Here is a 116,323-nt window from a genome sequence, read left to right as displayed (position 1 = left end):
AGCGTGTTGATCCACACAGGTGTGCACACGGGTGTTCACTGTTCGTGAGACATAAACTACACCTTTCTTAGCTGCTACTTCAAAGCACATTGTGCGCTGTCTGTCCCATGTGCTGCACAACAACTTTCAATATTTAGTATTTACTGCTGTTCACACTCAGCTAGATTAACGTGATGGTGTTGTGTTTAGTATGTTGCTTTGTTTTTGTTTGGTTTTTTTTGCTTGTCTTCTCTTCTTTTCTCTCAACAGGTGATCCAGGAGATTTTTTTTTTTTTTTTCTCTTTGTCTTTGTAAGTGCCCTTTCTCACTGTCCCTTTTCCTTCTGTTTTTCTTTTCCTTCCTCTCTTTCTTTCTCCTTTCCTATCCCCCAGTCATGTCTGTCCCATCTGTAACAACTGAAAATAAAATAAATAATAACAACAAAGTTTGATCAAATGGACCAATACGGCAATGCCATGATGATCCATTTGGCAAAATAAATCCATTTGGTATCCTTGTTGGTCTTCAGACAACAATTCTGACGGCTTAAGAACCAAATGGACAGACAAACAAAAAAAAAAAAAAAAAAAAAAAAGAATTTGATTACCACAGATTTGTTACAAAATGTGCACCACTGAGGGAGATTGACAACTAATCTTCTATCTTGTGCCCCTGTTTTGTTGATCTTAGAGTAAAATACTGCTTAATGTAGTTTACTTTAATTTCTATTCTTTTTCGGTAAGTTCACACAAAGGAACAATCCCATTACCGTTTCGTCAGACATTATAAAACATATATAACATCATAAAATCAATGTTACTGTTCCCTAAAACTCATATGAACCCCTTTAAATACTTTTATTGGACTTTCTGTGCGAGCGAGCTGGGCCTACAAATGACGGGATCGTTTTGGAATGAATGACCTCAAAATGGCCGCTGCCGTTTTTTTAATTCTAATTTGATCCGGTGCTCCAGATCAATCGGTGCTGGACTGACGGGTGAAACATGTGTCTTATATTAGCTGCTTTACAGACACCCCAGAAATAAATGTGATGAATATTTGAACAATTTCTGTTCTTGTTGTTTCACCTGCTTCAGGGTCTATTTACGGGGCATCGTCCTGAAGCGGGTTGTTTGCGACACAAAAACTTCCATTTCACACTGGGAGTTAATCTTTTATCATATCAATATAGCTTTTGACTCGAACTCGTATGTTAATCTTCCACCAATTAAAGTAGACCTCAGCTTAAACTATTAATAAACTACTAATAAAAAGTTCGTTTTTTTCCTGGTTCGTGTTTAATGGCTCCAGAATAGCGACATATCCGGTTCGCCATGAACACCCCCATCCCTGTACACTCCTTTACATTACTATTAACACGGTGGCGAAATGTAAACACTAAGAATAAAACACACACGGTTAGTATGAAGCTATGCGCCATTGTTCACGCCACTGAAAACTCCCATAGTGTCCATCTTACCTGAAAGGACCAACTCCACGCTTAAGAGAAGAATTCTTAACCCCACGGATCGTAACATCCTCTTAACCTCCTAAGACCCGAACTCTGTCATGGCATGCATTTTTAATTTCTCTTTGCTATTTGGGCTGATTGGGACCTAATGAATGTAAAAACAAAGAATTACCTGATTTTTGTGAGGACATCCGTTTTAAATTTCGATAGAACAGTGGCAGTATAATGTCCTGGCAAGTGGATATCAGGCCCTTGTAGAGCAAAATTTTGTATTTTGGTCTAGACAACCCAAAATGTGATGTCCACATGTGGACGCCAGGTCCTAGGAGGTTAAATCGTGGCATAAGGACACAAGGGAGAATTTGTATGAATTAGAAAACCTTAATGTAAAAGCAGCTCTTGTCCAAGTGTGGCAATGTGGTTTTTATGTCTTTTACTTTAATTGCTGAAAGTAAAATGGACTGTGTTGTGAAATCTGTTTATGTTGTCCTAGTAAGGCTACCATGGGGGCAGCCACTAGAGGTCACTAGAATACTGGTGTGTATATGTTTTCCTTCAGAAATTGATGTTGGCACGTACGCAGCGGCTACAATTCAATAAAAGTGGTTTGTGCCTGAGAACGCTGCGTCTTATTGCCTCCGATCATGACAGACTGCCTTCATGTGGTTAAGCGACTGAAAAAAAGGGGAAAAGAAACAACCTGTGTATGCTTCCCCTCTTATCTGCTGTACCAAAAACAGTTATTTAGCTTACTTACTTTTGAGCCTTTGCCTCAGGTTTGATAACTAAAGTGTTCATCCTAAAACTGGTATATTATACTGAAAATTGATTATTATTATTCACTCTGAATCATTCTTAGACACTACAAATGTCATCTAAATAACTGCGCTGCTTTCAAAGGTAACATTAAAATGTGAACCCTGTTGAACTGTGGCTTATAAAAGTGAAAAGGACTGAATATGTTTGCAAGCAGTTTGCAAGCACTTCACTATTCACACCTAACATACATTATTGGAGGGTGAATGAAAATTTGCAACGCTCTATTTTTTTCAGATTTTAGAGTGAAAATATACTTTTAGTTTGTTTGTATATATTTATATATATTTCACTTCTTGTTTTCAGTCATTTATGGGCCCAACCTAGGTTATATGAGGACAAGCTGATACCTTTTAAAATGCAAAGAATTAAAATTTTATGAATATTTAAAATAGCTGTAATCATATATCATACATACTTCGTTTAAACATCACTTTTAATTATGTGGAGGAAGTTCTTTAAACCTTGACATATAACACTGTAGGTTATATGTGTGCAAAATATACACCTTTATTGTCCTAGGTCAGTGAACTAGTGTTTTGTATCTGTTTAAGTTATATTCTCTGATTATGTATTATTATTATTTATCTTGTTCTCCATTCAGTCATGTCTCATGTCACTCCTGTCTCTGTGCTCCATGTTTTTGTTCAGTGTCAAGTCTGTGCCTGTCGTGTTTCCTGCTTAACTTTGAAAGTCCCTGTCTCGTGGTAGTGTTTCTAGTTTTGCTTCCCCTTGTTTCGTTAGGTCTAATTTCTCCCAGCTGTGTCTCCCTCCTGTCTCCCATTCCCTGATTACGCCAGTGTGTATTTAAGCCCTGTTTTTTTCCATGCTCTGTGTTACGCGTTACCCTCACTGTGCTGTTTTTCCTCTGTGTTTCTGGTACTGGGCTAGCTTGCTGGTTCACGGTTTTCTAGTTTAGTTCTCTGGTATTTCATGTTTGAGTATTCTCCAGCAATAAAGCTGCTGCCTTTAGTTAATCACTCAGTCTCCGAGTACTGTTTGGGTCCTACCTCCTGCCTGCTACACAGCGCAAAACATGACATTTAGTTTGAGACAGTATTTGTTAAGTGCCCATACAAAATTCCCCAACTCACCTGAGATGACTCCCATTGCGATGGTCAGCATCATCAGTCCCACAGACAGAAACATGCTGTCAAACGAGTCAAAAACAAGACTGAAAACAGCAAAGAATCAGCTGATAATATCAGTAACAACAGCAGGAAGCTACAAATAAACTGTGAATAAATAATTGCAAAAATACGGGAAAACAGAGAGAAAAGTGCAACAAGCAGAGACTGACAAACTGAAGACAAGAAGAGGAATTAAAAGGTGGCTCCTCTGCAGAGGGCGGCTCGATGACTCATCTACTGAAATACAGTTTGGTTGTACTTTTACATATTCAAGTGTTTATATGATGTGTGTAATTCCTTTACATTATCTTTGAATATATTTATATATCTCTCTCTCTCTCTCTACTATATATATATATATATATATATATATATATATATATATATATATATATATATATATATATGTATTTAAAATATAAGCCTAATGAATTATGCTGTATTATTATAAAATAACCAGAAGTTTAAGTTTAAGTAACAAATATAATCTGCACTGCAATATTAAAGTGATAGTTTACACATTAATAATCATTCATCGGTCACAATATTATTGATATGATTTGCACAGTGAGTCATTTTACATTAGATACTATAAATATATTTGATGCATACGCCATTGAGTTGTTAGAAATTTAAATTTAAAAATAAAACAGGAAGCTGAAAATAAAAAAAATAGCCCAGTTGCAGAGCAGCTGAACCCTGCATCAGACTAGTAAGCACAGATAGCAGCCACAGTGACGTCATCTACTAGTTTGTGAAACATTGAGGTTTTCCATACAGGTTGAGCAAACAAGAAAGCACAACTCAAACATGAAGAATAATCCTTTCAAATATACCATTTGCTCCTTTGTTACTGAGTCCTGATTGGGCCCCAGACTGGTTATCTGATGCAACACTGAGCTAGACTTAGCAATCTGTCCACTTTGTTGTAGTCAATTTATGGAAAAGGCACAAATCTTTGAGGGCAGGAGGTATTTTGTAATGTTCATGGGTCAGAGTAATTTTTTGTATTTTTGTTTTTGGGACGAAAGCCCACACATCACTAATCATTTAAAGAATAGACACTTAAAAATCTTTTGCTTAGATTTCAACCAGTTTTTCTTACTGGCAAGCTAAAGCTATGTCGTAGCCAGGTTAAAATGTTCACCAAGAGATCATTTGGGGTTGGTTGTCGCACATATTCACAGCCTGTGAGTGTGAGAAATATTTTTGTGGCCAGGAAAGTCTCTGTTGACAAAATAGTTTGTGGTGAGCCACAAGGAAGTACATCTTGAGTCTGGCCTCACAGGGTTGCTAGATCAAGACTAGCAAACGTGAAATGGAGAAATCAGAAAATTTTCTTACCTGGATCATTAAGCATGCATCAAGTTTTAAAATCTCCGTTTACCTGTTTTTCTTTTAAAAGACATCTACTCGTTTGCAAAACCTCGAGGCTTTTTATACAAGATGAGTGTTTACGTCAGTGTGTTGTTGGTGGTTGATTACTTTTTGTTACAATTAATTGCAAAAATGAAAAGTATACCAGGAAAAGGAGACAGCAAATCTTCAGCTTTGATGTTGATGGTTATCAAAAGATGCTTCATGGATCAGCAATTCATGTAAGAGTAAAAAGTGTGACTACCAATCTTTGATAACTACCCTATCAAAGTTATCACATGGAATATCTAGTGCAGCCTTTACCCGCCATTCTGTAATTGATAGAATGAAAATATTTATCAAAGGAAGAAGCATGACATGACTACACGAATAAATCTCAATAATTTTATTGTCTTTGTTTTCATGATTTTACAAATATGATGCTCGCTACCAGTAAAAATGCTAACAATTGACTTCTGATTGACAAATAATGGATTTCTGTACATTCACATCCTTAAATACATTAAACACAGGGTACAAAATGACAGTTTTCACCTACAGTGCAAAAAAGTGATACAAAAGTATCACTTTTTTTGCACTGTAGAATACATCACATGTGTCTGATCTTTGGCATTTTAGCATTTTCATCTATAAGTCTTTATATTATTTTCTTCTACAGTTAAAGTCTAAACATTGACACTGTTGCCATGTTGTTAGTGTAAAGTAAATAAATATCTGTAAAAAATACTCTTTAACACATTCCACTTCACCATCAGTGCACCACAGTGAGTCACCATATGTGTCCTGTGACCAGTGAAATTCAAGTTAATTGTGATAGCGCTACAAAATACCTCACTCAGGCTGGAAGAACTCAAAGTTCAAGAGCAAGCTGATGTCACACACACGGCACAAACGCCTCCCCTCTTCTTCTGTACCTCTGGAATATGTAATATGTGACTGAGCATGGAGACTGGTGAAGTGAAAAACCTATAAAAGTGATCTCAAATGCATTCCAGGTTCCCATGAGTGCATTTGTGATGAAGCACTAAGCACCACTAACAGTGACCTTCAATGTCGCACCAGGTGTTCAAACTTATTCCACCAGTTTAAAGAAAATACTTCAATCAGTGCTGCTTTTAGGTGACACTAAGGAGTGTTATAAAGGTTCAAGGTGGGATAACGTATTCAATTATAAACCTGATTTTTACACACATAAAGTCAGTCAGAGCAGCAGAATAAAAGGAACATCTTATTTTAAAATGAATGTCAGACTGAGTCTCTGACCTTATAAATATGTATATATACATATATATATGCATACATATATATATATATATATATATATATATATATATACACACACATATTATATATATATACATTCATATATATATATATATATATATATATATATATATATGAATGTATATATATATATATATATATATATATATATATATATATATACACACACACACATATATATATATATATATATATATATATGTATACTATATACTTATCATAGAAATGAAAGGACATTTCAAGCGCAAGGAGTGTCAAACATGCCACAACAGGCCTGAGAAGGAATCAGTTTACTGGAAGGCTTTGCACAGTCTCATTAATTCCTCCTGTTTTTCCCTAAATTAATGTTATTCCTGGTGTGGTCATGCCAGTATTGATCTAATGCACAAGAGAGGTGTCTGAAAAAAGTAAAGTATTTTACGTCTAAGACAGCTTTTTGAATCATAAGAGGTAAAATATTGTAGTTGTTTACTTACAAAAGCTCTACATGTGAAGGTGCTCTGTCTTTCGACTATAGAATAAAGTGCATTTAATGACAGTGCTCTCAATTCAAAGTGGAAAAAAAATGATATGTTGTTGAAATTGCACCTATTTTATCTTAAGATGTCTCAGGCAGCTTACTGTCTGTTTTTTTTTTTTTTTTTTTTTTTTGACAGAGCACTCATTAAATGACCTTAATAATTTAAAAGGAATTTTTAAAACTTCTCATCTGATGATCTCAGCACTGTCCCTGGTGAATCTTTGCACTTTCAGAGCCAAAATCATTATTATGCAATGCTTTTACTGGTCCAGCCTACCAGAGATCAGGTAGAGCTATATTTGACCTATGAGCTAACACAGCTTTGACACCCCTGCTCTGATTTCAAAACCCTTCATCTGTCACTCAGTAACACTGCTAGTCATCCCAGCTGCTCCTGTCAAAGTCACCTCACCTCACCCAGCTGGATCGCTAATGTTTTTTTTCTCCTGTCATTGTTTCACATCTCTAATACCCACATATATGGACATCTCCCTTTCAAGGTCCATAAATGAAGCCAATTAGAGACTTAACTAAGCTTGTTACGAGCTGCCATCATGGGTGGTAGTGAAGTGATTTTCACAGCAAATGAACAAGACCACGAATCTTACAGAAAAACATGTTCAGAAATGCACAGATGCTTTAAGCCCAGTTTGTTTTGTTAGCTGAACATCAGTGATGTTTGCTAAAGCTTAAATGCATAATTAAATGTGATGAAAGGGCAGGAAGAAAAAGCAATAATGATACTACAGCATTTCTGACACATACAGCATTAAATATCAAACATGTAACCTCTCCCTTCCTCCACCTTGTGCACTTATGTAATACAAACAGTCCTTAAGTGACTGAGGATAAAGATTTGGCTCTTTCTACACTCGGTGAAGAAGTCTCTGGTCCTATGTTGTCCTCTCTGGCCCCTGCTGTGGTTCCTGTAGATTGTCTGTTTAATATGGAAAAATCTTTCAGCACAATGGTTCATCTGACAGACACATTCACCCTTTTCTGCAAGGTGGGTGGTGAATTAGCTTAGATAAGTTGTTGTTTGTCTGTCATACACATTACAGGTCATCTACAGGTGAGTTATTGAGCACAAATTTGAGGTTTTAAAAATAAAACAGAAAGGTTAAGGAATACTGTTTTTTTCTTTGCTGTGATGACTTTTTTTCTCACCAGTTTCAGGTTTCGCCTCAGAATCTGACGTCTCATTACGCTTTGAGTCCAGCGCTGGCATGTCTGTCAAACCATCGCACATTTAAAGAATCAATGACAAACAAAACAAACAAAACAAAAACAACCAGATGTTAAGTTCAGAAAATATGCCTGCAGATCTTCATCTTAGACAATATTACATTCCTGGCTTGTTTCAGAGCAGCTTGCTGAGTCTCAGAAACTAATGTGATCTCAAACATCAGGATCTACGTTGGATTTGTCATTTAGAAATGATTAACTTCAACACTGGACAGAAAAGTGTCAGCTGATCTGTCAGTATTCCAGGCAGAGTTTTGAGTAAGTGTGTGTATGTCTGATTGTGCACATGTGTTTTAAACTCATATTGATCTCACTTTCAGTTTACTCACCAGGTTTACTGCTGGAATCTGTGGATGCTGCAGGTGTTTGGTCCTTACCAGATTCATCGTTGACCTCTGAGGTAGTTTTTGACGTCTCTGTGAAGTGATTAGAAAACAAAAAAGCATCAGAACAACAGCAGATCTGTCACAGAGTTCCAGTTTGAGTTTCACAAAACAGATTTTCAGCCTATTAAAGTGCATCTCATACTGTAGGTTTATCCCTCAGGATTAAATCACATTTACATAAACAGGCTGCCAGTTTGTCACACGGCTGACTCTTAAAATGATATTTTTAACTCTCGTTAAAATGATACAAATTCAAATTCATTGACAAATTTATTGGAAATGATCGTACATTTGGAACCTATGCATTAATAAAAACATGTCACTGAAACCCCTTCAGTTTACTTACAGTCAGATTGACCCAGAGCACTTTAAAGGTTGTATTAACTCAACGTTTTTTAAATAAAACAGAAACAAAAGGTTTAAGAATACTTTCATATTATTTGATTTTTTTGTCTTTTTGGTGCGACAGGTTTTTTGTAATGAACACATTTACATGTAAATACATATTAACCACTGAGCTTAATTTGTTTCCAGTGATTAATTAACCTGGAATATACTTCATACATTATTTGCTCAATGCTGACTTTGTGGTTTTAAATATATTTTCACCCTCAGCTAAAATACAACTGGCTAAATTCACATCTGGCAGAAATGATCCTTTGGCCCCAGGAAATGTCCCACATGGACAGTGTGCCACTCATCTCACTGGTCTTAACATGTTACTCATGTGACATGTTGAGAGCTCTCAGTAATTATAATTGTAAAAGTCAAATCTTTTTAAATGTGACCTAATCCTGTGGGATAAACCTACGGTATAAGATGCACTTTAATAGGCTGAAAATTAGTTTTGTGAAACACTCTCCTCACTTTAAAAGCTTTGACACGCCGAGTACGTTGCGACAAAATGAGCCCAAATTAAAATTTTTCGGGCCCGAACTTGTTGTGTAATATATATACACACTGAAAGTGTCGCGTCCCTTAGTCATAAGAGATGCCATGTGACCTTTCCTGACACGACCCTCAATGTGTCTCCTCCTGGGCTTGAACCAGAGATTTTTTACTTATTAGGTGAATGTGTAAACCCCACAGTACACTAAACACATGCTAGCATACAGAGGGACACATGCAACTAACAATTAGCCAGAGGGACTGTAAGTATGAAAACCTCTTACATTCACACGTTCACTGAAAAAGTCAAGTTCCCACAAACAGCACTCTTTGGAGACGCTGTGGTGAGTCTGAGAGGTGCTTCTGCTTGTTTCAGTTTTTAAATATTTCTGATCAAATTCACACCAGGACAAAAAACAAAGCCCTCATGTCAGTAGGAAATGCACCAAGTAGCCAATCCTCCATTGATCTCATTAGTTTGAACATTTTGCACCGTCACATCAAATCCATTTTGTATTTTATGAGTTGCTGTATGATGTTTCACCTGTTTCTTGACCTTTTTATTTGACCGTAAAATGTCAGAAGATTGTTTAAAATCCTGGTTATAATATCCAGTGGAGACAGAGTGCAATGTGCCCCATTTGAAAAACCACTGGAGGACAAAACATTCAGCTGAGAGCTTAAATGCTAACAAAATGCCTTTAGCTGGATAAAATGTTTCAGGTGCCTGTGTCAAAGGATTATTACGGACTCTATCTCTGGTTAGGTGCTACAAAGACCCATCCCACTTTAATGTAAGGATTCACTCTGTCAAGTTTTATTGATCAAACTCTTGCTTGTTAATTTGATGCTTGTTTCTGTCATAAGCACTAATATGCAGGTGCAGCTGGGTTGCAAAGTGGCTTGCAGAGTCTCAGAAAATAAAACGGGCTAAAACAGATCAAACAGCATTAGCCACATTTTTTTTTAACTCACACAAAAAAAGAACATGAAGTTGTCCTCATTGTGCACATGTGTTTTAAACTCATATTCATCTCACTTTCAGTTTACTCACCAGGTTTACTGCTGGAATCTGTGGATGCTGCAGGTGTTTGGTCCTGACTAGGTTCATCCTTGACCTCTGAGGTGGTTTTTGACGTCTCTGTGAAGTAATTAAATGATAAATAAAATATAACAACCATAACAGATTGATCCCTCAGGATTAAATCACATTTTAAAAAAATTTTCTCTGCTGTGACGACTTTTTTTCTCACCAGTTTCAGGTTTCGCCTCAGAATCTGACGTCTCATTACTCTTTGAGTCCAGCGCTGGCATGTCTGTCAAACCATCGCACATTTAAAGAATCAACGACAAACAAAACAAACAAAACAAAAACAACCAGATGTTAAGTTCAGAAAATATGCCTGCAGATCTTCATCTTAGACAATATTACATTCCTGGCTTGTTTCAGAGCAGCTTGCTGAGTCTCAGAAACTAATGTGATCTCAAACATCAGGATCTAAGTTAGATTTGTCATTTAGAAATGATTAACTTCAACACTGGACAGAAAAGTGTCAGCTGATCTGTCAGTATTCCAGGCAGAGTTTTGAGTAAGTGTGTGTATGTCTGATTGTGCACATGTGTTTTAAACTCATATTGATCTCACTTTCAGTTTACTCACCAGGTTTACTGCTGGAATCTGTGGATGCTGCAGGTGTTTGGTCCTTACCAGATTCAACCTTGACCTCTGAGGTAGTTGTAAACTTCTCTGTGAAATGATTAAAAAAAATAAATAAAATATCACAACCCTAACAGGTCGATACAGAAGTGTAGAGCTGCTGCCCAGGCAAATGAAAAATAGAGATATATCACATTATAAACGTGAAAAGTTTTTGTTCTAACAATATACTTTTCATGTTTGTACAATATGCATAATTATCACGTCATAACAAAAAACCTTTCACGTTCGTACAATATAAATATTATATTGTACGTAGAGCATGGCGATATGACCAAAAATATTTATCACGATATACATTTGAAAATTTGCGATAATGATATAACTGACAATATAATTGACACTAGACAATTATATCGTCTTTACAACTCCACAACTTTATTAGTGCAAAAAAAAAACCCCATCAATGTATTTTCACTTAAACAAGCAGCTGTTTTTTATGTGCATTAAAGTTATATAAAAATGTAACAGTGCAAATTCCTTGCTGAGTTTAACCAAAAGGCATTTCCAGTGGAAATTGGCCGACATATCCTCAGCATAACCATGTATAATATCCACAAAACTTAAAAAGAGGTTATACACACACAATACAGTAATATTATGTTGAAGCACAGTACGTATCACTCCGCGAGGCTCCCGCCTACGATAGCCGTAATGCTCCGACAATCCATCAAGTGGTGCGGGTTCGTAGGCAGGAGCCATGCGGAGTGATACGTATTGTGCTTCAACATAATACAGTGGAACCCCAACTTACGAATACCCCATTTAACGAAAAATTCAAGTTACAAAGGCACTTAACAGCAATATTTCTGCCCGTGTTACGGCAAAATGCCCGTGTAACGAAATCCCCTGGCTCTGATTGGCTGAGCCCAGAATGACCACAATGCCCACAATGCCTTCCGAATCATGTGACAACCCCCTTGGCTTTTGTACTTGCGCTTCGCTGTTCCACGTGAACGATGTATTGTTTTTGTAGTTAGCAATTAGCCTATAGCCTGTCGTTCACTCAGAAGGCGCGATGGATGCTTCGACTTACGAAAGACCCACGGGAACGAATTAATTTCGTAAGTCGGGGTTCCACTGTATTACCATATTGTGTGTGTATAACCTCTTTTAGAGTTTTACTAAAACATTTGACAGATTTTTCGAGCGCAGTGTACCACATAAAATCGTTTCGAAGTCAGTAAACACAACCAGAATTCATACATAAGGCACACGGGATTATAAGGGACACTGTCGATTTTCAGAAAAATCAAAGGATCGATTTTAAGTGTGCCGTATTTTCCAAAAAAACACGGTAATAACGACGGCCTGCTAGCATGCTCTACCAAAAATAGTGCTGTGTTGTGTATCTGACGGACAAAAGCTAAACCAGTTCCACACGACTGAAGTTGCAGCATTTTTACAAACCAATTCTGGTTCATCCGTTTCATTCAACGATCCACTTTCGCCCTTCTCATTCTCTGTCACCGCCATGTGCGTATGAAAACAAAGGCACTGCGCATGCACATTTTACCCATATTCTATAGCAACATTATACCAGTATTACCGTGAAAGTATGATATGGCCCAACCCTAATTGTACGAACATGATAATTATGTATATTGTAATAACGTTCGAACAATTATGTGTGTTTGATCACATAATTCGTTATTTTTTCCCCTGATTTTACCCACCTGCTTCATTTTCATAATCTGTGGACTCGTTTTCATTGTGTATCTCAGGAGCTGTCACTACTGAAAACAGAATCACAATACATATGAGAGACAGCAAACGTTCTGTTCACTTCTAATAAACACAGGAGGAATTTATGCTCGTCCTGCAGGTCACAGATCCGTCCAGCTAAACCTGCAAATTCTAAGGCTCATACAGGTCGATGCTACAGTCACAGCTTTGATGTTACTTTTAAAAAAACAACCAAGTTATACAAGATGACGTGATTACATGTTGCTAATTACAGTTCACGTGCTGTAAATTCCTGGGAAATTTCAAAGAGTTGGAACTTTTCGCTGTTACTGCTGTTATGAAAACATTTTGCTCTTCAGTGTTGGGTGAATTTAATGCTGGGACCGCAGAGGAAGATGATGTTCCTTGGACTGACAAATCTGGTGTTGGAAGAAATATCAGGACCTTAAGCATCCATCACCTGCTGTCACATTTACTTTATTATTGTTTTTACCCCCATTAAATAAGATTTTACTCACCTGCTCCATTGCACTTTATATCAACCAATGGTAGAGTCTCTGTCAGATAGTAAAAGAAATGTATGTCATGAACAGCACATTATCTGCAAACTGGTGTAAAGTCTACTATACTGCTGTTCCTGATGTTGTATTTTGTTTTAACTTCAGTGTCACTGTAGTTCTGTAAGGACACAGACGTAACACAACAGAAAAATGACCCTATAACAATGTTCAGCCCGAGACACTTTTACAGCTTTACTGTTAATTAATATACTGCCAGCTTATTCTATGAGAATATAGAATCATTTATTGATGAACAAACACTTAGTTTATCAGAAAAATAAGTAGTATCCAAAGCTTTAAAATAAACACAGTGGAGTAAATATGTACCTGAAATATGTCAGATTTAAATGTCTACAAGTTTATCTGCATAAAGGCAGCTTTGAGTTTAGTTTCTTCTGACATAATCTAAAACAGGCCAGTGGTGGAAGGAAGCAGCTAAAACAATGCTTTACTTATACATTTAAACTATGCACACATATGAAAGACATGCTGTCTGTAAGCGCAAACTAATCATTATTGAGGGTCTATTTCAGCAAATATGCTTTGCCTGTTTTGGGCTGCTGGGCCCAACATGTCAGCAGTTGGTCAATCAACTGATCTACCAAACTTCTTCTTTTACTGTTCCCAGACCAGTGGACTCTGTCCTATATGTCTTAATAAATCCCCATTTTAACACCATCACCTAATATAAGTTATAGAGAGGCTTTATACTGTATTATCTTACCTTCTTGTGTCTTTGCTTTGTCTTGTGTTTTGATTTCTGGGGAATTGAAGACAAAGACATTTATTGATTGACAGAAATATCAATCATTGCTTGTTTTCCGATTTTAGCTTATTTCTTTGGGGTTGTTGAGCTCAAACATATAATATGAGCAAAGGATGCTGTTACTGTTTTAATGTTCAGCTTTTCATCTACATGAAGTTAACAGGAAATTTCCCTGGTTTATTTTCATCCATCACTCACATCTTTTCAATTGGCTTTGAAATGTGTTTCTGATGAATACATAAAGACAAAGTCTAATAATTTGGAGGATTTTTGAGCCTGGGAATTTGTAGATGTTTGCAAAACTGATTTCCAGCCTATTAAAGTGCATCTCATACTGTAGGTTTATCCCTCAGGATTAAATCAATTTCAAATAAACAGGTTGCCAGTTTCTCACACGGCTGACTCTTAAAATGATATTTTTAATTCTCATGAAAATGAAAACAAATTTATTGTAGATGATCGTTCATTTGGAACATATGCTTTATTAAAAAAATGTCCCTGAAACTCCTTCAGTTTACTTACAGTTTCAAAATAGTTGTAGAAAATCTTTCAATGTTGTACAACAACTGACACTGTGTTCGTGGACACAGGAGACATCAGGAACTGGGCAAGGCAATTCTTGTTTGTCTCATGGTGCACAATCTTCCTCTTTTCTGGTACAGGTATTAATTTTATTTTATTTATTTAATTGCTTCACATTAAAACCAAATATCTCACTTGTTAATGTTATCACTATTTCAGTCATAAGCACTAATGTTGGGGTGAAGGTGAGTTGAGCTTGCAGAGCCTCAGAAACTAAAGTGGACTAAAACTGATTAGGGACAGAAGGGATCTGTGCTGCAGTGCAACTGTCTGATCTTTTGGTAGTGCAGGCTGAGCTTTTAGGATTAACCACGTTTGTTTTTACTTGCGGCCTCAAAATTTTAAGACAAAAACATGAAGCTCTCCTGGTTTTAGAGTTTTAAGATTTTGCTTGTCTCATTTTCAGTTTACCCAACAGGTCTACCTCTGGTAGCTGTGCACTGTTCAGTGCACACGTAAATGTGTTTATGTAAAAGAAGACATATTTAAAAACCCTGTCACAATCACTGAACATCTGACAAGTTTGAGTTTTGATTTGATGTATCTTTTGTTCAGCAAAAAGTTCTCAAATTACACAAGATAAACTGATCTTAACTTGTTAATTAAAGCCTACACAGAAGCTGCACTGTTGGTAAAACAGGCTGCAGAGTTTGATCACATAATTTGTTATTTTTTCCCCTGATTTTACCCACCTGCTTCATTTTCATAATCTGCGGACTCCAACTCGTTTTCATTGTGTATCTCAGGAGCTGTCACTACTGAAAACAGAATCACAATACATATGAGAGACAGCAAACGTTCTGTTCACTTCTAATAAACACAGGAGGAATTTATGCTCGTCCTGCAGGTCACAGATCCGTCCAGCTAAACCTGCAAATTCTAAGGCTCATACAGGTCGATGCTACAGTCACAGCTTTGATGTTACTTTTAAAAAAACAACCAAGTTATACAAGATGACGTGATTACATGTTGCTAATTACAGTTCACGTGCTGTAAATTCCTGGGAAATTTCAAAGAGTTGGAACTTTTTGCTGTTACTGCTGTGCTATATGTTATGAAAACATTTTGCTCTTCAGTGTTGGGTGAATTTAATGCTGAGACCACAGAGGAAGATGATGTTCCTTCAATCAATCATCAAATCAATCAATCAAAATGTATTTATGTAGCACATTTAAAAACAACAGTTTTTTATCAAAGTGCTTCACAAATTAGGAAATAAAAATAAGACAAATTTACCAAACAACGCAAGACGAGACAAACATAGAAACCAACCAAATGATAATCAAACTATCTTACATCAAAGCCAGAGTAAAAAGATGGGTCTTTAAATGAGATTTAAAAGACTGAACAGTCTCAGAAGAGCGAATGGTAATAGGGAGGTTGTTCCACAGTCTAGGGGCTGCAATAGCAAAGGCACGATCGCCTCTGGTTTTCAACCTAGACTTAGGTTCCATTAAGAGCATCTGGTTAGAAGATCTTAGTGCTTTTATAGGATTATATAAATGAAGAAGTTCTGTTAAATAACTAGGGGCAGTGTTATTTAAGATTTTATAAGTGAGTAAAAGAATTTTAAAATCAATGCGAAATTTCACAGGAAGCCAGTGTAAGTTAGCTAAAACTGGAGTCATATGATCATGCATTCTGGCGCCCGATAAAAGGTGTGCAGCAGCGTTCTGTACTAATTGCAACCGGTAAAGAGAGGAGTGAGGGAGTCCTAAATAGAGGGAGTTACAATAGTCCAGTCTAGAGGTAATGAATGCATTAATAAGCTTTTCAAGGTCCTTGGGGGAGAGGAAAGGCTTAGCTTTAGAAATCTGACGTAGCTGATAGAAGCTGGATTTAACCACAGTAGATACTTGTTTCTCTAATTTGAAGGAGCTATCCAGGAGTACCCCGAGGTCTCTTACAATGTGGGAGAGGTAGCTAGCAAGTGGGCCAAGGGTAACAATTAGTTGGTTCAATGGAATATGGCTGACAAAGACAATAACTTCAGTTTTACTATCATTCAAGGTTAGAGAGTTTTGAGATAGCCAGGTTCTCACATCATGAAGACAGTTAAACAATGTATGCAATGGATCTGTGACATTCAAACTGAAAGGGAAATAAATTTGAATGTCATCGGCATAACAATGGAAAGAAATATTATATCTTTGGAAAATAGATCCCAAGGGCAACATGTACAGAGAGAATAGCATAGGGCCCAAAACAGACCCCTGGGGCACACCACAGAGAAAAGGAGCAGAGGAGGAGGAGTATTGCCCCATAGTGATAGAGAATGACCTCTCTAAAAGATAAGATTTAAACCATGATAAGGCTGTGCTCTTAAGGCCAACTACTTGCTCTAACCTTGATAATAGAATGTTATGATCTACTGTGTCAAACGCAGAAGTCAGATCCAGTAAGACTAGAACCACAGAGCAACCCGAGTCAGTGGTTAAAAGGAGATCATTAAAAACTCTTAACAAAGCTGTCTCAGTACTATGTCGAGGCTTGAAGCCCGACTGGAATTTTTCAGTAATACCATTGGTATCTAAGAAGGTCTGAAGTTGTTTACAGACCACTTTTTCCAGGATCTTTGACATAAAGGGAAGCTTAGAAATCGGTCTATAATTTGAAAGAACACTAGGGTCAAGATTAGTCTTCTTAATAACGGGTTGAACAACAGCATGCTTGAAGGCAGACGGTACGCAGCCCGAAGACAATGATGCATTCAAAATTAATAAAATACAAGGCCCAATAGTATTCAACGCTTCCTTAAAAATACGGGCAGGAAGAATATCATGTGGGGAATTGGAGATTGTTAAGTGGTCAATTATTTCCTTTACATCAGAAAGAGACACAGGCTCAAACTGCTGAAAGACAGCAGAGCATTTAGAAACTGGAACTTGATGTGGAACTACTGATAAAAACTGGGCCCTTAAAGTAGTGATTTTTTCAATAAAATACCTTAAAAAAACTTTCACAAAGAGCCGGAGAAACCTCCTTGTGTGCGGTAGCACGAGGATTAATCACACAGTTCAAAATCTTAAAAAGAGCGTGGGGCTTGTGGCAATTAGTCAAAATAACACCTGATAGGTAGGCAGATTTAGCAGCTTTCACAGTCTTCTGATATTTTGACACACAATTATGGAGGATTTCCGCTGACACTTCAAGTTTATCCTTTTTCCACTTCCTCTCAGCACAACAGCATTCGCGCCTGAGAGCACGAGTAGTTTCATTCAGCCAGGGTTGGCATGACGACTTAGTACGCTTAGTCTTAGGTGGAGCCACAGTGTCCAGAATAGAGGAACATGTGGAATTAAAAAGGTTGGTAAACTCGTCAGCCGATAAATCCACAAGACAGAGGGAGTCAGGGAGCGCAGAGTTGGCGAAAAGAGTAGAGAAGTTAGTAATGGTTTCAGAATTAATCGAGTGCATCTGGCGCAAGGGACCCTCGCAGTTAAGCTCCATATGTCGTAGCATAACATTAAACATAACCACAGAATGATCAGAGATCCCAGAGTCCTTGATATACGTTATACGAATATCCAGACTGTAGGATAAAACTAGATCAAGCGAATGACCTGTTAAATGCGTTGGTTCACTTACCCATTGCGTAAGATTAAAAGTGTCAATAAGGGCAAGGAAATCCTTTGTTAGTGTGCTTGCCTCACAACAGACATGTATATTAAAATCACCAACAATTAAAACACGGTCGTAGCATAAAAACAGGCTCCCTAGTAGTTCAGCAAACTGAAAAATAAAATCCTTAACAGATTTTGGAGATCGATACAACACAGCACAAAGAATTGGGGGAGCACAGTTCAGTTCCAGTAGCTGCACCTCGAAGCTGGTGAAAGAGACGGGTGGTAGTTCCCGGCATCGAAATTTGTGTTTAAAAATCGAAGCCAATCCTCCACCTCTGCCAGAGATCCTAGGAGAGCTAGCAAAGGCACAATCTGGGGGAAGAAGTTCTGAAAAAGCAGAAGATCCCTCAGGACGAAGCCAGGTTTCCGTCAGATAAAGAAAATCCAGCCGAGATGAGAGGAAAAAGTTGTTTAAAATAAAAGTCTTGTTTGCCAGCAATCTAACATTTAGCAAAGCCATCCAAAGTATAATCGGGTTGTTGCTAGTTGGAACAGATCTCAGCAGGCGAAGATTGCTCTAGTTCACACCACCTCTGGAGAGCCGCACCCAGCTCCGAACAGGTGGGCACTCGGCCGGGGAGTCTAGGTGAGCATAGTGTCCAGCAGGACTTATCCAGTGATGGCAGGGCAATCTATAGCAGAAGCGGCCCCAGAGAGCATGAGAAGAAGATAGAGTATTTACAAATACGTGGTAGCTGGTCGCGTCAAGTGAGTTTAAGTAAGCCTTGAGGCGAACACGAATACCGCCCCGTTTACCGCGTCTCCTATGACGTTTCCTAGGTGGAAGGGTAGCTGGAAAGCGACGTAAATGATCAGAGATATCCGTCGGAGTTGAGAAAAAGTTCCCTGACTGCCACTTGAAACCAGACGTTTGATGAGTCAATGGCTGGAGATTCAAAAGAGTTTGACGATCATAGGTAAGAAGCGCAAAGACGTCATGATAACACAGAGAAGATAGGATAGCAGACAATAGACAAAGCTCGAGGAGACGGCTCGCCGAAAACACTGGCGCCATCTTGAGAATGGCGCCAGGTTTGGACTGACAAACCTGGTGTTGGAAGAAATATCAGGACCTTAAGCATCCATCACCTGCTGTCACATTTACTTTATTATTGTTTTTACCCCCATTAAATAAGATTTTACTCACCTGCTCCATTACTCTGTATCCCAACCAATTGTACCGTCTCTGTCAGATAGTAAAAGAAATGTATGTCATGAACAGCACATTATCTGTAAATTGGTGTAAAGTCTACTATACTGCTGCTGGTGATGTTGTATTTTGTTTTAACTTCAGTGTCACTGTAGTTCTAAGGACACAGACGTAATACAACAGACAAATGACCCTATAACAATGTTCAGCCCGAGACACTTTTACAGCTTTACTGTTAATTAATATACTGCCAGCTTAATCTATGAGAATATAGAATCATTTATTTATGAACAAACACTTAGTTTATCAGAAAAATAAGTAGTATCCAAAGCTTTAAAATAAACACAGTGGAGTAAATATGTACCTGAAATATGCCAGATTTAAATATCTATAAGTTTATCTGCATACAGGCAGCTTTGAGTTTAGTTTCTTCTGACATAATCTAAAACAGGGCAGTGGTGGAAGGAAGCAGCTAAAACAATGCTTTACTTATACATTTAAACTATGCACACATATGAAAGACATGATGTCTGTAAGTGCAAACTAATCATTATTGACGGTCTATTTCAGCAAATATGCTTTGCCTGTTTTGGGCTGCTGGGCCCAACATGTCAGCAGTTGGTCAATCAACTGATCTACCAAACTTCTTCTTTTACTGTTCCCAGACCAGTGGACTCTGTCCTATATGTCTTAATAAATCCCCATTTTAACACCATCAAATAATATAAGTTATAGAGAGGCTTTATACTGTATTATCTTACCTGCTGTATTTGCTACATTTTGTGGTGCGATTTCTGGGGAATTGAAGACAAAGACATTTATTGATTGACAGAAATATCAATCATTGCTTGTTTTGCAATTTGAGCTCAAACATATAATATGGGCAAAGGATGCTGTTACTGTTTTAATGTTCAGCTTTTCATCTCTATGAACTTTACAGGAAATTTACCCTGGTTTGTTTTCATCCATCAGTCACATCTTTTTTTATTGGCTTTGAAATGTGTGACTTTGTGTTTCTGAGATTGCTGTCAGCGTTAATCTCATTAAAATGACGCTAACACTATAGCCGCATTAACGTGGCAAATCTCCATTAGCGAGTTAACGCGGATTGCTGTGTAGCCCCACGCATGGGGCGATCCGCGTTAACTCGCTAATGGAGATTTGCCACGTTAATGCGGCTATAGTGTTAGCGTCATTTTAATGAGATTAACGCTGACAGCACTAGTTTCTGATGAATACATAAAGACAAAGTCTAATAATTTGGAGGCATTTTTGAGCCTGGATAGTTGTAGATAGAGACGTTTGCATTCAGCACTATTAAAATTAGCCTAGAAATTGTGTTTATAATGAACCTACATACAAGTGTGACTGGACGACTTAGATACAGAAGAAAACACACAAATGCGGCGATTTTCACCAATTCTGTTATACCCTGAGACTAAATCTGTAAGTAAAATACATGAGTCATAGGTTTATCACACTATCTGTACTACAGGCTTGTCTGGTTTGCTTCTTTAACATGTCGAGATATTTTATTAACACTTTCTAATATGGCCCTATAATTCCTCTGTAATTATTTGGAATTTCTATGCATTTTATTTTAAATAACAAATTAATTATTTTTTACCTAAACATACTTGAAAGTAGGCACACTTGAATAAGTAACAATTACAATAAACAAAGAAATAATTGGAAAATTTATTATACTGTTAGCATGGTGTGCAAGTAATTTCACAAAGTGCATGACTTCAGGTGTTTTATAGGAAGGAGACACATTGTTCTGTAAGTAATTTTAAGTACTGTGTAATTTCTTGGTTATTTTGTAGCAAAACAATATTTTCCTATCTTATTGTAAGTACGCTGTGCTTTTATAATTGAGTGGCTTAACCTCACCTAACATTCATCATGCACATTTGCATAATGATTATTAAATCAAGATGTTAAAGGGAGGTAAGGTTCACAAATATTTTATGGATTCTTACCTCGATGTCTGTATTTTTTCCAAAGAAAAAAGACAATTACACCCACTATCAACGCAAACAACGCAATCACTGTTACTATTACTGGTATGATCCAATGCAGTTGATCACCTACAAAAATAAAAGAACAAAGAATAAATTAATAAAACTGATTATCAAAACAATATATCCCAATCTTTAAATATCTGTAAAATCCATCTTTAATCAAAAGAAACACTTTCTGTCACTGATACGTATTGGTGTGATAACTCACCACTTGCAAATGAAATGATTATATTGTCACTCCTTTCACTGCTAACTGGGTTTTCCAGCTGACAACTGACTGAGTTTTCAAGAGATTCTGTATTGTTCTAGAAATAAAGACAAAAGAGAGAAGCACATAAACCAAAGACATTCATTAGATTTTAAACAGATTACAGGACACTTGTCTATGTGTGGACAATCAACAGATTAACATCAATAGCACAGGGACAGGCTCAAAGATGGCTGCATACACCCTGATAAACGTAACTATATTTCCAGAAAATACAAAATAAACATGTGCTAGACTAACCATTTCCATCCACTTTTATTTCACTTTGTTGTCAATATCAAAAAAGGAGAAATAAATCAATACATCTGTCAACAAATCACCCATGTCCAAATAAAGACATAATTTCTTTAGAAATATTTTTAATTTTACCCTGTTAATGATATCCTTAGAGTTACACACTGTCTATATTTTATAAGCATTTAGTCTCAACCTGAAACACAGACAGATATTTTTGTCTTAACTTAAAATGACTACATTCATGTCCATGTTACCCAAGCTCCGAAGTTCACATAAACGTTTAAAATATGCATAAAATCTGCATGTAGCTACTAGGATATCAAAAAATCCACATCTAAACCTTAACAAGTGGAATGATTTAAACTACACACATAATTTTGCAGTTGGAACTCTCGCTTAAATATTCTGCACTTTATAAAAAGATTAATATTAAGCATTTCATAATACCAGTTTTGCCTCAAGATATCAGATATCCTCGTCTCGATTGCTGCTTTTATATATCTGGTATTCACCACTCCTGTATGTTCCCATAAATCATCTCAAACTGGTTTCTTGAGCATAACAATGAGTTCACTGTACTCAAATGGCCTCCATAGTCAACAAATCTCAGTCCAATAGAGCACCTTTGTGGGGACAAATCATGTCAATATGGACTAAAATGTCTGAAGAACAATTCCAGCACCTTGTTGAAGCTATGCCAGGAAGGCTCTGAAGACAAAAAGGGGTCCAAAACAATATTGGCAAAGTGTACCCAATAAAGTGACCCTGACTTCATATGTTAGGTATGAACTGATTGTTTATTAAACTACATGCACTAAAAATGCCTGAGGGTCTGAACACATAATAAATAAAGATGTATATCTATAATCCAGGTAAACTATTCGAGTAGTATAAAACAGAGATTATGTTGTTCACTGTGTTTTAAAATATGTTGGTACATAGAAAACTGTAAATGTAATTATCGCTGTTTGTGTTGGCTTTGTTTTAATTTTTAATTTTTTTTATTTTTGGTTTTTAAGAGTGGCTGTTTCAGCTACTGTGTAAAAAGTAGAAAAAATGTGTTTTATTTACTTTTCTAGTGTTTTGTGTTTATTTTTGTGGTCATTTATTTACTTTCATTGGTTATGTTTTGTTTTTGCCATTTTCCTAAAACTTTAAATAATGATCAAAAATGTCAAAAATGTCAATTATCAAAAATGGGTGAAACAAAAAACAAACAAATAAATTCCCTTTTAATGCCTAAAATGACAAATGTACATAAACCTAAATTTTTTTTTAAAAATTGTTGAAAATATTTAGATTCATTTCTTTTTCTGATGTCTGAAGTTTTCTATATTTTTTAGGCACTGCTTTAATACTGTGGTTTATATGAGAAATTGTCTGGGAAAAAAATGAGCAGCTGACGTGTTATGTGAACAGTCAGATCCTGTTTGTACCTTTGCTATTCTGAGCTGATTGCTTGAAGACTGAGCTGTCTGCTTATCGCCTATCATCCAGGAATAGGTGACTGATTTGGTGTCATCTGTGATGCTGGCTTCACAGGTGAGAGTACAGATGGTCATCTCAGGGTTGCACGATTTGGAGACAGTGGGTTTGGGGACAGCAGCTGATAATTAAAGACAGCAAACAAACAAGCTTTTTATTTTAAATATGGTGAAAAAATGATTCAAAGCAAACTTCTGTCTGATTTCCTCCACTTACAGATGACAGTGATTTTAGTCGGACTCATGACTCTGTTGTTGATCTCTGCTGTGTACATGCCGCTGTCCTTTACAGTCACGTTTGAGATTGTCAGCGCTCCAGTGGAAGTACTCACCTCACACCGACCTAAAAACATCACAGTTACATAATTAACACATTAGATAATTATTTAAATTGACTTTTAGTAAATATATGTAATGAACCAAGGTAATTCAATTATCTGTGCAGCATAAATTTATAATTTTAAAATGCATCAAATCCATGAAAGAAGTTAATTCATTACAGCACAATGACAGAAAAAATATTTTAAAAGGGATTTTCAATTCTTTCAGATAAGTCCATTTAGCTATATTCAATCCCACTTCATTTGGGGATCAAGATTTTTTTTTAAAAACATATCTTCAAAATAAACCTTGGATGCACAAGCTTATTGATCCATATTCTTGATCTGGCACAGATTCCACACATGATGTCCTTCTGGACAGCCTTCCCATTTATCCAGGATCTTTCAAATCTAAAGCCACTATCTTGCATGCATTTGATGTTAAATCCTGAACATACGTACCTCTGAAGTCCCGGTACGGAACTATGTCACCTCCGTACCACTCCACAGCGATGTCCGGGCCGTGTTTCCACGTTATGCTGGTGATGCGATCAGACACGGAGCCTGGAGATAGGACTACTTTGTCTCCCACTTTCTTGAAAGTATCTTTGTCGATGGCAAAATAAAACCAAAATCAACATGATTTTTCATATTTAGTTCTGTAACTAAACATTTTGTTTACAAAACTAATTTGCAGAACTAAACAAACACAGTTTAGCTGTATGTGTGGCATCTGCAAAATGCTGTAAAAGATGTTAATGATGATCCCAGTTTATATGGGAGCACTGTAAGTAATTACATTTATCAGATTTGGTCTTTTTTGCTTGCTTTTAAGCATCATCAGCAAAACATACTTACATTTTATCACATTTAAATGAATTCAACTGATTTCAATATAACAGATATAAGGTACTTTTGAATATTATTGATGGTTTTCTGGTACTAGGAAATCCAGGGGATTGGGATTAATTGGCTGTAAAATCTAAACTTCCCCAAATATACACAAAAACAGCATTTTGATAACATCAAAACAATAACTGTAGCATAGCAGGGAATACTGGAGTACAGCATACAGAGTTGAATTACCACAGATTTGTTACAAAATGTGCACCACTGAAGGAGATTGACAACAAATCTTCTATCTTGTGCTCCTGTTTTGTTGATCTTAGAGTAAAATACTGCTTAATGTAGTTTACTATTGAGTTCTATTCTTTTTCAGGGGTGTACTGGTAAGTCCACACAAAGGAACAATCCCATTATCGGTTCGTCAGACATTATAAAACATATATAACATCATAAAATCAATGTTACTGTTCCCTAAAACTCTCATGAACACATTCAAATACTTGTATTGGACTTTCTGTGCGAGCGAGCGAGCTGGGCCTACAAATGATGGGATCGTTTTGAAATGAATGATCTCAAAATGACCGCTGCCGGTGTTCTTTGAACCCATCCTACCCCTTGTTTCTGCGCATACGCTATGCATGCGCACAACAGAAGCCCAAATTTACTTCATTTTTTTTTAACCCATTGTGAATATTTGTTATGATTAGGTGGTTAGGTTTAGTCAGAAGTCACCGTCAAATTATAATACGGGTAGGACGATTTACCAAAGTAGGACCGGTTTTATTCTAATTTCATCCGGTGCTGCAGATTAATCGGTGCTGGACTGACGGGTGAAACAGATGTGTCTTTTTAACTGCTTTACAGACACCCCAGAAATAAATATGAAGAATATTTCAACTATTTCTGTGCTTTTTTGTTTCACCAGCTATTTACTGGGCGTTGTCCCAAAGTGGGTTGCTTGCGTCATAACATTAAAAACTTCCATTTCACACTATTAGGTGTTAATCAGCACCTGGGAGTTCATCTTTATCATATCAATATATCTTTTGACTCGAACTCGTATGTTTATCTTCCACCAGTTAAAGTAGACCTCAGCTTACACTATTAATAAACTACTAATAAAAAGTTCGTTTATTTCCTGGTTCGTGTTTAATGGCTGAAGAATAGCGACACATCTGGTTCGCCATGAACACCCCCACCACTCCTTTATATTACTATTAACACGGTGGCGAAATGTAAATAACACTAAGAATAAAACATACACGGTTAGTATGAAGCTATGCGCCATTGTTCACGCCACTGAAAACTCACACAGTGTCCATCTTACCTGAAAGGACCAACTCCACGCTTAAGAGAAGAATTCCTAACCCCACGGATCGTAACATCCTCTTAAACCACGGCATAAACGAGACGAAGAACAAGAGGGAGTCGGCTAATAATATCAGAGACAACTAGAGAAAAATTAAACTTCGAAAATATCAGAGAAGCGGAAGAGTGGGAAGCTAAACTGCGACACTGACAAACCGAAAGTGAAACTTAAAAAACTTAACAAAAAAAAAAAAAAAAAAAAAAAACCTGAAGGGTGTGTCCAGAGGTGTCACCAGAATAAGTACAGGAAATCAAACTGCTACTGACCAAGGTCATTTTCTGAAGCACATTTTCAATAATGCTAATAGCCACATTTTATACAAGCTCTACTTTAATACATCAATGATATACCACATATTATATCGTATAGACTTAGAGGGCTACTTAAGATGATTATAAAGTTTATGAAGTATTTAAATGCTGTTTGTTTGTCTTCACACATGAAGAATAAACCTCTCACGTTTGGCATGGAGTTCTGACTGCACCCAGACTGATTAATAGCAACACAACATTAAAAAACAATAAGCAAGATGTTACTATGTTAACGAAGCTCAATAAATGTATAAAGTCATATTAATTATAATGAAAAGTTTTATTATATTTTTCTCCTGATTTTACAAACATGATACTTCTGGAACTTTATCTGTACGACAGAATCTGACTGATTTAAAAAAAACATGTAATATATAGTTATTATTTTTCCTTAATAAACTTTCCCAGTGTACAAATTTGTGACTTTAATCTGTAAATTTAAGGTTGTTGGTTTTTTGCCCATAGTGTTTTTCGTTTTTTTCCCTAATAGAAATACTTCTGACTATATATTGTTTTATTTATTACTACAATTTGTTACACATAATATATACATATATTTTTCTTTTCTTTTTCTCTTTTTTTTGGGGGTCCTCTGAAGCCTCCATATTATTGTCTTCCTGTGTTTCCAGGATCAGTTAAGGCAGACATTTGGCTGGTGGCTTATGCAACACCAACTCTTCTTCATCCTCATCGTCACAGTTTGATCCAGCACTGCTCTATCTCACAGTGTTGATGGTGGAGGAGCGATGTCTTCGGGTCCTGCGGGTACAACAACTTTTTACGTGGACAAGAAGAAAAAGACACCAGTTAGAGCAGGGGTACGTTACAGAGCAAAGCTGAATCACAAAGAACTAAAGTAAAATAAAATGAAGTCCATCTGATTATAGCTAAATAAAATTAATAAGTGAAAACAAATAAACAGTACAATAAAATAATGCTGATAAACTTGTACAGAGTAATCTTTTGTGGATTCTTACCAGCATTTGCAACAAATAAGGCCAAACAGGAACACCAGAATCCCTACAAATGGTAAGCTCAGTAAAGCCCGATTCCCTAAGAAAATATAAAAAGATTAAATTAAGTTTACACGAACAATCTGTTCCAGTCTTTACATGTGAAAATGTATCAGTAATTAATAGATACACTACCACAGTCTCTGTTGTTTTAGTAATATAAAATTTAATATTTTACTTATATATAATTTGTTGAGCTGATAACTCACTGATTAAGAGTGGATTCAGGATTTTTCACTGTATTCATGGCTGACTGGGTTTTCCAGCTGACAGCTTATCAAACGCTCTCTGTTTTCCTACAAATGATAAGAAAAAGGGCTAATGAACTCACACACACACACACACACACACACACACACACACACACACACACACACACACACACACACACAGCATTTTAAATAGATAACAGAGTTCCTTTTTATTGTTTAACTTTTTTAAGCACATATTGAATTTTACCATTTCCCAATGACTGAATTTTTGTTTTTTACAGTGGGGCTCAGGGTGCCAGAATACACTGAAGCGAGATCGATCAACTGGAGACCAGAAAAACAAACGACGGAGGCACCAGACAAGTGCAATCAAACGATGAGTTTATTAGCACAGGAGAGGAAACATCAGCATATGTCTTCCTCTGACAAAAATACAATGGATGCGGGTTTTATAGCATAGAAAATTAACGCCCACACATACACGTCAAATACAGGTCAAAAATACGTCGTTTACAGACAAGAGTACATCATGTACATCTTAATAACTATAAACAGACATATAACTTCTCTTTTCTATAACACCTGCCTTTTAAGGTAATAAACTTCAAGCTTCAGGGTCTCTAAGGGCTAATAATGGACCCTCGTCATCAATCACTAAGTAGACAGAATTGGCGCAGGTCTCAAAGAAAAGCAGAAGACACTTGGGCCTTCGCTCAGGCCTGTTGCTAGATTTATGTGTATTGTAAGCATGCATGCAATTAACCTGCTATGTTCTCATCTTCCCTCAACATGTATCACCTGGACACTCTCACCAGTGAAGCTTAAAACCCTCTTGGATGGAACATCAACTCTAAACAAGCACAGATATGCAATGTGTATAAAATGAACTAAACCTGTGAATAGAAAGGTCAATGTGATGACAAACATATTCAATATGAACCCTGTAAGAAATATTACTGATAAAATAATACTGTAAAACATGTTATTAATGCATTTATCATAAGGCAGATTATATGGCTATTTTTGGATGTGCCAACATCAGTGTAATCCTTGTGAATTTTCATTAGTGCTGTCATGAGAGTTGCAGAAAGAAGAGCCAAATACAGACTCCAAAAACAGGCAAGTGTAAAAGCCTGATCAGAGATAACAGGTTATCAAATTTCTCTTTTAAGCTCTTTCTGCTTCCAGCTATTTGTGCGCTCACAAAAAAGGGACATTTCACACATCAAGAGACACTTTTAGAGCACAAAGGGATCCCTATGAGAGATCACTATCAGATGATGATTATTTTTTTAATCGCTGCTGTTTGTTTCTCAAATGAAGGCTGCACACTGCACTCAAAAAAATGAATGAGGTGGATTGTTCAGTGTATATTAATTATTTATTTTCATTTTACTTAAAATATATGTTTTTGTTAAGTTAACATATGTTTTTCTAATCAAGTCTACGTAATTGTGTCTATTATTCACTGTACATAATACTAATGTGTTACTTGATGGTATAACATTTAAGTTAAGTCAATTAGGATCGATATACTTTGTATATCCACTAGGTGGCAGTAATGCAAAAACAGTTGTAATGAAACCGCGAAGAACAACAAGGTTTCACGGCTTGGGCCTGCTCATGCGCAAGACTTCAAATTTAACTTAAAAACGTTGTTTTGGCGCCAAACTGCTGTTTCTTTGAGAGGTAAGACCAGTTTTTTCTTTGACTATGTTGTGTAGTATCTACATGTCGAGCATGGTTATATTTTGCGTTTGTCTTATAAGACATGTTATATCGTTTGTGTGCGCTTGTTCTACATTAGTTTTACTGGGTCCTGGACATGCTTAACATGCTTATTTTGTGGACTGTGTAAGAAACATTTTTATTGTTTTTGGTTTTATTAAGGGATTAGCTACAGGGGTTCGTGGGGTTATTTTTTCATTTGCTTTCTTGGGATTCCTTTACTGTAATCCGAGAGTCATAAATATCGAATAGGATAGCAAGGATAGCATAAAGTGACGTTTAAAATCCAAAAGTCGAGGGCGTAAGCCACTGTGACACCATTGTTATGCTCTATCAGTAATCTGTATTATGTAAAACTGGTCTGTAAATACAGCATGTTTCCTAGCGGAGTTATACATATCAGCATAGTTATAAATTACAGTTTGTTAAATCACACACTTTTTTAAATAAAATTATTCACGACATATGAGTGGACAGACAATGGAGGTCGACAGACCTGGTGAGAATTGCTTCTATAGAAAGTTAGCACATGGCAGTGTCAATCTCTTGCTTTTCTTCTGAGTAGTATTTTATTTAGTTGTAATACAATCAATAATTTGCTTCTTGAAATTAAGTAATGAATTTCTTGTTTTACTGTATAAATTTCAGATCCTGCCTTTACCTGCTCCCTCCTATACTGATGTGGTGTATGTGGTACTGCTGAGCTTGTATGTGGTATGTGAACTGTTATACTTTTAAAAACAAAACTGTTTTATAAGTTAATTTTTCTTTAGTGACCCATTCAATGCCCCTGTTATTTCTTCTCCAGATCTGAACTATTGTAAAGGTTGCAGTTCAAGGGCCTGAGGTATGAAATTCTTTTCAGATCAGCTGTGATCAATATTTTTGGAACTTGATAAATAACAATAAAAGCTGTAATGGCTCCATTAGCATTTTGTGTAAATGTTTATGTTAAAATTATAGCTTTAATGAGGTCTTTCTACATTAGTTTCAGTTATAAAGTATGTATATGTGTACATATAGTATGTATATTTACAGTACAGTATGTTGTGTTTGTTGACATGTTTTCAGGTGGAAGCAGAATTTGTGAGGATTACTACTGCTCCACTTGTTCCAAGGCTTTTTGCACAACTTGACCAATACACCAATGACCAGCTCATAAAAGTCTTCAAGAAAAAGGAGGCGCTGCAGGGAAGAAAATTAGACAAACTTTGGCTCCAGCCACAAAGGTGCGTTATTCTGTTGGTAGCAAAATATTATGGCTAATAAGATCACTTTCAAATTTAAACAGCTAGTGTATGGTAGCTGCACAGTGTACTTACATTTATATTAAGCAAGACAAAGTTTGGTACTCAAAACTTTGGAAAATTAAAATTACCTAAACATAAGTAAAATCTGATCCCTCAATTTCAGGTTAAACCATAAGTGAATGTTTTATGTTAAAGATCAGTTTTTGAATGCAAAAAGATGATGTATTAGTTTGTCTATACCTCCATTATGGACATATATAATGTGGTGGAAACCCTGCCCAACAGGTTAACTATTCATGTCCATGTGATGATTAGTTGGTCTTGTGTATATGTCTATCTGTGCAGTGGATATGTCATTCATTTTGCATATAATGTGAGTTTGTGTCATCCTAAAGTATTTCTGTTTTCTCTTCCTGTATCTCTGCCACTCTCTACGGAAGGAAACTATTGAAAAGGGGAGGGAGTGTGTCCTCAGGGCACTACCTTTTTACCTGAATGAAGACCCAAGCATCCTCTTCAAAGAATAATTGGTTGGTAATTTTAGTCTAGTTTTTTATCTGTATTAAACCAAATTTTGAATAACTAATGTTGTTGCATGTTGTAGTGTTGTTGTTGTAATTTGCATGGAACCTGTTTTGGGGAATCTTCTTGTATACCCAAACTATTTATATTTATTGTTGAGTCTGTAGTCTAAAATAGTAGCGCACTGGGGTGCATGTTCCTAATATTGTGTTTACTTCATTAAAGGGTAGCTTTGGCTCTTTTTGTTTTTCTTTTCTTTTTTTTAAGTTAACTGGACGCCATTTTTCTTTGTTTTTGTGTCTAAGCTACAGCTACAGCTGTTCAGAGGGAGCTGGAACAAATTACCCTTGCTATCTTCACCATCGAAAAAGCTGATGTCAGCACTCCTCCAGCCGATGTGGGTACAACCATCTAGGGTGTTCTGCATGACCTGGAAAACATGGCCTCTGCATGTGCACTCTTAATGGGTGGGATATATGCACTGAATCGCAGTTAACCTCGAGACTGAAAGCTTTCTTTGAAGTACTTCAGAAGCTCTTCCTTCATCTGTATGTCAGCAGACTCTTGACCAAGGTACAGATACTCAAGAATAAACTGAATGAATAAGCCAATCCTTAATTTGGATGATGAATGTTCTGTCAGATGGACAGAAGTTTTTCAGAGGCTGAATGGGAATAAAATGGTAATTTGTTGAAAATGACAGATAAAGGAAAATTACATGTAAGAGAAATTTTGAAAATTTTGAAAAGTTTGTAAACTACTACAATTTGAGAGATTTTACTCTTGGGGGGCTAGTAAGAGACAATCAAAAGTATTGAGATTTAAAGGATTTAAGTGAGAGATGATACTGCACCAGAAATGTTGAAGGGTGGTGTGTATATTAGCGTTCAAGGTATATTGTTATGAGGTGGAAATATGTTCATATTCTGTTTGTGTTACATTGTGTGCATTGTAAAGGTAATTGCAATACATACTAAGAATAAGGGTAAGTTAGGAATGCAGGATGAATGTATATTTTGCAGACTTTTAAAGACGAACAATTGTTTCCATGTTAAAATGTTTACAACCCAAGTTTTTGGCCCAAACACTGGTAAAATAAACGTTGAGGGTGGCAAGTGTTAAATGGTTACTGTTGTGCTGTTGCAAAAAAAACTGAACGCTGAAAAGCTGTTTTATTGTTAGACCATAATGCTGGCATGTTTTATTAAAGTTTTATTTGGGATGGTGATATAATTTTCTTTGATTGCTAATATCAGTGGACTATTTATTATTATTATTATTATTATTATTATTACAACATTAATTTTTTTTAATTGTGGCTGTTGAGGTGGACACTTCACTTTGCATTGTTAAAGGAAAGCACTTCATTGGCGTTGTGTTACTGGACTGACCCTAAGCAATCATTGCAAATAGCAACTTTGCTATCCATTTTAGACACTAGAAGAAAAACACTCCACAGACCTTACTAGCATCACATGTGCATAACTCAAGTGTCATCTTATCAACATGTTATGTGGTCTTCAATGTTTTTTCTTCTATTTCTGGCAGATACAGACATTTAATTTAAAGTCCTGATGTTGCATCTGTCTACATACTGTTAGTTACTAACCCTAATGACCTGTTGTGTTTTATTTTGGACTGGGTTTACACAAATGTTCACTGAATGTGTTGGCAATAAACGAAATTTAAAAAAATAAGTTGGATGTACTTAATTCATTTGTGTGGAACCTGTTGACAAAATAGATTTATGTAAAACTAATTAGTAAAGCACAAGGTGGCTGAAAATATAATATTTGAATTAATCTAACTTAAATTTAACATTTTACAGCCACAAATAAGAAATGTGTTGAAGTAACTAATCTAAACTATCTAACCTGTAAATATATCATTTATGTTCATACAACATAATTTGATTTAGGTAGTCTTAAATATGTCTTGTTGATCTTAAGTAGTTTTTTTAAATTAGATGAAATAAAGATTTTTGCTTTAAACTAACACAATGCAATTTCGTGGAACCTGTTGACAAAATAATTTCAATTAAAGTCAACGTTTCATTTTTTTGAGTGTGGAGGTCTGAAAATCTGGATAACTCTTCTGAATACAGTGTACAAAATTCAGCATTTAAGCTGTTATCTTCTTTGGTCTATAAGTGTTGCCATGTACAACACAGTATATGTGTAATAAACTGAAGCTTTTACTTGACTTTTGGTCACTTTTGGTCTTTAAATAATGAAGAAAAAGCAAACAGGTTCTTTATATATTGTGTAAAGGCCAAATGCACATAAAGCTACGATAAAATGTCTTGAAAGTATTTAGATCAAAAAAAAGTTTTGGATTCATTAGGTTTGGATAAAATGATAAAAATAACCAACAGAGCTGTCGTGTGATTCAGTAATCAGATCCTGTTTATACCTGTGTGATGTTGAACTGATTGGTTGGAGACTGTTTCACCATATCACCAGTCACCCAGTAATAGGTGATCGGTTTGGCGTCGTCTGTGACGTTGGGTTCACAAGTGAGAATACAGTAGGTCATCTCAGGGTGGCACCATGTGGACACAGTGGGATTAGGGACAGTGGCTGGTAGAAAAGGGAGAAAACCAACAAAGATTTAACGTAAAATCAGGTGAACTAGTCCGTGCTAGCTAGAGTATGAATTCCTCCTCCCACTTACTGATAACAATGATTTCTGTTGTGCTCATGACTTCATCATTAATCTCCACCGTGTAGCTGCCGCTGTCGTTTAGAGCCAGGTTTGAGATCCTCAGGACCCCAGTGGAGGTATCCACCTCACAGCCATCTAAAAGTATGAAGCAAAGGTATCATCGTGGATCATTTCAATATGTTAGCACAGAAATTCCTTAAACTTAAACATCGTTTAAGGTGCTAACCAGTAGATGAAATTTACATCACTGGAATCCAAGAGTTATTTAAAGGTTAATACCTCATAACACTTTAAATATCCCCAAAAATCTACTTAGCTTGTTCATGAAGGCTTAAGTTACACAGTCCTTGCAACCTCTGGTTGCTATCGAAAAGATATTTATTCTCTGGCCAGTTGGTGAGTGTTTGCTGAAGGTCCCGGGATGTCCCGGGGTGAATACTCACAAAGAGGGTGCTTCACCACAAACCTCCTGGTGCCAGCAAATTAATTCTGTCCATCTGGGTGTAGCAAGTACAGCGGCTGAAACATTCACTCTCTCATCCAAGTGACTTCTTCAGGTCTTTTTCAGTGAAGTCACCGAAAAAGAGCGAAGAAGTCACTTGGATGAGAGACTTCTTTCGAAAAAACTTCCACTCACTGAATGTGTTATGTTCAGATGAACAGAATCAACTTGCTGGGATTTTCTTACCTGGATGATTAAGCAGGCATCAAGACTGCTTGTGATTGCACACATCACATTGACGTGGAAACCAGTAGTTTGCATAAAGGCGGTGAATTGTCTGTGTGACTTAAGATGTAACTAACTTGCCAACTAACCAGTGAGTGGAAGTCAAAGTTGAAAAAATGCAGATACTTTTCTGCCTTACCTGCGAAATCAGCATGTTTCAAAACCTGCAACTTTTACTTTGAAGGCAAACGAGCTCTGTTTCCAGTTTGTGTCACACTTTTGAGTTTTACATCTGCTTGGGAGCAGATGGCGCATGTCGGCAGACAAGTCTGCATCTTTGAAAGTAGAAATTAAAAATTCCAATTACAAACTACTGCTCATTACCAAACCAATTGCAAGCAGGTTTTCAGTGGAGCACCAAATACGTCTTTGCAACCAATTTCACCTTTCTACAGTCAGCAACTTCCCACAACTACTTGCCACCCAATCAGAAAGGGAAAACACATTTTTCCCTGGCAACCGATGGTTGTCAGGCAGTCATCAACTAGTCTCTAGGTCTGCGTAAATGTGTCCCTTAAAATATTATTTAAGCAAAGGTTTAAGTTTATTTAAAGGTCGTCAGTACCAAAACCTTCATGTTTGGTGTATTTTCAAGGGTTAAATTAAAGGGAAAATGTAAGGATACTTTTAGGCTTCATAGTTTTACAATGAGAGTCAAGACTTTTTTTCTAAATATGCTACATATAAACATTAAAAATGTGTAATCTGTGTATGTATATGGATTTAAATCTTGAGTGAATGTACCTCGGAAGTGCCAGGAAGTGTAAGGTTCTCGTCTGGACCACTCCAGAGCAATGTCCTGATCATGTGTCCACTTGATCCTGGTGATGGAAGCAGGCGCAGAGCCTGGTGTGAGGACGACTTTGTCACCCACTTTCTTGTAGACGCCTTCTTTCTCTGCAAAATCAACATGTTAAGAGTTTCACATTCAATTCTTTAAATGCACTATTGCTTTAATTTACAGTTTGGTCTTATGCAATGTAGACATCCAGGTTGTGGGGCAGCAGTATAAGTGTAGATGCTCAGACCTCCCTCTTCTCATCCACCTCCTCCAAGTCTTTTGAAAATACACCGAGGCATTTCCAAGCAAACTGAGAATTGTAACCTCTGCAGGATTTCTACTCTGAGATCTTCTCCGTTTGTATCTGTGGTTATATTCTTTTGGTCACTACCCACAGCTCATGGTCATAGGTGAAAGCATGGCTCGACCGGCCCTCAGCAACAAACCTTCATCGCAGTGTTAGCAGGAGATAATGCAGAGAATAGAATCACATCATCTGCAAACAGCAGAGATGAGATCCTGAGACCACCTAACATGATCTGCTCCATCCCTCGGCTGTGCCTAGAAATTACTTCCAGAATCAGTGACAAAGGGTAGCCTGGGTGGAGTCCAACACTTGTGAGCCAAGCTCTAACTGTTGATCAGGGACCAAAAAGCCCGTAACAAAAAGCCACTCCTGGAGCGTCCCCCACACAATACCCTGACAACTGTAGTAGAATGTTGAAGTGCACAAAACACATGTCAACCGGTTGATCAATTCCTCTTCAATCTGATTTGACTCTCATCTCCAGCACCCTGACATAAACCTTTCCAAGGAGAGGTTAAGAAGCACGATACTCCTGGAGTTGGAAGTCAGCACTGAGCAGCTTCCCCTACCCGAATCTTTGCTTCAACACCACCCTTAAGTCTGGTTCCATGGCCAAACTCAACTCCTACCAGGAGGCTGTCTGTCAGCCACCTCCAGAGTTTCATGGGCCAGAAAAGCTGGATAGGACTCCTTCTTCAGCTTGACAGAACTCTTTACTTCTCGTTTGGGGGTTTCTGCCATGGTAGACGCCGACCACTGCATGAACCATTCTGACTCAGTGTCCCCAGCTTCCCCCAGAACACTTTCAAAACTCTGACTGCTCTATTTTAATTTCCTTTTTTTATTTTTTAGCATTCCTATTACGTGTTCTTGACTCTAGTCAGCTGTGGGAGGAATTTCAGCAAATTTAATTTACTGTATAAGAAAAGGCAAATTTATACTACTTACAGTACTTATTGATCACACTAAATAGCTTAAGCAGCAGATCCACTGTAACTATTTATGACTTTATAGACATGAATTCCATGTGCAAAACAAAAATGTATAAACATTCATCTTGATGCTAAAAAAAATGATACATCAGCCTTTTACAACATTGTACTTTTATGTGATGAATCATTTATTACATCAGTAGTAAATGAAGTGAAATGTACAATACTTTGCACTGAAATCTAAGTGAACATGCTTGTGAAAAAGATCCTATTTTACAGCATAACACTGATTACCATCGAAGCACAACAAGGATTTCCTTAGTGAAGTGAACCATTCACCACAGTCACAGGTTTCTGTCTTTAACAGTCTCAGCGTTTTTTCTTTCCTTGTTTGTATACATGGATTTCTCCAAAACATGTGTCAGTCTTGATTACTGATAGATTGCTATACTGTAATATGGAGCCTTATTTACAGTTGTGCAGCACTGGTTTGTCTCGTTGTTTCACAGAATTATGTTACCAAGATGTGATGGTAGCAAAAGTGGCCATTAGGGGTCACTGTGGAGTTGGCTGTCGGACTGTTAGAAAACTTGTTAAGTTGCTTCAAACCTTTCAGTGTTTCACAATGTCATCACTAATTTTAAATATACTAATACAATTATAAGTGGTAGGTTACATCACAAATACTTTATGTTATTATTATTACTTTTGTTCAGGTTTGTAGCTTAACAGCACATTAAAATAATTAATTTTATTCATGAACACTTGTTTGTATGGCAGTGTTATTGTTATTGTGTATTCTTAAAACTTAATGCAGCACAGGCGAAGCCTCGGGCAACCGGGCAGACTCAAAACAAAGGTATGTACAGTACAGCTTACAGGACGTTAACATAGTATTCTGGATAGTAAACATATAATATGAGACTGATGACAAGAAGGAGAAAACACACTTATACACAAACACACCACACCAATAAAAAATGTTCTTTGGTTAAGTTAGGCACAAACTGTGTTGAACATGCAGTACTTTCTGGTTCTGGTTTATATTCAATAAATATGTGATTTGTCACTTCATTTGTTGTACCTGTAGCATTTTTTATATGTATGGCAGCCAATCCCGTGGTTGTGGTTGGTTGCCAAAAGTGCACAGTATGACTTTAATCATGAATACAAACATTATATAGAAACATTTTATATTTTTGTTTGCTTACCTGAAACTTTGAGTTTGTACCAGTGGGACTGTTTCACTTTAGAGTGAAAAGTACACCAACCCGTCCCAGTCCTGGTTTTTCTAATTATCTATCAAACTTCCACACAGAGTATCCAAAACTCACCTGAGTTACCACCCAGCGTCTTCAAAGCCACCACTGTACAATATAAAGCGCCTTGAGGCGACTTTTGTTGTGATTTGGCGCTATATAAATAAAATTGAATTGAATTGAACCACCAGAATCATAAAACCCATACTACAGTAGTCAGAGAAGAATTACATGTGATAAGTTGTGCAGCCCTTACCCTCAATCCTGTAACTGATAAAAGCATGAAATCAATTAAACAAGAAGCATGACATGACAGCTCCGATAAATCTCAATAATTTTATTGTCTTTGTTCTCATGATTTTACAAATATGATACTCGCCTCCAACAACAGTGCAGATAATCACAATTGAGCTCTTTTGGAAAAATAATGAAGTTATGCACATTCACATCTACAAATACATGAAAAAAGGGGTTAAAAATGACAGTTTTCTACCACAGACCAAATAAAGCCCTTTTTTCTACCTAAAGAATACATCACATGTGTCTGATCTTTGGCATGCTGGCATTAATCATCTGTAAGTCTTTATATTATTTTCTTCTACAGTTAAAGTCTGAACATTGAGCATGGAGACACTGCTGCCATGTTGTTAGTGTGTAAAGAAAATAAACATCTGTAAAAGTAGTCTTAATGTGTTCCAGTTCACCATCAGCTTCACAGAAGAGGACATTTCTGAAATATTCAAGGTATTCCAAGGGTTGGAAAAATCATTTGAATTATAAGAAATGTAAGGTATTAAAGTTGTTACTTACAAAAACTCTACATGTGAAGGTGTTCTGCCTTTTGGATGTAATGATCAACAATAGATCAGACAGCATTTTGTACCCTTAACATGATTAAACAGTCACCATATGTGTCCTAATTGTTATAATATTGCTTCAGGGAGCAGACATGACACCGTCTTAGTTTCTAGCCATCACTTTTTATTATATCCCCACACCACCCTCCGGTGGCTTCCACATGAACTGCACCTTAAACAACAACTGTTCACTCGTATCATGACATCCCCTTTTTTTTTTTTTTTTTTTTTTTTTAACAACAGGGGCAAACAACAAAGCAACTCACAACACGACTCTAGGCCCATGACCAGTAGAAAAAAGAAAGGGAGAAAAAAAAAAAATGCATCTTTGCATACTCACATTTCTCTTTAGTGAACATATTTGTTTTTCTTCCCATGTTTTTTTTTTTTTTTTTTTTTTTTTTGTCAAAGCATATACTCAAACCATAATGTTCATTTTATTCCTCAATAAGCCTTCTGGGCTTGGAAACAATACGTCCACTCGCTGTTTTGGGTGGGGAACTTGGAAACTCTGTGGGAGTGACATTTTTACTTTGCATGTCCATCTCGCTTTGTCCCTGTATTTTATCACACTCATTTTGCTGTGTCACGTTTTGATTGTCCCTTGACTGCCTTAGAAACTTTCTGTTCCTTCTATATGTCGGTCCATCAGGCATCTGAACGACATAAGATCTTGGATGTTCAGATAAACCTGTCACCTTGGCTGGATTCCATACACCCTGTTGCCACATTCTGACAGTGTCACCAACCTGCAGTTGCTGAAGTGCTTTGGTGCCTTGGTTAAAGTATTCTCTCTGTTTCTGTTGTCTTGTTTCTAACAACTGCTGCACCGTCTTAGTGACCATTTGGGGTTGCAATCTTCGTGATGTCGTTGGAAGTCTTGTCCTTATGCGCCGACCCATTAGCAGCTGGGCTGGTGACGCCCAATGTCCTCCAACGGTGTACTCCTCAGATTCATTAATGATCGATACGGGTCATTCCCCTCGGCTTTTGCCTTTTTTAACAAGAGTTTCACTGTTTGTACTCCTCTCTCTGCCATTCCGTTTGACTGTGCATGGTGGGGGCTCGTAGTGTTGTGACAAAACTCCCACTCTTTTGCAAAGTCTTGGAATTCATGGAGCTGAACTGTGGTCCGTTGTCTGAAATCACCGTTTCAGGAATTCCGTGTCTGGCAAATTGTGACTTAAGATGAGTGATAACTGTTGCACTTCTCGTGTCTGACTTCAGCCACTCAACCTCAATGAACTTGGAATAGTAATCCACTAAGAGGAGATATTCCTGCTGGTCAAAGGTAAATAGGTCCACACCTATCTTCTGCCAGGGTCTTTCTGGAACACTATGTGGATGTAGTGGCTCTTTGTTCTGTCGTTTCTGGTAAGTACTGCACACATCACAGCAGTTCACCATCTCTGTGATACTCTGTGACATTCCAGGCCAAAAGAGTACTTCTCTCGCTCTGCGTCTGCAGCTTTCAATACCCAAGTGACCCTCGTGAATGCGCTTTAGCATTTCTGCTCTCAGTGCTGCAGGAACGATAAGCTGCTCTCCTTTGAACAGAACTCCATCCACTACTGAAATTTGTTCCCTGTAATTCCAATACGCTTGGATTTCTGTTGCAGCCTGGTTTCTTGCTTCTGGCCATCCATCCAGAACTGTCTCTGTAAGTTTCATCAGTGTCACATCATTCCTTGTTTCCTTTCTGAATTCCTCTAGTTTTGCACTTGTCACAGGCAAGTTGGAAATTACCATGTGCACCTGGTCTTCTATGTCATTATCAGATGAGCTGGTCACTGGCAAATATGCTCTGGATAATGTGTCCGCGATGTACATTTCACTTCCTGGCTTGTACTGTACTTGTACCTGATATTTCTGCAGTCTCATTAGGAGTCTCTGTATTCTTGCTGGAGCACTGCTCAACGGCTTTTTCATTATCACTTCTAGTGGTTTGTGATCTGACTCCACGTTCACTTCTCTTCCATACACATACTGATGGAAACGCTCTGCACCAAACACAATCGCCAACATCTCCTTTTCTATTTGTGCATAACGCTGTTCAGTCTCTGTTAATGAGCGTGATGCATAAGCAACTGGCTTGCCCTCTTGCAGTAAGACAGCACCGAGTCCACTTTTCGAAGCATCGACAGATAGCGTGACTGGAAGCTGTACATCATAGTATCTGAGCACAGGAGCTTCAGTCAGAAATGTTTTCAATTTGTTGAACGCGTGCTGGTGCTCACCTTCCCACTGCCATGCAACATCATCTCTGGTAAGGCCACGTAATGGCTCTGTGTGTTGTGACATGTTTGGAATGAACTTTGCTAGGTATGTCACCATACCCAGAAATCGCTCCACATCTTTTTTGCACTCTGGTGTAGGCATTTTCTTTACTGCCTCTATCTTGCTCTGATCTGGTTTCAAACCATCTGCCGAGAAGATGTGGCCAAGGTATTTAATTTCCTCCAGGCCTACCTTGCATTTGTCCTTGTTCAGCTTGAAATTTTTTGCTCTTGCTCTCTCAAGCACTTGCCTCAGTCTGTCATCATGCTGTACTTTAGTCTCTCCCCAGATCAAAAGGTCGTCTATGTATGTCTCGACGCCATCAATCCCCTCAAACAGCTGCCTCACCGTCCTGTGGAATACTTCTGGAGCTGAATTAATTCCAAAAGGCAGGCGAAGGAATCTGTAACGACCAAAAGGTGTGTTGAATGTACAGAGACGAGAGCTGGCTTCATCCAATTTAAGTTGCCAAAATCCTGAGCTTGCGTCCAGCACAGTGAAGTATTTGGCCTTTGCCAGTCGGCTCGTTATCTCTTCAACTGTTGGCAACTGGTAGTGCTCTCTCATGACTGCTGTATTGAGATCACGTGGATCTAGGCAGACTCTCAGTCGTCCAGTAGCCTTTTTCCACAATGACGATTGGATTCACCCACTGGGTAGGCTCTTCAATTTTGTAATCACCTCCATTTTTCCATTCTGTCCAGTTCTACTTTGAGTTTTTCTCTCAAAGTGACAGGGATTTTTCTCGGTGGATGAACTTTTGGTGACACACTCTCATTAATTTGAATGGTGTGTTCTCCCTCAAGGCAACCTAGGCCCTCAAACACATCAGCAAATTCTTTGAAGATGTCCATTTCATCACTTTTATTCAGTGCCATCACTCTCTTGATGAGTCCCATTTCTTCACAAGTTTGAATTCCCAGAATTGGCTTGGTTTCTGATTTTACGACAATGAACTCCAAAACAAAACTTTTCTTTTTGTATTTCACTGCCCAAGTGCACTTTCCTTTAACTGCTATTTTGTCTCCGGTGTATGTTGACAACCTGACATTTGTGGGTCTAAGCATTTGCTTATTTCCTATTCTTCGTAGTAGACTGTAGGGAACCACATTAGCTTGTGCACCAGTATCAAGTTTGAATTTCACAGGTTTGTGGCCAACTTTTATTTCTACAGTCCATTCATCTGTTCGTGTCTGTGTTTTTGCATTTACAGCCCCAATGAACAGACTTGCCTGCTGATCCGTGGCTTCATCTGCGACAGTGTGCACTTTTCTCGATCTACACATTCTGGCAAAGTGATTCATTTTCCATGATTCTTGCACTGTTTGCCATAAGCAGGGCATTGACGTGATGCATGCTTAGTTCCACATCGTTTGCAATTAAATGTGCTTGCTTGGTCTTTGTCGTTCGGTTTCATCTTACTTTGTCTGTCTTTTTGCATGTCTGCTTATGTCTCACTGCATCTACGTCTTTACTTTCACGTGCAGAGACTTGAGCATTGTGATCCTCCTCATGCATTTGCTTGATTTGAGCTTTTTGTGGTCTCAGCTGCAATGCAAAGCTGAACTACTTTTTCGAGAGTAATGTCATCTTCTCTTAACAGCCTTTCTCTCATTGCATCTGATGTAATTCCACACACTACGCGATCTCTGATGAGGATTCTTGCAGTTGTCCAAATTCACATGACTTGGCCCTTAGCTTTAGCTCCGTGATGTACTGGCTAATTGGCATATCCCTTGCACACACGTGAAAAAAACTTGTACCTTTCATAGGTTATGTTCTTCTTTGGGTTACAGTATTCCTCAAATTTCTCCATTATTTTCGTCAGCTTATTCTCATCACCATTTTCCGCAAACGTGAAGGTATTGTACACTTCAACCGCCTCCTCTCCAGCAACGTGAAGAAATAGTGAAGACTGTACCTTGGGTGGCTTGCTAGCACCTCCTGTAGCCGCGAGATACAGCTCGAACCGTTGCCGAAACCGTCTCCAATTTTCCGAGAGGTTCCCTTGCAGCAAATCAAGTCCAACCGGTGGCTTAAGCCCTTCCATGTGTGCGACACTCTTGTTTAGCCTTAGCAGTTCACTTCTGACACCATGTTATAATATTGCTTCAGGGAGCAGACATGACACCGTCTTAGTTTCTAGCCATCACTTTTTATTATATCCCCACACCACCCTCCGGTGGCTTCCACATGAACTGCACCTTAAACAACAACTGTTCACTCGTATCATGACACTAATGACCAGTGAAATTCAAGTTAATTGCAATAGTGCTACAGAATAACCTGCTCAGGGTGGAAGAACTCAAAGTTTAGGAACCAGCTGATATCATACACATGGCAGAAACACCTCCCCTCTTGTTCTGTACCTCTGAAATATGAATATGTGGCTGAGCATGGAAACTGGAGAAGTCTTTATTCAGAATTATAATTTAAAATAAAAACTATAAAAGAGATCTTAAATGTGTTGCAGGTCCCCATTAGTGCATCGGTGTTTGGGCATTTAGCACCACTAACAGTATTTCTCACTGCAGCACCAGGTGCTGAAACTCACGTCACCATTTTTAAGAAAACACCTGCTTTTAGATGATCCTGAGAAGTGTTACAAAGCTTCAAAGTGAGTCCACTATCCTAGCCACTTGTGCCTCTCGGTGTACACACTCAAAGTTTGCGTCTTGCATCCTGCTACTATGTGTTGGATATTCTCCAGGTCACTTTTGCACAGTCTGTAGCTTGGGTCCTGTCTGCTGTGGTAGGCTCCTCCCTCTGTGGATCGGTTGCTTAGGGCCTGTTCTTGTTCTGCCATGATCAGAGTCTCTGCTTTCCTTTAAGTTGGCTTATCCAGCCACTGGTAGGATTTGTTGATATCAGCCTCTTCTTCTGTGTTCCTGGTACATCCCATGCAGGGGCTTGGTCGACCATGACGGTTCATCGTTTCTGGTGTGGCCATATCACTATCGTCCAACTTCACAGCAGAGGAAATGTGTGAAATAGTCAAAGTATTCCAAAGGTTAGAGAAATCATTTGAATTATAAAAATGTAGGCTATTAAAGTTGTTCATTACAAAACCTCTACATGTGAAGGTGTTCTACCTTTTGGGTGTAATAAAAAAAAAAATGTTTTCTTAGAGTTGGTATTTTCTGCTGCTGGATTTACAACGTCCGACTGAAATGCAAACATGTTTTTATGTGCTGTTAGCCCAACAAAAGCTCAACTGGAAAAACATGACTTGTGATGTTTATAGTGTTTATAAAGGTATAAAGTATTGAAATGCTGTTTTTTAATGGATTTTATGGTTTCTCCCTTTTTACACCTCCAAACACAGCTCACTCATGAAGAATAAACCTCTCAAGTTTGCATTCGCCCCTGTAAGCTGTTGAGTCCTGACTGCACCCAGACGGATTAATAGCAACACAACATTAGAAACCAAGAAGCAAGATGTTACTATGTTAACGAAGCTCAATAAATGTATAAAGTCATATTAATTATAACGAAAAGTTTTATTGTATTTTTATCATGATTTTACAAATATGATGCTTCTGCAATCCAAATTTAACTGTGTAACACATTATGGACATTTGTAAAAACAAAAAAAACAAATGTAATATCTATATATATATATATATATATATATATATATATATATATATATATATATATATATATATATATATATATATATATATATATATATATATATATATATATATATATATATATATATATATATATATATATATATATATATATATATATATATATATATATATATATATATATATATATATATATATATATATATATATATATATATATATATATATATATATATATTTCAGAAAAAACTGTGATTTTTCCCAATGTACAAATTTGTGACTTTAATCTGTACATATTTCTGACTATATATTCTTATATTTATTATTTATTACATATAAATTATATACATATATTTTGAGGGTGTTCTTGTTTTTGGTCGTCTGACCCCTCTGTGTTATTGTCTTCCTGTGTTTCCAGGTTTAGTTAAGGCTTTTCTCCGGTGGTTTATGTAACACCAACTCTTCTTCATCCTCATCGTCACAGTTTGATCCAGCACTGCTCTATCTCACAGTGTTGATGGTGGTGGAGCGGCGGTGTCTTCAGGTCCTGTGGGTACAACAACTTTTTACGTGGACAAGAAGAAAAAGACACCAGTTAGAGCAGGGGTACGTTACAGAGCAAAGCTGAATCACAAAGAACTAAAGTAAAATAAAATGAAGTCCATCTGATTATAGCTAAATAAAATTAATAAGTGAAAAACAAATAAACAGTACAATAAAATAATGCTGATAAACTTGTACAGAGTAATCTTTTGTGGATTCTTACCAGCATTTGCAACAAATAAGGCCAAACAGGAACACCAGAATCCCTACAAATGGTAAGCTCAGTAAAGCCCGATTCCCTAAGAAAATATAAAGATTAAATTAAGTTTACACGAACAATCTGTTCCAGTCTTTACATGTGAAAATGTATCAGTAATTAATAGATACACTACCACAGTCTCTGTTGTTTTAGTAATATAAAATTTAGTATTTTACTTATATATAATTTGTTGAGCTGATAACTCACTGATTAAGAGTGGATTCAGGATTTTTTCACTGTATTCATGGCTGACTGGGTTTTCCAGCTGACAGCTTATCAAATGCTCTCTGTTTGCCTACAAATGATAAGAAAAAAGGGGCTAATGAACACACACACACACACACACACACACACACACACACACACACACACACACACAGCATTTTAAATAGATAACAGAGTTCCTTTTTATTGTTTAACTTTTTAAGCACATATTGAATTTTACCATTTCCCAATGACTGAATTTTTGTTTTTTTTACAGTGGGGCTCAGGGTGCCAGAATACACCCAGATTTCCCTCCAACTCAGGGTGGGCAACTCCAGGCCCCGAGGGTCGGTGTCCTGCAGGTTTTAGATCTCACCTTGGGTCAACACACCTGAATCACATGATTAGTTCGTTACCAGGCCTCTGGAGAACTTCAGGACATGTTGAGGAGCTAATTTAGCCTTTTAAATCAGCTGTGTTGGTTCAAGGACACATCTAAAACCTGCAGGTACACCGGCCCTCGAGGCCTGGAGTTGCCTACCCCTGCTCCACCTTTTGAACTAATTGCCATGAAGCTAAAGATAATCATTGGACAGTCTGACTTCACTCTGTTTCTGATTCTGTTTTTGTAACATGTTGTTTTGTTTGTGTGTGGATTTGGATGTGCCAACATCAGTGTAATCCTTGTGAATTTTCATTAGTGCTGTCATGAGAGTTGCAGAAACAAGACTCCAGACTCCAAATTTCTCTTTTAAGCTGGACTTTCTGCTTCCAGCTATTTGTGCGCTCACAAAAAAGGGACATTTCACACATCAAGAGACACTTTTAGAGCACAAAGGGATCCCTATGAGAGATCACTATCAGATGATGATTATTTTTTTAATCGCTGCTGTTTGTTTCTCAAATGAAGGCTGCACACTGGAGGTCTGAAAATCTGGATAACTCTTCTGAATACAGTGTACAAAATTCAGCATTTAAGCTGTTATCTTCTTTGGTCTATAAGTGTTGCCATGTACAACACAGTATATATGTAATAAACTGAAGCTTTTACTTGACTTTTGGTCACTTTTGGTCTTTAAATAATGAAGGAAAAGCAAACAGGTGCTTTATACATTGTGTAAAGGCCAAATGCACGTAAAGCTACGATAAAATGTCTTGAAAGTATTTAGATCAAAAAAAAGTTTTGGATTCATTAGGTTTGGATAAAATGATAAAAATAACCAACAGAGCTGTCATGTGATTCAGTAATCAGATCCTGTTTATACCTGTGTGATGTTGAACTGATTGGTTGGAGACTGTTTCACCATATCACCAATCACCCAGTAATAGGTGATCGGTTTGGCGTCGTCTGTCACGTTGGGTTCACAAGTGAGAATACAGTAGGTCATCTCAGGGTGGCACCATGTGGACACAGTGGGATTAGGGACAGTGGCTGGTAGAAAAGGGAGAAAACCAACAAAGATTTAACGTAAAATCAGGTGAACTAGTCCGTGCTAGCTAGAGTATGAATTCCTCCTCCCACTTACTGATAACAATGATTTCTGTTGTGCTCATGACTTCATCATTAATCTCCGCCGTGTAGCTGCCGCTGTCGTTTAGAGCCAGGTTTGAGATCGTCAGGACCCCAGTGGAGGTATCCACCTCACAGCCATCTAAAAGTATGAAGCAAGGGTATCATCGTGGATCATTTCAATATATTAGCACAGAAATTCCCTTAAACTTAAACATAGTTTAAGGTGCTAACCGTTTGATGAAATTTACATCACTGGAATCCAAGAGTTATTTAAAGGTTAATACCTCATAACACTTTAAATAAATAATGTACCCCTAAAAATCTACTTAGCCTGTTAATGAAGGCTTAAGTTACACAGTCCTTGCAACCTCTGGTTGCTATCGAAAGATATTTATTCTCTGGCCAGTTGGTGAATGTTTGCTGAAGATCCCGGGATGTCCCTGGGTGAATACTCACAAAGAGGGTGCTTCACCACAAACCTCCTGGTGCCTGACAGCAAATTAATTCTGTCCATCTGGGTGTAGCAATTACAGTGGCTGAAACATTCACTCTCTCATCCAAGTGACTTCTTCAGGTCTTTTTCAGTGAAGTCACCGAAAAAGAGTGAAGAAGTCACTTGGATGAGAGACTTCTTTCGAAAAAACTTCCACTCACTGAATATATGTTATGTTCAGATGAACAGAATCAACTTGCTGGGATTTTCTTACCTGGATGATTAAGCAGGCATCAAGACTGCTTGTGATTGCACACATCACATTGACGTGGAAACCAGTAGTTTGCATAAAGTTGGTGAATTGTCTGTGTGACCTAAGACTTAACTAACTTGCCAACTAACCAGTGAGTGGAAGTCAAACCTGAAAAAAATGCAGATACTTTTCTGCCTTACCTGCGAAATCAGCATGTTTCAAAACCTGCAACTTTTACTTTGAAGGCAAACGAGCTCTGTTTCCAGTTTGTGTCACACTTTTGAGTTTAACATACACTTGGGGCTGCTAATGACCAAACAATTGCAAGCAGGTTTTCAGTGGAGCACCAAATACGTCTTTGCGACCAATTCCACCTTTCTACAGTCAGCAAATTCCCACAACTACTTGCCACCCAATCAGTCAGAGAAAACACATTTTTCCGTGGCAACCGATGGTTGTCAGGCAGTCACCAACTAGTCTCTTGGTCTGCGTAAATGTGTCCCTTAAAATATTATTTAAGTAAAGGTTTAAGTTTATTTAAAGATCGTCAGTACCAAAACCTTCATGTTTGGTGTATTTTCAAGGGTTAAATTAAAGGAAAAATGTAAGGATACTTTTAGGCTTCATAGTTTTACAATGAGAGTCAAGACTTTTTTTCTAAATATGCTACATATAAACATTAAAAATGTGTAATCTGTGTATGTATATGGATTTAAATCTTGAGTGAATGTACCTCGGAAGTGCCAGGAGGTGTAAGGTTCTCGTCTGGACCACTCCAGAGCAATGTCCTGATCATGTGTCCACTTGATCCTGGTGATGGAAGCAGGCGCAGAGCCTGGTGTGAGGACGACTTTGTCACCCACTTTCTTGTAGACGCCTTCTTTCTCTGCAAAATCAACATATTAAGAGTTTCACATTCAATTCTTTAAATGCACTATTGCTTTAATTTACAGTTTGGTCTTATGCAATGTAGACATCCAGGTTGTGGGGGCAGCAGTATAAGTGGAGATGCTCAGACCTCCCTCTTCTCATCCACCTCCTCCAAGTCTTTTGAAAATACACCGAGGCATTTCCAAGCAAACTGAGAATTGTAACCTCTGCAGGATTTCTACTCTGAGATCTTCTCCATTTGTATCTGTGGTTATATTCTTTTGGTCACTACCCACAGCTCATGGTCATAGGTGAAAGCATGGCTCGACCGGCCCTCAGCAACAAACCTTCGCCCCAGTGTAAGCAGGAGATAATGAAGAGAACAGAATCACATAATCTGCAAACAGCAGAGATGAGATCCTGAGATCACCAAACATGATCTGCTCCATCCCTCGGCTGTGCCTAGAAATTACTTCCAGAATCAATGACAAAGGGTAGCCTGGGTGGAGTCCAACACCCACCATTGTGAGCCAAGCTCTAACTGTTGATCAGGGACCAAAAGCCCGTAACAAAAGCCACTCCCGGGCGTCCCCACACAATACCCTGACAACTGTAGTAGAATGTTGAAGTGCACAAAACACATGTCAACCGGTTGATCAATTCCTCTTCAATCTGATTTGATTAATGGTCAGACTCTCATCTCCAGCACCCTGACATAAACCTTTCCAAGGAGAGGTTAAGAAGCACGATACTCCTGGAGTTGGAAGTCAGCACTGAGCAGCTTCCCCTACCCGAATCTTTGCTTCAACACCACCCTTAAGTCTGGTTCCATGGCCAAACTCACCTCCTACCAGGAGGCTGTCTGTCACCCACCTCCAGAGTTTCATGGGCCAGAAAAGCTGGATAGGACTCCTTCTTCAGCTTGACAGAACTCTTTACTTCTCGTTTGGGGGTTGCTGCCATGGTAGACACCGACCACTGCATGAACCATTCTGACTCAGTGTCCCCAGCTTCCCCCAGAACACTTTCAAAACTCTGACTGCTCTATTTTAATTTCCTTTTTTTTATTTTTTAGCATTTCTATTACGTGTTCTTGACTCTAGTCAGCTGTGGGAGGAATTTCAGCAAATTTAATTTACTGTATAAGAAAAGGCAAATTTATACTACTTACAGTACTTATTGATCACGCTAAATAGCTTAAGCAGCAGATCCACTGTAACTATTTATGACTTTATAGACATGAATTCCATGTGCAAAACAAAAATGTATAAACATTCATCTTGATGCTAAAAAAAAATGATACATCAGCCTTTTACAACATTGTACTTTTATGTGATGAATCATTTATTACATCAGTAGTAAATGAAGTGAAATGTACAATACTTTGCACTGAAATCTAAGTGAACATGCTTGTGAAAAAGATCCTATTTTACAGCATAACACTGATTACCATCGAAGCACAACAAGGATTTCCTTAGTGAAGTGAACCATTCACCACAGTCACAGGTTTCTGTCTTTAACAGTCTCAGAGTTTTTTCTTTCCTTGTTTGTATACATGGATTTCTCCAAAACATGTGTCAGTCTTGATTACTGATAGATTGCTATACTGTAATATGGAGCCTTATTTACAGTTGTGCAGCACTGGTTTGTCTCGTTGTTTCACAGAATTATGTTACCAAGATGTGATGGTAGCAAAAGTGGCCATTAGGGGTCACTGTGGAGTTGGCTGTCGGACTGTTAGAAAACTTGTTAAGTTGCTTCAAACCTTTCAGTGTTTCACAATGTTATCACTAATTTTAAATATACTAATACAATTATAAGTGGTAGGTTACATCACAAATACTTTATGTTATTATTATTACTTTTATTCAGGTTTGTAGCTTAACAGCACATTAAAATAATTAATTTTATTTATGAACACTTGTTTGTATGGCAGTGTTATTGTTATTGTGTATTTTTAAAACTTAATGCAGCACAGGCGAAGCCTCGGGCAACCGGGCAGACTCAAAACAAAGGTATGCACAGTACAGCTTACAGGACGTTAACATAGTATTCTGGATAGTAAACATATAATATGAGACTGATGACAAGAAGGAGAAAACACACTTATACATAAACACACCACACCAATAAAAAATGGTTCTTTGGTTAAGTTAGGCACAAACTGTGTTGAACATGCAGTACTTTCTGGTTCTGGTTTATATTCAATAAATATGTCATTTGTCACTTCATTTGTTGTACCTGTAGCATTTTTTATATGTATGGCAGCCAATCCCGTGGTTGTGGTTGGTTGCCAAAAGTGCACAGTATGACTTTAATCATGGATACAAACATTATATATAAACATTTTATATTTTTGTTTGCTTACCTGAAACTTTGAGTTTGTACCAGTGGGACTGTTTCACTTTAGAGTGAAAAGTACACCAACCCGTCCCAGTCCTGTTTTTTCTAATTATCTATCAAACTTCCACACAGAGTATCCAAAACTCACCTGAGTTACCACCCAGCGTCTTCAAAGCCACCACCAGAATCATAAAACCCATACTACAGTAGTCAGAGAAGAATTACATGTGATAAGTTGTGCAGCCCTTACCCTCAGTCCTGTAACTGATAAAAGCATGAAATCAATTAAACAAGAAGCATGACATGACAGCTCCGATAAATCTCAATAATTTTATCGTCTTTGTTCTCATGATTTTACAAATATCATACTTGCCTCCAACAACAGTGCAGATAATCACAATTGAGCTCTTTTGGAAAAAGAATGAAGTTATGCACATTCACATCTACAAATACATGAAAAAAGGGGTTAAAAATGTCTGTTTTCTCCCGTATGGAAAAGATATATATAAATCTTAGAAAGTTTGTATCTGTCTTGTGTTAAACTTGTATGAAAAGCATACAAGAGTGAAAACAGATATAAGATCCCTTGAAAAATTATATAAATGAAACTTGTATAGTTTGGATACTTACTAAAACAATATATGAAAGTAATGAGAAAGTGGCCCCTTTCATGAGTAAATCATGTAAGCCTTATATGATTCACTATATGAAGTAGGCCACATCTTATGCAAGTCTCTAATAAGTTTTTACTCTTTCTTTTCCATATGGGCTACCACAGACCAAATAAAGCCCTTTTTTTGAACCTAAAGAATACATCACACGTGTCTGATCTTTGGCATGCTAGCATCAATCATCTGTAAGTCTTTATATTATTTTCTTCTACAGTTAAAGTCTGAACATTGAGCATGGAGCCACTGCTGCCATGTTGTTAGTGTGTAAAGAAAATAAACATCTGTATACATCTTCTTTATACTTTATTATTCTAGTTGCTTCCGTACGTTTTTTGGCACTTAACTACTTCTACAATTTTCAGCCGATTTTCACCGTTCTAACCCTAACCGTTCACCCCCCTAACCCTAACCCTAACTCAGCAATCATATGACCACCTATGAGCAAGCACTTTGGCGACAGTGGGAAGGAAAAACTCCCTTTTAACAGGAAGAAACCTCCGGCAGAACCAGGCTCAGGGAGGGGCGGGGCCATCTGCTGCGACCGGTTGGGGTGAGAGAGGGAAAACAGGATAAAGACATGCTGTGGAAGAGAGACAGAGATTAATAACAGATATGATTCGATGCAGAGAGGTCTATTAACACATACTGAGTGAGAAAGGTGACTGGAAAGGAAAAACTCAGTGCATCATGGTAATCCCCGGCAGCCTACGTCTATTGCAGCATAACTAAGGGAGGATTCACAGTCACCGGGTCCAGCCCTAACTATATGCTTTAGCAAAAAGGAAAGTTTTAAGCTTAATCTTGAAAGTAGAGATAGTGTCTGTCTCCCGAATCCAAACTGGAAGCTGGTTCCACAGAAGAGGGGCCTGAAAACTGAAGGCTCTCCCTCCCATTCTACTTTTAAATACTCTAGGAACAGCAAGTAGGCCTGCAGAGCGAGAGCGAAGTGCTCTAATAGGGTGATATGGTACTACAAGGTCATTAAGATAAGATGGGGCCTGATTATTTAAGACCTTGTATGTGAGGAGCAGGATTTTGAATTCAATTCTGGATTTAACAGGAAGCCAATGAAGGGAAGCCAATACAGGAGAAATATGCTCTCTCTTTCTAGTCCCTGTCAGGACTCTTGCTGCAGCATTTTGGATTAGCTGAAGACTTTTCAGTGAGTTTTTAGGACATCCTGATAATAATGAATTACAGTAGTCCAGCCTGGAAGTAATAAATGCATGAACTAGTTTTTCAGCGTCACTCTGAGACAGGATATTTCTAACTTTAGAGATGTTGCGCAAATGGAAGAAATCAGTCTTACATATTTGTTTAATATGTGCATTGAAGGACATGTCCTGGTCAAAAATGACTCCAAGGTTCCTCACAGTATTACTGGAGGCCAAGGTAATGCCATCCACAGTAAGAATCTGGTTAGATACCATATTTCTAAGAATTTCAGGGTTGAGTACAATAACCTCAGTTTTATCTGAATTAAGAAGCAGAAAGTTAGCGGCCATCCAGGTCTTTATGTCTTTAAGACATTCCTGCAGTTTAACTAATTGGTGTGTGTTACCTGGCTTCATGGATAGATAGAGCTGCGTGTCATCTGCATAGCAGTGAAAACTTATGGTATGTCTTCTAATGATGTTGCCTAGGGGAAGCATATATAATGTAAACAGAATTGGTCCTAGCACTGAACCCTGTGGAACACCATAATTGACCTTAGTGTGTGAAGAGGACTCTCCATTTACATGTACAAATTGGAGTCTATTAGATAGATATGATACAAACCACTGCAGTACAGTACCTGTAATACCTACAGCATGTTCTAATCGCTCTAATAGGATATTATGGTCAACAGTATCGAATGCTGCACTAAGGTCTAGCAGGACAAGCACAGAGATGAGTCCACTGTCAGAGGCCATAAGAAGATCATTTGTAACCTTCACTAAAGCTGTTTCTGTGCTGTGATGAGCTCTGAAACCTGACTGAAACTCTTCAGATAAGCCATTCCTCTGCAGATGATCTGTTAGCTGTTTGACAACTACTCTTTCAAGGATTTTTGATATGAAAGGAAGGTTGGAGATTGGCCTATAATTAGCTAAGACAGCTGGGTCTAGAGATGGCTTTTTAAGTAAAGGTTTAACTACAGCCAGCTTGAAGGCCTGTGGTACATAGCCGATTATTAGAGATAGATTGATCATATTTAAGATCGAAGAATTAATTAATGGCAGGACTTCTTTGAGCAGTTTTATAGGAATGGGGTCTAAAAGACACGTTGATAGTTTGGAGGAAGTAATTATTGAAGTTAACTCAGAAAGATCAATTGGAGAAAAAGAGTCTAACTTAACATCAATGGTACTAAAAGTAGCTGTAGACGATATTACATCTGTGGGATGATTATTGGTAATTTTTTCTCTAATGATAAGAATTTTATTTGTGAAGAAGTTCATGAAGTCATTACTAGTTAGAGTTAAAGGGATTGTTGGCTCAGTAGAGCTCTGACTTTTTGTCAGCCTGGCTACAGTGCTGAAGAGAAACCTGGGGTTGTTCTTATTTTCTTCAATCAGTGACGAATAGTAAGATGTTCTGGCTTTGCGGAGGGCTTTCTTATAAATCAGCAAACTATTTCTCCAGGCTAAATGATGATCCTCTAAATTTGTGACACGCCATTTCCTCTCCAGCTTACGAGTCATCTGCTTTAGGCTACGTGTTTGAGAATTATACCACGGAGTCAGGGACTTCTGATTTTAGACCTTAGTTTTCACAGGAGCTACAGTATCCAGAGTCGTATGTAGTGAGGAGGTAAAATTATTAACAAGATAATCGACCTCTGTTGGGGTAGCGTTCAGATAGCTGCTCTGCTCTATGTTGGTACAGGGCATTGAAGATGATAACAGTGGGTGGATTATATTCTTAAACTTAGTTACAGCACTTTCAGAAAGACATCTACTTTGATAAAGTCTACTCCCCACTGCTGTGTAATCAATTATTGTAAATGTAAATGTTATCAGGAAATGATCAGACAGCAGAGGGTTTTCAGGAAACACTGTTAAATGTTCAGTTTCTATGCCATATGTTAAAACAAGATCTAGAGTGTGATTAAAGTGGTGGGTGGGTTCTTTTACATTTTGAGAGAAGCCAATTGAGTCTAATAACAGATTAAATGCCATGTTGAGGCTGTCATTTGTAGCATCTACATGGATGTTAAAATAACCGACAATAATTATTTTATCTGAGCTGAGCACTAAATCAGATAAAAAGTCTGAGAAATCAGAGAGAAACTCTGTGTAAGGCCCAGGTGGACGATAGATGATAACAAGTAAGACTGGTTTCTGAGTTTTACAGCTGGGGTGGACGAGGCTAAGCATCAGGCTTTCAAATGAATTAAAAGTCTGTCTTGGTTAATTAATAGGCTGGTGTGAAAAATTGCTGCCACACCGCCCCCTCGGCCTGTGCTTCGAGGTTTCTGGTAGTTAGAATGACTCGGGGGTGTTGATTCATTTAAACTAACATAGGCTACGTTCACACTGCAGGCGAAAGCGCATCAAATCCTATTTTTTTGACCCTATGCGACCCATATCCGATCATGGTATGACAGTGTGAACGGCACAAATCCGATATTTTCAAATCCGATCTGGGTCACTTTCGTATGTGGTACTGAATCCGATACATATTAGATCAGGGGTGCCCAATCCCAGTCCTCGAGAGCTACTGTCCTGCAGCTTTTAGATGCATCCCTACTCCAACACAGCTGAATCAAATAGTTGGATTACCAATTCGGCATGCCATCAAGTCTGGCAAAGGCCTGATAACGAGCCATTCATTTGATTCAGGTGTGCTGGAACAAGGACGCATCTAAAAGCTGCAGGGCAGTAGCTCTCGAGGACTGGGATTGGGCACCCCTGTATTAGATGCTTTAGAAGCGACTGCTGTCTGAATGGTCAGGTCGCATTAAATCCGTCTTTTACGTCACTGACACAAGACAGACGCCAATTATCAGCACCGGTGAAGCTCCCGAGAAGACATTGTGAACGCTTCCTGGCCATCCAGTGTACATGTTAGTGAAACTGACTGAATGTGTGTGAATGTTAGCTATGAAGCACTTAGAAAGATGTGCTTGTGTGAATGGGTGAATGCACAAGTTGTGTAAAGCGCTTTGAGTGCTCAGAAAGAGTAGAAAAACACTATATAAGAACCAGTCCAAATCTGCAACTATCCTTTGAAGCACCGCTCCTCTCTAAAACAGCAATAAGGATCATTATTAGGTTATTTACATTATTATGTAAAGAACTTTATAACTTATAGCAAAAATTGGGAAATGTAAAGTCCGAAGTCTTTATATTAAGGCCATCAGTCAAACAATATTGTTTGCTCTGGGTCTAAACAGAGCGCGTTGTGTGTGACGTCTTCTTTTGCGCATGCGGGCCGCTTTGAGGGTTCACACTAGAGCGCATTTGCTGTCGCATTTTATTTGTAGTGTGAACAAGCAGACAAAAAAAATCGGATTTGATCAAAAAAATCGGAATTGAGTATTAAGACCTGTAGTGTGAAGGTAGCCTTAATCACCTATCTGCAACCAGGTTTCTGTAAGGCAGAGTAAATCGATTTGTTGATCAATTATTAAGTCATGTACTAACAGAGACTTGGAGGAGAGAGACCTAATATTTAATAATCCACATTTCACTGTTTTACTCTTTGGTTCAGATGTGGATACTGTATTGTTCTTTCTTTGTGATTTTTTATGTTTAAGTTGTTTGTTGCTGGTTTTTAGTTTGTTTTTTGTCTGTTTGGGAGCTGACACAGTCTCTATGGAGATGGGTTTTTGGGGGGTAGCAGGAGGAGAGGAGCTGCAGAGAGGTGTGTAAGACTGCAACTCTGCTTCCTGGTCCCAACTCTGGATAGTCATATTTAATAAATTTGTCCATATTTCTAGAAATGAGAGCTGCTCCATCCAAAGTGGGATGGATGCCGTCTCTCCTAACAAGACCAGGTTCCCTCCAGAAGTTTTGCCAATTATCTATGAAGCCCACATCGTTTCTGGGACACCACTCAGACAGCCAGCAATTTAAGGAGAACGTGCGGCTAAACATGTCACTCCTGGTCTGATTGGGGAGGGGACCAGAGAAAACTACAGAGTCCAACATTGTTTTGGCAAAGTTACACACCGACTCAATATTGATTTTAGTGATCTCCAATTGGCGTAACCGAGTGTCATTACTGCCGACGTGAATTATGATTTTACTGAATTTACATTTACCCTTAGCCAGCAGTTTTAAATTTCCTTCAATGTCGCCTGCTCTGGCTCCTGGAAGACAATTGACTATGGTTGCCGGTGTCTCTAGCTTCACGTGTCTGAGAACAGAATCACCAATTACCAGAGTTTGACCCCCGGCGGGTGTGTCGCCGAGTGGGGAAAAACGGTTAGACACATGAGAAAAATGGTTAGACACATTTATGAATTTGAGGAGTGGACCCAAAATGCAGACACAAAGGAACGTGAAAGAAAATTTGAATATTAACAGAAAGCAAGCCATTTATTAAGGCTGGTAAAAGAGGCAGAACCAGCTTCCAGTTTGGATTCGGGAGACAGACACTATCTCTACTTTTAGGATTAGGCTTCAAAATTTCCTTTTTGCTAAAGCATATAGTTAGGGTTGGATCAGGTGACTCTGAATCCTCCCTTAGTTGTGCTGCAGTAGACGTAGGCTGCCAGGGATTCCCATGATGCACTGAGTTTTTCCTTTCCAGTCACCTTTCTCACTCACTATGTGTTAATAGACCTCTCTGCACTGAATCATACTTGTTATTAATCCACAGCATGTCTTTATCCTGTCTTCCTTCTCTCACCCCAACCGGTCGCAGCAGATGGCCGCCCCTCCCTGAGCCTGGTTCTGCCGGAGGTTTCTTCCTGTTAAAAGGGAGTTTTTCCTTCCCACTGTTGCCAAAGTGCTTGCTCATAGGGGGTCATATGATTGTTGGGTTTTTCTCTGTATCTATTATTGTACGATCTACTGTACAATATAAAGCGCCTTGAGGCGACTTCTGTTGTGATTTGGCGCTATATAAATAAAATTGAATTGAGTTAAATTAAAAGATTACAAAACAAAAGGCAGAGGTGAAGCTAAACAATAACCCAGTGGTTCCCAAACTTTTTTTGCTGGGCCCCCCTTGTTTAACAAGAAAAATGTTCGCGCCCCCCGACCCCCGCGCACACACGCACACATCCTTCAACCACACACACACCCATATTTTGCTCCATTGCGGTTTATTTCACACCTCAAACATTTATTAAACAATTAAGCAAATACAAATAATCTGCAATAAATTACAGGTAGTAAGAAAATAAAAAAACAACTCTTTTACGCTCCGTCCGCACCTACACGGGTATTTTTGAACGCGCAGCTGTTTCGGGCACATGTAAACGGCGTATCGAATCACCGAGAACGGAGATTTTTAAAACTCCTTTTTTGCGTTTACCTGTGGACAAGGAATACAGAGTTTGTCACGCAATGTCAAAGGTATGTGCCTTTTTCACGTCACACTGTGCGCCACGTTATTGTTTACATGAGATGAATTGCAGAATGGCAGATAGAGACAAAATACTGTTAATCTGACTCTGCAGGTTTTACACGCTTACATATACAGGCCATTACTGTCCCTGCATTTAGAAAGGCAGAGGCATCACGGTGTAATTATTTTACATGTAGTTGTTTTTTTTCTGTGTAATAATGTTCAACATTGCTATCAATACATTTTTCAAAAAACCCTCTACAAAATGGGTTCAAAACATAAACAACTGTGGGATACTGTTTGTCCGTGATTTGAACAGCCCAGCGCTGCTCCCGATGCAGGGAAAACTAATTCTGCAGGGAGACCTACCTCAGCACTTGTGCAGGTGAAACCAAAGGGAAGATATGCTTCACCATATTTTCTAGTCTTTGGCTTAGAATGAAGTTGGTTTGGAAACATATTCAGCAATGCTTCATCTCCTGCTTTATGCGTTTGTGTGGGCGCCCGTGCTAGCATTGTCCAAGCGTTGTTTTTGTTTTTGTTTTTTTTTCCCTTTTCATGCCGCGCCCCCCCTGCAATAGCTCTGCGCCCCCCCCTAGGGGGCGGGCCCCACACTTTGGGAACCACTGCAATAACCTAACCTGGGGAAAATAAGTTTTATTAAAAAACAAACAAACCATGAAACCTGACATAGATACAAAGATACCTGGAACATGGAAACGTGGCACCAAAGACAACAGATGACCTGACACTGAACAAAGGAGGACAGGACTTACAGTGGCTTGCAAAAGTATTCGCCCCCCTTGAACTTTTCCACATTTTGTCACATTACAGCCACAAACATGAATCAATTTTATTGTAATTCCACGTGAAAGACCAATACAAAGTGGTGTACACGTGAGAAGTGGAACGAAAATCATACATGATTCCAAACATTTTTTTACAAATAAATAACTGAAAAGTGGGGTGTGTGTAATTATTCAGCCCCCTGAGTCAATACTTTGTAGAACCACCTTTTGCTGCAATTGGATTCCATTGAAATTGATTCATGTTTGTTGCAGTAATGTGACAAAATGTGGAAAAGGGGGACGAATACTTTTCCAAGCCACTGTAAGTACACAGAGAGATAATGAGGGGATGAGGAACAGCTGGGACAAATCAGACCTAACAAGACAAGGGGAAACAAAACTAGACACACTGCATATAGGACAAGCACTTTCAGAATAAAACAGACATCACAAGGGTAATCTAATAAACAAATGAACTTAGCTAACCTAAAGAACTTAAAAATAAACATCGACATCCAAACAAACTGAAACTTAAAATGCTGGGTCAACAGACCCAGGAAAGTGACAGTAAAATCATTTATTATACACATTATACTTATTTTCTTAAATTGCTTATCTATTATCTGTATTTTCACCTGAGGGTCAAGGGTGCTGCTCTTCTTTTCATGACAAATTAGGACATGTTTATGATAACACACTGACAATATCAGGACAATTTTGGCATTACTCTATCAGTGAACAGCACGCCCATGCTAACTTAAACTAGACCAGCAAGCTAACCACATGTGTATTAAGTGTTACTTAAGAATAGGAACCAAACAAATTAACGGAATGAAATTAACTGTAACAGCAGTTTGCAAAACCTTGTGACAGTTCTCAAGTGTTCCTACCTCAAATACAGCGCGTGTCGCTGTGTTTTTGTTGTTAAATGGACGAGGAGAGCCCGTGGCTGACGAGGATGCAGCATAGTGATGCGCGAATCATGAACGAATCGTTCAATACTCGAGAATCACTTTACTGACTCATGAATCATGATTCACAAGCCCAACTGACTCACTGACTCATCCCTGTTGCTGTTAGCAGCAATATATCTAGCTTATAATTAAAATTGTGGAGAAAAACACAACATCCAGTATCTTAACAAAAACATTTCTGCTCTGAACTGGAAGAAAAAACCCTGAGTAGAAGCTCACATCAAGACAATAGCTCCTCGGTTCACAGTAGCATCGCTCTGCTAACATGCTAACAGCACATTTGAGCTACTCACCCCCTCCCTTCCTGTGCTGAACTGTAGGGTAAGCAAATCACTCATGACTCACTAACCCCCTCCCTCCTGTGCTGAATCGCAAGCTTAAGCAAATCACTCATGACTCACTAACCCCCTCCCTCCTGTGCTGAATCGCAAGCGTAAGCAAATCACTCATGACTCACTCACCCCCTCCCTCCTGGCTCACAGCTTCTTCTTCTTCTCGGTTGGCAACCAATGTTAAGGCGCATTACCGCCCCCTGGCTCACAGCTCAGTGGACATTTAGGCCGTTTATCAATGCCCAAGTACGCGAGTACGTACTCGCCGAGAACGCACGGGAGTACGTACCCGCCGAGAACGCGAGCACGGACTCGCGATATGTACAATTGGAACACCTGCGTGCGTGATGATGTCACAGGTCCGGAGTTTTACTGCCGTCCCCTCCTAATTTAACTGTGAGTAACATGTTATGAAGCTTAACTGTAATCACAGCCAAGCCGGTTTACTCAAACACTGAAATAAACCAAACATTAACATTTAGAAGTGATCTAAGTGACTTATATATCATTTTTAACCTCAGTAGTGAAACCTCTATTAATAAAAATAGTGTACATGTACATATACGTGTACATACCTTAATAAAAACAAGCAGGTGAGATGTTAGAACGCTTTTATTTCTATTCTAGTGGACACTCAATACTATAGACAGCTGCTTGAGTTTCTTTAACCTGAGTAGTGAGAAGTCCGCGAGCGGTGGGGGGGGGGTTGAAAACGATGTGCCGGGAGTCCGCTGTTGAGTTTTGGACGAAAGGCATTCTGGGATATATAGCTGTCCCAAGTCCACACCGATGCATGCTCGATAAAACGGGCGGATCGAGAACACATCCGGGACTTTTTCGCGTTCTCGGCTTGATGCGTGCCAATTGGAACAGTACTTGGTCTCCGACTGATGACGTATCACGAGTACACGAGAACGCAAGTACGCACAAGTACGCATATTGATAAACGCCCTTAGATGAGAAAATATATATTTGACACATTTAAGGAAAATACTAATAAAATAAAAATAAACAAAATAAATGTTCCCTTTAGAATTTTTTTTGCTCTATAAAATAGTTTTCTTTTAGAATCACTCATCTTAGCAGTAGGATTTACATGAAGAGAAACAAATTAAGTTTGAGTGAAAATGTAAATTTTTTGCACTCTCTGGTCAACTGACTCAGTGAATCAAATGTCTCAAAAAACCCGATTCACTTTGGTGAGTGACTCATTAAAACTCGATTCAGTAAAAAAGAATCAAATTTACCATCACTAATGCAGCATTTCGTCAGTGGAGCATAGAATGACGTCTGTGATTGGTCAACAAGTGAGTAAAGATGCATCTGATTGTTCGAAAGCCTCAATCAAAGAGCTGCTGGTCACGACAAGATACAAACTCGCCGGAGCTCTGAGTGAACGGCACATCCGGGACCTTCAGCACTCAGGAGGGATTTATCTTGACGTATGTATTTACCTTTGATATCCATGACTCGAGGCACATTTCGCAAGGTAAAGTTGTATGTTTAACAAGCTAATTAACGTTAGTTAAACGGAATTAAAACAATACACAATCGATTTGAACAAACTGAAAGTGGTGAATGATGATAAATGTTAAAAAATTACTTAAGATTTATCTTCAACAATAGATATTAGAAGTTAAATTTAACTGTTTTTAAATTCCCACCGGAGTTAAAGGGACCTGCGGCCTTGCATGTGCTCTGCATCGTCAACTGCAGAGACAGTCAGTCTAAGCTCTTTTTAAGTGTAGCTAACTGCAACACACATTTTTTTTCAACACAAGATATGTTTGGGGGGATTAAAATGATAATATTAATGTTTTCGTATTTATTTATTTATTTTTTTGTTATGTTTTTTTAACCTGTCCCGTTTGGTTCTTTTGCCATCAGAATTATTGTCTAAAGGCGAAGAAAGATGCCCAACGGATTTACTTTACCAAATGGACCATCCCAGCCTTGCCGTAATGGTCCATCTGATTCACCTTTTATTGTTTATTTTATTTTCACTTGCTGAATACGGGACAGACTTGACTGGTGGAAAGAAAGGGGGAGAAAGAAAGAGGAAAAGAAAAAAACCTGAGAAGAGGGACGGGGAAAAGGGCAAAAACAAAACCAACAGAATAAGCAGACAAAAAAATACATATCGATCACCTGGATCACCTGTTGAGAAAGAAAAAGAAAGCAAGCAGAAGAAGACGAGAGTAATAAACAAGATCACAATGATATATGGAATATGACAGTAAATACTAAATATTAAACATTATGGTGCAGCACGTGAGATCGACAGCGCACAGTGTGCTTTGAAGTAGGAGCCCAAAAGGGTGTAGTTTGTGTGTGTGATCACCCGTGTGTACACCTGTGAGCATGAACGCTTGTTTTTAAAAGGTTCCTTCATGTAATGATCTGCTAGAGGGTGTGGGGGGCCACAGCCCCGACCTCCAGGGCATGAAGCAGGTATGGAGGAGATCAAAACTCCAGACGTCCAGAGGCCCCCAGAACACAAGAGACCAAGGAAGACCAACAGAGGGCAGCTGCGCCACTATCCCAGAAAGAGCTGAGGAGAGTCCCAGATGAGGGGTCACTCAGCAGCCGCGAGCAGAAGCCAGGGGGTTGCAGTGACGTGCTCGTGAGCTCCGCCGGCAGCCAGCTGTGCCTGAGTGACCGAGCCCCAGGCCGAGGGCACCCCATCCCCGAAGTGGCCCGAGCGAGCCCCAGGCTCCGTGCCCCGATAAGCAGCCGCCAAGGAGTGAGCCGGTGGGTACCTGGGCGCCCACCCCCGGACACAAAGAACCACCAACGCACCAATGTCTGAGAGCGTCTGCCACCGGCAGGGGAAGTGGTGGGGGGAGATGGGCCTCCAAACCTTGGAGGGCCTGAGATGTCCCCAGAGAGGTGGGGTCTGATACCCAACCTGACATATAGACACAGACATACAGGCACACACAGATATGAACATCCATTCCCACCCTCATGCTCTCAACACTCACCCAACGTGGAGACAGACATAGAGACACTGTACACACAATCACACTCCCCAAAGCGTACTCTAGGCCCCGGGTCTAGGTACCCTTGCCCCTGGAGGGGAAACTGCGCCCAGACCCAGGTGGTGTTACCCTTTTCCCTGCGGTGGGAGAAGCAGACCGCCCGACTCCGCAGCAGCAGGGAGGCCCCACATTCCAGACCCCAGTCGGATGGCCAACTCCTCCTCCTAGCCCCCGCTCCAGCAGGTCAAGCAGAGAACGGGGGTGTAGGAAGACTCCAAACCTCCTCCACCCGCTCATATGTAGTGTTGATGTATGTGTGTTCTAAGGTGCATTTAAAACCCAGGAGGGCATGGAGCTACCTGCCAGAGCAGCAGGTAAGCGTATAGCCCCTCCTGCTAGCCCTCAATGTCTACATGTATTTAAAATTGAGAGGTGGGCAGCGACGCCAGGGGTGAGGTGTACACCCTGGTGGTGATTGGAATCCGTGTAGCGTGCCCACCCCAAGATCCTATATATATGTGTAATGAGAGTGTGAGTAATGTGAATGTCTAAGTTGTGGGATAAAATTGAGGCAGAGGCAGCCAGAAGGGGACAGAGGGGGATGTCTCCTCTGCACCCTGGTGACACACCCCTACCCCAAGGCCCTGCATTTGTGGGTGATTGTGGTGGAGCGGGAAGAGGGAGGCAGCTGGAGATGGGGAGGGAAGGAAGGAGGGGCAGTGACCCCTCCTGGGGTCAGCTCCCTGCTGACCCCAGTAGGCACCCCCATACTCTGCAACCCGCCAGGGAAAAGGGGGGCCCAGGCCCATCCAGACCGGGGCCCAGTGCAGCAGCGCCGCCTGGCCCCACAGAGCCCGGGACAGTCCACCTGACCCCACCACAGAGAAAACTGCACCCACCCCATCATCCACTCATCTTCCAGACTACACAAGACAATAGACGCCCAGGCTGAGATCTTCCTCCACCTCTCCTGTATCTCCCCTCCTGCAGAGAGAGTTCCTGAAGAGAGGAAGGCTCCTGCAGGATGTGACAACCTCCCCACCAGTCGAAGAGCCCCCAGGTGAGTACGATGCACAGGCGGCACCCTGCGCCAGGACTGGGCCCCCATACACCCACCCGCCCACAACCCCGGCAACACACCAACCAGGACCCAAGCCCCTGAGGCTTGGCCAGGGCCCCAGCCCAGAGACGGAGTTCCCCAGAACCTCACGCCCATCCCGGACCCACCCAGGGGCAGCCAGGCTACCAGGTCAGTAACCCACGTCCGTCAGCACAGACCCTCCCTAGCCCTGCTGCACGCAGCCACGAGGAAACCGTCACCTAAGAGCCAACAGAGCCCCTAATTGGCCATGACCGCTACCCCGGGTTGAGCCCCCAAGGAAGATGCTCCCGGGAACCCCCGATGCCCTAAGCCTGTCCCTACCCCACACCAATCACAACAGTGAAGGTGGGACCAAACTATGACCCCCACCCCACTAGGTGATGGAGCTGATCAAAGGAGCCCAGAGCAATTGATCTGATGTGGTGGCAGAGGCTGTATCAAGACTAATGTGATCTAATAGATAATTTCTATATTGGTTAGAATTAAGATTATTTTTATTTTTCCAGTTCATGAGGACTGTTTTCTTGGCTATGCATAGGGCAGTGAAAACCATATGGGCTATATTCTTTTCCGGAGTGACATTATCTAAGCTGCCCAACAAACATACTAAAGGGGAAGTTGGAATGTTACATTTCAGACACTTTGATAAGTCTTCACATATCTCGCGCCAAAACTTCTGAACTGGTGGACAGAACCAAAGTGCGTGGATATAATTGTCCGGTGAATTGGTTTGGCAGTGTGAGCAGTTGTTGGTAGACGTAAAGCCCATCTTGAACATCCGATGACCTGTATAGTGTACTCTATGTAGTATTTTGTATTGAATTAATTGAAGACTGGGATTTCTAATTAGATGAAAAGTTTTTAAGCAAATCTGAGACCAGAAGTTTTGGTCAAAGTTAACTGATAAATCCGCTTCCCATTTTGCAATAGGAAGTGATATTGATTCATCTGTTTTAGAAAGCATTCTGTATATTTTGGATAGTAATTTGGGGTTTTAAGAGTAAGAAATTGAACCACACTTGGTGGTGTTTGTAGTTCAACTTGACCCGTTTAAATCTCTATTTTACTATGGATTTAATTTGCTGATATTCTAAAAATCTTTTCTTGTTGATCCCATATTGTATAACTAGTCTGTCAAATGAAATAAATTCTGTTCCTTCTAGTATATGTTCTAAATATTTGATTCCTTTACTACTCCAATCTGAAAAGTTTATCATATTATTGTTTTGTAATATGTCAGGGTTGTTCCAGATAGGTGTACGCTTTGCATGGGATTAATGAAGACTCAGTCAGCTTCAGAAACTCCCACCATGCTGTCAGAGAGGAGCTGATGTTGATGCTTTTGAAGCATTCATGTCGTTGGATGTTTGAGCTGATAAATGGTAGATCTGAAATCTCTAGATTATTGCAAAGTGCTTGTTCTACATCTAGCCAAGGTTCATCTAAGAGGGTATGTTTTTGCCATCCTGAGATAAACTGAAGCCTGTTGGCTAAGAAGTAGTGCTGAAAGTTAGGTAGTTCTAATCCTCCTTTATCCTTGGTCTTTTGTAGTGTTTTTAAGCTTATACGTGGGGCTTATTTTTCCAAAGGAATTTGGACATATATGAATCTAGAGATCTGAACCAATCTTGCGGCGGTTTAGTTGGGATCATTGAGAATAAATAATTTATTTTTGGTAATACCATCATTTTATAGCGGCAACCCTTCCCATGAGTGATATGGGTAGACATTTCCACCTAGCCAGATCACCTTCTACTTTCTTTAAAAGTGAGATATGGTTTAATTTAGTTAGATCTGCAAGCTTGGGAGAAACATTAATACCTAAATATTTTATATTTCCGATTGCAGTGGAGTAGAAGAGGAATTATGGAAGGAGCAGTTAATCGGAAGGACTGTGGATTTTGACCAGTTAATTGAGTAATCTGATATTCTTGCAAGAGTTTATCAGTTCAATCACCCCAGAGATATTGGTTTGTGAATTTTGGAGAAAGAGTAACACATCATCCGCATAAAGGCTGATTTTATGTTCCACGTTCTTGCATTTTATGCCCTTAATTACTGAATTCTGTCTAATTGCTGCTGCTAGTGGTTCGATAAAAATTGCAAACAGTGAAGGGAGAGTGGGCATCCCTGCCTGGTGCCCCTCAGGAGACAGAAGCTGGAGGATGTCTGGTCATTTGTTCTGACACAAGCTGTTGGGGAATTATATAATATTTTTAACCAGTTGATGAAAGAAGATCCAAAACCAAATTTGTGTAAAGTTGCAAATAGAAATTTCCAGTTAACTCTGTCAAATGCTTTTTCTGCATCTAAAGATAATATTGTAGTTTCAAGGTTTTTACTGTATGAGTAGTCTATCAAATTAAGTAATCTACGTGTATTTGTTGATGAGTGCCTACCTTTTATGAATCCAGTTTGGTCAGGATGAATTAAGAGGGGGTTATTTTCTCTAGTCTCTTTGAGAGAGCTTTGCAGATTATTTTGAGGTCTACATTTATAAGGGATATTGGATGATAGCTTGAGGGATATACAGGGTCTTTGCCTGGTTTTAGCAGGAGATTTATGTTTGCAGAATTCATATTTGATGGAAGTCTGCCATTTTCTTTGATTTCCAACAACGTTCTGTAAAAACTGGTGTTAGAATCGTCCAGAATTCTTTGTAGAATTCTGCAGGAAAGCCATCTGGGCCTGGAGCCTTATTATTGGGCATACTTATCAGGGCTTCCTGGAGTTCACCTGGTGTCAGTGGCGAATCTAGTGCCATTGCTTGAGTGTCTAATAATTTTGGGAGAGTTATGTTGTCTAAAAACTGATCAATTTCCTTTTTAGATGGGTTTATTTGTTTTCGTATTTAGCACCAATCAATAATATTATAGTTATTCGCTCACGGTCTGGGTCTCTGGCCCAGCGTTTCTGACGTTATTCTAAGGTTTTTGAGTTTCTTATGTTTGGTGGTGGGTACGTTATTAACATCGTTTTAAGTTGTTTATGTTAGGGCTGTATATTACCACGTTTGTATTTTCATGCCATGTTTCCTGTTTTATTTTGAAAGAGTCTGTTGTGTTCAGTTCATTGATCTCACTTCCCTGTTGTGTCAATAGGGCTTTGGAGTTGACGTCACGCCGCAGTGCATTGTGGGATCGCGGCGCCATGTCAGTAGGCTAGAAAGCAAAACAAGCGCTGGATTGTTGGAATCGGGACTGCCAGAAACATGCTCAAAATCAGCGCAAAAGACAAAGGGCTGTATCGCGACCGATTGCGCCCAGACGCCAAGAGATGGTACTTTGAAAAAAATTGCGTGCATTGGTAATGTGGACCCGTATGAAATAAGGAAGCGGAGTGGAAACCCAGACGACCTACGCCTTTTTCCTATCCCGATCTTCGCATACCTTGTCTGTGGAGTCAGCGCATACACAGCAACCCAGTTTAAGAATTATAAATCCCTGGAGGCGCACATCCAATTCACGAACGGATGGGTGCAAGATTTGTCAGTCTTTAATCCTCCACGCTGCGAGTACGCTGTCGTTAAGACAAAGGTAAGTCAGTTTAAACTTGATAACTTTCTAAACAACTTCCTTGTTACAGTTTTTGATTTGCACGTACACCCAAACCATCTATATTAGCCTTGGTTCATTACAGACCTTTTATTAAAAGTGGTTTTTGTGTGTTTCAGGTACTGCACTCACAACGACTGAATGAAACTGCACTCCAACCACTGTGACCTCGTTGTGTGGACACAGAGAGACCTTGCTGTGATACGCATCTTCCCTGATGTGGATTTCTGGGAACCACGTTTAAAGCAAGAACAAGACTTCTTTCTTAAAGTGTGTCTTCCTGAACTTGTTGGGAAACACTTCTCCAAACAACGTGCTGCTCTAAATAGCCTGTAATGTTTCATTTTGTGGTTCAAGATTGATGCCAGCTGTGTGTTGCCATGTAAATAGTTTGCATTTCATTTTTATGTACTTGTGAACAGATCAAGAATAAAAAAACAAACAAAGATATTATTTTCTGCTTTATTGAAACTACTTCACACAAAGTACAATTATTTACAATGAACCACACATGCAACACAACAGCTTTATGAATACTCAACAAGAGCAAGTTTCATTTGGCGCTGGTTTGACAACCACACTGGGGCACATATTCACCAAAACACAGCAAACCTTAACAATCTTATCAAGCAGTGTTGTGTTTATTTCTGCTCTGCCCTGTTCATTGCACACACAATGCTTCGTCTGCCCTTTAGCTTCCGTGATGCTGTCCGATCGCCACTGTCCACATTTACAGCTGGTACCTCAACCTCCACTTGTCCAACACAACTGCTGTCCACTGCCTCCATGACATGGTGATTTTGTTGTTGTTCTTCTGTTTGATCTTCATCGATTACTTCTGCACGGGGCACACCTTCAGACTCTGCAGCTGCATAATAAAAGCCTGTAAGATCAAATTAGTGCACATGACAGGTGTGTGATTCATCTGGAAGTTATGTGCGGATTAGTGTACAATGAGAGCAATTTAGTATGTTTTTAGAGGCCCATGTGCAGTGTTGGTGCCCAGTCTGGATTTGTTACATTCATTTCATATGCTGGTTTGCCTGCAATAATGCTAAATCATAAGCTACTCAGTCGACATGATGACATGACGTGGTTCTGCAGCATCACACATTAGCATGTTTTATCTCATTATCTATGACCTCAGCACATTGAAAAAAAACACTTAAAGGCACTTAACACTTAAGAGTGATATGAATTAATTTAGAATTAATTTAGAACTCACCGAAAGAAAATGCGGAGAGCAAACCAACAAAAGCTGGGGATTGCACAGAACTCGATCCGCTCGTCTCACCGCTGCAATGCAAGCCTGACGTCTTTGTTTAGTAATATCGGATACATGGGGTCCCTCACGTTGCCTCCAGGATGGAAAACGATGAAAGGAGAGCCCATTATCCAGCTTCTTGCCTTCACGATCGTGTGATCTAACGTTGCAACTGACAACACATCACGTACGAGCCATAGCTGTAGCTGTATCCTGTGTCTAGCCTACTGTCATGGCGGAAGGGGGCGTGGCCCACCTCCCGTGACATCACGCTCCAAAGCCCTATAGAATTATTTGTGCCAGCTACTTCCCTGCTGTCCCTCCATCCTGTCTCAACCTCCAACTGGAAAGTAGAAGTCCTCATATGGTAGGACCAGTGATTGTAGTGTGTGTTACACTGTCCTCATATTGTTTTAAGCTGTGAAGGACATGAGTGTGTTTCAGTTAGGAGAAAGTAATTGTCTATACCATTTGTTAGTCCAAACTTTCCCTTAAAGCATTTGCTTGATCTTTATTGTGTGGATGCTTTAAGCATCCACACTATTGAGTTCCTGTTTCTTCTTCAAGTTGCTTCCGTACGTTTTTCGCCGTGGATCTACTTCCACAATTTTCAGCCGATTTTCACCATTCAAATTTTAAACTATTCTGCTATTTCTGCTAATGATGGCTATATCTTTTGGTATTTTATACTATTATACTTTTTAAAATATTACGTTTTTTTCCTTTAATTTGTCCCATTGAAATGAATGGGAAACTTCCGCAATTCTGGAGGAAAGCCTTTTTATGGGATGATCTCATTGTAAGATTCAAATTCAATATATTTAGACTGGTTGACTGAATTGGATCTTGTGTATGTGTGTGTGTGTGTGTGTGTGTTTGTGTGACAGAGAGAGAGAGAGAGAGAGAGAGAAAGCCTTTTTATGGGATGATCTCATTGTAAGATTCAAATTCAATATATTTAGACTGGTTGACTGAATTGGATCTTGTGTATGTGTGTGTGTGTGTGTGTGTGTGTGACAGAGAGAGAGAGAGAGAGAGAGAGAGAGAGAGACTTTTTATGGGATGATCTCATTGTAAGATTCAAATTCAATATATTTAGACTGGTTGACTGAATTGGATCTTGTGTGTGTCTCTCTCTGTGCATGTGTGTTTCCATATGTGTCCATATTTGTGATTGTGTGGCTGTTATATATTTTTTTGCCGATTTTTTTTCATTTAACAAGTATATTTGAAGGACCCTTAGCATGTTCAGCATTTTTTCAGCTGTCCATTTTGCTTTTCCAATTTTTCTGTTTAACTTATTACTATTGTGCTAAATCATAGCATTTCTGCTGTTTTATAATATTTGTGCTAAATATAGTATTTCTGCCCAATATAGTATTTCTGATTAATTATAGTTTTTCTACCAAATCATAGTACAGTATTTTTGCTTTTTATAGGATTTTTATAGGATATTTATATTGCTTAATATAGTATATCTGCTAAATGTAGTATTTATGCTTAATCATAGTATTTCTATATATTTCTGCCAGGTCCCCAGGCAGCCAATCCTCTGTGAGGACTTAGGCATTCAAATTTACATATCAGGGCCTGCACGGCTTCCCAGCCAGCCAATCATATATGTGGGCTGAGGCATTCAAATCCTCAACATGAGAAATAGACAGCAAAAAACGCTTTCTCTCTATGTTCCTCCATGTGTGCAAGGGTGCACCTGTTTTGGCGGGAAAAAGTACACAGCCTCTCTGATTGGTGGATTCAAATTGTGCAGCTCCAGACCTTTTGACCCACCTAGAAACATAAAGGAAACACTGTTTGTACAGCCCCTGCTGCTGCTGTTGGTGTGTGTGTTAGTGTGTTTAGTGAGAGAGAGAGAACCCAACCCTTTTTTGGCAGCAACTTATTGTAGGATTTAGCTTGAATTGACTATGTGCACGATAGCATATGCTAGTTCCGGTGCGGAAAATCCTGTGTGGAGCTTTGTTTCCGGTGTCCTATTCGCGCCCTGTTTAATGTCCAAAAGAAGTTAACCAAATGAATGAATTAAGCGTCGATTTACATTTCTATAGATGTCTTGGTCATTTACCCAATATATCTGTAAATGATGTTCACGGACTTGTCGATATTTTGCCCCCACGCCTCAGAGCAAAGGAGAAAAGGGATTCAAATGTTATATTTCTCAGCTGTCCCTCGTTTATTGCGGTGTTATGTTCTAAAAATAACCAGCGATGGGTGAAATCAAGTAGCCAATTTTATGTTTTTTGATGCGTGGACATCGTGGACATCCAGTACTGCACTTTTTAATTTAGAAGGTAAGTCACAACATACCCTTCATACATACTAATGTATAGAAACCCTCACCAGCAATCGTTCATTTTTTGTGTGGCTTTTTTCACGGTTTGTTAACATGCTGTGTAGGTGTGGACATAACGGGAAACATCTGTGACTGTTGTTCACCTGTAGTTTGAATGCTGAACATTTGCCTGTTTAAAGAATAAGACCAGTCACTATACAGAGATGTGCTTCTGAATGTGGACGATGTGTCTTATGCTGCAGTGATGCAGTTCTGCTTGTGTTGAGTGATGCAAACAACCAATCGATCTAAACTCGTTAAACGTCAATCACGTGGTTACCGGCTACCGGCGAAAATAATCGGTACGGTAAACCAATTTCTGTTTTAGCGCATTTGCGCCGCTGTGTGTTTTTGTGGTCTTCTTTTGCGGCTACTTTAGTGAATTTTGGTCTGATCGTGGTGAAACTTGGTGTGTGGAGTCAGTGATAGCTCTGGGAGCTAACCAGCCTATCTTTAACCGGTTACTTATATGAAGTCTGAATAATTTCTGGTTCGGTTTTGTTTGTTTAGCGGACTTCTGCGCATTTACGTAACTGCTCGTTTAATCGCGCTTATTTTCGTGTGTTTGGTGGTTGTAGAAATGGTTTATATGACATTTTAGCTGAGATTATGAGGTTTCTGTGGATACCACACATGTCTGGACTTATATTTCTCAACCCGCGTTATAACCGATTAAACGTGATCTCCTCCTTTTTGCCCCCGGTACCAGAGACGTGGGGCTTAAGTGGTTAAACGTCAAAATCTATCATTAGATTTTTTTTGTGACACAACAGTGGTGAGTGTTCCCACCTTCTGCTCTTTGGAACTTAACGCAATCTTTCCATTTTCAAGTTTTGGACATGATTTTGGAGTATATCTTCGCAGTAGCGATTTACGCAAAGTAAAGCTACCGGAAATGTGCAACCCCACATCCGGCCTCAAACCAGGAAGTTAGCATTTTCTCGTGCACATAGTCAATATAGTTAGACTGGTTGACTGGATTAGATCCTGTGTGTGGGTGCCCCTCTGTGCATTTGTGTTTCAATATGCATCCATATTTGTAATTGTGTAAGTTATTACTATTCTGCTAAATTATAGTTCTTCTGCTACTTTTCAGTATTTGTGCTAAATACAGTATTTGTGCTAAATCATACTATTTCTACTATTTTATAGAATTTGAGGTAAATATAATATTTCTGCATAATTATAGTATTTCTACCAAATCATAGTATTACTACTAAAGCATAGTATTTCTGCCAAATCTTGATAGTTCTGCTATGTTATTGTACTTGTAATTAATTATAGTATTTGTGCCAAAGCATAGTATTTCTGCCAAATCTTAGTATTATTGCTAAATCATAGTATTTGAGCAAAATCATAGTATTTGAGCAAATTCATTCTTTTTGTGCCATAGCATAGTATATTTGCTGAATCACAGCATTTCTGCTATGTTGTAGTATTTGTCCTAAATCACAGAATTTCTGCAATGTTTAGGTATTTTTGGTTAAATAAAGTATCTCTGTAATCTTGTACCATGTTTGCTAAATTCCTGTATTTCTGAGACGTTATCATGTTTCTGCTAAGTTACAATATTTCTGCTAAGTTCTGCTAGGTTATTTTATTTCTGTCAAGTATTATGTTTTCTTTACATTATTGTAGTTCTGCTAAGTATTTACATTTTTGCTAAGTTCTTATGCTTCTGCAAAGTTATTACAATTTTTTGCAACTTTTCAGCTTTTTCAGCTAATTTTAGCAGACAGCTTCAGCGTTACAGCATCCACACTGCATTTTCGCAGGAAATGCAAATTTTTCTAGTTCTGACTAAATTTGATATTTTTGTCCTTTTACACATGTTTTTGTCCATTTAACCTCCCGCTGATCAGTTTGCATGATTGGATTTCTGGGGAAATAGATGGCTTTACATCAGTGTTGGCTTTAGAGCTTTTATTGACAACAGTAGGACAAGTTAGAAGTCAGGAATATGGACTCTACATGTGTTCAGTCGTCATGTCCTCATATTGTTTTAAGCTGTGAAGGACATGAGTGTGTTTCAGTTGCCTTCCTCACGTGGTTGGATCAACAACTCTAGTGTGTGTTGCAGTGTCCTCATATTGTTGGGTAGCAGAGCTGTACAGTGTTAAGTTTCTATAGAATCTGGTATAAGGAAGTCAGATCCTTCTGTGAATAATGTTCACTGATACAAGTATGATCTGTAATTAATTATCTAGTCGGGATTTATACTAGAGAATGTTTCTGACGTTATATTGTTGTCTTTTGTTGCAGAGACCAAGTGCTGAGGTCCTGTCTCAACTTCCTTCAGACCAATTGGTGAGTGTCATACCCACTTCATTCTTCCAACAGGTTACACATCATTTTTTTGTATTTGGTATCAAGTATATGAGTCAGTTGGGCCTAGTGCATGAATGAAATGCACTTTGATTGTATTAAAACAATCAGTTTGAGTGAAAGGTTCCCCAAATCTACATTAGTATTAGGAGAAAGTAATTGTCTATACCATTTGTTAGTCCAAACTTTCCCTTAAAGCATCAGCTTGATCTTTATTCTGACTAAATTTGATATTTTTGTCCTTTTACACGTTTTTGTCCATTTAACCTCCCGCTGATCAGTTTGCATGATTGGATTTCTGGGGAAATAGATGGCTTTACATCAGTGTTGGCTTTAGAGCTTTTATTGACAACAGCAGGACAAGTTAGAAGTCAGGAATATGGACTCTACATGTGTTCAGTCGTCATGTCCTCATATTGTTTTAAGCTGTGAAGGACATGAGTGTGTTTAAGTAGAAGTCCTCATATGGTAGGACCAGTGATTGTAGTGTGTGTTACATTGTCCTCATATTGTTTTAAACTGTGAAGGACATGAGTGTGTTTTAGTAGACTTTCTCATGTGGTTGGACCAACAACTCTAGTGTGTGTTACATTGAAACTGAAGAGCAGGGATGGTTGGCATGATGACGATAATTCTCTCTCTGATTTTGAACAATTACACTGTGATGATTATCAGTAGATTATGTTCACATGTGAAATATACATATCAAATGTAGAATTAAACACTGCCCAACGCTGACTTTGCCTAGAATGCAAAGAAAAAAGGAAACAAACCTATTGTGTGCATTAATTCTCATATTTCACTGTAACTTTTGAAAGGTTTAAGGACCAAAAATTTTGGGGTCCCAAGCCACATGCTTTACTCAGCTGCCCTGGTCAACATGGAGGCCACTTCTGCATCAACCACCCTGGACAACAAAAACATTAGCAACACTTCACCAAGAAGGGTAAAGGCACCCAAATACAAAAAGTTTTAGGTCAATATTCTTGTGATCAAAGGACAAGTTTATTGTTTTCCGACATGACACTATTGAGAGTTTTTATCATAAATCATTTCATCTTATTTGATTCCCAGCAGAACACAGCACTTCAAATGGTTCATTCCAAGCATCCTTAAAGGAGCAATAAGCAATATCTTTTCACTGCTTGGTGTGCTGTTGTGCACTGCCTGTAAACCAAGCCAAAGTCTATGGCTGGAGATCAACACAGAGAGAGGGATTGTGACTTCATGCTGTACTTCAGATGTAATTACACCTCTAGTTCTTCACATAGCCATTTTTAATTCCTTCAACCTAAGTATGATGAATTGTGATTATTGCTCCTTTAAAGTGCTCCAAAAGAAAGCAAGGTTTAAGAACATTTTGCATTCACATTATAAACTAGAATATTTTCTATCTTTTCTTGCATTCACATTAAGATATTTTCTTTTGTTTCCATTTATGACAGCTGGGAAGGTGAGAAGCAAGTGGACAAGTGATGAAGTGAAGGTTGTTGAGCGGCACGTTTCATTTCATGACAAGCTGCAAAGTACCAGGTAAAAAGGAATGTGACTGCTGCTTCCAAGCAGAGCCGGCAGCTCAGAAAGGCAGAGACTGGGTTGCCATAAAGTACTACATCCACAACAGGATCATAGCATTAAAAGAAAGATGCAAGAAAGAAAGAAACAAGCAAGAGAGATACTTTGTTCCTTCCACAGTTATGTCAGTATTGCAGTTTTCTGCATTGCATTGTTGTTACTCATAAATTTGTGGTTTATGCTGGGTGCTTTTTGCAATTAAATAATAACAAATGCAGATGATGTTCTATGTTTTTAATCGCATGAACATTCACTACAAAATTAATTAATGCATTACAATATTAAGACTTAAAAAGTAGACTGACAACATTTGGCTTATGTCTTTTTTTAAAGTCTCTACCTAGCTTAGATTTACTGTTTTATTAACGCATAAATGTCTGATATTACTGTCAGAAGTTACCCTGGTGAGCATTACTATTGTGCATCCATGCCTATTATATTGTAATCTCAAAAGGAGATCTCAAAAACTAATGCAAATGTGTGTGTGAAATCTAGGAAGGAAAGTGGCGCAAATAAGTGTTTGTAAGATAATGATTACTCACCTTTCTTGCCTGTGTCCTCTTCAAGGTGTTTGGGCAAATGTTTCCCCGGGGGTCCAGACACCATTTAAAGGTTCCGGGAGAGACCATTGGTAAAGAGAGTGTGGTGAATCTTTTTGTGCTTGGGTTTCTGGGTTTTTATAATATTGGGTTTGGTGTAACATTAAAGTGTGAAATATTTATTAATATGAAAATGTGAAATGTATTTATTTATTCTAATTGATATATTGTATACTGTGGTGGAAGGTTGGGATTTAAGAATTTACCTAAGAGTGGAATAATGGTTTGGTCTGTGACAGCTGAACATATTTAAGGCTGCTGGTTGTCATTAGAGACGGATCATCGTGCCCTCCAGTGGTTGAACCGCATGAGGGATGCGAATGCCCGCATTGCAGGATGGTACCTGTCTCTGCAGCCTTATGACTTTACGGTCCAGTATAGGCCAGGGAAGTCAAATGTGGTTGCTGACTGTTTATCTAGGATGACAGAGGACTAAAGCACTTCAAGGCTTAGGAGAGGAGGAGGAAATGTAAGGAAGAGGACTCCCTTACTACATTTATTTGTATTATATTATCTGTATAGCACTTTAGAGCACACCTCTCACTTTATTAAAAGCACCTTATCAAGCACTTTATTTAGCATTGCACTTTAAGCATGGATTTGCACAGTAAAACATTTGCACACAAGAAGTTTAAATATTTATTGATTATTTATTGGGAATTTTAAAATCAGTTGGTAGCCTTGATTCAGATCCTGCACAGCTGCTCCTCATCAAGGAATGTGGTGGTTGTCTGTCAGGAGAGAAGAATGGTGATTGAGATTATGATTAAGGTTTACCAGTAAGGAAAACTAATGCAAATGTGTGTGTGAAATCTAGGAAGGAAAGTGGCGCAAATAAGTGTTTGTAAGATAATGATTACTCACCTTTCTTGCCTGTGTCCTCTTCAAGGTGTTTGGGCAAATGTTTCCCTGGGGTCCAGACACCATTTAAAGGTTCCGGGAGAGACCATTGGTAAAGAGAGTGTGGTGAATCTTTTGTGCTTGGGTTTCTGGGTTTTATAATATTGGGTTTGGTGTAACATTAAAGTGTGAAATATTTATTAATATGAAAATGTGAAATGTATTTATGTATTTATTTATTCTAATTGATATATTGTATACTGTGGTGGAAGGTTGGGATTTAAGAATTTACCTAAGAGTGGAATAATGGTTTGGTCTGTGACAGCTGAAGATATTTAAGGCTGCTGGTTGTCATTAGAGGAGGATATATTGTGCTGTGAAGAAGCTCAAGTGAATTGTTGTAAGGAGAGCTGTATGGCAAATAAATACTTTGTTCCACTGCACTTGCCTTAGTCCATCTCACTGTGTTTCCAGCCGCTAAGGGCTGCCCTGTTACACACCTACAAAAATAAAAGAACAAAGAATAAATTAATAAAACTGATTACCAAAACAATATATCCCAATCTTTAAATATCTGTAAAATCCATCTTTAATCAAAAGAAACACTTTCTGTCACTGATACGTATTGGTGTGATAACTCACCACTTGCAAATGAAATGATTATATTGTCACTCCTTTCACTGCTGACTGGGTTTTCCAGCTGACAGCTGATTGATTTTTCAACAGATCCTGTATCGTTCTAGAATTAAAGAGAAAAGAGAGAAGCACATAAACCAAACACATTCATTAGATTTTAAACAGATTACAGGACACTTGTCTATGTGTGAAAAACAGATTACATCAATAGCACAGGGACAGGCTGAAAGATGCCTGCATACACCCTGATAAATGTAACTATATTTTCAGAAAATGTAAAATAAAAGTGTGCAAGACCAGCCATTTCCATCCACTTTTATTTCACTTTATTGTCAGTATCAAAAAGGAGAAATAAATCAATACATCTGTCAACAAATCACCCATGTCCAAATAAAGACATAATTTCTTTAGAAATATTTTTAATTTTACCCTGTTAATGATATCCTTAGAGTTACACACTGTCTATATTTTATAAGCATTTAGTCTCAACCTGAAACACAGACAGATATTTTTGTCTTAACTTAAAATGACTACATTCATGTTGTAGAAATGTTTAGCTTATTTTAGAGTTTAGACATGTAGGAATGTTTAGTTTGCTTTAGAGTTTAGAAATGTGTTAAGATAGAATGTAGAATTATGGTAGAGACACTGACACTGCCCTGGATATAAATAAAGGCCTGACTGTGTCATGAACTTAGGAGTAGATCTTAGGAGACCCTCCCCAGTTGAACTGTGAAAGTAAGACAAAGAGGAGTTAATGCTGAGTGGAAATTCCCCAGAGGATACCTGTGTGGGGGTCTCAACATTTAACTTGATAACTGTGGTCTGGAGGGGAGATGGTATTTATGGCCCCTAGGAAGAGACACATACCCACAGTGTTTTAACTGATACACTCACACATCCACATGCACACTCACTCACGTGCACTCACACATACACGCAGGTACGCGCACACACAGGCACTCACGTGCTCGTGCATACACACAGAGACAGAGTTTCCAGCACACCATGGGGAATTTATGATGGGGTCGCCTCTATAAAGCTGCCTGGAACTAACAAAGGGGTGAAGATTGTTTCAGAGGGACACCGGCCTCGTCTTCCCTTCTAGAAGTGCATGCTTAAATGAAGATGAATAAAGATGAATAAAGGTTTTGTAAAAATGACTACTGGGTCCGGTGCCATCTCTGGGAGCCCGAGGAATAAAAAAGAACCGGGGTAAAACTGATTTCCCAACAATGTCCATGTTACCCAAGCTCCGAAGTTCACATAAACGTTTAAAATATGCATAAAATCTGCATGTAGCTACTAGGATATCAAAAACTCCACATCTAAACCTTAACAAGTGGAATGATTTAAACTACACACATAATTTTGCAGTTGGAACTCTCGCTTAAATATTCTGCACTTTATAAAAAGATTAATATTAAGCATTTCATAATACCAGTTTTGCCTCAAGATATCAGGTATCCTCGTCTCGATTGCTGCTTTTATATATCTGGTATTCACCACTCCTGTATGTTCCCATAAATCATCTCAAACTGGTTTCTTGAGCATGACAATGAGTTCACTGTACTCAAATGGTGTCCATAGTCAACAAATCTCAGTCCAACAGAGCACCTTTGTGGGGACAAATCATGTCAATATGGACTAAAATGTCTGAAGAACGATTCCAGCACCTTGTTGAAGCTATGCCAGGAAGGCTCTGAAGACAAAAAGGGGTCCAAAACAATATTGGCAAAGTGTACCCAATAAAGTGACCCTGACTTCATATGTTAGGTATGAACTGATTGTTTATTAAACTACATGCACTAAAAATGCCTGAGGGTCTGGACAAATATTTAAAAAGCATGTATATGTATAATCCAGGTAAACTATTCGAGTAGTATAAAACAGAGATTATGTTGTTCACTGTGTTTTAAAATATGTTGGTACATAGAAAACTGTAAATGTAATTATTGCTGTTTGTGTTGGCTTTGTTTTAATATTTTTTATTTTTGGTTTTTAAGAGTGGCTGTTTCAGCTACTGTGTAAAAAGTAGAAAAAACGTGTTTTATTTACTTTTCTAGTGTTTTGTGTTTATTTTTTGTGGTCATTTATTTACTTTTATTGGTTATGTTTTGTTATTGCCATTTTCCTAAAACTTTAAATAATGATAAAAAATGTCAAAGATGTCAATGATCAAAAATGGGTGAAACAAAAAACAAACAAATAAATTCCCTTATAATGCCTAAAATGACAAATGTACATAAACCTAAATTTTTTTTAAAAAATTGTTGAAAATATTTAGATTCATTTCTTTTTCTGATGTCTGAAGTTTTCTATATTTTTTAGGCACTGCTTTAATACTGTGGTTTATATGAGAAATTGTCTGGGAAAAAAATGAGCAGCTGACGTGTTATGTGAACAGTCAGATCCTGTTTTTACCTTTGCTATTCTGAGCTGATTGCTTGAAGACTGAGGTGTCTGCCCATCACCTATCATCCAGGAATAGGTGACTGGTTTGGTGTCATCTGTGATGCTGGCTTCACAGGTGAGAGTACAGATGGTCATCTCAGGGTTGCACAATTTGGAGACAGTGGGTTTGGGGACAGCAGCTGATAATTAAAGACAGCAAACAAACAAGCTTTTTATTTTAAATATGGTGAAAAAATGAGTCAAAGCAAACTTCTGTCTGATTTCCTCCACTTACAGATAACAGTGATTTTAGTCGGACTCATGACTCTGTTGTTGATCTCTGCTGTGTACATGCCGCTGTCCTTTACAGTCAGGTTTGAGATGGTCAGCGCTCCAGTGGAAGTACTCACCTCACACCGACCTAAAAACATCACAGTTACATAATTAACACATTAGATAATTATTTAAATTGACTTTTAGTAAATATATGTAATGAACCAAGGTAATTCAATTATCTGTGCAGCATAAATTTATAATTTTAAAATGCATCAAATCCATGAAAGAAGTTAATTCATTACAGCACAATGACAGAAAAAATGTTTTAAAAGGGATTTTCAATTCTTTCAGATAAGTCCATTTAGCTATATTTGATCCCACTTCATTTGGGGATCAAGATTTTTTTTTAAAAACATATCTTCAAAATAAACCTTGGATGCACAAGCTTATTGATCCATATTCTTGATCTGGCACAGATTCCACACATGATGTCCTTCTGGACAGCCTTCCCATTTATCCAGGATCTTTCAAATCTAAAGCCACTATCTTGCATGCATTTGATGTTAAATCCTGAACATACGTACCTCTGAAGTCCCAGTACGGAACTATGTCACCTCCGTACCACTCCACAGCGATGTCCGGGCCGTGTTTCCACGTTATGCTGGTGATGCGATCAGACACGGAGCCTGGAGATAGGACTACTTTGTCTCCCACTTTCTCGTAGGAATCTTTGTCGATGGAAAAATAAAACCAAAATCAACATGATTTTTCATATTTAGTTCTGTAACTAAACATTTTGTTTACAAAACTAATTTGCAGAACTAAACAAACACAGTTTAGCTGTATGTGTGGCATCTGCAAAATGCTGTAAAAGATGTTAATGATGATCCCAGTTTATATGGGAGCACTGTAAATAATTACATTTATCAGATTTTGTCTTTTTTGCTTGCTTTTAAGCATCATCAGCAAAACATACTTACATTTTAACACATTTAAACACATTTAAATGAATTCAACTGATTTCAATATAACAGATATAAGGTACTTTTGAATATTATTGATGGTTTTCTGGTACTAGGAAATCCAGGGGATTGGGATTAATTGGCTGTAAAATCTAAACTTCCCCAAATATACACAAAAACAGCATTTTGATAACATCAAAACAATAACTGTAGCATAGCAGGGAATACTGGAGTACAGCATACAGAGTTGAATTACCACAGATTTGTTACAAAATGTGCACCACTGAAGGAGATTGACAACAAATCTTCTATCTTGTGCTCCTGTTTTGTTGATCTTAGAGTAAAATACTGCTTAATGTAGTTTACTATTGAGTTCTATTCTTTTTCAGGGGTGTACTGGTAAGTCCACACAAAGGAACAATCCCATTATCGGTTCGTCAGACATTATAAAACATATATAACATCATAAAATCAATGTTACTGTTCCCTAAAACTCTCATGAACACATTCAAATACTTGTATTGGACTTTCTGTGCGAGCGAGCGAGCTGGGCCTACAAATGATGGGATCGTTTTGAAATGAATGACCTCAAAATGGCCGCTGCCGGTGTTCTTGGAACCCATCCTACCTCACAAACCGTCCTACCCCTTGTTTCTGCGCATACGCTATGCATGCGCACAACAGAAGCCCAAATTTACTTCATTTTTTTTTTAACCCATTGTGAATATTTGTTATGATTAGGTGGTTAGGTTTAGTCAGAAGTCACCGTCAAATTATAATACGGGCAGGACGATTTACCAAAGTAGGACCGGTTTTATTCTAATTTCATCCGGTGCTGCAGATTAATCGGTGCTGGACTGACGGGTGAAACAGATGTGTCTTTTTAGCTGCTTTACAGACACCCCAGAAATAAATATGAAGAATATTTCAACTATTTCTGTGCTTTTTTGTTTCACCAGCTATTTACTGGGCGTCGTCCCGAAGCGTGTTGCTTGCGTCATAACATTAAAAACTTCCATTTCACACTATTAGGTGTTAATCAGCACCTGGGAGTTCATCTTTATCATATCAATATATCTTTTGACTCGAACTCTTATGTTAATCTTCCACCAGTTAAAGTAGACCCCAGCTTACACTATTAATAAACTACTAATAAAAAGTTCTTTTATTTCCTGGTTCGTGTTTAATGGCTCAAGAATAGCGACACATCTGGTTCGCCATGAACACCCCCCACCACTCCTTTACATTACCATTAACACGGTGGCGAAATGTAAATAACACTAAGAATAAAACATACACGGTTAGTATGAAGCTTTGCGCCATTGTTCACGCCACAAACTCACACAGTGTCCATCTTACCTGAAAGGACCAACTCCACGCTTAAGAGAAGAATTCCTAACCCCACGGATCGTAACATCCTCTTAAACCACGGCATAAACGAGACGAAGAACAAGAGAGAGTCGGCTAATAATATCAGAGACAACTAGAGAGAAATTAAACTTCGAATATATCAGAGAAGCGGAAGAGTGGGAAGCTAAACTGCGACACTGACAAACCGAAAGTGAGACTTAAAAAACTTAACCAAAAAAAAAAAAAACCCTGAAGGGTGTGTCCAGAGGTGTCACCAGAATAAGTACAGGAAATCAAACTGTACTGACCAAGGTCATTTTCTGAAGCACATTTTCAATAATGCTAATAGCCACATTTTATACCAGCTCTACTTTAATACATCAATGATATACCACATATTATATCGTATAGACTTAGAGGGCTATTTAAGATGATTATAAAGTTTATGAAGTATTTAAATGCTGTTTGTTTGTCTTCACACATGAAGAATAAACCTCTCACGTTTGGCATGGAGTTCTGACTGCACCCAGACTGATTAATAGCAACACAACATTAAAAAACAATAAGTAAGATGTTACTATGTTAACGAAGCTCAATAAATGTATAAAGTCATATTAATTATAATGAAAAGTTTTATTATATTTTTCTCCTGATTTTACAAACATGATACTTCTGGAACTTTATCTGTACAACACATTCATAATCTGACTGATTTAAAAAAACAAACATGTAATATGTAATATATATATATATATATATATATATATATATATATATATATATATATATATATATATATATATATATATATATATATATATATATATATATATATATATATATATATTATTATTTTTCTTAATAAACTTTCCCAGTGTACAAATTTGTGACTTTAATCTGTAAATTTAAGGTTGTTGTTTTGTTTTGGTTTGGTTTTTTTGCCCATAGTGATTTTCGTTTTTTTCCCTAATAGAAATACTTCTGACTATATATTGTTTTATTTATTACTACAATTTGTTACACATAATATATACATATATTTTTCTTTTCTTTTTTTTTTTTTTTTTTGTCCTCTGAAGCCTCCATATTATTGTCTTCCTGTGTTTCCAGGATCAGTTAAGGCAGACATTTGGCTGGTGGCTTATGCAACACCAACTCTTCTTCATCCTCATCGTCACAGTTTGATCCAGCACTGCTCTATCTCACAGTGTTGGTGGTGGAGGAGCGATGTCTTCAGGTCCTGTGGGTACAACAACTTTTTACGTGGACAAGAAGAAAAAGACACCAGTTAGAGCAGGGGTACGTTACAGAGCAAAGCTGAATCACAAAGAACTAAAGTAAAATAAAATGAAGTCCATCTGATTATAGCTAAATAAAATTAATAAGTGAAAAACAAATAAACAGTACAATAAAATAATGCTGATAAACTTGTACAGAGTAATCTTTTGTGGATTCTTACCAGCATTTGCAACAATTAAGGCCAAACAGGAACACCACAATCCCTACAAATGGTAAGCTCAGTAAAGCCCGATTCCCTAAGAAAATATAAAAAGATTAAATTAAGTTTACACGAACAATCTGTTCCAGTCTTTACATGTGAAAATGTATCAGTAATTAATAGATACACTACCACAGTCTCTGTTGTTTTAGTAATATAAAATTTAATATTTTACTTATATATAATTTGTTGAGCTGATAACTCACTGATTAAGAGTGGATTCAGGATTTTTTCACTGTATTCATGGCTGACTGGGTTTTCCAGCTGACAGCTTATCAAACGCTCTCTGTTTTCCTACAAATGATAAGAAAAAAGGGGCTAATGAACTCACACACACACACACACACACACACACACACACACACACACACACACACACACACACACACACACAGCATTTTAAATAGATAACAGAGTTCCTTTTTATTGTTTAACTTTTTTTTAAGCACATATTGAATTTTACCATTTCCCAATGACTGAATTTTTGTTTTTTTACAGTGGGGCTCAGGGGTGCCAGAATACACTGAAGCGAGATCGATCAACTGGAGACCAGAAAAACAAACGACGGAGGCACCAGACAAGTGCAATCAAACGATGAGTTTATTAGCACAGGAGAGGAAACATCAGCATATGTCTTCCTCTGACAAAAATACAATGGATGCGGGTTTTATAGCATAGAAAATTAACGCCCACACATACACGTCAAATACAGGTCAAAAATACGTCGTTTACAGACAAGAGTACATCATGTACATCTTAATAACTATAAACAGACATATAACTTCTCTTTTCTATAACACCTGCCTTTTAAGGTAATAAACTTCAAGCTTCAGGGTCTCTAAGGGCTAATAATGGACCCTCGTCATCAATCACTAAGTAGACAAAATTGGCGCAGGTCTCAAAGAAAAGCAGAAGACACTTGGGCCTTCGCTCAGGCCTGTTGCTAGATTTATGTGTATTGTAAGCATGCATGCAATTAACCTGCTATGTTCTCATCTTCCCTCAACATGTATCACCTGGACACTCTCACCAGTGAAGCTTAAAACCCTCTTGGATGGAACATCAACTCTAAACAAGCACAGATATGCAATGTGTATAAAATGAACTAAACCTGTGAATAGAAAGGTCAATGTGATGACAAACATATTCAATATGAACCCTGTAAGAAATATTACTGATAAAATAATACTGTAAAACATGTTATTAATGCATTTATCATAAGGCAGATTATATGGCTATTTTTGGATGTGCCAACATCAGTGTAATCCTTGTGAATTTTCATTAGTGCTGTCATGAGAGTTGCAGAAAGAAGAGCCAAATACAGACTCCAAAAACAGGCAAGTGTAAAAGCCAAATTTATCAAATTTCTCTTTTAAGCTCTTTCTGCTTCCAGCTATTTGTGCGCTCACAAAAAAGGGACATTTCACACATCAAGAGACACTTTTAGAGCACAAAGGGATCCCTATGAGAGATCACTATCAGATGATGATTATTTTTTTAATCGCTGCTGTTTGTTTCTCAAATGAAGGCTGCACACTGGAGGTCTGAAAATCTGGATAACTCTTCTGAATACAGTGTACAAAATTCAGCATTTAAGCTGTTATCTTCTTTGGTCTATAAGTGTTGCCATGTACAACACAGTATATGTGTAATAAACTGAAGCTTTTACTTGACTTTTGGTCACTTTTGGTCTTTAAATAATGAAGAAAAAGCAAACAGGTTCTTTATATATTGTGTAAAGGCCAAATGCACATAAAGCTACGATAAAATGTCTTGAAAGTATTTAGATCAAAACAAAGTTTTGGATTCATTAGGTTTGGATAAAATGATAAAAATAACCAACAGAGCTGTCGTGTGATTCAGTAATCAGATCCTGTTTATACCTGTGTGATGTTGAACTGATTGGTTGGAGACTGTTTCACCATATCACCAGTCACCCAGTAATAGGTGATCGGTTTGGCGTCGTCTGTGACGTTGGGTTCACAAGTGAGAATACAGTAGGTCATCTCAGGGTTGCACCATGTGGACACAGTGGGATTAGGGACAGTGGCTGGTAGAAAAGGAGAAACCAACAAGGATTTAACGTAAAATCAGGTGAACTAGTCCGTGCTAGCTAGAGTATGAATTCCTCCTCCCACTTACTGATAACAATGATTTCTGTTGTGCTCATGACTTCATCATTAATCTCCACCGTGTAGCTGCCGCTGTCGTTTAGAGCCAGGTTTGAGATCGTCAGGACCCCAGTGGAGGTATCCACCTCACAGCCATCTAAAAGTATGAAGCAAAGGTATCATCGTGGATCATTTCAATATGTTAGCACAGAAATTCCCTTAAACTTAAACATCGTTTAAGGTGCTAACCAGTAGATGAAATTTACATCACTGGAATCCAAGAGTTATTTAAAGGTTAATACCTCATAACACTTTAAATATCCCCTAAAAATCTACTTAGCTTGTTCATGAAGGCTTAAGTTACACAGTCCTTGCAACCTCTGGTTGCTATCGAAAGATATTTATTCTCTGGCCAGTTGGTGAGTGTTTGCTGAAGGTCCCGGGATGTCCCGGGGTGAATACTCACAAAGAGGGTGCTTCACCACAAACCTCCTGGTGCCAGCAAATTAATTCTGTCCATCTGGGTGTAGCAATTACAGTGGCTGAAACATTCACTCTCTCATCCAAGTGACTTCTTCAGGTCTTTTTCAGTGAAGTCACCGAAAAAGAGCGAAGAAGTCACTTGGATGAGAGACTTCTTTCGAAAAAACTTCCACTCACTGAATATGTTATGTTCAGATGAACAGAATCAACTTGCTGGGATTTTCTTACCTGGATGATTAAGCAGGCATCAAGACTGCTTGTGATTGCACACATCACATTGACGTGGAAACCAGTAGTTTGCATAAAGGCGGTGAATTGTCTGTGTGACTTAAGATGTAACTAACTTGCCAACTAACCAGTGAGTGGAAGTCAAAGTTGAAAAAATGCAGATACTTTTCTGCCTTACCTGCGAAATCAGCATGTTTCAAAACCTGCAACTTTTACTTTGAAGGCAAACGAGCTCTGTTTCCAGTTTGTGTCACACTTTTGAGTTTTACATCTGTTTGAGAGCAGATGGCGCATGTCGGCAGACAAGTCTGCATCTTTGAAAGTAGAAATTAAAAATTCCAATTACAAACTACTGCTCATTACCAAACCAATTGCAAGGAGGTTTTCAGTGGAGCACCAAATACGTCTTTGCAACCAATTTCACCTTTCTACAGTCAGCAACTTCCCACAACTACTTGCCACCCAATCAGTCAGAGAAAACACATTTTTCCCTGGCAACCGATGGTTGTCAGGCAGTCATCAACTAGTCTCTAGGTCTGCGTAAATGTGTCCCTTAAAATATTATTTAAGCAAAGGTTTAAGTTTATTTAAAGGTCGTCAGTACCAAAACCTTCATGTTTGGTGTATTTTCAAGGGTTAAATTAAAGGGAAAATGTAAGGATACTTTTAGGCTTCATAGTTTTACAATGAGAGTCAAGACTTTTTTTCTAAATATGCTACATATAAACATTAAAAATGTGTAATCTGTGTATGTATATGGATTTAAATCTTGAGTGAATGTACCTCGGAAGTGCCAGGAAGTGTAAGGTTCTCGTCTGGACCACTCCAGAGCAATGTCCTGATCATGTGTCCACTTGATCCTGGTGATGGAAGCAGGCGCAGAGCCTGGTGTGAGGACGACTTTGTCACCCACTTTCTTGTAGACGCCTTCTTTCTCTGCAAAATCAACATGTTAAGAGTTTCACATTCAATTCTTTAAATGCACTATTGCTTTAATTTACAGTTTGGTCTTATGCAATGTAGACATCCAGGTTGTGGGGGCAGCAGTATAAGTGTAGATGCTCAGACCTCCCTCTTCTCATCCACCTCCTCCAAGTCTTTTGAAAATACACCGAGGCATTTCCAAGCAAACTGAGAATTGTAACCTCTGCAGGATGTCTACTCTGAGATCTTCTCCGTTTGTATCTGTGGTTATATTCTTTTGGTCACTACCCACAGCTCATGGTCATAGGTGAAAGCATGGCTCGACCGGCCCTCAGCAACAAACCTTCATCGCAGTGTTAGCAGGAGATAATGCAGAGAATAGAATCACATCATCTGCAAACAGCAGAGATGAGATCCTGAGACCACCTAACATGATCTGCTCCATCCCTCGGCTGTGCCTAGAAATTACTTCCAGAATCAGTGACAAAGGGTAGCCTGGGTGGAGTCCAACACTTGTGAGCCAAGCTCTAACTGTTGATCAGGGACCAAAAAGCCCGTAACAAAAAAAGCCACTCCTGGGCGTCCCCACACAATACCCTGACAACTGTAGTAGAATGTTGAAGTGCACAAAACACATGTCAACCGGTTGATCAATTCCTCTTCAATCTGATTTGACTCTCATCTCCAGCACCCTGACATAAACCTTTCCAAGGAGAGGTTAAGAAGCACGATACTCCTGGAGTTGGAAGTCAGCACTGAGCAGCTTCCCCTACCCGAATCTTTGCTTCAACACCACCCTTAAGTCTGGTTCCATGGCCAAACTCACCTCCTACCAGGAGGCTGTCTGTCAGCCACCTCCAGAGTTTCATGGGCCAGAAAAGCTGGATAGGACTCCTTCTTCAGCTTGACAGAACTCTTTACTTCTCGTTTGGGGTTTCTGCCATGGTAGACGCCGACCACTGCATGAACCATTCTGACTCAGTGTCCCCAGCTTCCCCAGAACACTTTCAAAACTCTGACTGCTCTATTTTAATTTCCTTTTTTATTTTTAGCATTCCTATTACGTGTTCTTGACTCTAGTCAGCTGTGGGAGGAATTTCAGCAAATTTAATTTACTGTATAAGAAAAGGCAAATTTATACTACTTACAGTACTTATTGATCACACTAAATAGCTTAAGCAGCAGATCCACTGTAACTATTTATAACTTTATAGACATGAATTCCATGTGCAAAACAAAATGTATAAACATTCATCTTGATGCTAAAAAAATGATACATCAGCCTTTTACAACATTGTACTTTTATGTGATGAATCATTTATTACATCAGTAGTAAATGAAGTGAAATGTACAATACTTTGCACTGAAATCTAAGTGAACATGCTTGTGAAAAAGATCCTATTTTACAGCATAACACTGATTACCATCGAAGCACAACAAGGATTTCCTTAGTGAAGTGAACCATTCACCACAGTCACAGGTTTCTGTCTTTAACAGTCTCAGCGTTTTTTCTTTCCTTGTTTGTATACATGGATTTCTCCAAAACATGTGTCAGTCTTGATTACTGATAGATTGTTATACTGTAGTATGGAGCCTTATTTACAGTTGTGCAGCACTGGTTTGTCTCGTTGTTTCACAGAATTATGTTACCAAGATGTGATGGTAGCAAAAGTGGCCATTAGGGGTCACTGTGGAGTTGGCTGTCGGACTGTTAGAAAACTTGTTAAGTTGCTTCAAACCTTTCAGTGTTTCACAATGTCATCACTAATTTTAAATATACTAATACAATTATAAGTGGTAGGTTACATCACAAATACTTTATGTTATTATTATTACTTTTATTCAGGTTTGTAGCTTAACAGCACATTAAAATAATTAATTTTATTCATGAACACTTGTTTGTATAGCAGTGTTATTGTTATTGTGTATTTTTAAAACTTAATGCAGCACAGGCGAAGCCTCGGGCAACCGGGCAGACTCAAAACAAAGGTATGCACAGTACAGCTTACAGGACGTTAACATAGTATTCTGGATAGTAAACATATAATATGAGACTGATGACAAGAAGGAGAAAACACACTTATACATAAACACATCACACCAATAAAAAATGGTTCTTTGGTTAAGTTAGGCACAAACTGTGTTGAACATGCAGTACTTTCTGGTTCTGGTTTATATTCAACCTCTCCGTGAATCGCTACCTTATCGTGGTGGAGGGGTTTGTGTGTCACAGGGATCCCAGGGGCTATGTTGTCTGGGGGCTTTTGCCCCCTGGTAGGGTCTCCCATGGCAAATTGGTCCTGGGTGAGGGACCAGACAAAGAGCGATTCAGAAGACCCGTATGAAAAGAACATCGAGGGAACAGTTTACCCTGCCCGGGATAGGGTTACCGGGGCCCCGCCCTGAGCCAGGCCCGGGAGGGTGCCCGAGGGCGGCGTCTGGTGGCGGGCCTTAGTCCATGGGGCCCGGCCGGGCACAGCCCGAAGAGGAGACATGGGCCCATCCTCCCGCAGGCCCACCACCCGCAGGGGAGGCGCCATAGGGGTCGGGTGCAATGTGTGTCGGGCGGCGGCCAGGAGCGGAGGCCCTGGCGGACCGATCCCGGCTGCCAAGACTGGCAATAGGGACATGGAATGTCACCTCTCTGGTGGGGAAGGAGCCTGAGTTAGTGCGTGAGGTTGAGAAGTACCGGCTAGATATAGTCGGGCTCACCTCACGCATGGCTTGGGCTCTGGAACTAGTCTCCTGGAGAGGGGCTGGACTCTGTCTCAGTCTGGAGTTGCCCCTGGTGAGAGGCGGCGGGCTGGGGTGGGTATTCTAATATCCCCCCGGCTTGCTGCCGGTACGTTGGGGTTTTTCCCGGTGGATGAGAGGGTTTGTTCCCTGCGCCTCAGGGTCAGGGAACGGGTCCTGACTGTCATCTGCGCTTATGCGCCCGAGTGGCAGTTCAGAGTACCCAGCCTTCTTAGAGTCCCTGGGGGTGCTGGAAGGTGCCCCACCTGGAGACTCTGTTGTCCTACTGGGAGACTTCAATGCTCACGTGGGTAACGACAGCGAGACCTGAGGCGTGATTGGGAGGAACGGCCTCCCTGATCTGAACCCGAGTGGTGTTTTGTTATTGGACTTCTGTGCAAATCACAGTTTGGCCATAACGAACACCTTGTTCAAACATAAGAGTGTCCATAAGTGCACGTGGCACCAGGATGCTCTAGGCCGCAGGTCGATGATCGATTTTGTAATCGTATCACCAGACCTGCGACCATATGTTCTGGACACTCGGGTAAAGAGAGGGGCTGAGCTGTCAACTGATCACCACCTGGTGGTGAGTTGGATCAGGTGGCGGGGAGGACGCTGGACAGACCCGGTGCACCTAAACGCGTGTAGTGAGGGTGTGCTGGGAACGTCTAGCAGAGGCCCCAGTCCGCGAGATCTTCAACGCACACCTCCGGCAGAGCTTCAACAACATTCCGAGGGAGACTGGGGACATTGAGTCCGAATGGACCATGTTCAGCGTCTCCATTGCCGGGTTGCTGCATTGAGCTGCGGCCGCAAGGTGGTTGGTGCCTGCCGTGGTGGTAATCCCCAACCAAATGGTGGACACCAGAGGTGAAGGGGCCACCAGGCTGAAGAAGGAGTCCTATCGGGCTTGGTTAGCCTGTGGGACTCCAGAGGCAGCTGACAGGTATCGACAGGCCAAGCGGAATGCGGCTCAGGCAGTGGCTGAAGCAAAAACTCGGGTGTGGGAGGAGTTCGGAGAGGCCATGGAAAAGACTTTCGGACTGCCTCGAAGAGATTCTGGCAAACCGTCAGGCGTCTCAGGAGGGAAAGCGGTGCTCTACCTGCACTGTGTATAGTGCTGGCGGTGCGCTGCTGACGCCGACTGAGAAAATTGTCAGACGGTGGAAGGAATACTGAGGACCTCCTTAATCCCACTGACACGCCTTCCGAGGAGGAAGCAGAGTCTGGGGATGAGGGAATGACCCGCCAATTTCTGGGGTCGAGGTCACTGAGGCAGTTAAACAACTCCTCGGTGGCAGAGCCCCTGGTGTTGATGAGGTCCGCCCGAGTTCCTGAAGGCTCTGGACGTTGTAGGGCTGTCCTGGTTGACACGCCTCTACAATGTTGCGTGGAGATCAGGGGCAGTACCCTGGACTGGCAGACCGGGGTGGTGGTCCCCATCTTTAAGAAGGGAGACCGGAGGTGTGTTCCAACTATAGGGGATCACACTCCTCAGCCTCCCCGGAAAAGTCTATGCCAGGGTGCTGGAAAGGAGAGTTCGTCCGTTAGTCGAACCTCGGATACAGGAGGAACAATGCGGTTTTCGTCCTGGTCGCGGAACACTGGACCAGCTCTTTATCCTCTCGAGGATACTTGAGGGTGCATGGGAGTTTGCCCAACCAGTCTACATGTGTTTTGTGGACTTGGAGAAGGCATTCGACCGTGTCCCTCGGGTGTCCTGTGGGAGGTGTTGCGGGAGTATGGGGTGTCTGGCCCACTGTTACGGGCCATTCGATCCCTATACAACCGTTGCAAGAGTTTGGTTCGCATTGCCGGCAATAAGTCGGACTTGTTTCCGGTGGGTGATGGGCTCCGCCAGGGCTGCCCTTTGTCACCGATTCTGTTCATAATTTTTATGGACAGGATTTCTAGGCGCAGCCAAGTGGCGGAGGGCTTTCACTTGGTGGCCTCAGAATCTCATCTCTGCTTTTTGCGGATGATGTGGTTCTGATGGCTTCATCGGTGGGGGCCTCCAGCTCGCACTGGAACGGTTCGCAGCCGAGTGTGAAGCAGCGGGAATGAGGATCAGCACCTCCAAATCTGAGGCCATGGTTCTCAGCCGGAAAAGGGTGGAGTGCCCACTCCGGGTCGGGGATGAGTTCCTGCCCCAAGTGGAGGAGTTCAAGTATCTCGGGGTCTTGTTCGCGAGTGATGGGAGAAGAGAGCCGGAGATCGACAGACGGATTGGTGCTGCGGCTGCAGTGATGCGGACGCTGCACCGGTCCGTCGTGGTGAAGAGGGAGCTGAGTGTAAAAGCGAAGCTCTCAATTTACCGGTCGATCTACGTCCCGACCCTCACCTATGGCCACGAGCTGTGGGTAGTGACCGAAAGAACGAGATCGCGGGTACAAGCGGCAGAAATGAGCTTCCTCCGAAGGGTGGCTGGCCTCCCTTAGAGATAGGGTGAGAGGTTCGGCCATCCGGGAGGGGCTCAGAGTAGAGCCGCTGCTCCTCCACATCGAAAGGAGCCAGTTGAGGTGGTTCGGGCATCTGACAAGGATGCCCCTGGGCGCCTCCTGGGTGAGGTGTTCGGGCATGTCCCACCGGGGGAGGCCCAGGGCAGACCCAGGACGCGCTGGAGAGATTATATCTCGGCTGGCCTGGGAACGCCTTGGTGTTCCCCCGGATGAGCTGGAGGAGGTGGCTGGGGAGAGGGAGGTCTGGGCTTCTCTGCTTAGGCTGCTGCCCCCGCGACCCGACTTCGGATAAAGCGGATGAGGATGGATGGATGGTTTATATTCAATAAATATGTCATTTGTCACTTCATTTGTTGTACCTGTAGCATTTTTTATATGTATGGCAGCCAATCCCGTGGTTGTGGTTGGTTGCCAAAAGTGCACAGTATGACTTTAATCATGAATACAAACATTATATATAAACATTTTATATTTTTGTTTGCTTACCTGAAACTTTCAGTTTGTACCAGTGGGACTGTTTCACTTTAGAGTGAAAAGTACACCAACCCGTCCCAGTCCTGTTTTTTCTAATTATCTATCAAACTTCCACACAGAGTATCCAAAACTCACCTGAGTTACCACCCAGCGTCTTCAAAGCCACCACCAGAATCATAAAACCCATACTACAGTAGTCAGAGAAGAATTACATGTGATAAGTTGTGCAGCCCTTACCCTCAGTCCTGTAACTGATAAAAGCATGAAATCAATTAAACAAGAAGCATGACATGACAGCTCCGATAAATCTCAATAATTTTATTGTCTTTGTTCTCATGATTTTACAAATATGATACTCGCCTCCAACAACAGTGCAGATAATCACAATTGAGCTCTTTTGGAAAAATAATGAAGTTATGCACATTCACATCTACAAATACATGAAAAAAGGGGTTAAAAATGTCTGTTTTCTCCCGTATGGAAAAGATATATATAAATCTTAGAAAGTTTGTATCTGTCTTGTGTTAAACTTGTATGAAAAGCATACAAGAGTGAAAACAGATATAAGATCCCTTGAAAAATTATATAAATGAAACTTGTATGTTTTGGATACTTACTAAAACAATATATGAAAGTAATGAGAAAGTGGCCCCTTTCATGAGTAAATCATGTAAGCCTTATATGATTCACTATATGAAGTAGGCCACATCTTATGCAACTCTCTTATAAGTTTTTACTATTTCTTTTCCATATGGGCTACCACAGACCAAATAAAGCCCTTTTCTTGTACCTAAAGAATACATCACACGTGTCTGATCTTTGGCATACTAGCATCAATCATCTGTAAGTCTTTATATTATTTTCTTCTACAGTTAAAGTCTGAACATTGAGCATGGAGCCACTGCTGCCATGTTGTTAGTGTGTAAAGAAAATAAACATCTGTAAAAGTAGTCTTAATGTGTTCCAGTTCACCATCAGCTTCACAGAAGAGGAAATTTCTGAAATATTCAAGGTATTCCAAGGGTTGGAAAAATCATTTGAATTATAAGAAATGTAAGGTATTAAAGTTGTTACTTACAAAAACTCTACATGTGAAGGTGTTCTGCCTTTTGGATGTAATGATCAACAATAGATCAGACAGCATTTTGTACCCTTAACATGATTAAAACTCAGCACGGGATCAAATATTTCTTTCCCACACTAACACAACATGTGTGATATCAGTCTGCCCTGATTCACAATAATATACATGGCACATAATAACTTTTTTGTGTGTGTTTGCACAATAGGATCCTTTATTTTTATAACCAACCTACCATTAGAACTAGTAACAACAACAGAGAATGCTGTCACGGTTGACATGATTTAATCATGACATAGGTTACACATTCCACCTACCAGTGAATTTTTAGGACACACCTATTTTTGAACTGTGCCTGCGTTTTGCTCCCAGCTACATACCTGTAAAGTTAATCTTAACTGCATCCTGTTTTTATTTGTATTATTATGTTTATAAATTCTTTCCATATCTACAGGGAGTGCAGAATTATTAGGCAAGTTGTATTTTTGAGGAATAATTTTATTATTGAACAACAACCATGTTCTCAATGAACCCAAAAACTCATTAATATCAAAGCTGAATGTTTTTGGAAGTAGTTTTAGTTTGTTTTTAGTTTTAGCTATTTTAGGGGATATCTGTGTGTGCAGGTGACTATTACTGTGCATAATTATTAGGCAACTTAACAAAAACAAATATATACCCATTTCAATTATTTATTTTTACCAGTGAAACCAATATAACATCTCCACATTCACAAATATACATTTCTGACATTCAAAAACAAAACAAAAACAAATCAGCGACCAATATAGCCACCTTTCTTTGCAAGGGCACTCAAAAGCCTGCCATCCATGGATTCTGTCAGTGTTTTGATCTGTTCACCATCAACATTGCGTGCAGCAACAACCACAGCCTCCCAGACACTGTTCAGAGAGGTGTACTGTTTTCCCTCCTTGTAAATCTCACATTTGATGATGGACCACAGGTTCTCAATGGGGTTCAGATCAGGTGAACAAGGAGGCCATGTCATTAGTTTTTCTTCTTTTATACCCTTTCTTGCCAGCCACGCTGTGGAGTACTTGGACGCATGTGATGGAGCATTGTCCTGCATGAAAATCATGTTTTTCTTGAAGGATGCAGACTTCTTCCTGTACCACTGCTTGAAGAAGGTGTCTTCCAGAAACTGGCAGTAGGACTGGGAGTTGAGCTTGACTCCATCCTCAACCCGAAAAGGCCCCACAAGCTCATCTTTGATGATACCAGCCCAAACCAGTACTCCACCTCCACCTTGCTGGCGCCTGAGTCGGACTGGAGCTCTCTGCCCTTTACCAATCCAGCCACGGGCCCATCCATCTGGCCCATCAAGACTCACTCTCATTTCATCAGTCCATAAAACCTTAGAAAAATCAGTCTTGAGATATTTCTTGGCCCAGTCTTGACGTTTCAGCTTGTGTGTCTTGTTCAGTGGTGGTCGCCTCTTTCAGCCTTTCTTACCTTGGCCATGTCTCTGAGTATTGCACACCTTGTGCTTTTGGGCACTCCAGTGATGTTGCAGCTCTGAAATATGGCCAAACTGGTGGCAAGTGGCATCTTGGCAGCTGCACGCTTGACTTTTCTCAGTTCATGGGCAGTTATTTTGCGCCTTGGTTTTTCCACACGCTTCTTGCGACCCTGTTGACTATTTTGAATGAAACGCTTGATTGTTCAAAGATCACGCTTCAGAAGCTTTGCAATTTTAAGACTGCTGCATCCCTCTGCAAGATATCTCACTATTTTTGACTTTTCTGAGCCTGTCAAGTCCTTCTTTTGACCCATTTTGCCAAAGGAAAGGAAGTTGCCTAATAATTATGCACACCTGATATAGGGTGTTGATGTCATTAGACCACACCCCTTCTCATTACAGAGATGCACATCACCTAATATGGTTAATTGGTAGTAGGCTTTCGAGCCTATACAGCTTGGAGTAAGACAACATGCATGAAGAGGATGATGTGGACAAAATACTCATTTGCCTAATAATTCTGCACTCCCTGTATCTAAAACCGCTACTGGTTGTACATACTGGTTTTTACCTGTTCTACCTGTTCTTGCTGCAACTACTTCTTCCAAGAAATTTTGATAATAATTCTACCCTGTTGTTTGAGTTGGGAAAGGGACCATATTATCTTTACATTTTTGAGAGGGATTGTGTCTGCAGGTAGTTGACAGACAACAGGAGGGTAAACACTCTGTCTCATCAGATGAGAATTCTTCAGAATCAGGGTCCTCCTCAAAACGATCCTCTGTCTCTGACACATTCTCCTCTATGTCACTTTCACTTTCAAAGAGTTGTTTCAAAACCGCATTGACAGTAAGGTTTTTCGCAGAGGACATTTTTAATAGAGCATATAGATTGCAGAAAACACAGTGCACCTTTTATAAGTTTGCTCCTCCCTTATTTTGCATGAGCTGTCAATGTCCTCGGGGGAAATTCCCGCCCACCACCGCACAAGGAATATCAGTTCTAATTCAGCAGGTGTGAATATAGTAGGTCACAGACACACACTCACACACCTTCAATACTTGGATGTGAACAACTCCCTAGCCACACCGCGAGAAGTATCGAAGTTCTCATGGGAATGTTTTCCCCAACGTCCTTTCATGTATCAACTTCAAAGGACCAACTTTGCACCTGCACGTGTAAGGAACACACACACACACACACACACAGACGTGCTTTACATACACTGAAAAAAAGGCCATGTTGGATACACTTGATTCAATAGTGGACATTGGTTGCACACAAATGTTTTGCTTTGGCAGAAACTTAAACAACTGAGTTAAATCAACACATCTTATTCATATTCAATAAACCTGTGCATTTTGTGCTTATAAGACGTGACTGAAATAGTGATGCGCGAATCATGAACGAGTCGTTCAATACTCGAGAATCACTTTACTGACTCATGAATCATGATTCACAAGCCCAACTGACTCACTGACTCATCCCTGTTGCTGTTAGCAGCAATATATCTAGCTTATAATTAAAATTGTGGAGAAAAACACAACATCCAGTATCTTAACAAAAACATTTCTGCTCTGAACTGGAAGAAAAAACCCTGAGTAAAAGCTTACATCAAGACAATAGCTCCTCGGTTCACAGTAGCATTGCTCTGCTAACATGCTAACAGCACATTTGAGCTACTCACCCCCTCCTTTCCTGTGCTGAATTGTAGGGTAAGCAAATCACTCAGGACTCGCTCACCCCCTCCCTCCTGTGCTGAATCGTAGAGCCAGCGAATCACTCAGGACTCACTAACCCCCTCCCTCCTGTGCTGAATCGTAAGCCTAAGCGAATCACTCAGGACTCGCTCACCCCCTCCCTCCTGTGCTGAATCATAGAGCAAACGAATCACTCACTCACTCACTCACCCCCTCCCTCCGGGCTCACAGCTTCTTCTTCTTGGTTGGCAACCAATGTTAAGGCGCATTACCGCCCCCTGGCTCACAGCTCAGTGGACATTTAGATGAGAAAATATATACTTGACACATTTAAGGAAAATACTAATAAAAATAAAAATAAACAAAATAAATGTTCCCTTTAGGAATTTTTTTGCTCTTTTTTGCTTTATAAAATAGTTGTTTTCTTTTAGAATCACTCATCTTAGCAGTAGGATTTACATGAAAAGAGAAAAGAAATTAAGTTTGAGTGAATAGCTACCTTAACTGAGGCAGTTAAACAACTCCTTGGTGGCAGAGCCCCTGGTGTTGATGAGGTCCGCCCCGAGTTCCTGAAGGCTCTGGATGTTGTAGGGCTGTCCTGGTTGACACGCCTCTACAATGTTGCGTGGAGATCAGGGGCAGTACCCTGGACTGGCAGACCGGGTGGTGGTCCCCATCTTTAAGAGGGGAGACCGGAGGGTGTGTTCCAACTACAGGGGATCACACTCCTCAGCCTCCCTGGGAAAGTCTATGCCAGGGTGCTGGAAAGGAGAGTTCGTCCGTTAGTCGAACCTCGGATACAGGAGGAACAATGCGGTTTTCGTCCTGGTTGCGGAACACTGGACCAACTCTTTATCCTCTCAAGGATACTTGGGGTGCATGGGAGTTTGCCCAACCAGTCTACATGTGTTTTGTGGACTTGGAGAAGGCATTCGACCGTGTCCCTCGGGTGTCCTGTGGGAGGTGTTATGGGAGTATGGGGTGTCTGGCCCATTGCTACGGGCCATTCAATCCCTATACAACCGTTGCAAGAGTTTGGTTCGCATTGCCGGCAATAAGTCGGACTCGCTCCGGTGGGTGATGGGCTCCACCAGGGCTGCCCTTTGTCACCGGTTCTGTTCATAATTTTTATGGACAGGATTTCTAGGCGCAGCCAAGTGGCGGAGGGCTTTCACTTGGTGGCCTCAGAATCTCATCTCTGCTTTTTATGGATGATGTGGTTCTGTTGGCTTCATCAGGTGAGGGCCTCCAGCTCGCACTGGAACGGTTCGCAGCCGAGTGTGAAGCAGCGGGAATGAGGATCAGCACCTCCAAATCTGAGGCCAATCGGAGTGCCAACTCCGGGTCGGGGATGAGTTCCTGCCCCAAGTGGAGGAGTTCAAGTATCTTGGGGTCTTGTTCGCGAGTGATGGGAGAAGGGAGCCGGAGATCGACAGACGGATTGGTGCTTCGGCTGCAGTGATGCGGACGCTGCACCGGTCCGTCGTGGTGAAGAGGGAGCTGAGTGTAAAAGCGAAGCTCTCAATTTACCGGTCGATCTACGTCCCTACCCTCACCTATGGCCACGAGCTGTGGGTAGTGACCGAAAGAACGAGATCGCGGATACAAGCGGCAGAAATGAGCTTCCTCCGAAGGGTGGCTGGCCTCTCCCTTAGAGATAGGGTGAGAAGTTCGGCCATCCGGGAGAGGCTCAGAGTAGAGCCGCTGCTCCTCCACATCGAAAGGAGCCAGTTGAGGTGGTTCGGGCATCTGACAAGGATGCCTCCTGGGCGCTTCCTGGGTGAGGGGTTCCGGGCATGTCCCACCAGGAGGAGGCCCCGGGGCAGACCCAGGACACGCTGGAGAGATTATATCTCTCGGCTGGCCTGGGAACGCCTTGGTGTTCCCCCGGATAAGCTGGAGGAGGTGGCTGGGGAGAGGGAGGTCTGGGCTTCTCTGCTTAGGCTGCTGCCCCCGCGACCCGGCCTTGGATAAAGCGGATGAAGATGGATGGATGGATGGCTGAAAATGTACATTTTTTGCACTCTCTGGTCAACTGACTCAGTGAATCAAATGACTCAAAAAACCCGATTCACTTTGGTGAGTGACTCATTAAAACTCGATTCAGTAAAAAGAATCAAATTTACCATCACTAGACTGAAACATGTTTAGATGAAGAAAGTTGAGCTCTTGGAATATTTTAATCCTTCACAATTTTGTCATTTTATTTCAACACTAATCAATAGCTTTTACCCCAGTACTACTTGGTCACTTAAATAATACATGTTGTCTTCATATTACATAATGTTCAACAAAGTCAAGAGTAGGGATGGGTACCGGTGTCCGGTGCCATGATGGCACCGGTTCTGACATAAACGGTAGTAACCAGACCGAAAAGCAGCGCACATTTCGGTGCTTTATTTCGGTGCTTTTTTTTTCCTGAGCCAATTCTAGCCAATCATTTTACGTTTCGAGGATAGTAGGCGGGGCCAGGTACGTCACGTTCTTTTAGAGCAGAGCTACAGATTAAAAATGCCCAAGGCGGCGATCAAAAGTCTGGCTGTACTTCACAGCAAAGATGCAAACTCAGCAGCCTGCAACAAGTGCTTTAAGCTGATACTGTGATACTGTCAAAGGAGGTAACACCTCAAATCTGATGAAACACCTGGCGACGCATAGCGTTTTTTAAAGCCGAGAAATGCGCCGTGTTTGATAGCTTGCTGCGAGACCTCACACTGTGCACATCTACTGCGGTGTGGTGCCTGTTATCGGACCCGGAGTTAGCAACATCCCCAAAAACCGAAGAGGAGAGTCCTGGCCCCTAGCCCTGTCAGTGTAGCAGAAATGATGACGGATGATGATGGCAGCAGCAGCCGTTCTTCTCTGCGTGAGTAGCTTCATGTTGTTCGTGTGTAATTAACGTTGTGTAGGCTAACCACATTATTACATTAATGCATGTAAGGTGAACTAGCAAACACCGTCCTAGTTACATGCGGCTGTCTTCTTGTTTGATGGCAGATACTCCCTTCACCCTGGCCAAAAAGGCTAAAATGACCAAAGAAAAGTGGAAAACAGTTAAACATGAGAGGTTTTTGGACAAAGTTTGTGTTTTTTCCACTGTTTAAGCACTGCTTCCAGCCAAGAGTGATACCATATATGCCCTATAGCTGCAGAAAAGGGTAACATTGTATTCTTTTTACAAAAAAACAGCTGAACATGAGAGGTTTTTGGACAAAGTTTGTGTTTTTTTCATTGTTTAAGCACTGCTTCCAGCCAAGAGTGATACCATATATGCCCTATAGCTGCAGAAAAGGCTAACATTGTTATCTTTTTCCAAAAAAAACAGCTGAACATGAGAGGTTTTAGGACAAAGTTTGTGTTCTCCATTCTTTAAGCACCGGTTTGAGCACCGTTTAAGCACCGGCACCGTTTCAAAAGTACCGGTTTGGCACCGGTATCGGATAAAACCTAAACGATACCCATCCCTAGTCAAGAGTCTGGTTACCATAAAAATTTAATGGCTTTACAGCAACTACCGTCCTCCTATCTTTATCCTGGTTGCAGGGGGACTGGGGTATAACCCTGAAGTGATAGGTTAAGAGGCAGGGTACAGCCTGGACAGCTCACCAGTCTATCACATAGAGACAAACAACCATTTGCACTCACATTCACTGGGAATTTGGAATCCCCTATTAACCTAAGCGAACTATAACAACTATATGACTTTTAACTGTGGGAGGACACCAGAATACCCAGAGAGAAACCACTGCAAACTAGCCAGATTATAGATTTGAACTCAGGACCTGCTTACTGGGAGGCAACAGCACAAACCGCCATGCCACCAATCCAGGCTTAATGCAGAATTTTCTGTACGTTTTTGTCCATGACAGGTTGAACCACAATAAAAAGCAATAACATACACGTGGTGTGTGTCTAGTTGTCTGCCTCTTATAACTCCAGTGATTTTTCTGCAGTTTGAAATCTCATGTGAGCTTATTAATTTCATGAGTCCAGCAACTAACCACTAGATTGTATCAGGTCATCTCAACAAGAACACATTAAGTTGTTGAATTTCGTACAGATCCTACATGATTTAATTACGTTCAAGAAAGACACATGACATTTTTGTGTTCAAATTACAAGGTAGACTTTTTTAATGTAACAGCCACCCAATTTACTTCTTTCGGTATACCAAAAAAAGTAGAGGCGGCTGCTCGACTTGACTGAGATGAATGCCTTCCTCAAACCACGATCCAAAGCGCGCAAGACTGAAATCCTGTGCGCTGTCACAGGGTTTAACATTGCTATATTATTGACTTACTTCACTTGAACATGATATGAACAATTTAATCTACCCGCTCTGCATATTATGTCGTTTCTACACTATATAGTTACACTTAACTTTAAAGCATGAGGCATTTGTGTTAAATACAAGCAAGATACTTACATAAATCCAAGAGCTGGCCAATCCCTTTTTTTTCAGTGTAGCTAACAACAAATTGGGGTCAAATTGAGCCCAGAAGAACACCGGTGTATGCAAAATGTGTACAGCACATTGAAAAAATATCTTAAACATGTGATGCTTGTCTCTATCAAATTAGGAAAAGTCATGAAATATGAAGCCAAAAAAAAAGTTAGCTTAGCTAGCTAAGCTAAGCTACCCGAGTTTAACCAACCTTAATAATTTCTTAAAATCTATATTTTAATACATATAATATTCATGTGATTCACAGTAGAAGCATTAAGATTTATTTTTTTTCAGTAAAATAGTAGAGTGCTTTTGATTTGAAATTGAACAGGAAATGTTGAGTCTGTTTAAACAGTATAATTAATTTAACAGAATAGGATCTGCTTGAAAGTAAGCAGAGCAATCAATTATACTGAAACATAAGGAAAAAGAAACATGCAGTTATATTCAGCACTGTGTAAATAAAGGAGAAAATCCATTGTTCTAAATTAACTTCAGTGCTTTAGAAATATCAAACAGTATTGTGATGTGTTTCATCTTTACTTGCTAATATAAAACTTAAAAGAAAATTGAATGAATTGTGCCACTGAATGTAACTAGCGTTCACAGCATGTACAAAGGGTGTTTGACACTTTAAACTGGACCATGGGAGAACACAGAGATAGAACTTGTTGAAGTACACCGACTTCACAGATTCTTTTTGATGAGGCGGAGACTTTTACTTCCAAAATCAGATGTCTTTATTTGTGCTTTACAATAAAATACAGATGCATCCGTAGACCCAGCTAACTAGCCTACTTCCGCTACGCCTAGCGAGGTCTGGCTCACAACCAGAAGCCAACACAATCTTGTGGTATGGTGTCCCGCCCATTGTACCACCCCTTAAAGTGTCCTGCCTCCGGTCTTCCCCACCTCTGCACTCTAGATCACATAAACAAACCCCAGCTCTCTAATCTTCTACACCTACAATATTAAATATAAAATCATGGGTACATAATCACATGTAACACAAGCACCCCTTCCACAAACTATAAAATACAACTTCATTGTTATGAATACAAAAATAAAAGAAATGCTGGCAAAAATCCTGTAAATTCATGAGCCAATAGTTTAATGACTAATGAATCCTGCTTCTAGTACAATCCTTTAATTAAAATAAATAAATAAATAAATGAAGAATTCTTTATGTAATTGCATCACAGTCTATTCTGGGGTGCACCTTTACTGAGCTTAAAAAACAAACATTAGCCTTTTTCATAAGTTCTTTTTATTTCCAAGTATTCCAGTATTTGAAAAAAATGTTAACATATCAGTTTTAATCCTCAGATCACTAATCCCTCAACTAATAACAGACATACATTCTATATGAGATAAGAATTGAGCCAACTTAACTGAAACAAAGGCCCAAATATAGGCCTATTTTTACTTGATGGGAAAAAAAAGTTCTGCGAGAGAGAAAGTACAAACCAGAGTACGACCCGGACACTTTAAACAATTCAAGTAATCCAATAAACAGAGTTGTTACACACTAATCTTACTCAGCTGTATTACAACATACCAACCACCAGACATCACAAAGGTAAAGATCCATTTTTTTAAAGATTAGTTCATTATGAAAGCTGAACTTTGTAAAACTTCAGACGACCACACAAGAAAAACCTGTTTAAACAGTAGCAATAAAAACTCCAAGTCCAGGAGAACAGTCATCGAGATTTCATATATAGGGAAAATGTTTGTATTGCAATTTTATTATGCACTACATTCCACAGAACACAAAACAGTCAGACCTCTGTTCCCTTTCAGGCATGCAACCTAATGTTAGTCATGATGATATGAAACATTTTTCCAATGAAATGATGATCATTCGGCTTTACTTAATTTATTTTTCATTGATAATATCAGACATAAGATCTATAAAAATAGATGTCAAAACCTTTTAGCCACCCACTAGCCCCAAAAGGATGAATATAAACCATAAATATTGCCTGTTAAACTACTGGAAACCCATGTACTTCAAACTTGTAAGAGACACATTAAATGTGTAATTAAACTAAAAACTAAAAAACATTATTTTATGGTCTCTAATGTAGCTGAAACTTAAAGAATAAAACAACACTTTAAAACCCAAATTTCTAAGTTTTACCTGTACTTGAACAGAATATGTGAAGATGTCACTGAGGAAAATGGATTTGCTGTATAGTGTGCATAGCTGCATAAGATATAGTGTTGTAGGCAAATGCAGTGTAATTCATGCCACTTCTAGTAAAGGCAAGTATACTTGGCAACACCTTGCTAGAGTTTTACACCTGTGTCACTTGTAACTCTTGTAACTCAAATGTTGAGAAAGACTCAAAGTGTGTTGTGATACAAAAATGTTTTATATTTAGTGTCTGCTTATTCAAATATCTTGCCTTTAAAAAACTTTAATAAACACACACATTAAAAATATTGGAAGCAAAAGTAAAAGTGATATTCTCAATAGAGCACCCAGGTGCAACTTATACACTGCTCTATGAGAAGAGGTAAAATACACTTTAAAAGGATTTGATTATCTGTTTACTTTGCCATCTTTGACCTGTACATTCCTGTATTATAAGTTTCTGGTTTATAATTTCCAGGCATCGTTTTGTCTGTCTGTTTTTCAGTTCTTTGCCCTGGGAAAGAAAACAAAGTGTTAAAAAATTCTGCCAATTTGTACAGTTTTAAGACTAACAGTGCTCATTCAACCTGTTCTGAGATGCAGCAAATAACTTTGTAGTACCTGAGTGAAGTCCCAGTATATCCCCATTCCTTTCTGTATAGCCTCTTTACAGTTGTACAGGCCAGGCTCAGTTTCTTTTGTGCCAATGTCAGCTAAGCATCGGTTGTCATTGTACTTATGTGACTTGATGCCGCCAATGTAGAGCTCACCCGTTCCACGATAATATGTGAACTTAGAAAGAAAGAAATAGAGAGACACAGAGATCAAAATGAGATTAGGTGTTAAAAAGGCTATCAAATGACAACAGCTTTGTAAAGCACAGGGTACAATAATTAGCTTCAGCCATTAAAATTTGCAATGACTACACCTAATTTGAATTTGGTTATTTCTGTTCTGTTGTCTTGCAATGGTACCTGCTTTCTCCACCAGTGTGTAAATTAAAAAGGTGATTTAATTTAAAAGAACTTCAATATTAAGTTCTAGTCTAACATCCTGAGGTGTCTGAGGGAGAACATTCAGCACTTATTTTTATCTACAACCATTTTTATTTTTGTTTTGAACTTCAATAACAAAACAGAAAACAAACAAACAAATAAACAAACAAAAAACTCACTTATCATATTCTTTCTTCACATACCAAACCCCACACCAACCACTCTCTAATTACCCCTCTCCCCCTCAAGTTACAGAAAGCCAGCTAGTGAAGGGAAGTGTTGGGAAGGTTACTTTTAAAATGTATTCCACTACAGATTACAGAATACATGCCCCAAAATGTATTCTGTAACGTATTCCGTTACGTTACTCAATGAGGGTAAGGTATTCTGAATACTTTGGATTACTTAATATATTATCATGCTTTTTACAACTACATGAATGTACTATTGCTGTGTGATTTATTACTATTACTGAAGGTCCGCGGCTCCAAACCATAGTAAAGCAACCTCTGGCTAATACGTCGGTTCCGTGTCGGGCTCGTAGCCGAAAAATAGCTGTACTTTGTTGTCTGGGTCAAGTTTGAGACAGAGAGAGGCGTTGAAAGGCTGCTCCAACTGAACTTATTTTTTCGGAGGAAAACACGAACACGGTGTACAGTCGAGTCTTAATAGCTTAGTTACAACTGGGCTCGTCAGGCACTCTTTTTGGCTGCAGTGGTTATTATTATATTTACATGCTTCCAGCTCCCGTTTCTGCTCGATGATAACTCGTAATTTTCCACTCTCATTTTTCTCTCTCCTCGCGCTCACAGACGCATAACGGGTATGGCAGTCCATTCTCCCTGCAGCACGGACTACACTGCCCATGAGGCTACATTCTTTAGGGCTATGCCTGTAGCATTCTGCCTATTAGCTTAGCACAACAACAACAAAAAAGCTGCGTCCCAAATAGAGCTGGGCAATAAAACGATAACGATATGTATTGCGAAATAACTTTTTCTCGATAGAAAAATTAAACTATTGCGATAGGCCTCATCTCTCTTGTCCTCTTAAAAAAAAGAAAAAAGAACAGCCAATCCAAATTAAGTAGCGCAGAGCCGAACCAATCACAGCCGCAGCGTCCACGTCCACGTGACTTGTTACGTGCAGCACAAGCGCCAAAGGCGCACATGTGTGTATTTGTTTTGCAGCCGTGCAGCCCGGGTAATGAAGGAAATGAGTTTGCCGACTACAGAAAAATCAACCGAGAGCGTGAGCGAAGGTTACGAAAAAAACAGATGATGGTTCCAATACCGGAGAGCTTGTCGAACGGAAGGGCCACAGAAGTTCCGTGGTGTGTGAAGGTATTTCGGCTATTTCAAGTCTGACAAAAAACAGAGTAGCGCCAGCACTGTAAATTGTGCCGAAAGCAAGTCTGGAAATACAATAAAGCGGTGCATGCTCAATCTCTGACTGAAAGCACTAATTCGTCATTCGGCTTTTGTCAGACTAAAGTAACTGTTAAAACTGTTTGAAAAGCTAGGCTATACAACAAGGAGAGATTAAGAATTTCCTTTTAGTTCTCAGTTTATTTGATATTGACAAAAGTTAGTCAATTTTGTCTGTTCTTCTGTAAAACGAACTAAGATTTATTTTTAGAATTAATATTTTGTTTCTAAGTGGAATTGACAATTTAGTGGTCTGTTTTGTTTGTTCTATTTTGACACTTAAACGCTTTAGCGGCTGCCTTTTGTGTAGTTTGCAATATTTGCCTTTATTTATCTGAAACTGAAGTCTCATGTTCCTTAAGTACATCTGCCCTGTTGAACTTATTATGGGAAATAAATATTTTAATTAAAACAAGCTGCTAATTATTTCACATTTTACTTGTGAGCAATGGCACATTTAAATCTTACAAATATAGTTATTTGGCTTATATCGTGATATATATCGTTATCGCCTGAAATGAAAAAAAAAAACATCGTGATATGAAAAAATCTTATATCGCCCAGCTCTAGTGCCAAAACGTTGGCTGCATCCTTCGGAGGACCCAGCCTTCGCGGTCTACATGGGCCGGGTCCTTCAAAGACCGAGAAGGCCGGAAGTGCGAGGCTGTGAAATGGGACGGTCTAGCCTTCAGATTTGCGTCACCGCTGTGTCGGTGGAGTTTAATAAACTCGGCCGTCTGCTCCTTGCTATCTAAAATATAACAGGACACTGGCGTAAATTCTCGACCGTCTCACACTTCTGTTTAATCAGTTTTCTGTTTAACGTTTATTCAGCTGTGTGAAAATCCCGGAGGAACCCACCCGATGGATTAATAAAGTTTTATTTAATCTAATAATTTTGATCTCAGCCAAACCGATTTACTCCGGAACAAATAAAACACCGAAAAGGCAAACAATTACATTTTTAAGTTATCCGAGTGACTTATATATCATGTTTAACCTGAGTAGCGAAAGAGCGGGGGTCTGAAAACGATGAAGCCGGGAGTCCGCTGCTCTCGCCGGCTGGAGTGACCATTGAACCCCCCCGGCTTGCTATCGAGCGGGTGGGTAACAGACGTCTCCGAAAATGTTGGCACACTTTTGCAAATATACGATGTCTTGATAAACCAAGCAGATATTTGTAATTTGCACAGCTACTTTCTCGCCTGAAAATATGTTAAAAGTTTATTTTGTGACCCAGAAAGATTAATAAGACTAATTTTAAAACTTAGTAGCGGCCGCCATTGTTGGCAGCTGAAATTTAGCTGGGCAGCGCTATATGAATTCTGGGATATGGTGGGCCACGAAGGACACACCGACCCATCCTTCAAATTCGGAAAATGAAGGACGCATTTGTCGGCCGCATTTGAAGGAGTCGACGAATTGGGACAGCCTTCGTCGCCGGGCTGTGACGTAATCGGCCTTCAAATGCGGCCTCCGGAGGATGCAACTGACGTTTTGGGACACAGCTAAAGGCGCTCTCTCACCCAGGAAACACACAGTCGCAGAGAAAGTGTGCGTCACCCTGTAACCATGGCAACCGTAACGCTGCCGCCTGGAACAACAGAACATAGCTGTCAAACAAAACCCAAACAGTCCTGACCCGCGACAATATGAAACAGGAAAATACCGCCGTGTAATCCATTTATTTCAACAAAGTAAATGTATTCTAATACCACATTTTTAAACGGTAACTGTAACAGAATACAGTTACTCATGTTTTGTATTTTAAATACGTAACGGCGGTACATGTATTCCATTACTTCCCAACACAGGTGAAGGGGGACCAAATACAATTATATTGGTACAATTTGTCTAATAAACCATAAGTCACTTTTTCATAAGATGCGAACTTAACCATCGTCATTAGCCATTCCTCATTAACAAGACCCGTTGTGCCGTAGTAAGAGCCAGGATAATCAATTTTTTTGTATAGCAGGAAAAGTCTCCATTAGAGAGTTCTGTAGTTATACCAAGTATGGACAATTTTGATGAGATACCAAATATTCTTTTCAAAAAACTGAAAATGACCTCCATTATCTTTTCCCACCAGTCCTGAAGTGCAGAACAGCTCCATAAGGCATGTAAAACCGAAAGATTTTGACCGTCACATCTCCAGCAATTGTCTGTAGGGGCCAAGTTCCATTTATACAATTGTTGCGGTGTTCGATGCCACCTATGGGTTATCTTAAGTTAGATAGATCTACTGCCTATTTCTTTATACATAGTATTAATGTTATGGAGACAAGCGTCCCATTCAACTGAAGATATGTCCAATGCCAGGTCCTGGGCCCAATAGCCCTTAAGTTTAAGAAGAGGATCAACTAACCGATCCTGCAATAAATAATAAATCTCAGAAGTGATACCATTACCCAAGGATGATCTCGAGAGCAGTACTTCTACAGGGCTGCCCATAGGACAACTCAAGGGGGTTCCCAGCCACTTTGATAGTGAGCTGTGTATTTGAACATCTCCAGAATTGATTAAGCTGCTCCACAACTTGATCAAAGCTTAAAAAACATTTGGTCCCACAGTCAAACAAATCTGATACATAGAGGATACCTGCCTCATGCCACTCTAGCCAGTCAACCGGTGTCCCCCCAATTAAATTATAGAAAGCTTTGGCAGATTTATATCGGTAAAGAACGATTCAAATTCACGTTCGTCTTAACTACCTTGTTTAGAGCAAAGATTATTGTAAAGGGCCCTGAATTCATCATTTATCTGTCTGGTAGAAGTTGAAATAATCCCGTCTGATTGTCGAATGCCCGGGATATGGTTCATACTGTCTTTCTGTTTAAGATGATGTAAACAGCTCGGCTTTTCTCCCATTTCCCAATATGCTTGATTTATATGAAAAAAAGCATATTCTGCCCTTTTGTCTGCCTGAGGGAAAACATTTAGTACTTATAACCTCAGTTATGATGAATGTCATTGCGTCCAGGGACACAGTGTATTGAAAATAGGAATTTAGTGTACACGCAAACAATTTTATGTTGGATATTGAATTCATGGTGCACGATCCCAGTGAATTTTGTAATAAATAAATATCTTGCACTCTATAGTTCTCATGGTCTGTCAGTCCTCGATGGTTAACGTGCCTTTTTGTTGTGTTTTTGTCAACTTCCCTCCTGGTCCACTGCTTCCCTCTGTGTGTGTGTGTGTGTTGATTTGTGGGCAATGCCAGGCCTGAGATGTTCCAGCGCTAAAGCCAGCCACACCTGTTGTCAATCAGGATTCACCTGTTGCTACTGATGATCCCTGTCAGCAGCTCGCTACTTAACCCTTGTGTGGTGTTCGTATTTTTTTTACTCAGCCAGTGTTCATGGGTCTGGTGGACCCGCTAGAGTTTTGGCTTTCCAATTAACACTATCAAACAATTTTATGTTAAATTACTCAGCAGATGTTTACTTTATCCCAATTACGAGCCATGTGAACATCAAACATGGTTAATTTTTTCCTTTTACCTTTGTTCGATCACATTTATGAATTAATGTGCTTCTCGTTTTTTGTCAATAAAATGTTATAAAAAAAATAAAATCAGTTCTAATCAAGTGTACATATCCTTATCCCATATTTTGCAGGTTTTGATGGTATATACTGCCTAAAGGGGCAACGGCCTCTAAATGGCATGGGTCTCACAGACCCGAACACCATACAAGGGTTAATGGAGTGGCTGGACTTCAGTTGATGCTGGATAGTGATGGGATTTCCGGCTCTTTTTAGAGAAGCGGCTCTTTCGGCTCGGCTCACTAAAAAGAGCCGGCTCTTTCAGCTCCCAACCGGCTCTTCAGGTTGTTTTGTTGCTTTAATTAATTTATTATTAACAACAATATAAAATTATGCACAAATGGAATTACTAATGTAAAAAAACCCAGTGGTTTTATTTATATATGTTTATATATAAATATATACGGTGGTCCCTAGAGACAAAGCACGTACAAACTCCAAAGCATGTACAAACTCCAAAACACATTTCTAGCGTTAACTGAACTTCCAAAACAGAGCTACCTAGATCCTTTAAATTACACAATTGAAAGCATATGTGTATTGTTTGTGTATTTATACACAAGCGCTCATATATATTCAAATAATTTAAAAAATGTTCATTTACCTGTTACTACCACACACCAAATCCGGTCGTTGGTACTTCCTGGCTTGTGTAGCCAGATTTATTTATTACATAAAATGTAATAAATAAATCATATAATACAAAAACAACTATTTATATTTCAACTTTTAACTATTTCAATTTTCAGCTTTTTCCTTTTAAACAAATTTAAAGTGAAACAACACAAAACACTGCAAACCACAACACAATACAATATAAATTAAAATATGAAAACAAAAAGAAGATGCACATTCTCTGTCATATGGGCCTGCATGAATAAACTCTGAATCCTTTATCATCCGCTACTGAAAATAGTTGTGGATGATTACTATACCTTTCTAATGTGACATTGTTGTCCCTGGCTCTCTTTCTCTCTCTTTCCCTCCCGCTCTGTTCCTGTGCTACTGCAAGTGTAACTACAGCCCCTCCCCCCTCTTCCCAGCGCAAAGCACAAGGCTCGCGTGCGGAGTGAAGCGGGAAAAAAGTGCAAGAGAGAGGGTGAGAGAAAGAAAGAAAAAAACCCACTCGCGTCGTTCACTTCAAAGAGCCGGCTCTAAAAGCCGTTTCGTTCGGGACCGACACATCACTAGTGCTGGATTGTTGAGTGACACAGTTAGTACAGTCCCGGCTCTGAGGTGAACCTATCTTTGTCCTTCGTCTGAGAGAAATGTTTAACTAATTTTCATGTCTTGCTTTGCCAGGAACCTGGAAAGGGGACTTTCGGTGGGAGCTGAGCACAGCTGCAAATATTGTGTTTGGATTTCACCTCGCAGTTTTTGGGAGTTTGGAAGGAATCAGGGTTTTGGCACCTGTCTACACTTCACTGTTTATTTTTCAAAGTAAACCTCACATAAATAAATTCATAATTAAATTTCATTTTAAATTTATTGCGTAAAAATATATTGTGCTGTGCAATTTGTTAAGGTAGTTGGAGGAGGGGGGGGATGGGATTCATGCTGAAAGAAGTTTGAAAAACTCATAAATATGTATCAAATGTGACATTAGGCTTTAAAAGGTTAAATCAGTTTTCGGTGTTTTTTGTTCTTATTTCAACTTTACAACTGCACTGCCTCATAATCATGATCACCAACATGATTATGATTATAAGGCACTTCACTTACTTGAGGTTGATAGTAGTGGCAATTGTAGGCAATAGGTGTGTGACCTGGTACTGGACCTTGGTCTATGCACATGTCAGCGTCAAGGTTCTTCATCTGTCATTAGGAGAACACTATGAATATTACAAATGGAAACACGCAAATCATCTAATACACTGATTCCCACACATCCCGCAGGACTTGACTGGGCCCAACATACTAAGCAACACAGAAAAGTAAACTTACTCCTCCATATGCGAGTAGGTTATTCAAGGGATCCAGCTTAGGATACACATTATCCAGGTACCATTTGAAAGGTTTACAGTTCAGCCTTTCTCTGAGTTTCTTCCTCTCTGAAATGTCGCCTATGTCAATTCCATGATTCTGCAGGAACACAGAAAAACATGTGAATCAATTCATTGATTTTGACTGAGGAAGAATTTGAAGAAAAATTTTCCTTAAGTGTTGATGTTAAAAACACAAAGAGCGCTCAACGCCTGATATCACCTCATGATGCTGTGAACAGGAGAATAAAATATCCTTTATAGAAAACATAATTTGCTGTTTGTGTCAGTGCCTGAAAACACCTCAAATGGCAAGTTCCAAGCCAAGTTAACATTGTGCTTGTATTCATCCATCCAGATCTCTGCAACTCTGAGGGCATTTCTCTTCATGGCAGGAGCCAGGTCAGGCATGTAGGGCTTGTGGGCCCTCTCGATGTGGGCGATCTTGGAACATGGAACAACTTCAATACTGCCTCCACATGTCCATACCTACATGAAAAAATGTGTATTGCAAAATTTAGATAATTGATCACTAATGACTGTGCATGGGTAAAAATGTTTTGATGCATTCTGAATCATCCAGGTAAGTCAATCTGCAAAGGTTGATTCTGTTCATCTGGACATAGCGTTTTGTGGGACAAGTCTAGTACAGTATGAACCATATCCCGGGCATTTGAAAATCGGACGGGATTATTTCAACTTCTACCAGACAGATAGATGATGAATTCAGGGTCTCCTGAATTTGGGTCCCCCGACACAAACAGAGTAACATAGTGTACGCTGTTAAGTGCCAGGAGGATTGCCAGGATTTATACATCGGGGAAACCAAACAACCTCTGGCGAAGAGGATGGCACAACAAAGAAGAGCTACCTCGTCAGGCCAGGACTCTGCAGTCTATTTATACCTACAGGCCAGTGGAAACGCTTTCATAATGAGGATGTACACATCCTGGACAGGGAGTAACGCTGGTTCGAGCGCAGAGTCAAGGAGGCCATTTACGTGAAAAGGGAAAGACCATCTCTGAATCGAGGAGGGGGCCTAAGGGTACATCTGTCACCATCTTACAATGCTGTGATCGTAGCCATTCCCCAATTCTCTGTGAATGGTACTCATGCCCATTGATCAGTGGACTTTAATCAGTGGGTTTTGATCAATGGTCATGAGAATTTGCATAATCAGGATGAAGGAACCGACCTCCCAGCCTATTGTTCCTTCAGTGGGCTGGTTTCAGTCATTATGCAAATGTACTATTTGTAAGATTGGGGAAACCTGCAGTCAGCTGAGACTGAAGAAGTCACTTGGATGAGTGACGAAATGTTTCTCCCACAAAACGCTACGTCCAGATGAACAGAATCAACCTTTGGAGAGAAGGGTAAAAAAGGCATTTTAAATGATCCGTCGACTATAACAAAATCCAGCAGGTCTAGCTCCACAACTATTCTTTAAAATCATTACTATGAAAGATGATTTTATGACTCGTTGTGGTCTTTACTCACACGAATTCCCAGCTCAACATTTTCTCCACCATACACTTTCATTCCTTCATCAAGGACTCCAATTTCCCCCAGAAACTTTCTATCAGCAACCAGGATCCCCATGACAGATGGACTCCTAAAGTCAAAGAAAAGATCTCTATTTTACAAGTACTTTATATATTTTTATTATAATTAAAAAAATTAATTGATGTATGATAACAATAGAGTTAATATGGCTGTTATATTGGTTAAACACTGATTTGAACTGAACTTACTTGCCAGGCAGTGAACCATCATTAAGTTTGTAATACTCAGGTGTAAAACTCTCATACATGCACCACAGAGCCCAGTCGAAGGCGTGTGCACTGGGATGATATTTATTAACCTTGAGATCATCAAAGTTGACTTTATCAAACACTGGGGAAACCACCACAGTTCTGTCAGCTTTAATCTGTGTCAGCAGTGGTTCAGCCCTGTATGAACAAGGGGAAAAACTTTACATGTAAGAACTAGAAGTTAGACACTTAAAGACTTAAATGTGAGCACACACCTAGCTATCTGACTTAAAAATGTCCTGATAACAGAAAATATAACACCTAAACAAGTGAATGAAAACATGCACTTTTGCCATGTTCCTACCACATCTCATGGACTTCAATGTGTGCGTCCAGGATGGCCACCACGTCAGCAGTAGCAGCCCTCCACCCGGATGCTCTTGCTGAAGCGAGACCTCTCTGCTCACTGTGCCTCACTCTCACAATACGGAGATTAGGGTTCTCCTGCTCAAGCGACTTCACATACATGTCAAGGTCACCCTTCAGATTTTCTGAATTGTAAAGAGAAAATTATACTTTGTAGAATTTGTTTTGCTGTTCCCTGAGTTTTCGGCTGGGTCGGTGATACTATAGTAATTGATCTAAACCTCTGCCAGGAACAGACTGGAGACCCATTCAGAGTGTACACTGTCTCTTGCTGTATGACATGAGGGAGAGGCTTCAGCCATCCTGTGACCCTGAACTTGATAAGCAGAAGAAACTGGCTGAATGGATCAATTTAAATCAACCAAGCAAGAAAACTAGTTTGACCACAAACGTGTGTGACATGTCACAGCCTCTGCAGGAGAAGTGCATTTACAAAACCACTGTTTTAAAGTTTTAACTGATCAGAGTGATCAACTGTAATATAATTCAGAGCATTTTCAATAGCTTAATTAGCTATTTGTACATAGCTTGTGGATGATTAGAAGTGTTTTGTACATCTAACAGATAATCTTCACATAGCTTTCAATGATTTGCTTGAACTGGTAGACATATACAGGAAAGGATTCTGAGAGGCATTTACATATGACAACAGTTACAGTCTGCACTCATTGGCAGTAATTTGCATGGTCTATAATTAGAGTTGTTTTTTAAAATAACCAAATTACCATTAGAACTATTGTCATCCACCATTATTATCTCCTTCAGCAGGTTTTTAGGAGTTTGGTCGATGATGCTGCGCAGGGCTCTTTGGAGAACAGACAGGGCTTCATCCAGGTAGATGAGCACCACACTGAGACTTGGCAGGTCCTTGGGGTAACTCTTTTTCAAACACCTATTTATTAGAAAAGAATGATATGAAATACTACTGTATTTGATCACAAATATGAAATATTTTAGCAAGAAATGAACTGGGTGAACTTCATTATTTTGGTTTTTGTCTTTGAATGTACATGACCGAGAAAGAAAGATTAAAATCATATAAAACTAAAAGTTGTACCGAGGATCCCTGGTATCTGGAAGAGGTCGATCCAGAGGGAGGCGATCGCTCAGAAAAACATTGTACCCATACTTCTCATACAGGCTCTGAGCCTCTCTTTGGTCATCCTCAGAGAGATCTTCCCCCCATTTCTTGAACAAGGCTGACTGAGGGAACAGTTTTTCAGACTTTTTCATTTGGGTTGCCTTGTTTTGGGGTTGGATATTTGCATCACCTTCCTTCTGCTTCTCTGGTTGCTGTTGGACCTCTGCTGATTTTCTATGTCTGTGCCTGTCTTCTTCTAACATCTTCTGCATGTCATCCTGCTTTTGCTCAAAACGTCTAAGTGCATCGTCTTCAGTAGAACATGAGCAAAAAATGATCAAGGAAATGGCAAAGTTAATATTCCTACTAAACAAGACAGACACACTGCACAAAAGTTAAAATTACAGCATAAAACACATTTATAGTAAAAGTAAAATCATCCACATTATAATTTGACCTCATCTGTCATTAATAATGTGCAAAAGTTCAGTTAAAAGCTATTCATCTTTTTTTCATAACTACACATATTGTCATTCCATGACAGTCTTTTATATTTTTTCTTACTTTTTAATAAACATTTTTAAATATTACGTCTTCAATACATGTGCAGGCAATACCCTTTCCTGCCTCTCAACTTATTTTTACTATTTTAACTTCTTTTATTACTGGATCTCTCTTTATTTGTGGTGCAAATACTATGGGTGCCATGAAATCATAAGTAATATTTATATGTGACTGAACTCACTTAGATTGCTGATGCTTGTCTCCAAGCTGGAAAAACTCCATAACATCTGCGATGTGCCCAAATCTTTATCGGTATCTTCACCATGTTGGTATCCGTTCTTCAGAAACATGCCCAAAAAGAGGATCCCCACTATGGTCCCCAGTAAATAGAACGACTGCGTTTTCCACGCTCCCCTCATAGTGATAACACACTGACCTCCTAGTCAGCAAAATAAAACATTAGACACACTTAGACATAAATTGAATCTAGGTGCTAAACTGGTGAGATCGAGTAGTTGTACCGACTGTGGTGCACTTACATTCGGCTGAGAATGATCCCAAGTAAGAACAATAGCCGGTTTATCCACACTACCCTCATAATGATAACTCATTGAATTCCTAACGAGATAGTAACACCTCAGAGAACACGTAAGGTAAGCTCACCTACTGATCTGACGGGATCGACTGGTTTGTACTTATAGTACTTTGCAGGTGCATATAATTTGCTTATAACGCCTTCATTTTTAACATACTGCTCAATGAAAAGACAACTGTTGTTTGGATATACC

The 116,323-nt window shown here is 39.4% G+C and overlaps 4 protein-coding genes and 2 long non-coding RNA genes across 18 annotated transcripts; 1 reads left to right on the top strand and 5 right to left on the bottom strand.

Annotated features, from left to right (window-relative positions):
* Nucleotides 1–6,331: 6,331 nt before the first annotated feature.
* LOC116312279 (dextranase-like) lies at nucleotides 6,332–82,290 on the bottom strand. Of its 10 annotated transcripts, XM_039607366.1 has the most exons (18): nucleotides 82,069–82,290; nucleotides 80,332–80,475; nucleotides 79,767–79,892; nucleotides 79,502–79,671; nucleotides 21,416–21,512; nucleotides 21,166–21,273; nucleotides 19,945–19,977; nucleotides 19,181–19,219; nucleotides 15,100–15,165; nucleotides 13,784–13,819; nucleotides 13,018–13,056; nucleotides 12,490–12,549; nucleotides 10,757–10,843; nucleotides 10,350–10,412; nucleotides 10,151–10,237; nucleotides 8,152–8,238; nucleotides 7,745–7,807; nucleotides 6,332–7,514 (listed from the first exon to the last, which is right to left on the bottom strand). In XM_039607366.1, the coding sequence occupies exons 1-18, from the start codon at nucleotides 82,142–82,144 to the stop codon at nucleotides 7,471–7,473; spliced, it is 1,425 nt and encodes a 474-aa protein (XP_039463300.1). In that variant the 5' UTR covers nucleotides 82,145–82,290; the 3' UTR covers nucleotides 6,332–7,470. The 10 variants fall into 10 exon arrangements, with proteins under 10 accessions (XP_039463300.1, XP_039463302.1, XP_039463301.1 ...); XM_039607368.1 differs by lacking the exon at nucleotides 8,152–8,238; XM_039607367.1 differs by lacking the exon at nucleotides 10,350–10,412.
* Nucleotides 26,692–33,481, bottom strand: LOC116312211. The gene is made up of 5 exons (XR_004198865.2): nucleotides 33,441–33,481; nucleotides 33,180–33,346; nucleotides 27,265–27,351; nucleotides 27,020–27,095; nucleotides 26,692–26,816 (listed from the first exon to the last, which is right to left on the bottom strand). It is a non-coding gene; the product is annotated as an uncharacterized LOC116312211 (long non-coding RNA).
* Nucleotides 28,635–31,468, top strand: LOC120436398. Of its 2 annotated transcripts, XR_005610384.1 has the most exons (6): nucleotides 28,635–28,956; nucleotides 29,644–29,709; nucleotides 29,804–29,842; nucleotides 30,067–30,224; nucleotides 30,686–30,775; nucleotides 31,073–31,468. It is a non-coding gene; the product is annotated as an uncharacterized LOC120436398 (long non-coding RNA). The 2 variants fall into 2 exon arrangements; XR_005610385.1 differs by lacking the exon at nucleotides 29,804–29,842.
* Nucleotides 44,423–59,594, bottom strand: LOC120436397. Of its 3 annotated transcripts, none has more exons than XM_039607377.1 (8): nucleotides 59,436–59,594; nucleotides 50,734–50,786; nucleotides 48,106–48,258; nucleotides 46,700–46,825; nucleotides 46,439–46,605; nucleotides 45,177–45,264; nucleotides 44,934–45,009; nucleotides 44,423–44,729 (listed from the first exon to the last, which is right to left on the bottom strand). In XM_039607377.1, the coding sequence occupies exons 1-8, from the start codon at nucleotides 59,510–59,512 to the stop codon at nucleotides 44,708–44,710; spliced, it is 762 nt and encodes a 253-aa protein (XP_039463311.1). In that variant the 5' UTR covers nucleotides 59,513–59,594; the 3' UTR covers nucleotides 44,423–44,707. The 3 variants fall into 3 exon arrangements, 2 of the variants coding, with proteins under 2 accessions (XP_039463311.1, XP_039463312.1); XM_039607378.1 differs by having other exon boundaries at nucleotides 50,734–51,028; nucleotides 59,436–59,450; XR_005610383.1 differs by lacking the exon at nucleotides 45,177–45,264.
* Nucleotides 82,291–83,514: 1,224 nt separating the features above from the next.
* Nucleotides 83,515–93,193, bottom strand: LOC120436273. The gene is made up of 6 exons (XM_039607025.1): nucleotides 93,108–93,193; nucleotides 87,163–87,315; nucleotides 85,700–85,825; nucleotides 85,441–85,607; nucleotides 83,764–83,851; nucleotides 83,515–83,594 (listed from the first exon to the last, which is right to left on the bottom strand). The coding sequence occupies exons 1-6, from the start codon at nucleotides 93,157–93,159 to the stop codon at nucleotides 83,515–83,517; spliced, it is 666 nt and encodes a 221-aa protein (XP_039462959.1). The 5' UTR covers nucleotides 93,160–93,193.
* Nucleotides 93,194–103,067: 9,874 nt separating this feature from the next.
* Nucleotides 103,068–116,092, bottom strand: LOC116312256 (probable polypeptide N-acetylgalactosaminyltransferase 8). The gene is made up of 12 exons (XM_031729638.2): nucleotides 116,075–116,092; nucleotides 115,777–115,974; nucleotides 115,008–115,341; nucleotides 114,676–114,842; nucleotides 113,889–114,075; nucleotides 113,525–113,722; nucleotides 113,271–113,385; nucleotides 112,077–112,262; nucleotides 111,736–111,873; nucleotides 111,514–111,606; nucleotides 104,442–104,612; nucleotides 103,068–104,334 (listed from the first exon to the last, which is right to left on the bottom strand). The coding sequence occupies exons 2-12, from the start codon at nucleotides 115,952–115,954 to the stop codon at nucleotides 104,215–104,217; spliced, it is 1,887 nt and encodes a 628-aa protein (XP_031585498.1). The 5' UTR covers nucleotides 115,955–115,974; nucleotides 116,075–116,092; the 3' UTR covers nucleotides 103,068–104,214.
* Nucleotides 116,093–116,323: the final 231 nt, after the last annotated feature.

Source organism: Oreochromis aureus, linkage group 23, assembly GCF_013358895.1.
Source record: "Oreochromis aureus strain Israel breed Guangdong linkage group 23, ZZ_aureus, whole genome shotgun sequence".
NCBI lineage: Eukaryota > Metazoa > Chordata > Actinopteri > Cichliformes > Cichlidae > Oreochromis > Oreochromis aureus.
Note: the sequence above shows the minus strand (reverse complement) of the source record. Positions and strands in the feature narration are given on the sequence as shown.

What these genes read in the sequence shown, in the direction of transcription:
- LOC120436397 (XM_039607377.1), bottom strand. Translation starts at nt 59,512, where the DNA reads ATGCTGCATCCTCGTCAGCCACGGGCTCTCCTCGTCCATTTAACAACA. An exon ending in CACCTCCTGGCACTTCCGAG is followed by an intron (nt 46,826 to 48,105) that starts GTACATTCACTC and finishes TCATACTTTTAG; the next exon opens with ATGGCTGTGAGGTGGATACC. An exon ending in CCTGAATCCACTCTTAATCA is followed by an intron (nt 45,010 to 45,176) that starts GTGAGTTATCAG and finishes ATATTTTCTTAG; the next exon opens with GGAATCGGGCTTTACTGAGC.
- LOC116312279 (XM_039607366.1), bottom strand. Translation starts at nt 82,144, where the DNA reads ATGCCGTGGTTTAAGAGGATGTTACGATCCGTGGGGTTAGGAATTCTT. An exon ending in ATCAGCTCAGAATAGCAAAG is followed by an intron (nt 21,513 to 79,501) that starts GTAAAAACAGGA and finishes CTTTATTTCTAG; the next exon opens with AACAATACAGAATCTCTTGA. An exon ending in AGATTCCAGCAGTAAACCTG is followed by an intron (nt 8,239 to 10,150) that starts GTGAGTAAACTG and finishes ATCACTTCACAG; the next exon opens with AGACGTCAAAAACTACCTCA.
- LOC120436273 (XM_039607025.1), bottom strand. Translation starts at nt 93,159, where the DNA reads ATGGGTTTTATGATTCTGGTGGTGGCTTTGAAGACGCTGGGTGGTAAC. An exon ending in CACTTCCTGGCACTTCCGAG is followed by an intron (nt 85,826 to 87,162) that starts GTACATTCACTC and finishes TCATACTTTTAG; the next exon opens with ATGGCTGTGAGGTGGATACC. An exon ending in CCTGAATCCACTCTTAATCA is followed by an intron (nt 83,595 to 83,763) that starts GTGAGTTATCAG and finishes ATATTTTCTTAG; the next exon opens with GGAATCGGGCTTTACTGAGC.
- LOC116312256 (XM_031729638.2), bottom strand. Translation starts at nt 115,954, where the DNA reads ATGAGGGGAGCGTGGAAAACGCAGTCGTTCTATTTACTGGGGACCATA. An exon ending in ATTGAAGTCCATGAGATGTG is followed by an intron (nt 113,723 to 113,888) that starts GTAGGAACATGG and finishes TTGTTCATACAG; the next exon opens with GGCTGAACCACTGCTGACAC. An exon ending in ATGTTGAGCTGGGAATTCGT is followed by an intron (nt 112,263 to 113,270) that starts GTGAGTAAAGAC and finishes TTTTTCATGTAG; the next exon opens with GTATGGACATGTGGAGGCAG.